The sequence below is a fragment of the Typopeltis vanoorti genome, chromosome 7, assembly GCF_054136105.1.
Source record: "Typopeltis vanoorti isolate ZY-2024b chromosome 7, IOZ_Tvanoo_1.0, whole genome shotgun sequence".
NCBI classification, from domain to species: Eukaryota; Metazoa; Arthropoda; class Arachnida; order Uropygi; family Thelyphonidae; genus Typopeltis; species Typopeltis vanoorti.
The window spans coordinates 104613795-104757973 of record NC_143555.1 but is presented as its reverse complement, the minus strand read 5'-3'; the positions used below and the strand labels follow the sequence as shown (position 1 = coordinate 104757973).

General features: G+C 35.3%; 1 protein-coding gene across 1 annotated transcript; it reads left to right on the top strand.

The window, feature by feature from the left end:
* Positions 1-26646: 26646 nt before the first annotated feature.
* Positions 26647-141815, top strand: LOC150104933 (bestrophin-4-like). Its single transcript, XM_090395433.1, has 11 exons — positions 26647-26698; positions 45078-45145; positions 51054-51634; positions 82820-82954; positions 93280-93446; positions 100613-100767; positions 110282-110359; positions 115131-115283; positions 121768-121848; positions 133384-133535; positions 135940-141815. Exons 3-11 carry the CDS (start codon positions 51456-51458, stop codon positions 136706-136708), a joined length of 1869 nt encoding a protein of 622 aa, XP_090251559.1. The 5' UTR covers positions 26647-26698; positions 45078-45145; positions 51054-51455; the 3' UTR covers positions 136709-141815.
* Positions 141816-144179: the final 2364 nt, after the last annotated feature.

Genomic DNA, 144179 nt, shown 5'->3' with positions numbered 1-144179 from the left:
TAATGCAGTACTCAGTTGGATCTTTGGTATTCTTGCAACAGTTTATCACAAATCGTTTCATGTAGTGTAATAACAGCTTATCGCAGAGTTTAACAATCATGCAGTATTATAGAGCTTATAACACAGGATAATTTTTTTATGTAGTACTGTCATATCCTGTACACCCCTTGAGGGTACATGGCAGGAATTTGATGATGATGATGATGATCACACAGGATCGATATAGGAAATACAAAATTTCAGTTTCCAAATTCAAATTAAATGGAAATTAACTGAAATTCAAATTTAAAAAGAACACATTCGATGCAGTACATTATACAAAATATCCACTAATCTTATAAAATTGTCTCTCTCTCTCTCTCTCTCTCTCTCTCTCTCACACACACACACACACACACACACACACATACACACACACACACACGAGACCAGAGTATAGAGCGCTTTATGCTCACCAAGGTCTATGGCGGATATACTCACTTATAAACTATAATGATCAAAGCTTAGGCTTCCACTTTAACTATACTTTATGCCTTTTGTTGCTTATCATTCTTCTGCCTCTTTGAATCTCTCACTAGTTCTGTTTAGTGACTGCTCTCCCCCATCTTCAGTTACTTTTGGTTGTTGTTTCATCTAGGGAATATCCTCTCGACATCCACAGGTGGGTGGATGGTTTTAAGATTATGGTTTGAAAGGAGAAGACGATAAGAAAGTGGAAGAATATTGTGGCTTGAAGAGGTGGGGAGGGTTGTTATCTTATTATCTTTACTGGCGTTTCGATTCTCCCTAGCGAAAGGTGCTAGTGCATTTCCTAGTTTCTGTTCACCAAGTTCTATAGGAGTTAATTTTGCCTTTTGTGGCTGCATGGCGAAACATGGGTTATTGTTTTAGTATGTTAGTAATCCATTTCTCAGGTACTTCTGAGCAAGGGTAGCGTTCCCCCCCCCCTTAAGATTAGCATTTTAGTTTATATCTATTACTCATCCGTTTATTAATCACTTCTGGTAATGTTAGTAGGGTTGGTAAGGTTGATAGGTTTGGTTACACGTCTTGCATTGATTGCTTTGGAGCACTTTTCACAATTTTTTTAAAATTTATTTTTATTATCATAGAGGGCAAATTGAGTGGCCACCTGAAGTTGATCTTTTCTACTATGAAGTAGTGTCCTGTTCAAAGTGACTAATACTTAAACGTATGTGGAAGAGAAAGTAAGGTTGGTATTTTAGTGAGCGTGGTATTTCATGCATAAAACTGTCATTCACCACTTTATATATTTAAATAATACATATTATAGGAATGCCCATTTAGTAATTTATATACTTTATATATAGTAATTTATATAATAAAAATAAATAAAAAGGCGTTAACATTTATAGAAAAAAATGAGTATTTCTAAAGGTTTTAATTCGGTCCGTATTTTTTTCCTCTTTGCAATAATTTAATATTTTAATTTTTATAACTTTCTTTCGCTTACAGTTTAGTATTTTTTTAAAAACTACAGAAACTATGCTAAAAAAATCTAGTCTTTGATTGGTTGACGTAATCCCCCAGCCATCTACATCAATGTCAAGACTGTTCTGACCACAGCATAAACAGTAGGCTACAAGTGGAGATTCAGAGAACTAAAAATAAACCATACAACTCTAAATAGTACATTTATGTTTCTGAATGATTAGTTTTTTTAAAAAAAGAGGAAAAAACTGCTTACTCTTAACCTCCATTGAAGCTTAATAAGTGGTGAATTAGGTTAAGTAAATAATATGGACAAAGAAAACGTTGCTTCTGTCGAAGCGCGCCCAAGCAAAACAAAATGAAACTCTTTCGGATTATTTTTAAGAACATTCCAACAAAGATCTCCTGAAATATGTAACCATACACGAGACGAGACGAACGTCCAAGTACTGTTTGGAATAATCACCATCTGTTTGTGCACTCAACCCCTCTCAGGAATTCAGTCTTACTTCTATGGGAAATTGGCGGACAGCTCTAATACCGACTTACTGTACTCGCTCACGCATATAATCAATTCTGAAACTTATTAAAAGTAACTATTTAAGTTAACTTCATTGTCTCAAACTTATTCAATGCCCATTCTCAATTAGTGTTAGTTATTAACTTCACTAGAGTTCTGATTTAACTTTTATGGGGAAAGTTAAATGGGGGAAAAGCAAAAATGTGTTTTTAAATTTGTTTGAAAATGTTTGCAAATTTACAAAACTATTTAGAAATGACATTATGCAAATATTTACAAATATTTATAAACATGATTACAATGATTAAATTTGCTTAAGATATATTTTGGTGAATCTTAACAAAATTTTAAATATTGATGGTTTTCAGCCTTTAATGATGTTTCCAAATGACTATAAGAAACAAAAATTGTTATACTAAAAATAATAAAGTACCAAAATGAATAAAGAAAAAGTGCTTTATTTTTTTTTTCCTTCCTACACCAAAACTTTATACCACTTAAAATTATGCTGTTACATTCCCGATGACCGGAAAAAATACCCTCATGTGAAAATCCCTTAAAACATTGCAGTTTAATAACTTAACTCTTAGTGCGTAAATAATTAAAACGCTTTCTTAAGTGTTAAACTATGACTTTAAAAGAATGAACAGATTGTATCAGTAATCATTACCGTCTTCCAATGACTATGTAATTTTAATTTATTAGCGCTTATTCTATTTTCATTTCCCAAATTTAGGCAATAAGGACAAGAAAGCAGTTATAATATTCACAAATATTCATAGACATGTGAAGATATCAAATACCTAAACAAAGGATATGCCAAAGGAAATGTCAGTGAGACAAAAGGAATGTTCTTCACTTCTAACTGCTCAATAATCAATTAAAAATCATAAGGCTACAGGACAGCCACATAGTTTTTAATTAGTTAGAATTTTATTCTATCACTTCTTAAATGCACTCATAAACCCATTATTCGAGCGAGCGAGCGAGCGCGCGCACACACACACACACACACACAAAATATGATTGAGATGTGTAATCTCTAGGACATGATTGGTTAACATTGAGGCACACGTTATCTAACGAGCAAATGATCACTTTCGTCACTATAACGCGGCCATTTCTAAGAAAACTATCTGTTCGTTCTACACACACACACACACACACTCACACACATACACACACACACATGAGTAAGTCAAGAAAGTAGTCATTCTTTAATGATAAACCAACCTTTCTTGGAAGTGGTGTACACTCTGGATATCCGACTGCTGACTAATGGCTAACGATTTTATGTAGGGCCTATATTAAAATGGTCACCTAGAGACAGATTTTTGAATTTCGCTGTCAAAACAATTGGACTTGCTTCACTGTCCAACAATTTGGACAATAAAGTCATTCCAAATAAATGAGAATGGTTAACTAATTTCGCTAGTTAGTAAAGAATTAGTAATCTTAGCTATATTTTAATAAAATGGTTTTACAGGAACTGCCGGGTGGTCAATAAATCATACCGAAAAAGTCTTTGTTCAAGCCGAGAATGGAAGGCATTTACGTGATGTGGTTTCTCATAACTAATAAAAAAAAAAAAATCTAGTCAGGTTAAAAAACTTATGAGTTGCTTCATGGGCCTTTTCTACGGCATGTTCCATGATTTAACAACCTATGACCTATGGGCCAGTCTGTAGAACCATGTGAAGTACAGAGTTTTGAAGAGGCCTACTACTTTTGAATTCTCTAAAGAATTAAAATCATCTCTCAGGTCCCTGCACCCCCTCTCGTTCTTCGCATGTATGGGATTCCAAAATACACAAAGAAACACCCCACCAAGACCTGTAGATGGAATTGACTTGCCTACTTCTAAGTTATCCAAACATCTGGCAAAATTATTAAAAGCTTTTACAGGTTCTTCTAATTCCTACATCAAGAATTCCGAACACTTTGTTTCCAATTAAAGACAATTAAAGGCATAAAAAAGGATGAAATCTTAGCCAGCTTTGATGTCACTTTTCTATTTATTAATGTACCCGCAGAAGAAGTATTAGTTCTGTTATAAGATAAATTACTTAAAAAAAATCTTGACACTCTTAAGTTACTGTATAAATTCAGGCTACTTCATTTTTTAGAAACACGATCCACAAGCAAAATTACATTTGTACTAGCGAATATATGAGTGTACTTAGAAGTCACTCGTACTAGCGAATATATGAGTGTACTTAGAAGCTTTCGAAGAAAAAGCAATAAACTTCTTTCCATTGAAACCAAGATTTAAAAGATATATATAGATGACGTTTTCTTGATTTGGAGACATGGTCCACATTCCCTCTAAGAGTTCTTGAATCATCTTAACAACTTAGGATAAAATTTACAAATGTAAAACTTACTCGTCCTTTGAAAAACTAAAAATCTCCATCTACAGAAATCCTACACATACCAACGGACATCTTCACGCTCAGTCCCATCATTATCCACCTCAAAAGTTTGACTTTTGGGATAGATGATTATGGGACTGAGTTTGGCTATCTCTTCTTCATCAGCGATGAAGATAGCCAAATAATTAAAGGCTGCTTTTATCGATTTTTTTTAGAGGAATTGTTATCGTAAACAGTTTCTAGAACTCTTGTTTAATCCTTCTACACACCATATAGAAGAGAGTAATGATGTGAAAGGTTATATCACCATTTCGTGTATTAGCTCTATTTCTAACAAACTAGCAAAAATCCTCAATAAATATAAGATTAGTACCTTATTCCCCCCCGTTAAGAAAGCTTCGATCGTGACTTCGACCAGTAAAACCTAAATGTAACAATTTGAAGTATCCAGGTGTGCACCGTCTTTGGTGTGGCTGTAATTCTCACATTAAGAACAAACAGAGAAATCAATCAAGCTTCGTATCGAAGAACATCTCAGAGATATCTATTATAGTAGAATAAGGTCCAGTATGTTTAATTCTTCTGATCTCAATGACCATCCACTATACACTCAGTAAACTCGGATAGATCGGAAATTATTTACAAATGCTATGATGAACTAGAAATAAAAATCTTAGAATCAACACAAATCGCACTAAATCCTGTTCACCTTAATGTCAACCTCAGCCACAACCTTTCTGATTGTTACTCCTCTACGATTCAGCTATGGCAGTCTCGAGACCAAGTCCTCGTGCACGAGAACAATGCAGTTAGTCCACGAATTCATTCTGATGTGAGCAATCCGTTACTGATTTAGAATTTTGGTGATGTACCCAAGTAATGTTTTTATTTATCTCTTTTTTCTTCCATGTATTATGTACCCAATGAAGTCTTCTAGAAAGACTTAATCGGGTGCTTCTATTTTAACATTCATCTATATAGTCATATAAGTTATTTTCCTTAATATGCATATAATATTTTATATAATATAATTATATAATATATATTATATTATATATTTAATATAACATATATTATATCTGTAATATAAAATCTCCAACCAGTAGGTAGGCTGAGGTCAATATAACCCTCAATATATATCGAGATGTGAAGTGGATTACTTAGATTAGAAATTTTTTTTAAATACGTATATATATATATATAAAGAAATGCTACAGGTCTTGCAAAATCCATAGCTATAACTTCTACTTCCATTCCTAGATATTGAACTATTGATAAATATTTACTCTTTTGACATTTATCAAAAAACAAGGACGAGATGAAAATAGAAAACTCCAGTTTGAAATAATATTTCGTATTCTTTTCTCTATAAGAAAAAAAAATCAGAGGAAAACGGGTTTCTGTCTTGATGATAATAAACAATAAGTTCAATGTACCAGAGTACAAAACCAGTTCCTCGTATACTCTAATAATACCGGCTACACAAAAACGCTATCTAGTGAAAAGCGGGTCAGGTTCCAGTTAGTACAATAATGCATGTTTATCAATGTATGTTGGCTTTATTAATACAAAAAGGTTGCATTGATGGATTTAAAAATTAGCGATTAATTGTTCGAAATATTTAATATCAGTTGTAGGAAACTTGAACTCATTTACGAATAAGATTATGCAGACTTGAATTCGGTTCATCCACCAGTTTCTCACACTCAACATCCTTAAAGGAATATCTATAATAGAAATCCCTGATATAGATTTCGGCTAATTTTAAAGTTGCTGTTGTCTAAATGATGCGAGATATTTTTACTTTGTCCTAAATAAAATTCCTTGTAGACCATATGCACAGATTTTCTATGCTTCTTGTGCAGGAGATGTATAGAAATGTGAAGACAAGAGTTCGGACCTGCCTGAGAGAAACAAAGTTTTCCGGTGACAGTTGGCTTGCATCAAGGGTCAGCATTAAGTCCATTCTTGTTTAATATTATGATCCAGGTGGTGACGGAGGAGGTGAGAGAAGACGCGCCTTGGACTATGTTGTATGCAGATGACATCGTGCTGTGTGCAGAATCAAGAGAAGAAGTGGTAGCTAAACTGGAGAGTACTGGAAGAGAGAGGTATGAGGCTGAGCAGAAGTAAGACAGAGTATATGTGTTGCGAAGTGGATGGCAGCCAGGAGACAGATCTGGAGCTGGAAGGAAATATCATCAGGAAAGTCAGTGACATTAGATACTTAGGTTCAACAATGAAAGAGGGTGGTGAGGCTGAGAAGGAAGTGGGATGCAGGATGGAGGAAATGAAGAGAGATGGCTGGAGTGCTATGTGATAAGAGAGTGCCGATCAATCTAAAAGGCAAAATTTACAGGACAGTAGTGAAACCAACTATGACGTATGCTTTGGAAACTGTGGCCCTGAGGAAAAATAACATCAGCAGGATGGAGGTAGCGGAGATGAGAATGCTTAGGTGGATGTGCAGTGTGATCAGAAGGGATCATCTGAGAAATGACTATGTAAGGGGAACGGTGAAAGTTACGAACTTAGTAGCGAAGATACAGGAGGCAAGGTTGAGATGGTTTGGTCATGTGATGAGCAGGGAGGAAGAGTATGTAGGAAGAAAGGTCATGCAGATGGATGTGCATGGGAGGAGGAAGCGCGGGCGGTCAAAGAAGAGATGAAGGGAAATGGTGGGGAGGACTTGAGGATGAAGAACTTGGATGTGGCTACAGCCCAAGACAGGAGGTTGTGGAGGAGACTCACTTCAAATAGCAACCCTATTTAAGGGGAAAAGAGATGCTGCAGAAGAAAAAGAATGTTTTTTCTGTTGCGAAAAACATTCGACTGGTGATAATTCTCAATGTTTAGTTAACTTAGATTTCTCTACCTCATTAAATCGAAAGTATCAAATCAGAAGACGGATATAACATAACCTGAATAATAGAGAGGATCACAGCAATCAGTTAAAATTGTGTCTTCAATTTGACATACTTTTCGAGATCATGAAACCAGTTTCCCATTATACTAATTTCATTATGAGTCAAATCAAAATACAGAATCACGTATTTTCCACAAAGTATTTTCACGGTCAAGTTTTCTTTAATATTTAAATACATGTCTATTAAACATACACCAAAATTATCAAATATTTATATAATTCGTTATATATTTACATCATAATTTAAAAATGATTAATGCATTTATATAAATATATGAAATGCTCCCATTATTTTTTACATTATTCGCAATAATGTAAATTACGAAGAGAAATAAGCACTGTTATTAATCTGAATGGATTTGTTTAGTTCAAATACTAAACAAATCCAGTTATAGTTATTTTATTAAGCTGATTGTTTATTAATTTGGAAGAGAATGGTGAAATGACGAGATAGTAATTCAGTTAAACAATGAACAACGTCTTTCTATGTCATAAGGACTGGTTTGAGTCAGGAAGATTTTGCTTCTCTCTCTCTCTCTCTTATATATGCTTTTTTTTTAATGATAATATGGAAGATGATTTTGGATGAATCTCATCAAACGTGAGAACAGTATTCTATATTCTGCAGTCTACATACTCTCAATCTATTCTCATAATTTACATTCCACAACCCCGATATAAACTTTGCGCCCTTTCGACAACTTTTTTATATCCCTACGAACCCGGTTTATAGTTCTGAATAATAATGTAAGGTTTTATACCTTTCGGGTATAAAACCTTACATTATCAGTCAAAGAAACAAAATCTATGTCACGAGCATTCTATTCTTTAATGATGGAAGTTCGTACGTTATTCAGACTTCATTTTTATTTGCGTTTAGTTAATGCAAACGCATGAACAAATACCTAGTAGGTATACGTAATAACTGGATGTGAACACCTAATTCAGAAGTTGAATTTAAGATATGATTCTTCGTAACCAATTTTAACTGCTTACCAGTGAGATTTTTTTTTTCCGTAATTATTATCTTGTGATACTCTGAAGAAGCCGGATACAGTGGTTCCATGAAACGAACGTAGGCGTATTATAATCTTGGTCACTTCCCAATAACTTGTGGTGTAATTGCGGATATCAGTGGTATAATAAAATATTATATCAAGTTCTTGTTATGGTTTCCTTCACTATCATATATTCTTTATAGAAGAATATTTAGTAACTGTACAATTTTTTTACCGCTTTTTGGTGATTCTTGTAGAATAGTTAGAAATAGTAGCGTGGGTGGACTAAGGATTTTTTTATTTTATTTTAAATTTTATTTGAAAATGTGTGAAGTCATTTAAAGATTATATTTAAAATGTTTTTATATAAGTCACCGTAGTTTGGTCCAACCATTTTACATAAAAGTATGAACAACGAATCTATAAAATATTTCAAGAGCCCATATATGCTCTTTTTTTATTTAATTAGATATCAAGTGGAAATCTTAAGAAATCATTAAAAAAAAAAAAAAACAGAGATTAATTTTCATTTAAATAACATGAAAATAAAGACCCCTATTTTTTGTGAATTACGACACATTAAAAAAAATTAAATAAAAATGATTACCAAAAACATATATACTAATAAAGAAATAAATTTTAAAAACCTAATAAATATTTGTCGATCATCTCCACAATTTCGAACCTATCTTTACTTAATATATTTCTCAACTAAAAAAATCATTGTTCAGGAATATGAAAAATAAATCTCAAAAAAGAGGTGCTGATGCTAGGAATGATCGACTTTAATTTAAAATGCAATTATACTGTGTTAAGAAAAGTGAAAACAGAGAATACCATCAGCACCTCTTTTTGAGATTGATTTATAAAGACAGGAAGACACTCTCAAAATATGCTCCAATTTATTATTACATAAATATTTCTGCATTTGACAAGCTGAGATGGTATCAATAAGCCTTAGTAAAACAAATGACTTAAGAATTATAGTAAAACGTAATTTCGTTGAAATTTTAAAAAAATGCAAAACCTTAAGTGTTATGCCAAAACAGCCATTTAACGGAGATAAAGTGTTGTAGATTTTGCAAAATTATTTAATCCTGCCATCAGATAGAATTAAATAATTTTGCCCCATAGTAAAGCAATTAACCATAATTGGTTAGTTTTTTTATGCAAAACTCGTTAAGAGACGAAGAAATAAAATTCTAGTTAAAAGATGAAAACTGTAAATTATGATCAATGCTAGCAACATGGTGATATATGACGGAACTAAACTTGGTTGAAAGTACATTAAACTGAGCACAGCTGCTTAGGAATATTTTTTGTTATTTTCTTAATATAAATATAGAAAAGAAAGTCTAAAATTTCATCCAGCGGAAAACTAGTTAAGAGAGGAGAACATTCAACGAAATAGTCATTGTTTAACATTGAGTAGAAAAAAGGCCATACAGATTTCACTCAGCCATGGAAATATATGCGCATACGATTCCCAAGAATCGTTTAAGATGATGCAAACTGCCATATAGTTTTCCTTTATTCAGATTACAGACTGAATATTTTATATAATGAATCTTATGCAATAGATTTCTGTTACCATCTCTCTCTCTCTCTCTCTCTCTCTCTCTCTCTCTCTCTCTCTCTCTCTCTCTCAGTTGGTTTACTCCAACGAAAACACAATATTTGTGATGATAGTATTAAGAAATTTTCGAATAAACGGTCATCGACTCCTGGAGTTCAAACAAAAAGTGAAATCATACCAGAAACTGAAGAATATTTCTATTTTACAAGCCGTGTTTATAACCAACATAATTTCCTTTAGAACTTCACTTCCTTGTCTCCTTCCTTGTAGTCTAAATATTCATCCGAAAACTATGGGAATAAATTTTTACTCTCTGATAATGGCACAGTCTTATTTTGTTATTATACTTTATGCTAAGAAATGGAAAATTATTTCTGAAAATATTATTAGGCTTATGAAATAATATGCAAGAGTTCATGAGAGTTAATAGTTCCTGACTTTGTCAATTAAAACGACTACCACTAACAACATGAGCTGGTTTGAATATGAAATTGAAAGCATAAGATAAATGTTAGGGGTCGAAAAGTCGCTAATAAACCTACTTTGTATTCATATGTCAGCAATCGTATTTTTAAGGCATAATGTAATTTTCTCTAATACAGATTTATAATTCTTGATGTGAATTCGAGACGTAAGTAAATACCATGGATGGACTAAAGGTTAAATACTTCTGAAACCTAGCTCTAAAAGACTAACAGGGAACTTTTTGAAGTCACTACAGGTTTCCAAAATGCAGGGTGGTGCTGGTAGTCTCACACCAGTGGGAGGAGGATGAAATTCATCTCCCAGCTAAAAGCAATCACGAACATCCATGCTCGTGATGATTTGAACCCACGACTTGTTGGTTGGAGAGCGGATACACTAACCACTATGCCAAAGGCCAGAAAATTTACAGATAAAATTACAGAAAAAAATCAGCAATTTACTGATATTCAAAATTAGACATGACAGAAAGTATTCTGTACCATTTTTTCAAGGATATATTTGATTTTTTAGCACTAGGCTAATTTGTTAACGTATTCGATGATTTATCGAATACGTTAAATAAAATATCCTTTATTTAACGTATTCGATAAATAAAATTAAATAAAATATCCTTTATTTTTATTTGGTAATTTGACAAATCTGTAATCGAAAATAATTAATTCAAATCTGCTCAAAATACCAGGATATAACAAATCAATGCTGTATGAGCATGGGATCAAGGGAAAAGTAATGCATTCATATTCTTTTTGAATAACTGGAAGTGGTAGTCTTCGAAGAATACATCCTAAGGGGATTGTTCCACAGATCCCAAGGCAGATGGAATGAAAGATGAATGGGGACAGCAGGTACTGCACGCCCACAGATATGAGACCCTTCGACACTTCTGCGCATGTCAAAAGAAGGAGAATCCATTCCGATATTAGGGTAATCGATGCGTTTCATGGGATGATTGTTTATTATTATACGTCGGAAAATTAGCGTTTCTTTTATGAAAATTCTGGTTCTTAAAGTGGTAACTATTTTGCTGGTACAACAGTTGGAAAATTTATGTATAAAGCACGTGATTTCGCGTGTTGGTGACCAATTCGTATTTCTTTATTTCTTTCTCCCCTTCAGCATGAATTGATTATTCTTCACACCAGTGCCCATACATAAGCACTGCGACACTGCAGCACCCCCAAGGAAAAAATGAAAAATTTTAATTTTGTTTGTGTTTATAAATAATAACAATGCTTACAACATTATATAAATGCAATACAACATGTTAAAGGTTACAGCTTATGTTTCGACATTGATTGAATAGTTAATAATTGGAATTGTTCGATTAACGCTTTAGATTACGAAATTAATACACTGCGATCTAACGCAGTGTCAGAATGATCACGTTCGACCAATCGCAGCCAGACTCTCCGATATTCGTTTGCGCTTGTGATTGCAGGTTACAAGTCATTCCGACACTGCTCGGTTGAGCAGTGTTGGAATGCTTGCGCGCGTTATTTCTGTGAGATACGAAACTTTTATTATTGATGCGTGTTCGTAGTGAGGGTGAACTATTTTTTGCAAAACTTATTTTATTCGGTTAAAATAACATATAATTATTTATTTATTATAGATACAAGGCTGAATTATGACGAGTGTCACTGTTGAAAATAAGTAAAGAATTATATTTTTTTTTCAATTATCGTTACGCGAAACAAATACACTGAGATCTAACGCAGTGTAAGAGTTATTGCGGTTTGGCCAAATGCAAGCAGACTGGCCGATATTCGTTTGCGCTTGTGATTGCACGTTACAAGTCATTCCGACACTGCTCGGTTGAGCAGTGTCAGCATGCTTGAGTGCGTTATTTCTGTGAGATACGAAACTTTTATTATTGGTTTGGTGTTTGTTCGTGGTGAGGGTTAAATATTTTTAATAAAGCAATTTCTAATATGTAAATTTATTTATTAATAAATTGGTTACTGATTAGAAAAAAAAAAAATTTTTCACCGGCCGCCACTGCTTGGCACATTGCCAAGGTCGGCTCTACGAAGTGTAGGCTTACAACTGCGCTTTTTTTTTTTTTTTTTTTTTTTTTTTTTTTTAACAGTTGATTGCTGACTTATTATAATTTTAAATAAGTCAGCAATTCAACTGTAAATCTTGTTTAGCAGCTATTCTGGCTGTTAATATAGGTTTATCAGAAATAGGGGAGGGATGCCAGTTCTGTTCAATTTTCAGCGCCCATGAAAATATCTGTACAAGCAACACAATACGAAAGCTGACCGTCTACGAGACAGTGGCTAGAAAATTTGTGATAGAAGTCCTTTTAATAGGAAAATATAAGGAGAACATACCCTCCATATTAACATACGGTGAACATTCTGAGACAAAACCGAAAATCCAGTTACAAAAGATGGAAGGTAAACCATTAAATAGCAATTTGATGAGAAGCCCTTGATGCTAAACACTATCAAGTGCCTTGTAACTGTCAAATGCAACAGCACAAGCTTCTCCAAAGCATTCCATGGGACGTGTTCAGAGGTGTTAATGCAGGTGAGATCTGATGAAGATCTTGACTCGCAGAATTCATACTGGATTCTGCTACTATTTAGTTGACTGTTCTCGAGATATGAACAAAATCTGACGTTTTTACTTTAGATAGCACTGATATTCAAGCAATAGGTCGATAGTTTGATGGTGGATACTTGTCTAACAGCATGAACTTGTTTCCATGCTGTGTGGGTGCCACTGACAGTAATATAGTGTAAAAATGAGGAAGGAACATAATTAGTTTGGAAGCACATCCCTTCATCGCAGTTAATACTATCAGGACTAGAAGCCTATTTGGAATCCAGGATGTTCAAGGTTCTTCTGATGACTTTCTAGCGGAAGTCCACACCAGTGTTAAATCTTGAATAAAATGAATTTTAGTAATATAATACCTTATATTCAGATTTTACAAGTATACTAAATCCTGCTAAAATACTTGTATATCAATGAATAAACTTGGTGTAATTGTAATAGAAATAATGTTTTTCTTTGAATTATGAATAATGTATTATAAATAGTTTTGCGTAAGAACAAAGGAGATTGTATTGTCTAAGTATGCCATAGTGAACATAAAATTTTCAGACAGGATTAAGAAGATTAAGTCATGACCTGAGGCTACTGTACACGTGCAGCGCGATATTACACCGGGGTCTCCCATCTAATTGCCCCGATAGACGTGGGTGTCGGGTGCGGAAAATTACGGTACCCAGTGCACGATGACGTAAACAAAAACGAAGGTCATCGGGACCGTATAAATAGCAGTTCGCAACGTCGGGGTCTTGTCTTGCCTTTTTCTTGGAGTGCAAGTTCGAGTCGATCCGGTCCCGCGTCACGTGGGGTTCCGACTTGAAGTTACGATGTATGGATGTACGCTACGACAGCGGAGTTTAGCTAATATCGTCGGAGATAATTTGTAATCGCCATCGGAGACCTGCGTTCCAGATAGAAAATGCCGAGAAAGCGACGTGACTAAGATAAACGGTTTTAGAAGAAATTAGATGTCGAGTTTTCATGCCGCCAAGATCCAAATGTTCGCCAATATTAAGAGGAGATCTCACGAAATCCCGGAGATGACATCGAAGTGCAGTACTAAAGTCGGACGGTAATAGAAGGAAGTAATTTCAGGGATCATTCAGAAAAAGACCAGACATCTGTTCGAAGTAAGATTTTTTCTTTGTTTAGCTAGAAATAAGAAGATTGTGACGGTGATTTAATTAAGGGACTTATTTTATAGTGATACTTGAGGACTTTAGGCCTTATGCTGATAGTTGAGATATTTTGTTATATGTGAGAGAAGGTCTGGTTAATTTAAAGTGAAACATCGTGTATTTTATGTTATAGCTATTGTCTAAGTCTACAGAATGTTATGTAAGATAAATCTGAGTATAACCAAGTTTAATGAGAGAAAATTATAGACACGTGGTCCTATTAGAATTGAATATGATGAGGAACTAAATTGTAAACGTAGTCATTAGTTGTAATTTGAAGCATAGAAGCTAAATTACTTAGTACTTAAAATTGACCCATTGTACATTTCATTGATGTTAAATAAATTGTTTTCTTGTTTAAATAACTTGCCTGATTTCTATTTCCAATGCACTACTCATTAATTCGAATCTGTGTGAGCCTTAAAAATAGATATTGTCACGACTGCATAACAGAAAATTTAAGTTGATAGATTTACTTAGAATTAAGAGAGAAAAGTTCCGTGTGGTTTACTGTGTGTTATTCTTTGGAGGGAGATTCACCTCCCACCCACGAATTTGGTGGCGCAGCTAGAAACAATAAATTTTCCAAATTCGGTTGAGAATAAACACCAGTAGGTCAGACAAAGAGATTGGCTCCAGCCAGAGGCGATTTCTTTGTTCTGTAAGTTTTGCACACGTGAGCTTTATATTATTTGCGGCCACAAGTCAGAAGTATAGTAAAGGTTAAGAAGAAAGATTTAAATGATATAACTATCGTTTACAAAGACGCAGAAGACAGATATAATTGAAGACATTTGATAACATTAAAAATAACAACAACTTAACACCAGGCATGGGATCAATTGTTCTAGGTAAATTTGGAGGTGATTTATTTTGATCATCTATGCAGGAATTGGAAGAGAAGAATAGTGCCAATGATGTCGCAATACTTCCCTAGTTGTGAGAGAGAGAGAGAAGGAAGCACAGATAGAAAGAAATTGTGACCAAGAGTTTTTGCAAGTGACCAGAACATTGACATTGCGACAGAGAGCGAATTGTCTATTTCGAAATTCAAACTTAGCGTTGTTAAATTGTGAAGATGTTGAAGGCTTTAGTGCAGAATGTGCATGAAGCTGAAGTTTTTGTCTTAAACCATTTTTTTGCTTTTTTTTTTATTTTTCTATTTTTTTTTTAACAGCCCTGTCTTGAAAAACCATGGCTTGCATACTGGGCAGAAATTTTATGGAGAATGAAGATTCTCATTGCAACATGAGCATCTTCATTCTCCACAAAACTGGATAATTTCTGTTCCAACATGTATCACTGATAAAGAAAATATCCAAAGTGTTGGATGAACGAAGAGAATTATCGGCTATTGTAGTTGGTAAATGAACAGTTAGTTGTAGGTCATTGCTTACTGTAAATAGTCAGATTCTCTTCTCTTGGTCAGTTGAATTGGAAAAGGGAGCCAGTTGCAGCAGATGTCGACATTAAAGTCATTAAGGATAAGAACTTTTTTTTTTATTACTGTAGTTGGACTAGGAAATAAAGTTTCAAGGATACGAAACGAATGAGGTCAATGATTTTCAGAATTGAACGAGCAGCAGCAACAATAGATGAATGATAAATGATACATAATGATGCAAAAAAAAAAAAAAAAAAAAAAAAAAACTAAAATCACAGAAAGTCAAGAAGTGGAGATTTTAGTTAGAAGAAGATACACGTCATTTTTTGTAAGTTTTCTGAGTTTTTATTTTATTTCATTTTATTTTTATTTATTTATTTGTTTTATTTCATTTCATTTTATTTGTTTATGTTACATTATATTATATTAAATGTATATAATGTATATATAATATATATATATATATATTTAATATATATATATATATTTGAAGGTTTGTGTTTATTTTAAGCGCAATAACACCATACATATTTCAATTCATTGTCAAGGTAGTTTAAGATATGAAGATAAAAAGAGCAGGAAAACATGCAGTGTGAGATAAGTCTGTGAGTTTCATGTCGTTCATGCAGAGGGCATCCAGTCTTCATGCCATATCGTCGACGATAACAAGTATCTCGCAGTATAGATGGCAGCTGATCGAGAAGCCACCTAAGCGCGTTATCCACAGTTTCGGTTTCCGCAAGTAATCTGGCAGCTAGTCTACAAAACTGATGAAGCGGATCTGTATCTCAATCGTATGCTAAACATACTCTGTATCTCAACAGCATGTTTTATATATTGAGCTATGGACTTTATATTGAGGATCACCAGCCCATTATAAGCCCATCACTACGCCTTGCAATCCGTCCATTACTGTCCCATTGTACTGAAATCCCAGGGGTCCTTAATCAACATAACAACGACTGTATTCCGGATTTATTCGCAGTTAATTGATCCAAACTCTTCAGTATACTATATTTGTCAGTGCATATGTTCAGCTGGTTTATCTGCTTTGTAGGAAAGGAGTGGGGGAAGAGATTTGAATCAGATTTTTCCAACCAAAGGTCATCCTCGCTGCCAACTGCACTAATAAAAATATATGTAACAAAATAAATAAAAAAATAATAATATATTTGTTTAATTCTCTATTTGCTTTTTCATCAAGAAAGATTGTAAGGTATCTCATTGTGTCCTTGAGTGACTAGTAATTTTACAACAGTAGCGAGTTAAGTTTGGGAATAGGAATTAAGTGTAAGCTACGAGGTTAATAACAATAGGTAGCGCTTCAACTTAATATGGACACCGTAGCTGTCACCTAGATATTGAAATATCTTTTAGTGTTAATCGGAGATGATAAGAATAACATCAAACTGGTTTTTTTTGTTGCTGTAGTTATGTAGTCATTATTATTTTAAAAGCAAGCTATATTAATTTTTATGCATTTTATTGCATATCTTGATAAAAAAAAACTTTATCTTAAAATGCATGAATTTGTTACATTCAGATAAAATACTTATTATAATAATTGTATTTTAGATATTTTTTTTAATAGAAAAGAAGTCATTGAAAATGCTTTTCAGCTACAGAGAACGGTAAAGTTTAGGAATCGATGTCTTAAGGGTTGCTAAATCGAGATATAGCATCGAAATAATACAAGAGTACATTCGAGAAAAAGAAAGACGGAGAAAAATAGATAGAGAGATCACAGAGTCTAAACTCTCTCTCTCTTCTGAACATAATGGAGGGTTTTAAGGATAATTTTAGAAGAATTCTTTCAAATATTCTATGGCCGCTCAGCAGAGAAATAATGCTTAAAGCGAAAAAAAAAATCTTTTGGGGTCATGTAGAAGGCTATCATGGCCATCCATAGGATTTACTAAGATTAAAAAAAAAAGAAAAAAAGTGGTGGTTCGTCTTATTTTAAAAGAGATGGAATAATGTGAGAGGTATCATTGGAAAATTCTGATGTGTGTGTGTGTGTGTTTCTTGACGACATCTGGGAAGAAAAAGAAAGAACATGGGTTATCCCATAGGCATCCTGGTTTTTATTTTAAGCAGTTTCATTTACTGATAACAGTTGAACTGTAATGAATGTCATTACAAGTCGGATATCATTAAACACTACAAGTGTTTCGATCATTATTTTATCAGTTTATTCATTAAGCATATAATACATTCATAGATCTTACGGAATACGTTCCTTAGCTTTCGACTACACATTCCTGTATGATGAGCGATAATAATTATAAATGTTATGACTGAAGGTGCTAGGTGCTATACAAGTAACCAGAGAAGAACATAAAAAGCAGTACCACAACTCGGTTCAGGGTAATGAACCAACGACAGACATGCTGTCCTCCCCGGTGTCTCCTCCTCCCCTCGTTCCGGAGCCGGATTTTTCTGGATTTGACACATGGGAACCCCTCGACTTATAGAAAACATTCTATAAACCAGTCCTTTTTCAACGGAAATGCTCTTATTCCCAGTCTCTCTCTCTCTCTCTCTCTCTCTCTCTACCCTTGGGGTAGGAACCACAAAGAAAATGCTACAAAAAAAAAATAAATAAATAAAGTGTCGCGAGCAGTTAAGTGTAGGGAAAGAGTTAACGGAGTACAGGTCTTCATCACCTGCAGCTACAACAAATAGTTCTGCAAACATCGATTTAAAAATAATAACAGATTTGTGACATTATTAAACCATTTTCAAAATTAATGTTTACAAAATGCCAGCTTTTAATTTGTACAATTCGTTAACAATCAGCCAGTTCAATAGAATTATCGATCTTCAAAGCAAGGCAAATTAAAATTTGACGGGGCCGATAGGAGATAAGCCGCTTGCGTTCGGTCGTGGATGATTTTATGAGATGCTGCAAAACCGAAACATTTACTTTTGAATGGTATCACTTTTGAGTATTTATTATTAATATTGTATAATTTCACTAGGTAGCAAGTAACTTTGTTTTAGTAACAAAGTTAGTTCTTACTTTGTTTTCATAATGCTTTTACTGAGGCTTATTTCAAAAGAGATATAAAATAAAATGTAACAAAATGCAGACTTTTGAACAATCGATGTGAAAGCAAGGATCAGAGTATTGATGGGAAATAAGTTCGTTTTTCTTAGCCTGAGTTGTTCAGACTGTCCCGTCTCTTGGAAAAAAGAAAAACTGCATAGATTTATACTAATATTCTTTCACAAATAAATATATAAATCTGCAATATAAAGAAACCATTAATTCATTAAACTTCCACATCGGTTTCATGAATTAAGAGTTTCTTTATATTGCAGTTTCACTGGTTGTCGAAGTTATTTCCTAACTAGATTATCTTAAATCATATTTTGATAATATTGAGCAAATATTTCGGATGATGAGTACACGATCTTTATTTTATGGGTGTATAGTTCCCTCGGTATATATCCATTGCAAGGCACTTCTTAAAATGCAATTCCGATCTTCTAGATATGTATTAACTAACATTACTCTATATATTAAACTATTTTTAATATAACTACAAACATGTAATAATTAGTCTGAGTAGCGAATGGATTGCCCCAGCAATCCTATTGATACATTGCGGGTACATCTCAGGCTGTGACGTGACGTTTCTTAAAATCCTTACGCAGTAGACTATTTTCGTATATTTGTCTCTCAGTGTGAGACCATCATCATGATTACTCGAGACGTGAAAGGTATAAAAAATAAATAAAAAACTTTTTTTTGTCTCTAGAGAAGACTTAACTAGCCCTCAACCAACTCATGGTACTTAAATGTCCTATAACTTTCCAACTTTTATTGTTTGGGATTAACTTAAAAAAAATAGAAATGTATTTAATCTATTCATTACTACTGCTTCAGTTAACAGAGAGGATGATATACTTTCTGTTAAGTACACACACACACACACACACACACACACACACACACACACACACACACACACACACACACACACACACACACACACACACACACACACACACACACACACACATGAAGGCGGTCTGAAAGGTTCTCGGCCTAACAATGAAAAAAACAAATTTATTATTTTCATTTTTCAACATAATCTCCCTTAAGACGAAATACATTTATTCCAGCGATGCTCCAGTGCCATTATCCCATCCCTGTAGTAGTTCTCAGAAAGATCTGCAAAATACCCCTCTACAGCTGCGATCACCTCTTGATTCGAAGAAAAAAGCTGACCAGCGAGTAAGATTTTAATTTTGGGAAGAGATAGAAGTCAGAGGGAGTCAAATCTGGGGAATAGGGTGGATGTGTCCAACAATTCATAGTGCAGATCCCTTAATTCACTCATTGCCCAAACACGTTTGTGGGCAGGTGCATTGTCCTGATGAAAGATGATTTTTTCTTCTGCTAACCGGGTCTTTTCTCACGAATTTTTTCATCTAGTCTGGTTAAAGGATCGGAATAATATTCTCCGGTTATTGTTTTAAGATAATAAACAAAATGCCTTTAGTATCCCAAAACACCGATGCCATGACCTTTCCTGCTGATGGAACCGACTTTGTCTTCTTTGGCGATGAACAACAGAAATCAACAACAACAGTTGTCGATTTATTACTCATCCTTAGTAATAAATCGACGCACAAAATCAGTTCTATTCTTGTTAAAACGCCCCAATCACTGTTCAGAGATTTTCATGCGAGTGTGTTTTTGATCTTCTGTGAGCAAGCGTGACACCCATCTTGTGCAAAGCTTTTTCATTTGCAATTCTTCATGCAAAATATATCCTACACGTTCTTTTGAAATGCCTATAGTCTCAGCAATTTCACACACTTTGACTCGTCGGTCATCCAATACCATATCGTGCACTCGATCAATGATTTCTGGTGTTGTTACACTTTTTGGACATACTTCACGTGGATCATCTTCAAGGCTGGTACGGCCACGTTTAAACTCGTCAGCCCATTTCTTAATTGTAAACGAAGCAGATGAGTGCCCATAAACTTTTATGAACTTCGAATGAATTTCTTTTGGTGTTAAATCTTCTTTTACAAAGAATTTTTATAACCGCACGATACTCACTCTTATCCATTTCAAGGGATACAGAATATTTTTGCTTCAGACAGCTGTATAAAATAAACTAATTGATAGAATGACTTGTAATTTCACATGGATGCTTATCACGGACGTACCAGCTTAGAAAAAAAAATCTTGCCGATAGTGTTGCTATCTATGGTTGAGACCGAGAACTTTTTAGACCACCCTCGTATGTGTGTATGTGCGTGCGTGTGCAAACCAGGATTCCTAATTTCTAAGAATAAATTTTGACAAAATCAAAAATAATTCTCACTAACAAAAGTCATTTCTTGTTTACTTTTCACAATTTTTATGTAGACTAAGTAATTATAAAATTGTAGCACTGTTTTATTGTCTTTTTTACTGTAAAATGATATATGCCAAAATTCAGTCTATCAATAACAATCGAAAAAAAAATTCCTTAGTTAATATTCAATTCATATACCCATAACGGCCACTGGATTAAAAACCTTACATAAACGTCACTAATGCAAAATATTTAGCTACGTGGGTCACCAAGTGTTATGGGCTACTTATTTAACAACGCTGCTTGTCAGTAATTGTCAATAGGAAAAACAATGGATCCTTCGAAGTTCGTTGTCTGAGAAGATTCTGTTTGTTCTGTACAAGAATCTATGCAGCAATTGACCAAAGCATTTAATAAAGGCCCGACCCATATCTCACACAAATATGCGCAGGGAATTGAAGAGGATCGGTATTGACATTCGTTGCTTATACAGAAACCACTGATTTCTGCGAAGAATCGGAAAGTTCCTGACAGTGGTGTCACACTGGAAGACTGGAAAAAAAGACGTGGTCCGACCAGTCAAGGTACACTTTGTTCTGTACTGACTGTAGCCGGACAGATTGGGCGGAGCCCTATGAAGTAATAAACCCATCTTGCCTCGTAAACACAACTGAAGATTCTGAAGGTGTGTCATTTTCTGTTGTTACGGAACGAGGCCCCTGATATTGCTGGAAGGTCGGGTGTCCTCCAAGGAATATCTGAACATTGTTGCCGATCATTTCCATCCTGCAATGTTGACTGTTTATCCAGCAGGTGACGGTTGTTCGTTGAAGACAATGATGCTGTCCATGGTGGAAGAATTGTTCAGCAGTGTTTCAGCAAGCATGACAGAGACTTTTATCATCTTGCCTGGACACCACAAATTCGGGATCTGAATCCTATTGGGAATGTATGGGACATGTTAGAAAACAGATCTGGGAGCAAAGTCCTCTTCCGCGTCAAATCTGAGCTAATTAAAGGACTGTTTGGTGAACACATGGTATGTTGTTCAAATTTTGTTAAAATTTTTCAAATTATAGTAGGATTTCCCAGCAGAAATCGTACAAAAAATCACACATGTAGTGAAGATTACTTACGGGTATTTAATAATATTTTAAAGCAGCACAAATTATTTCTTTTAGAAAGCAAGATATCGTAACTATAATACAACGTGTAATAACAATTCAAAAAAAAAAAAACTGATCTGCTTGAAAAAAATCTATACTCTATTAATGCAATTGCGATATCTGGTGTATAAAAGACACGCAATATTCACGTGACTATTGTTATGCCATTGGTTAACTTATTCTACTTACTGATAGCTTGGCTATAGTAACGTAGGACAGCAAGACAGAGCAGTTGTGACAACAATCACGTGAATGCGTCTGTTTACACTCACTGTCTTCATACGTTTAACAGTATAATAATATGGTAATAATAATAATACCAAACATGGAGATATTAAGTGTGATTAGTCTTAAGCGACTGCTGTAGAGTACGCTCCCTACATGAACGTTTGTTACAAACACACGAAAAAGTCAATTCCAACTCGAAGCAATACTTATTCTATTCACGAAATATAATCATCTTTGTCTAGTCGTTCGCCTTCCATATCATTTCAAATGATTTCAGTCAGAAATCAAGGATTTAGACAAACCAACACAGGTTTCTCTATTTTACTAGAATCATTGGACTGCTTTGATTATTACAGTTATTAGCATATGATTATATAAATACCGTGTAGACCATGCAGGGGCGGCCTTCCTCTATAAAGGGCCCAGGTGCAAGAAACCTTTTGGGGCCCTAAAATATTTTTCAAAGGTAAAAATTAAAGGATTCGAAATAAATGTATTGTAAAACCTCTTACCTGCAAATGATTTTGGCACAGGAAAACAACAACAACAACAAAAAAAAAAAAAAACACTCGAAATATAATACGTTTCCGCAAATGTGTACCGACTGTGCCCACTTGATCGTAGGGCCCGGGTTCATTGCACCCATCGTACCCCCGAGATGGTCGGCCCTGAGACCATGAGACAACACGGAAGGAATGACACCACCTTATTTAAACCACTATACAGTGTTTATCGATTGGAATATATTTTATCATAAATTGCGTGTATTCTACGACCAGTTTGTCTGTTTCTGTGAGATGAAAAACCCGCATTTCTGGGTGCAAAAACTTTGTCACTTCTATATGACACCGGCTAACTCACCTCTTGAAAAGTCCTTAGATGCATATACAGCAGGGGCGAATTCTCCATGCTTGCTGCGCAAACTCCTTAATTGAGAAAGAAGTAATATTTATTTGTTAATAAATGCATGCATTTATAAGCATTCCATGTAGGCTTTTATTTTTGCAGACAGAAGACGTCTTAAGCTTGCGCGATAATAATTGAGCTTTGCGTTGTGCATTGTGTATCGAAGGCCGATGCTTGCTCGTCTAGTCAAAGCTACCTTGTGTTGCTCGGTTGTAGGAGCTTCCAGGTCCTCGCAGCAGCACTGTGATTTCATACGCGCGCATAGCTATTTCACGTCGTCTCACTCTGTTGCTTAAACACAGGCCGTACGCAGTCAACATAGCTCTAACCGGTGAGCTTCAGCCAGCCTTTACACGTGTGCGTGTTGCTTGGAAAAATTAAGTTACAACCAACTTTTTATGACGATGTTATATTGACCAGTTCATAAAGAAGAACCGTAGGGTAGAATTTGTATTCAAGTAGCTAAATTGAAAAAGATAGAATATCATTTGTAAAATAAATGTTTTTGGATGATTAAATGTACATAAATTTCGAAATATATAGTTTTAAATGATCAGTAATTCATTATTCCGCTAATCAGACTTCAATCACACTCCCTGAATGATAACAAGAGCAACGTGAATTTCAAGACCAGCATTCGCCCTGAATCCCTCTGTCCAAAAAGAAACCGAACTTTTGATAGAAAATAAAACATAGGCCAATTATAATTATTCAAATTATTTATTTCAATCAATATACTTTCCTTCAGCTTTGATACAGCGTTTGGCACGGTCAGTTAATTCATTAAATGAGTTTTTTATATCGGTTTTTTGGATTCTGTTGAGGGTCGTGGTTACTGCTGCTTGAACGTTTTTCAATGGTGTCGTATCGCTTTCATTTCATCGACAAATGAAGTCGGGAGAAAGAAGTCATACAGGGTGCTAAATCAGGTGAATACGGAGTGATCCAACACACAAACTTGGTTTTTGCTCAAAAACTGTCTCACAATGTTTGAACGATGAGATGGTGCTGCATTATCGTGCAAAAGTGACCAGCTGCCTGCATCACGATATTCATGCCGTACGCGACAAATTCTCGCTATCAATCGCTTCAAACTTCGAGATAAAACTCACCATTGACCGTTTGACCAGGCGGAACCAATTCTTTGTGGATAATACCCTTGGAATCGTAGAAGCATCAACTTTTCTTTACTTTTGACTTCTCCAAGCGACTTTTTTTCGGATGACCCTCTTCTGATGGTTAGCACTCTGGTGCTTTGTTTCGGGCTCATACTCAAAACACCACGTATCGTCACCAGTAACAATCGTTTCAACGAAGTCTGAGTCCTTACCAGCGGTTTTAATGAGGTCCTTGCAGTGTTCAATTCGATTCATTTTTTGGTCGCCAGTCAACTAGTGGGGAACAAATCGCGAATTCAATTTACGAAGGCCCAAACTCTGGGTCAAAATATTGTACGCAGTTGATTTTGGAATCCCAAATTCATCTTCAATCAATCTCACGGATGATTTCGGGTTTTCTTTGATGAAATCACGCACTTTTTGGATGTTAACTTCGCTCAGTCCAGTTTTTGGACAGCCCGGCTTTTCGTCGTCCTCAAGCGTCTCCCGACCACTTTGAAATCGTTTAAACCACTCGTAAACTTGAGTACGGGATAAGCATTCATCACCGTATGCTTTTGGAAGCATCTGATGCGTTTCGGTAAAACTTTTACCAAGTTTAACACAAGTCAGTCGCAGCTCTCTGTTTGAAACTCATTTTCCGACCGTTCGTCAAAACACACTATCACTCTTGGCACTATAACTCGGCTTCTAATGAAACAAATGTCATAAACAGTTGACACAACACTAATTCCCTCGATGAGTCTTTGAACTCCCTGGAGGTGTTATGTAATAATAATAATAATAATAATAATAATAATAATAATAATAATAATAATAATAATAATAATAATAATAATAATAATGAAGGTTGCAGCTTTCGACAAAAAAAAAGATACAACGGTGGCGCCACTAGTTCCTTCTATTTTTGAAAAGTTCGGTTTATTTTTGGACAGAGGGTGTATACAGACACGTATATAATATATAATGATACAACTACTTTTAATCGAGACTAGGTTTCAATTTTCGCTTCATACAGATAAAATATTTGACGCCTGATTTATTCCATAGAGGCATCAGTGCACAATATCTAAAAATTAAAATTAGATATTAGAAAAGTATTATTCTTTAAAATTTTCCCGGGAAAAATTTCATTTAAAAATGAGATTTTAAGCAAACCAAACAATATTCAGTAATTACAATAAATTTAACACATCGAGGTTGAACACGAAATTTTATTAAAAACTTAATAGCTTATACTGTATTTCTCTCGTATAATATTAACATCGTTGGAATAAAAAATGACTGGTAATTAAACAGCCAAAATCAAATTAATTTGATTTGATTAATCAACGATCACATTAACTATGTATTATCGTGTGTGTATATACGCAATATTTATCATTTTGATATGGAGTAATGCGATTACGATCGTTCCGGCCTGATGTTCTAACTATTGAGAGAGAGAGAGAGAGAGCTATGAACCCCCCCCCCCCCCACCACACAAAAAAAAAAAAAAAAAAAAATTAATACTGTTAGTCATATTTACTTATTCCATTTTCATTCGCATGTTTTCATGGATGAATAATAGTATGATAACGCAAAAGTGGGTCTAATATTAAGCCTGTAAGACATTCTTTAACATCTTGCAATGCGACCAGCTTATCCGCGTTCGGAGATCGATGTTCGTTGTTCTCTAAAACCGTTTTCTTTGAAGAGTTGTACAGAATATTCCAGAGTTGTTTGTGTAATACAGAATAAAGTGACAATATTCATTTGTTCAGATTCTTAAATATATCATAGAATTAGAGTAATATTTTCAGTTACTCTGTGCGGTCTGTCTATTTTAGGCATTGCAACCAGTTTTAAACCGCTTTTAATGCATATGTAACAGCATTTTTACAAAAATTATACATCCATAGTTTATCCTACCACAAAGCTTTACCCATCATAACTCGTTTTCCTAGTATTTCAAATTATAACCTTTATTCCTGTTTAATTTGTTATTAATGAAACAATAAAACTCCGGTGTGCAATCATTTATTATTATTATTATTACTACTACAAGCCACCTCCTAGAAGTCCAAGTACTCATCAAGGGAGGGCATCCCATTCTACTACTATTACTATTTATTTAATTTATAGAGTCTTCAAATATGACAAAAATCTCGATATTGTTTTTTATTATTAGTCTTTTGTAATGCGACTTCCGTTCTTTGCTATCAGAATACATTCTGTCCTCTAAATAACATGAAAGAAATTACTGGAAAGAGCAGAGCAACTCTCGAAACAGAAACAAATATGTCCACTACGTTTCAACAGCATTGCAGTTTGAAGTCTGGTTCACCTTTCTGTTCCAACACTAGTGGCGTTTCCTGACGCGAGTGATGCGGTCCGACACATTTACACATGCGCAAGACGTTGAATTAACCTTTCAGTCCAGCTGCTTGTATTCTGTCACGCTAGGACGACTGGAGCAGAAAGAGCTTGGTTCTCACCGGTAGCGGCATTAACTGGAAATTGCGGGTAAGTTCTTTTATAGGTGGTCTCCTTATGTTTGCTTGTTGTTCAGTGAAAATAGTATCCCGTTTTTGTCTCTTTGCCTTACATTAAGGTGAGTTAAAAGATAAAAGTTACTCAATTCTCTGTATAAGAAACGCATGTAACACATGGCGCACTTTACTGAGATGATCAGACAAGAAAATGCTAAATGTCTACTTTTTCATAGATTATGCTTAATTTTTAAACGGTGTCATTCGGATAAGAAAAGTTTAACATAATAAGCGGAAGTAATTACTTAGTATAACCCGGTTTTTACACCGTTCTCTAAATTAAGTATCATGTAAATTGTTTTTGAGTTGCCCAGAAAGGCTTTTGGAGTGAATAATATTTTAAATGAGACTTAACTTCGCCATGTATGAAATATACTAAGTTAGGCTCTATTCTTGTTTCACTTTCTTACTTTTTCCATAGCAACAACAGAAATCTCAGCGGAAAAGATATAATAATAAATATAACTGCACGATTGGAAGAATGCCTATGTATGAAATTGGTCCATATGCAGCCTATATTATACATATTACATTGTGTGATAACCATTGCGCCAAAATTTGTGCTTTATATAATTGAGCCACTAAGTTTTGAAGTTAGTGATCAATAATTATTCTTTTAAAAGCAGGCACATTCAGTCCTTGCCATAGATTCTGAAAATTTTTGAAAATTCTGAAAAAAAAAAAAATAAAAAATATATATATATATTGGACAGTGACAGGAAAAATAGACGTATGAATGTGAACATGAACAAAATGAAGGATAGAGTGCTGTATGGAGACTCGTTAGTACGAAGTGTGTTAGTAGAGGATTTGACAAAATCATACCAACCTGGTGCGACCATAAAGGATGTAACTGAGTCTATTAGAGAGCAAAAGGAAACGGTGAAAGAAATGATTGTTGTGGCAGGTACGAATGATTTGAAAGGAGATAAAATGGAAATGATAGAAGATCTGAATGAATTGTTTGAGGTAGCAAAAGAAAAGAGTGAGAGAGTTAGAATGATTAGTCTTTTGCCACGGTATGACAGTGAAATGTTTAAAAGGAGGGCCGTAATTGCGAATGACTTTATGCGTGGGTTATGTATGACGAGTGGTGTGGAATTTGTGGACGTGTGGAGTGAGTTTGATGGGCGAAAGGATCTATATAAGATGGATGGCTTGCATTTGAATGGTTACGGTGTAAGAAGACTTGAGAAAGTGTTGCTGAATGTAGTGGATGTGCAAATTCAGGGAAACTAGATTTGTTAAGTGGGGGGGGGTAGATATACAGTCCTTAGGGAGGCAGTTGAATGTAAGAATGAATATAATAAGCTAGAGCAAATAAGGACAACAAACCAGAGTGGGATAGTTAATATAAGGCATCAAGGTAGGGTTGGGGCTAATGGGGGTCTTAAATTCATGTACACTAATACTAGGAGTATTAGGAACAAGAACGAAGAGTTTTTGGCCATGGTTGGCACTTCCAGACCACAGGTTATTGGTATTAGTGAAACATGGCTGACTGTAGATGATATAGCTAGTGGGATTGAATGTGATGGGTATAGTGTGTTCAGGAATGACAGAGAGAATAAAATGGGGGAAGGAGTATTGTTGATGATAGCTGATGAGCTACAGCCAAGGAGAATAGAAGTTGAATTGCAGGATAGAGAAAAGAGCACATTTGAGGCCATTTGGTGTGAGATTGTTGCTAGCAGAACTAAATATACAATTGGGTGCTGCTATAGACCAGGTGATGGAAAAGATGGTGGTGACAGTATGCACGAGCAAATAGAAGAAATGAGTGGAAGGAGGGTGATTATTATGGGAGATTTCAACTATGGTCGCATTGATTGTAGTGAGGAGAGGACGCACGGGAGGAAGGAATTGGATTTTATGCGGTTATTAAGGGATAACTATCTGTGACAGCATGTAATGGAAAATACTAGGGGTCAGAGAGGGCTTGACCTAGTAATTACATCTGAGGATTTGGCTGTAACAAATATGACCACATTGCCACCAATCGGTGAGAGTGATCCTAGGGTCTTGACTTGGGAGGTGACTAAAGGTGTAGAATTTTCAATTAAGACAGTGTACATGTGGAATTATCAGGCTGGAAAGTATGACAAGCTTAGGAGTTTGATTGGCTCAGTGCCATGGCATGTACAACTGCAAGGACTAGAAGTTGATAGTGCATGGGAGGTAGTTAAGAAGTGCTTGCATGAAGCAATGGCTGACTGTATACCTAGAGTCCGAATAATAAATCAAGTAGGGGTTAAATGGATGAATAACACCATTAAGCTTGAGCTCCAAAACAAAGAAACAAGTATGGAGGGAATTTAAGGAGAAAGGTGACCGGCAGGCACATGAACGGTATAAAGCGCAGGCCAGAAGGGTGACGAGTGTGGTAAGAAAAGCAAAAAAGGATTATGAAAGAACATTGGCCATGCAGGCTAAAGAGAATCCTAAACAGTTTTTTAGATATGTAGCAAGTAAAAGGAAAAATGTACATGACAGAATGATTTTAAAGAATGCCGATGGTAGGGAGGTAACTGAATCAGTTGAGATAGTTGAGTTACTGAGTGAGCACTTTGCAAGAATATATCATCCAGGTGGTGACATTGCAGAAACGAATAAACCAGTAGATTATACAGGAATTGTGGTGAATGAAGTGGAGGTGAGTAGTCTATTGCATAACTTCAATGTCAATACATCTGTGGGATTGGATGGTATACCAGCTCGTGTAGTACGAGAAGCAGCTAAAGAATTGTCAGTACCCTTGACCATTTTGTTTAATTTGAGTCTCGGGTCTGGGTTAGTCCCGAGCGGGTGGAAGGAGGGGAAAATAGTTCCACTGCATAAAGGTGGTTCCAAGACTGCTGTTGTAAATTACCGACCGATTAGCATATCAGGAATCATTGTCAAGGTCTTAGAGAAATTAGTCAAGAAAATAATACAGGATTGGATAGATGAAAATGGGATATTGTGTGGGGGACAACATGGTTTTGTGAAGGGTAGATCATGCCTCAGTAACTTGCTCACGTTTTATAACACAGTGACGGCTGAACTCGATAGGGGTAGTGGGTTTACAGTGATACTACTGGACCTTGCCAAGGCCTTTGATAGGATACCACATGGAACTCTAATCAGTAAACTGGAGCAGATGGATATAGGTTTGGTGAGATGGATAGGAGGATGGTTGAAGGAGAGATACCAGAGAGTGGTTTATTCAGGAGTGGATTCAAAAAGATGTCTTGTTACTAGTGGAGTGCCGCAGGGCTCTGTTCTCAGACCACTGCTTTTCAATTTGTTCATCAATGGTATTGGAAAGGATTTGAGAGGAAGTGTTCACTTGTTTGCTGATGATGCAAAGTTGGGTAGAGCAATTGTGAGTGCACAGGATGTCAAAATTTTACAGGATGATTTGGATCGTTTGGAGGACTGGGCTAGGAAAAATGGATGTCAGTTTAATGTGCCAAAGTGTAAGGTTATGCACTTTGGGGTAAAAAGAATAGCAGCAGTATATTGCATTGGTAGAACCGTACTCCAGGAGATTGATGAGGCCAGGGATTTGGGAGTGTTGGTGGATAGGGAGTTGAAGTTTAGGGGGCACATTGCAAAAGTGACTAAAACAGCTCACCAAATCACTTGGCTTCTGAAAAATACTTTAACATGCAGAGACAAACAAGTTGTTGTTCCTCTGTATCGAGCCTTGATAAGACCCCATCTGGACTTCTGTGCCCAGTTATGGGCACCAGGGTTTCTTCGTGATGGGGAGGAAGTGGAGAGGGTCCAGAGACGAGTGACCAAGATGATAGCAGGTCTGTGGAATGAACCTTATGAGAATAGGTTGAAGATCTGTGGGTTGCAGAAATTGGACGATAGGCGAAGGAGGGGTGATATGATTGAGACATTCAAATTATTGAATTGTTTTTATAAGATTGATCCAGAAGATATTTTTGAAAATATGACTGGTGGTGGGAGGACTAGCAGCCATGCATGGAAGCTGGGCAAGAGCATGGTTGACAAGGGTGTTAGAGCTAGGTTTTTTATTTGGAGAGTGGTGAATGAGTGGAATAAGCTTCCAGAGTCTGTTGTGGGTGCTACGACCGTGAATGAGTTCAAGGCAAGATATGATAGTTACTGTGTGAATGTTGAATAGTTGTTCCAGACATGATGTTAGGGCCTCCCTCGATGAGTCTGTCGACTCCTTGGAATTTCCCGGAACAATAATAATAATAATATATACATACATATGCACTATTTGTGTGTGTGTGTGTGTTGTATCTGTCTGTACACAAAAATAAATGTACAGTTTGACTAATGTATATCTTCAAAGCAATCATGTTTTTAAGTATTTATTATTGAAACCTAAAATAATAAAATTCATGTCTTATGGAATTTTCTCTTTCTTCATTTGTTTACCTTGTTAATACTATGCAGATCTCAACAAGATTATAGATAGAACAACTTTTCTTATTCTTTTTTTTTTCTGTTTTGAAATATAAATTTTCATCTGTATGACTTCTAAAACTATATACATTTTATGCCGGCCTGGTTGGCCAAGTGGTTAGAGTATCCGCTCTCCAGCCAAGAGGCTGTGGGTTCGAATCCTGGATGTTTGTGACTCTCCCAATATGGACTGGGTCACTATGGAAGTAGTAGGCCCAAAACCTCTTGCAATGGAGAGGCCTTCACCCTGCCATGAGTAGAAAATAGGCTGTTCATTTTTTCCCCCAACATACATTTTATGTTAACCTGATCTTAGAATGCTGTTCTGATATTTGGGTGCACTACCCACAAAATGCTTGATGCTCTCCAAATGAGGGCAATCTGCTTTATTGTTGATCCTTTCTCGTGGATTTTCCCCACTCGCATTTTCATAGATGTTTTTATTTCTCTTTTCTAGCTATTCCCATTGGTAGTGCTATTCCATCAAACTGGAAATCTATACACAATTTAACTTCATCTTTTGTTCTATCTACATCTGCTCTTTGGAATAGGCTTCCTTACACTTTTTATCTTCAAATAACATGACTGCCAGCCATTCAAAAAATATATCAGGTTCCATCTTCCTCCATAATGATTTGCCTATGGATGGAATTATTATGCTATAGGTTTATCTCTGTCCTTTAGAACAACCTTCCTCATCTCATGCTGTTTTTCTTTTTTCATCCTTATTCACTTACTATCCACAAATGTCATCATTGTATTATGCTATTTGTTTTGTAATCTCTCAAATGTGCAGTTGATATATTTATTTTTTTTTGAAAAAAGAAAGGGGGGGGGTGAGATAAAGTACCCAATAATTTTTGAAACATTTTTTTGTAATACTAATATATTATATACACACCAGTACAGAAATTAATTTTGGTTCAGATCAGTCTATTTACACAGACTGATATTTATTTTCTACAACCAGTTTCTTGCATGCTAACCTCTTTATGTTAAATGGAACACAAATGACAATCAACATCACTGCTATCAGTATAAAGCCCAGTCTTCTTTCTCACAAATAAGATCTCAGTTTACCTCTCCTTACTTTCAGTAAAACGGATCTAAGACATCACATCGTATGTGATGTCTTATGTGCATCGTATGTGCCATTTGAATGCCACATTCAATCACATTCTTAGTCTCCAGACTTCCTTTCTTGCTGACAATGCTAACACATTTTCAGCAAGAAAAGAAGTCTGGACACTATGTCCATCACTTCCATAGGTGAGGGACGTAGGCGAAGAGATCTGCTCTGGATCTTGACTGGCAAAAACCATTCTGCCCAAGTTTAGAATACAGTTGTTGGTTTTGGATTGGTACACCTAAAACTCATCCAAAAAATTTTTTAATGCTGTCCAGCAAAGAGCAGTTTTTCTAATCCATAATCCCGCTCACTGATCAACTGCTGTTTCTCATATGGTGTGTTTCTGCCTTGCATCTTTTTATAGGTTCTTCCATAGTTCTCTTCCATTGAACTGCATTCATAGTTCATTCTACTAATCCTGTAATAATATGTTCAGCAACTATTGTGGTATCCATTGAAGCAACTTCTCTTCTTTCTTCTTGTTACATCTGCTGCTGGAACTGTCTTCCTTACCAAGTGATCCTCAAAGACTTAAAATCTCCATGCATTCAAAATGTGTGGGCATCCTCTTAACCCATGCCCACACAACACTAATGCTGTAGGTTCTGCAACTATTTATTAGTCAAGATTCTCTACTTTTTAGCTGTTCACTGCAAATTTCATCCACTGTGCCATGGATTTCTCTGAAAGTCAGTGTTATAGATGATTTTCATCATCCAATTTTACCCTTGGGGATGCTTAAGGGTCAAAGCTGTATAACTGAGAGGAGACCTCCACATAGCCTTTAAAGGAATGCGGAGAACCGACCAGGGCTTCTGACCTAATGTCCAATCCTCACCTTCTCATGGTGCACCCTGTTGGGTATCTACTTGGATACTGAACGAACAAGGATGGGCTGGCAATTTGGGATTTAGCCGACCAAATTGTGTGCTTATTGGTTAAACCAAAATAAAAAATGATGGTACGACATGACAAAATTTCATGCTGGCTGGGGCGTCGCCCGGTTAAACAAGGCCCCCGTTGTTTTTGCCAGGGAACCAGGGCGAACAGTGAAAAGTCAGCTACTGGAACAAATCTGAAAACAAACCCCAACTCAACATCACCAGAGTTAAAGATTGGTACTATCAACATAAGAAGCCTAAATGGCAAAGAAATGGAGCTAGCTAAGGAATTAGATAAGTACCAGATCGACATAATAGGGGTGACTGAAACAAAAAAGACAAAAAGTGGTGAGATCTTTCTGAGCAATAAATACAAAATGTTATATTCAGGCAATGACAATCAAGGAAAAGGAGTAGACCATAGTATTCAACATAAAATACTAGGCTAATCTTCTTGAATGGGAGTCGGTCTCAAGTAGAGTGATGTGGGCAAATATGAGAATGGGGAACTGGACAATGAGACTTATTTGTGCCTATGGTCTCACAGAAGGTTCTACTAAGGTAGAAGTGGAGGAATTTTTTTAGTCTTTAGAAAAAGCAACTGACACAATGAAAAAGGAAAAGTTGGTCCTTGTTGGGGATCTAAAACGCAGAGTAGGAAATGATTGTGAGACATACAAAAATATTTTGGGAAAATTTGGAGAAACCAGCAAAGCTATTAATAATGGCAAATATCTGTTGGATTTCTGCTCAGGACAGGTACTGGTTATTACTAACACCATGTTCTAACATAAAAATGTGCACAAATTCACATGGAGAGAAGAGGAGGAATAAGAAAAGTGTCATTGACTATGTTATTATTGATAGTGATGTTTTCTCCCTGGTGCAGGACACCAGAGTGTACAGAGGATTTGAAATTGGAAGTGATCACTGTTTAGTCTTGAGCAGGATAAAATTGAATTTCATATTGAAAAGAATAACATGGAAGAAAGTTTTAAAGCGAATAAAAGTTGAGCAGCTCTAAGATGTGAACTGTAGACTAAAATACACAAAGATTATTGAAGAAAAAATGAAAGAGTTTGAGAACAGGAATCAAACCTTAGAGATTCAGTGGCAAACTCTGAAGAAAACATTGATTGATTCTGCCAGAGAGGCATGTGGTGAGGTTGTCTGCAAGGATAAAAAAATCAGAACTCCCTGGTGGACACAGGAAGTTAAAGAGGCAGTGAAGGAAAAGAAGAATGCGTATCAAATGTTCCTGTCAAATAAGTCAGCTTGTGCTCTAAGAGAATACAGAGACAAATGCAAGAATGCTAAACACTGTGTAAAACTAGCTAAACAAAATTCATGGGAGGACTTAGGCAAGAATATAGAAAATAAATATCAAGAAGGTTGGAAAATATTCTGGAGGTTGTTGAAGAAGCTTAGGAATGGAGGAAAAAGTGCTGTAAAAGGAGTTAGAGATATAAAGGTGACATGAAAACGGGAGAAAAAGATATTCTTGAAGTATGGAGTAATTACTTTGAAAAACTGCTAAATGAAACAAGCAGTGATGACAGCACAGTGGTAAAAAATGCTGACCAGGCATGCAGTCAGGAATTCATATCCATGCCTGAAGTAGAAATAGCCATCAAAGGCTTGAAATGTGGAAAGGCAGCAGGAGTAGATGATATTTGACCTGAAATGCTGAAGTATGGTGGTATAAGAGTCTTACAGTGGCTGCACTGCATAGTTCAGAAAGCCTGGACAGAGGGACGAATTCCCAATGATTGGAGTAGAGCTCTCATAGTACCCATATATAAAAAGGGAAATAAAACTGAATGTGAGAATTACAGAGGTATTTCCCTATTGAGTGTTCCTGGCAAGATCTATGCAAGTATACTTGAGAAATGGTTGAGAAGAATTGTGGAAGAAAAGCTTGGTGAAGAACAAGCTGGATTCAGGCAACAAATAGAGGCTGTCAGGATCAGATCTTCACTTTATGACAAATAGTTGAGAAAGCATGGGAATATAACAGAGATCTGTATTTAATCTTTGTCGATTTGGAAAAGGCATATGACGAGGTGCCAAGAGGGAAGCTATTCAATACACTACAGTTATATGGTGTCAATGGGGCATTATATCAAGCAATACTTAGTCTTTGTTTGAGTTGTAAGTCAGCCGTTAGAATTGAAGGAAGTACAGGAAGATGATTTAATGTTAAATCTGGTGTGAGACAAGGATGTGCATTATCCACTCTGTTATTCATTATCTATATGGATCACATTATGAAGGAAAGTGGTATTAAACATGATATCAAAATTGGAGATGTTAATGTTAGCTCTTTGCTTTATGCGGACGATGTTATACTTCTAAATAAATCTGCTACAAGTCTGCAAGATTCTCTGACTAAATTGAATAGCTGTTGTAATAGATATGGTATGAAGGTCAGCAATAAAAAGACAAAGACAATGAAAATAGGTAGAATCATTGAAAATGTCAACTTTGTTGTGAATGGTGAACCTGTGGAACAAGTGAAACATTTCAGCTACTTTTCAGGCACAATTTTTACTGAAGATAGTAAATTAAATATAGAAATAGACAACAGAATCAGCAAAGCTGGTATGGTAGGATGTCAATTGAATAAATTCATATGGAATAAGAGAGAAATTAGTCGGAATACTAAATTAGCTGTATACAAGACAGTGTTTAAACCAGTTTTAACTTATGGATCTGAGAGCTGGGAGAGAAGTAAAACACTTGACCAAAGACTAGAGACCGCAGATATGAGAGTCTTGAGAAAGATTATAGGCGTGAACAGATGGCATCAATGGCAATATCATATTAAAAACGAGGATATTAGGAAAGAACTTGACATTGTCAACATCCAGGAATACGGTAGCAGAGCTAATCTCAGGTGGTATGGTCACTTAAACAGAATGGGTGAAGAAAGATTAGCAAAACAAGTGTTTTCTGCCAGGTTGACAGCAAAACGACCCAGAGGAAGACCAAGATATAGGTGGTTTGATACGGTACAAAGTGCCTTAGACGATAGAAATATGAGATCTGTTAATGTTGGAGTCTTGACAAGTAACAGACTGATTTGGAGGAAAATTGTAGATAGGAAGTTAGTAATGATGTAATTTTTTTCATGTAGTACTGTCATATCCTGTACACCCCTTGAGGGTACATGGCAGGAATTTGATGATGATGAATTTTACCCTTGCTGACTTAAGGTCTGAATTGTCTTGGAAAGTACTGTTTATCTCTGAAATAGGTTTTCTGGATTATCTATCCATTTGATTACTGAGGTAATAATATGGTATAGTGCGATTTGTTCAAGTGAACTGGCTTCCAGTTTAAGTAACTCAGTAATTGCATAGATGTTTAAGGATGCAGAGATTTTTCAGAAAGGACTGCATGTAGAACCACATTATTGATAATCAGAAGGGATCAAATGATGTTTGATCTCTCCAGCAGAATTTCTGAATTACCTAATCCTTAGTCAACTGAGGCTAATGTGTTATAGCTATACACTGTACTCCTGTTGTTAAATCAAATAATTACATGCCTTCAGTATAATCTTTATTGTTGTTGTCCAATGTTTTGGTAAGTATTATATTCCTGCCAGCAGTTTATTTTATTTTTTGTGTGTATTTAATAAAATTGGTCATTTCAGCAGAAATTTTGTCAGTGGTGATGAACTGTTTTCCATAAAGTTGTTCCTTCAACTTAAGGAACAGAACAAATTTTTGAGAGCTCCTATCAGGACTGCAACAGCAAAGGCAGCATTTGCATCCATACTTCTACACAAATAGATACTTTACATGGAATATATAGCTAGTTATAGGCCATCTGACTTCAATTAGATTCTTCCTCCATTTTGAAGTCTTATTTCGTGAACAAAAATAGTTTAGAAACAGTAAATGAACACATGACATTTTATCTCAGTCTGTATAATGAACAAAAAAGGTTGGTTGGTTTATGGTTTGATTGGTGCAAGGACAGCAAGGGTCATACTACCATAGCAAAGGTTTTAGTACCACACTAAGTATTAGACAAAAACAAAGGTGGAAACTATTATGTCATATCATGGCCATGCAGTGTAGCATGAGAACTTTTCAAGTGACCCTTGTTTATCACTTCAAAAGAAATCTTCTTTGATTGAATGTTTTTCATGGTTAGGCTGAATTCTTCTTGTTTACTGTTACTAATAAGAATCAGATATAATTATGGATTAACTGTTAGTTCCTCTCAGTTCAGGTTATTATCCCACAAAACATGCTAAGGGGCCTGAGTTCACTGAGTGTTGTCTTTACAGTTTAGTTGCTTTGGCCAGCCAGCAGAGTGCTGCTGGGTGGCCAAAAGTTATTCAACCATTGAGAGCAACAATACCATTAATGTGTGGGATGGGGAACTGATTAATATTACCACTAGTAATGGTGATACAGTAATGATGCCAGCTTAGTAATAAGAAGTTGCTAAATTGTGAGAATGTTGAATTTACATTTCATAATTAAATCGAAAAAGCAACTGAAAAACAAGCAGGGGATGGTGTAACCAACTAGCCATTGCATAATTAAAGTATAATTCTTTCTTATACTTAAATGTTTGTAAATGTGGAATATATTTTCTGCAAAATATATTTGCTACAAAAAGAGCGCTAAAGAAAGGCTGTCTGTAGATTTTCGTTAGTGCAACAGCTAAAGAAAGAAAACCAGACTGTAGCTGGACAGACATCTCACTTGTAAGAGACTTCTAAAATACTACTTGTGGAACCTTTTTTATAGATTTTTTTTTTTTCTCCCTATACTACTATTATTATGTGATGACCTTCAAGGACTCATCATTGAAGGGCACACTACACAGAACCATTTGTCTCGCCTATTTAATCTTCTAACTACACGCAGTGCCATCCATTGCCAGTAGCAATATTTTTTGTATGGAAATTGTGTTCTCTTGACCAGTTTGCATGTTGGACAAAGAAAGGAAGGACATGCAGTTGGTTGCTGATAAGTGATCCTATAATATCCCTTAAGAATGTTTGAATAGAAATGTGGGTAGAGAATTTATTTTATTTATTTTTTTTTTTGCAGTAGTCTGCTCACAAAGATGGATGTCTGTCATATTAATACCATGGGTGGTCAAATCGGATAAGTTGTGAATCCTGCTCTAGAGACCAAACTTTTTCAAGCTACCTCATGCACCCACTAATCGGGATGATGCTGTACATCAGGTGATGAGTTATCCTATATTGTACAATTTGTACCAAGATCTATGTCATAATTGGATTTGAACTCTCAGCCTATTGGTACTAAAGCAATTATGCTATCCACTTGGTCACTCAGGCTAGTCTGTATGACTGAGAATAGATAGATGCCATTACGAAGTTGCAGAGACAAAAAATTACATGTTGTCCATCATATTGCTGATATTCTTCATAAGAGATGGAGCAGCATGGAATCTTTTGTTGAAATAATTTATAAGATTAGGAGACATATTGTAAAGCTGATAGACGGTACAAGGAGGCAATTTTGATGTAGAACACCAAGTCTTGATAATGAAGTCTTGTTCTTTTCAAGTTCTGTTCAGTGAGTGGAGAAACTGTTGAATGTACAGAGGGATAACTAAGATGTCTAGACAGTTTTGCTAATTATGAGGATGGATAAAAGGACTTTTGGTTGCAGTTTGGCTGTTAGGCAGAAAAGAAGGGAGGTGAAAGACATAAACTAGTGAAAGAATTTATATATATATATATATATATATATACACACACACACACACACACACACACACACACACACATTTTTTGTGTGTGTGGAAGAAAACAAGACTACAGATCCCAGTGTAATGCATCCTCTTTTCCTTGTCTTGGAAACCACCAAATATCCCTATTCAACTGTAACAGAATAGACAATTTTAACCCTTTCACTGCTAAGATCAAATTATCAAGTTCATTAAATATGGCATCATTCTAAGCAGTGTTCTATACTTGAAAATAATTGCAGGAAAGATCCTCTCGTTGCAAACTCCCCAATTTTCTAAATGTTTGTAGACATTTGTTGCATTTCATATATACACACATAGTGTATATATAATATACACTATGTGTATATATAATATACACTATGTGTATATATACACTATGTGTATATATACACTATGTGTATATATACACTATGTGTGTGTATACACATATGTATACACTATGTATATATAATATACACTATGTATATATAATATACACTATGTATATATAATATACACTATGTATATATAATATACACTATGTATATATAATATACACTATGTATATATAATATACACTATGTGTATATATACACTATGTGTATACACATAGTGTTTCATATATACACACATATATACACACAATCTTTCACCCTGAGGATAATTTTCACATAGTGAAAATTATCCTCAGGGTGAAAGATTGTACAAAATGAAACATATAATTGACTACCCCCCAGAAAAGCTTTCAGTGAAGCATTTATCACTTTGAAAATATTTGCATACATGAGTTTTTAGTATTATTTGAGGGTTCTCTTTTTTTTTTTGTTCAGTTCATCCTATCAAAAAGACAGATTTAGCATAAAATCTTGTGTATTATATAATTATGAGAATGTGAATTTGGGGTTTCCAGAAGATTAGTGCAAACATTGATGGTGAACTATTTACTGTGATAGAGAGTTTAAATACATGTTGTCTCAGTTATTATTTGCTACACAAAAACCAAACTAATATGTGGGACAGCTAGGAAAAACTGAAAGATGTCAAAATTCACAGAAATTAATAAAGGAGAGGTAGAAGTAAAATATACTGATAACATGATGGTTCTCAGATAAACGGACAAGCAAGAGTTATGCATGCTGACCACACTTTACTAAAATTGCATGAAATGAGAAAATAAAAACAAATTAGCCAATAATAAAGCCTCATTGTGTAATAGAATATAATAATATGGGAACAGATGACAGGTAAGATATATATTCTGTTGAATGTGTGTACAAGGCCTTGCCTTGAAGTGGTTCAGAAAGTTTTTCACCTCCTGGATGCAAGTTCTAAATTTTTGCACTCATTAGAAAACAAAGCATAATACAATTTGAGAAATTTTTTCAGAACTTCTCTTAGTCAAGAACAATCATTATAAAATGGGATGTGGTGCCTAACTCTTTGGATTGACAGAAAGATACTACCCATTCTCATTTCTATCCACACCAAAAAAAGAAAAATCCCAGTAGGTATTTGCCAGGCATGTTTGAACCAGATTCGTGTCGTCCTTTCTGTATATCTGTATTCCAAAAAATATGCATTACCAAAATTTAAAAACAATAAATTGTACGATATAGTTTCCATTTTAAATGCTACCAAACTGGAAATTGTATATTGTGCGATCTCTCCCAGTAGACTAGCAGTAACAGGAGCATTTTGCCAGATATCATGATTTACTGTGTTTCTTGGTAATGCCAGTAAAGTATTGGATTACTTCTGAATAATTTTTTAAAATTAAGTTTATGGTTACCTAGTTCGATTGTTTTGCTTCCAGAAAACCTAGGGCAGTATAGAGAAATAAGTCTCCATTATGTGATGTGTCCTGGTATCTTCATGGGGCTATCCAATTGGTAATTTTTGTATATTTGAGTAATTATAAAATTTTTTATTGTCATTAACACTTTAAAACATGTTTTGCTACTTAATGTAGCAATAGCTTCTTCAAGCTAATATTAAACAGATAACTAGAAAAAAAATTAAATGTAAAGAAAAATCAATATAGAAGTGTAATACACATGTGACAATAGTAAGAGAGCCTGCAACAATTCTTGTTCCTGTATTTGCATGTATTATATTGGCTATCAGTTCTTTCACATTTCTTGCTAAATTGTTGGAATAGTTGAGGTTTGAAATATTACAGTAACTAATGATTTCTATACATCATGAAATGTTGGACCTTATTTCTATTAAGGATTTTTTTTAATTCTTCCCTGCACTTCAAAGACTGCAAACCTATAACATAACAATTATGTGTCATCATTAAAATCATTAGGAGAAAGAGAACCTGTTGTATTTCTTGAATTACTGGCAGTCAGTCCTTGGGGGAAAAACTCGAACTGTTCCAAGAACAGATGTAGACCAACTGAAAGAGGAAAAGAACTCATTTCAGTTTTAAGCAGAACTACGCATGGATACAGACTAATAGCTGCTTGTGTTTTTTCGTACTTAGAGGAAAGCAACAGATTGTCCAATTTGGAATAGCACCAATAATAATATCAGTAGAAATGGTGTAAGGCAGAAAAGAGCTCCTTATTCTTCCAGTGGGTGAAGAGGAGTAAGTAAGGAAGGCAGAAAAGAATATATGTGAAAATGATTGCAGTGAAGCTATGAAGCATTTTCCCAAATTTTAACTCTCTTCAGATTTGGGAAAATTTGAAGAGAGGAAGTCATCTGTCATGACACTTCAGCCAGAGAGTGGGAAACTGATCCAGTTGCTAATGGTGGCATACAGGCATAACACAAAATTTTGGTAAAAGCTACCAAGCTATGGTGTTTTGCCAGTCCCAGTCAAATAGCTTTGAAATGCTCTAGAAATGTAAAGTGAGAGCATCCATGTTTCTCCTAATCTTTTCATGGTTTGTCTTAAAATCTCAACTAGGTATTGAAGAAGGTGGCTATTGGATAATCTTCTCTGTTATATTTAAGAAAATTGAGGTGTGGGCTGTAGACCAATGTTTGATATCTAACTTCTCTTTTTTTTTTGGGATGGATTGAAATATCCTTACTAAATTCCTTTTATTATTATATGGCACCTGCAAGGAGTCTAAGAACTCCCATTGCAGAAGGGCAGTTCACTCCACATAAACTCACTGTTAATGCTACTTAATCCATTAGAATTGCTTTAGAGTTTCTGTTAGGGAGCATACCACAGACCTCTCACCAGCCTGGTCACTCATTTCTGAATCCTCTTCCCTCTCCTGATCTCCAAGAAAACTACATGACCAAATCTGTGCACAGTGGCCAAATCAGCATTGTTAGATTAGATTTTTCTTCTCACAAGCTGCATTTCTGTGATATTCACTTTCATATTTCCAAATGGACAGACAGGAAGATCATACACATGGAGGAACATACAAAAAAATACATCTGCAGTCACAATTATGGTCAACCAGGCCTTGCGGACCATGCTTGAGATATGGCTCATAGAACTGAATGGGAAAAAACCACCATGCTCCATCGCAGTAAAATCTAGTGGAAAGCCTTCCCAGAAGATTGAAGGCTGTTATTACAGCAAACGTGAGCCAACACCTTATTAATGCCTTTCATATTAGAGTGAGAGCAGCCCTCTGGATATTTTTGATCAGATAGTGTAAATAATACCGACATCATAATCTTAGTTTCTGCAGCTATAATTTAAAATCTTTCCTCTTAGTGGTGTTGTCATATGTTGTGATATAATATGCCCACATGTAAGCTGATTTATAAGTTTGAAGTGCTTTAATTCAATTCTACTGTATTTTGAAGGTGTCACCAGTGTGTTGTTATTGATAGTCTGAAGATAAGTGAGTAGAAGTGTTAATTGAGTAGCATGAGTAGGACTTGTTAATTCCAAAAATGAATTACTGTTCTTATTTACGAATGCTAGAAGTATCAAAAATAAGGGAGACAAAATTGCATTGAGTTCAATTGCTGGAGTGAGAAATATGGTTGAGGATTTCTGTTATTGGCAGGAATATAAACGGAGGGTATAACGTTTTTTGTGAAGATGGGAGGGCAGAAAGAATGGGGAATCTGATAACATAAAGGAATTATTCCTGTTTGAGATGGAGGAAATAGTTAAATTGGTTTAAAGTGCAATATGGTTCAAGGCTGGTAGGCTGAGGTTGATAGGATGGGATTGGGGTTGGATGTTTGTATAGGTCTGGCTAAGTTGTGTGTGTGTGTTAGTGGGGGAAATGGATACAAAAATGTTTAGGTGTTATTGACCCAGTAAACAAGAGAAGGATGATCATTATAGGTGATTACCATTATGGTAATATAAATTGTAATGAAGAGATGCTATCTGGAAATAAGGAAAATGAATTTGAGTTCTTTGACAATTTTTTTTAAGCTGTATATAACAAGAAGGCACATAAGAACTGAGTCTTAAATCTAATCATGTGATTGTGAATGGGCAGTGTAGAATTCTGTTCCAGTTGGCAAGTCATTATTATGATGCACTTACCTCTTCATATGGTTCCTCATCACAGATTTCTGTGAGGAAAGCATGTATGTGGAACTATAAGGCTAGTGATTATGAAAAGCCGAGAAAACAGTCTGAAACTATAGCATGGAAGTAAGAGTTAGGTGGAAAGGAAATAAATGCCTGGTCACTGATCAAGGGCTGTTGAATAGTAACAATTTCTGAATGCATTTCAGAGGTCAAAAAGCTAAATGAAGGTAGGTTCCCCACTAATGCAAGAGTACCCCAGGGTTCTGTTCTTTCACCCACTCTCTCTCTCTTGTATATAAATGACCTGCTCCTCACAGACTTCAAATCTTATCCATAGCTTTGCTGATGACAGTGCAATCTATTCCTCCTTTTCATTTGACAAACCTGTTAGTGCTCAAGTATTAGAGTCCTCAAGATCTACCACGACCAGTGACCTGAACTCAGATCTCCTAGTTATATTCCAGTGGGGTAAGGACAACCTTGTAAACTTTGATGCCACCAAAACTCAGTTCTGTCTGATTTCTCGCAAGAAAGAGCTCGCATCCCTTCTCTTACCTTCAGTAATACTGAGATATCCAAACACGATCAGATTTCTCTGCTTGGACTGACTTGCACCTCCGATCTTTCCTGGCTCAACCATATTTCAACTATATCTTCTGCAGCTGCCAAAAAAACTTGTAGTTTCTGCACAAGACAGTACTTTACGTCATACCTTCATCCACCTGGCCATGGAATATTGTTCCCATATTTGGGGTGGTGCATCAAAATCCTCTCTAAGCGGTTTGATTCTATCCAGAAGAGGGCAATCTGGCTAATTAATGATCCCCTCTCTCACAGGCCACCTTAGACATTTTCAAATGTCTATGCCCCATTGGGATTCAAACCAGCAGCATTTGAGCTGAAAGTGAAGCTACTATCTGCTTTGCTAACCAAGCCATCGGTAATGTGAAGGCAATCTTTTGTTTTTTGTATTTATAAACTGATTGCCAAAATCTTGTTGGTCAAGTAGTTTGGCCAGGTTGGCTGAGTGGTTAGCGTATCTGCTCTCTATCCAAAAGGCTGTGGGTTCGAATCCTGCCGTGAGCATGGATGTTTGTGATTGTCTGTGAAAATAGTGGTGATGGTGGACAGTAGATGGCGTTGGTGTAGATGAGGCGGTTTGTGGATGAGGTTGAGTGGTGGAGACGGAGAGTTGGAGAGTAGGTCCCCTTCCCTCGATGAGTCTTAGGACTCCCTGGAGGTGTCAAATAATAATAATAAGTAGTAGTAGTTATATGCTAGCTCTCTAATCAACAAGCTGTGGGTTAGAGTCTTATAGTATCATTGACATTTATGAAAGTTGTGGGAGATGGTTTCTGTTGCCCAGTGTGAGACCACCACCACACCCTGCTTGTTAGTCCTAATGTGGCTTGAAAAGGTACCATGTTTAATCCAGAGCAGGGGTTCATGATTATCCATCCCTTAGTGTACTAATGTACTATAGGACTACAACCTTTTCAGGGTGGATTCATATAAAAAATCAAGGAGATGTTTATTATGACTGTTGATGAGAGCATGCATTGTTCTTAGCAGGAATAGCATGTGACATTATGCAGCTGAGAGAGAACTTTGCTGTAGCTTTAGCTGTTTGTTTTTATATTTACATGCTTTTTTGTAATATAATGCTTTTAATGCAGTGTACTATAACATCATATTATAACACTTCTTTCTCTTGCAGAACTACACTGAAGAATAGAAATAACAGCACTTCATCACTAGCCTGAAGTACACAGCTTGGTTTTCAAGGCATGTTCATAGAATGAGTATTGTGAAAATATTTCTTAATGAGTTTTGAGTATTTTTAGTATCTTACATTTTTTGAATTATTCCAGCAAAGTAAATTTTATATATATATATATATATGTATATATATGTATATATGTGTGTGTGTGTGTATATATGTATATGTGTGTATATATATCTCATCTTCTTTATACCCTCTTTTACCTTGTGGTGTCGAGGGTATATATATATATATATATATATATATATATATATAAACAAAGTAGTAATAAGTGCACTTGTTTAAGCAGAATTGGATAAAACTTGAATAACCAATTCCATGAGGACTACAAAGAACAGGCAAGGCAGGGGACTTGGTTATTTGAGGGTGGCTAAAAGAGAGGTATGAACAGCAGTTAGCTAATGAAGGCAAAAACAATCCTAAGGAGTTCTTTCGATATGTAGCCAGCAAAAGAAAGAATGATTATGGAAGGATGACATTGATTGGAGAAAATGGTATAAAGACAGCTGTTGCAGAAGGTGTGGTGGAAATACTTAATGAGCAGTTCATAAAGGCCTTTCAATCTTGTGAATGTGACTTCATGGAGAGAGTGAGAGCAGTTGATGATGGGGAAGAGAGACTGACTGTAAGTGAGCAAACCAGATGTAAATAAGGCTGTGGGACTTGATAATATATCACCACGTATTCTGAAGGAATGCGGCAGGGAGTTTTCGACGATAGTAACCAATTTATTAATAAATAAATCTGTAGATTTATTTATTAGCTGATTAACTGATTAGGAAAAAAAGAATTTTTTTTTATTTTGTATATTCAGCACCCCCACTTAAAATTTAACTGGCTGCCACTGGAGTGGAAGGAGGGCAAGATTGTGCCACTTCATAAAGGAGGTGATAGAACTCAAGCATCAAACTATTTGTGTGTCAGGTGTTGTAGTTAAGTTGTTGGAGAAGCTTGTGAGAACTAGGATCCAGAATTGGGTTGACAACATTGGTATCATCTTTCATGGACAGCATGGAAGCCATCACCTTATTGTCATGTTTTAGTAAGCTACTTACTTATTACAATAAGGTGACGGCTTTCATGAACAGAGGAGGAGGAGGATACACAGTAATATACTTAGATTTTAGATTTTGCAAAGGCTTTTGATAGATTACTGCATGATAAGTTGATAGTCAAACTAGAGTGGATGGGGCTGGATATTAGATTGGTGCATTGAATTGGAGACTGGCTATTTGATAGGTATCAACAAGTTGTGTATGGGGAAGCGATATCCAGGAAAAGGAAAGTTACTAGTCGTGTGCCTCAGGGGTCTGTTTTAGGGGGCCATTGCTGTTTAACTTGTATATTAATGATATTGGTGAAGATTTGGATGGAGATATTCATTTGTTTGCAGATGATGCAAAGTAGGGACAAACCATGAAGAGTAGAGAAGATCTTGTGGCTTTACAAGAAGACTTGAATAAATTGAGTGATTGGACACGGGAATGGGGATGCGAGTTCAATGTTGCAAAGTGTAAGGTTTTAAAATTTGGAAAACAAAGATGGGATGCAGAATTTATGCTTGTTGAGGATATATTGTCGGAGGTGGAGGAAATAAGAGATCTAGGGGTGATAGTGGATTAGGATCTGAAATTTAAGGAACACATAGCCAAAATTGTGAAGACAACACTAAGGCTTCTGGGAATGATACAGAGGATACTGACTTGTAGAAGTAGGGAGATTCATTGTATAAGGCTTTGATTAGGCCACACATGGACTACTGTGCCCAGATTTGGTCATCTGGTTTTCAGAAGGATGAAGAGATGTTGGAAAGGGTCTAGAGGTGACTGACTACCTTCTAAAGGTTAGAAGGTAGTTCTAACTACCTTCTAACCTTTAGAATATGAGGAAAGATTGAGAAGATGCAACTTAGAGTCTGGTGGACAGGAGGAAGAGGGGAGATATGATAGAGACCTACAAGTTATTATAGGATCAATGCTGGAGAGGTTCTACAGAAAATAGTAGGAGATCAGGGGAGAACCAGAGGTCATCCCTGGAAGCTGTATAAAGAGGGTGTGAGTAGGGGAGTGAGATGCAGGTTTATTTTCATACAGAGTTGTGAATGATTGGAATGCCTTGCCTGAGAGTGTGGTGTCTGCAGAGAATTTGAGTGTGTTTAAAGCATGGTATGATGAGCTGTGTGTATGATAAAAGGACCTCCTAGATGAGTCTTTGACTCCAATGAGATCTTGGGTAATAATAATAATATCATCTTTTTAATGTGTATTAGTTTTCTGAGATACATGGTCGAAAGTGACCATGATGTCTCTTAAAGTTATCCTTTGTATAAAAGAATTCAAATAAATCCTAAGGACCCATTTCATTCTCTAAATGGAATACATTCTCTAAATGTGTCTATACTTTGATTAGTAGATAAGTTCATTTTTCCCAGCAATTTACAAACTTAAAGGTGACAAGAATATGATGGAGAATTGCTTCCATCTCATGTTCCTTATTAGTAGTACTGCATCAAGCATTGAATTCTGTAGTTGATTTTTTTCTGAATGAAAAAATCATATTAGCTTGCACTAAAGATACTCTTTTCGAAACCAGCTGTAAAAAGGCCTAGAAAAGCTTTCTCTAGACAGCAACTGGAAATAATCCACAACAGTATTACTTCTGGCTGATCTAGCATTGTGGATGTTCTCACAAGGCTACACAGTCCTCTTATGTGTTGCATACATTTGAGACATACTTTCTCTCTGATGTTCTGAATTGATTGCATTGAAAATATAAACAATGTATAACTTAAATTACATGTGAAATTTATTACTGAAATTAGCTCTAGACCAGAAATGTGGGAAGAACTGACTGCCATTGTGTGTGTGAAAGATGCTCTGTTTCCTTGTTGTTTGATATATGGTAAAGCTGCTTGTAAAATTAATATTATTATGTGACACCTCCTGGCAGTCCAAAGACTCATCAAGGGAGGGCACCTACTCTACTGCTCTCTCTACCACTAAACCCACCAACTACAAAGAACTACAACTGCACCAATGCCACCCACCACTATCACTAGTATTTTCACAGACAATCACAAACATCCATGCTCATGGTGGGATTTGAACCTGCAGCCTTTTGGCTGGAGAGTGGATATGCTAACCATTCAACCAACCAGGCCAGCTAATATCTTTTTATATTCGAACAATATTTGAACAGATTAGTATAAGATATACTAATCTGTACAGATTATAGTTTATACTGTCATCAATTTCCTGATATGTAACCCCCCCCCCCCCAAAGGGGTGTTCAGGTTACTATGACAGCACTAAATGATCAAGTTTTACATTATGATTAATCTCCTATCGACAGTTTTCCTCTAAATCAATCTATTACTTGTAAGCACTCCAATATTGTCATATCTAACATTTTGTGCTTCTAAGGCACTTCTTTGGTCTTTCTCTGGATCTCTTTCCTGCCATCTGGGCATCAAACACTCGTTTTGCTAACCTTTCTTCACCCATTTTATTTAAGTGGGCCATACCACCATAAATTAGCTCAGCTGACACATTCTTAAATGCTAAACATCAACAACAACAACATAATGTCATAAGTCATAATGTCATCGACAACAACAACATAAGTTCCTTTCTAATATCTTCATTTTTAATGATTCTGTCATTGATGCCATCAGTTCACTCCACTAATTTTTCTCAGAACCCTCATGTCTGGTCTCTACTTTGATCAAGTGCTTTATTTCTACATAATAATAATAATAGAAAAAGTGGTCAACAGGGGGTGTGAGGACTAAACGTTTTGTTGGTGAATGAGTGAAATAGGTTGCCAGAGTCTGTTCTGGGTCCCATGATTGAATGTAATTCAAAGTAAAATATGATAGATGTTGCTGGACATAATGTTTAAGGCATCCCTGGATGAGATTTGCCTATGTAATAAATTGTTTATTATAATTTTACTTATTAAACTGTTATCTTTTTTAACCAATGATCATCATTTAATAAAAAAATTTATGGAAACAGTCATTTATAATTAGCCAAATTTTAGCAGCATTGAAATGGTATAGTAGTTTTGTAATTTTTTTAAAAAAAATTATTTATAAAGGAATTGATCATTAATTAGCATGGATAAAAAAGAAACAAGCAGACCAAGTAGGAACAATGTTCATTATCCAATTATACTCATAGCATTTTGCACTTTTCTCCTATCAAATAGGATGTTGAATTATTAGAATTACTATTTTTCAGTATTAAACCACACACAAAAATATTTCAGTATTAAACCACACACAAAAATATAAAAAAAAGTGTTTTAATTCAACTACTTTTGACATCTTTGTGTGTGGTTTAATACCGAAAAATAATGATCCCACAATAAGTTTCTCTCCAATATGTCCTTTCTCCACAGAAACCTACACAATAAGGATGTTGAATATCATTTTCCTTTCGTACTTTACCTGTACTTTTTTTGCACAGTACTAAACTTTCTTTAACCTAAATGGACTAAGCCCAACTAGCATATAATGTATGTTGCTCTTCTCCTATCATGATGCAGCTGAATTGAGTAATGTTGACTTCTGCTCAAAGTTTGGGTGGGACTGTAATAATCTATACCTACTGTTTATACCTAAGATCCTGTTACTAGCTTGCACGTATTCCCCTCTTTCTGTTTGGAGGACTGGACATGAGGTTTCAACTTTCCAACTTTGAAGACCTTATTCCCATAGTCGGGCCTAATTGTCAGCAATTTCTACTACAGGATCTTTTCAACTGTTCCCCATATTCTCAGAACCCAGGTGGTCATATCTGTGTGCATGCATGCATGCACGCACACACACACACAGTCACCCAAATCAGTTGGGTTGATTAGAATATGACCAAAGCAATGAAGGTTATAAGGCCAGTTTATCAGCTAACTGGATGGCCAGCTTTGTTTGTTTTGTGGGATGTAAAACCAGTTTCCAGGAAGAAGAAATCCTGTTATCTTCATATGAAACCAGCTAATCTACCTTTTACTTGAAAATGCTTATAGAAAGTATTCAAACCCAGATATCTCTCTAACAGTGGGGCATGTGGTGATTGTTCTACAGAAGCATTGCAGATCTTCTGCTAGTATGCTAGTTGTATTGGTAAGGGTGGTTAAACATTTTTTATGGGAAGCATATAGTCTCTGTAGAGCTTCTGTAGCTCAGTCAATATAGATGAAGTCCTTTGGTCGGAAAGACCTCAGTTCGATTCCCATCAGTGACGTGAGGAACCTTTATCTGGTCTCTTTTCACTAAAGGTGAGTTAGTTGGTCTCATACTGAGGTAGGGGTTTTTTCCCACCTGGAAACTTGGGTTTTTCATCCCTCCCAGAAGAGGCAAACCAACTCCCTGAACACATGCATCTACAGACATAGGACACAATTGGAGGCATAAGGCTAACCACCTTATTCTTGGGACGGGTATGGTTTGGAAGGGCTAAGGACAGCTCCGTGACAGGCCACTAGGCCTAATACGTAAAAAGAAGAATCATAGTCTATTAATGCTCGAGTAAAAAAAAAAAAGTCTGGATTGTAAACTTTTGAGTTTCCTCCTTTTTTTAGTAGTATAAAAGCCAAGCAAAATAAATTCATGGTAATGCATCAGTATTACCATGAAGGATTTTAAATCTTAAGACTTATTTTCAAAACATAATAACACTTAATGAAATGTATGAACTATTCCATTAGTTCAGAAAAAGTGCTCAAACACGGGCATATTGCATTTTTTTTTCTTGCTAACAAAATCATCTGGTGTTTTTGTAAATTTTACAATTTGAATTTTATTTAATAATAATAAAATCCTTTGAATTCTAAATTAATGCTGCTTTTTTTTCTACATGATTAAATGAAATTGCATATAAGTCAATTTTTATTTCGTTTCCTTTTTTTTAGGCTGATATTTTAAAACAAGAAATACATAAAAGTGGATCACCATCAATCTGAACCCAATGGAAAGTGTGTCTAGTAGTCCTTGCGTAGTGCCACATCATGATGGTTCTATTTCTACTTCTGAAGACTTTAGCTCTTGCTATTATCTTGTGACTGTCCTGCTTGATACTTAATTCAAGTATACTTCTCAGTTCATTCAAGCATGCAATCGGATCTGTCATGATTTAGCACTGCTATACAATATCTGCTTCAAACAGCCAAGCAAAATAAATTTTTATTTACTAGAATTACAAAATTTTTCTGTGGAAAAAAAAAATTCCAAGCTTTGTTGACACTGTCGTGTTCATATTTACTCCCAGTACACTTGTGTGCTTCCTGTAGTGCAGTGGCTAATATCTCACCAAAATGACAGTTACTTACTCATTAAATGTTTCAAAGGCTCGTCTTTGTGGTTTTGCAAAACTGCTTATTAGGTGGCGGGGCAGCATTTACAAGCTGCTGTACAGAGAAATGATGATCTTCTGTAGTCTCTACTACAGCCTCAGTGCACTTTACAGATATATTCTGTCAGAAAATCAAAGAACGTAAGTATATAGAGCTTCAGTAAGTTTTTTTTTTTAAATTGAAGACTTTGTTCATTAAATTATTGCAATCATTCATTATTTTCTGAAATGTCTGTCATGTGATAATTATGACTACTAAATACTGTTATGTAAATATTAGAGAAGGTTTTATATATTTTTTAAATATTAGACTGTTTTTATCATTTTGTCAGTTGCCAATTAAATCCATTTTGTCTATAAAATTATTTAAAATATGTACTTCAGTTTGACTTCCATAGTCTTGAAGAAAGATATTTCAGAATATCTGTAATGCTAGGGATATTATGTTAAAACTGTGTGTGTGTGTATTTATATTCATAAGTGCAATTTGGAAATATATTTTTTGTTAAAAACATTTTTATATCTATTTGAAAACATGCTAATTTTCTAATCTGGAATGGATGCTTAGACACTATCACATGTTGATGTTTAGAGGAGAAACATATCTAAGAATAATAATTAGCTAAATTCATTTAGCAATTAAATTATTAATCTAGTATTTTAAAGCATCTTCACAAGCACATGCATATAAGAACATCAAGAAGGCAAACAGACTGAAAAGGTGGGATCCTACAGTTTTAACTGGCACTCTTTAGACCCTTGTGCTGTGGAAGATTCTGAGAAAATTAATTTTTTTTTTTTTTTTTCATTGGTTCTGATGATCTCTATCCATAGCATGGTTTGTCACTTCAAAATGGCTGTAGTAAAAATGGACATAGCCTTTCTATTCACCAGTGTATTCTTAAAAGAAGCCTTGGAACTCATTCATACTTTGTCTCTTGACATAACCTGCCTTATTCAGTTTTATTATGCACTCTGGTTATTTTACTTTGTAGGGGAAAACTATGATAGACTCAAAGCACAGCTATGGACTCCTCTCCACCAGTCTTTTCATGGACTATTTTTGAATACAGTTCTAAACTTTACATCTATCAAACCCACAATATGGCTGTGCTACATTGACAATGTCTTTGTTTAGATATTAAATGGATAAGAATCCTATATTTTTATATAGCCAGTAAGTGAAACTCAAGATCGATAACTACGATTTTCTATATTATATTATAGAAAATAGAAAAGAAGACCTAGAAAATATTATTTTATATTTTCTAGGTCTACCTACTCACTGATGAGACCTCAAAAAGGGTTGAAACCGGTCTGGGTAGTGACCTCCCCTCATAATGTAATGACAGTATTACATCTCCTAGGAGCTGTGTCTTACATTATGAGAGAATATCAAGAATAGTGAGGGAGCTTGCTCCACCTTTGCTTCGAATTGCCTTCGCCGATAGTTTTTCGGCATTGAAACTCATAGATCGTAGTTATCGATCTTGAGTTTCACTTACTGGCTATATAAAAATATAGGATTCTTATCCATTTAATATCTATTCAATTGCCAGAAAACTAGCCTTTTGGCTTTTTATTCTAATTACATAATACAAGCACACCTTTATGGCATTCGTATAGTGAAGGTATGTAAGTTCTTTTCACTAAGTTTTGATATTTTCTAGGTCTACCTACTCACTGATGAGACCTCAAAAAGGGTTGAAACCGGTCTGGGTAGTGACCTCCCCTCATAATGTAATGACAGTATTACATCTCCTAGGAGCTGTGTCTTACATTATGAGAGAATATCAAGAATAGTGAGGGAGCTTGCTCCACCTTTGCTTCGAATTGCCTTCGCCGATAGTTTTTCGGCATTGAAACTCATAGATCGTAGTTATCGATCTTGAGTTTCACTTACTGGCTATATAAAAATATAGGATTCTTATCCATTTAATATCTATTCAATTGCCAGAAAACTAGCCTTTTGGCTTTTTATTCTAATTACATAATACAAGCACACCTTTATGGCATTCGTATAGTGAAGGTATGTAAGTTCTTTTCACTAAGTTTTGATATTTTCTAGGTCTACCTACGCACTGATGAGACCTCAAAAAGGGTTGAAACCGGTCTGGGTAGTGACCTCCCCTCATAATGTAATGACAGTATTACATCTCCTAGGAGCTGTGTCTTACATTATGAGAGAATATCAAGAATAGTGAGGGAGCTTGCTCCACCTTTGCTTCGAATTGCCTTCGCCGATAGTTTTTCGGCATTGAAACTCATAGATCGTAGTTATCGATCTTGAGTTTCACTTACTGGCTATATAAAAATATAGGATTCTTATCCATTTAATATCTATTCAATTGCCAGAAAACTAGCCTTTTGGCTTTTTATTCTAATTACATAATACAAGCACACCTTTATGGCATTCGTATAGTGAAGGTATGTAAGTTCTTTTCACTAAGTTTTGATATTTTCTAGGTCTACCTACTCACTGATGAGACCTCAAAAAGGGTTGAAACCGGTCTGGGTAGTGACCTCCCCTCATAATGTAATGACAGTATTACATCTCCTAGGAGCTGTGTCTTACATTATGAGAGAATATCAAGAATAGTGAGGGAGCTTGCTCCACCTTTGCTTCGAATTGCCTTCGCCGATAGTTTTTCGGCATTGAAACTCATAGATCGTAGTTATCGATCTTGAGTTTCACTTACTGGCTATATAAAAATATAGGATTCTTATCCATTTAATATCTATTCAATTGCCAGAAAACTAGCCTTTTGGCTTTTTATTCTAATTACATAATACAAGCACACCTTTATGGCATTCGTATAGTGAAGGTATGTAAGTTCTTTTCACTAAGTTTTGATATTTTCTAGGTCTACCTACGCACTGATGAGACCTCAAAAAGGGTTGAAACCGGTCTGGGTAGTGACCTCCCCTCATAATGTAATGACAGTATTACATCTCCTAGGAGCTGTGTCTTACATTATGAGAGAATATCAAGAATAGTGAGGGAGCTTGCTCCACCTTTGCTTCGAATTGCCTTCGCCGATAGTTTTTCGGCATTGAAACTCATAGATCGTAGTTATCAATCTTGAGTTTCACTTACTGGCTATATAAAAATATAGGATTCTTATCCATTTAATATCTATTCAATTGCCAGAAAACTAGCCTTTTGGCTTTTTATTCTAATTAAATGTCTTTGTTTGCTCACATGGCTGGTATATGTTGGAAACATTTCTAGCCCACCTGCCCTTCCTTCCTTCTTTCCTTTATACTCTGCTTGCCTGGCTATCTAGCAAATTCTTACCCTTTTCTGTCTAAAGAAAACCAACCTAGACTGGAAGGAGCTAGAACCACCTGCTTTAATCATGCTACATTCCACTGAAATGGTCACATCTGGAACAACTTTTTAGCCAATAGCTTCTCTCTGTATCCCCATGGGCATCTATGTTATCATCCCTTGCTCTTGCAAGCTATTGCTTTTGAAAAACTGGAAAAACAGACTATATCCATTATCTAAACTGCTATTCTGAGGTGGCAGATCATCATATGGATATAGGTAATCCAGTGGGAACACTCTTTTTATAGAGAAGCAAATGTAAATCTGACAGACTATTTCTGGAATCCACATTTTTCTGAACACCACAGCACTAGTTTTTCAAATCTAAACAAATTCAGGTACTTCACATTCCAAAAATGTTGGGAGATCATCTTAAGACCTTCATCAAGATCCTGTCATTGTACCAGTTAGGGCTATAGGATTCCATCTTTTTATCCAGTCTTTGCATTCCTGCTAGCATGACTGCATACATGTGATTAGTGATGACTAATATTTAAGGAATTGACAGCGTATACTAGAAATATAGATTAAATAAACTTTAATATATACTTTCCGATATTTCGGCGAACGTCACATTGCCATCTTCTTGGGAACTTACTACAAGACACGTGCACACAAGTACTAATAACAGCAAATGAGACTGAAGCTAGGAAGCTAGCGTTTCCTAAAGTCCTGATGGTGCCCCCTGGCGGGCTATATTGGTAGTTCTTAGCCTTTGGGCTGAAGTTCTTCTGAAGAGACTGCCCCAAATTTGGGAAACATTTATCAGAAGAACTTCAGCCCAAAGGCCAAGAACCACCAATATGGCCCACCAGGGGGCACCATCAGGACTTTAGGAAACGCTAGCTTCCTAGCTTCAGTCTCATTTGCTGTTATTAGTACTTGTGTGCACGTGTCTTGTAGTAAGTTCCCAAGAAGATGGCAATGTGACGTTCGCCGAAATATCGGAAAGTATATATTAAAGTTTATTTAATCTATATTTCTAGTATACGCTGTCAATTCCTTAAATATTAGTTATCATGTTTAACCAGCGTATAAGCCTCTCAACAAGAAACATGTGATTAGTGTTTATCTTTGTGTCTGTGAAGCTGCCTTGGTGACTAAAGGCAAAATATTAACCTAATAATAATTATAGCTAAATAAATTTATTTTCCATACTTTTTTTTTTCTCTTCTGAACATCGACATGAAACTTAATTTTCTAACAGCTAATTATGATTAGAACTTCATCATTGGATCTTAGGTTAATTTTCAGAGGTGTTATTTTATTGCTATCTTGTTAACAAGATTCTGCCATCAGATGATTAAGTTAATAAGAGAAGAAACTTGTAAACATGGGTAATTTTTAAAAAATGTATATGTTAGCATTTTGATTTCTATGAGACTTGGGTTAGACACCATTGTGACTAGTTTTTTAGACATCATCGAGATGAATAGTAAATTATAATTTTTCGTCAAGTATATTCTTTTTTCATTCTTTCCAAGCATAAGCATATTGTTTGCACATTAAGTATCTTCAACTTTCTGACTAAAGAAAAAACTGCTGCAGGTATCTCATATGAAAAATATAATAATAACACAGTCATTTATCATTTTGCTAATTATAACATGGAAATATGACTTCTGTTCATTAATTTTGCTCTTATTATCTCACCACTCGACTTGATCAAGTCAAGTAGTGATCTTTCCATAATACATTATGCAATGCTGGAGCAATTTGTTATGAAGTGAACTGCCTTTATATACAAGTAACCTGATTGTGAAGATACTTCATGCAAAATTTTGTTTCCACTATTACTACTGTAAGTTTACAATTAATGGGTGGGAATCACATAAAAAAAAATAATAAAATAAAATATCAAATTTTGAAGTGTAAAGTTAGCATGTACTCTTAGAGAATACAGCAATCTCTCGATTAGTGCGTCATTTTTTTTCTATACCCAAATTCGATTAGTGCGCCTATATACATCTTAAAAATAAATGTTACAGATTTAAAAAATTTTTCTCTCTGTACATTTTTATGGCTAACTATTTAAAAAAAATCAATCACCAGGATGAAAAGCGAATTTTAATGGCATACTACACTATTTCCATGTACACTGAATTCCAAATTTACCACCAAAATGTAATTTATCTGCTAATTACAGAGCCTTTTGATGATCATATCTCGTCCCTCCTTTGCAACTGTTTTCCTTAATTTTTTAATTTAAAGTATTTTCCCAGCCCCTTTCATCATGAGTAAAAGAATTAATGAGCAAAAAAGTGGAAGTGTGAAAATGATTCGAAAAGTAATCTCATTGGAAGAAAAACTTGGAATAATAAAGAAAAATGAACAAGGCGAGTCCAGATCAAAGATAAGACAAGAACACAAAAATGGGTGAATCATCTATTTTAAGCAAAGCTGCTGAATATAAAGAGAAAGGTAAGACTACTTCAAGTTCATCATGCATGCACGCACTTGAAATCAAAGTATTATAAAGATTGTAACCAAAAACGGATCCCGCTAAACACTGACTTTATTAAATCAAAAGCATTAGGTCTTTGCAACTTTGAAAGAAAGAAATTCTTCTTTTCCATCAATGATGGAAAAGATGAAGAATTCCACACTAGTGCTGAGTGGTTTGAGCATTTCAAAAAGAGAAATAGCCTACATAATGTTTGCCTGTGATTAGAATTTGTGGCCACCTTATCTGCAAGTGCAGATAAGGTGGCCACAAATTATCCAGAGATTTTGAAGAAAATTGTGGAAGAAGGGAGGGGGGGGCTATTGTAACTAACAAATATTTAATGTCAATGAAACCAGCCTATTTTGGAAGCGAATGCCTTCCAAGACTTTTCTGGCCAAATCAGAGAAATCTCAGCCTGGTTATAAAGTCAAATCACATTTCTGCTGGAAATATGCGAGCTGTTTGGAATCGCATTCTTTCACATTGTGCAAAATGATTTTAGAGGCTTTTCAAATGAATCTAAGTTAATTAAATCTCATTCTGAGAAATTGGGTGATTCCACCCTGTAAAATTTAGATGCACAGCAGGAAGATCCTGAAGACTATGAAGAAAATTTAATCGCTGGCAAGCCCAAAGAGATTTCACAGAAACAATTTGAAAATGTTCGTACAATTGAAGTTTTTAAGCAGCAATGCTTAGAGGCTGGTCCTGATGAAGAGAGAAGCAGTAAAATTTGCAGAAGAGTAGAAGAGGCAATAGGGCCATACCATCAGTTGTATGAAAAAAAAAAACAAAAAACCAGAATGCCTGCCAAACTACGTTAGCTCAATTCTCTGTTAAGAAGCAGAATAATAAATTGATATTCTGAATATGTTTTATTGTCTATCAGCGTCATGGTTTTCCTTTAACTAAGCCCTGAGATATACCCTAATTCTTTTATAAAAAAATAAGGTTAAAAAAAGAAATTTGAGGAACGAATTATTCTTTTTCCCATAGGTTATTATATTCGATTAGTGCATTTTCGATAATGCGCCTATTTTAAAGAATGCATTAATCGAGGGATTGCTGTATAAAGAAAAATGTAAAAAGCTCTTGTTGCTTAACAAAATTCATGGGAAGAATGTATCAAGGGATTAGGATTCTATAATGGTATTACGTGAAAAGATTTTATTACTGACTTCCTATTAACACTTTTCCTCCAAATAGTCTTATCTGTCAGCACTGCAATAATTTCGTATCTTATTTTGGTGGAAAGAGGGGAAAATAGTTCAACTGCATAAAGGAGGATCCAAGACAGCTGTTGCAAATTACCGACTGATCAGCATATCAGGAGTCGCTGTCAAGGTCTTGGAGAAAGTAGTCAAGTAAAATACAGGAATGGATTGATGAAAATGAGAATACTATATGGGGTATAGCATGGTTTTGTGAAGGGTAGATCATGCCTCATTAACTTGCTCAAGTTTTATAACACAGTGAATACTGAACTGTATAGGGGTAATGGATTTACAGTGATACTGCTGGACCTGGCTAAAGCCTTTGACAGGATACCAATGGAATTCTAATCCGTAAACTGCAACATATGGGGATGGATATAGGGTTGGTGTGATGGATAGGTGGATGGTTGATGGAGAGATATCAGAAAGTAGTTTATTCAGGAGTAGAGTCCAAAAGACGGCCTGTGACTAGTGGTGCGTCGCAAGGTCTGTTCTTGGACCACTACTATTTAATTTGTTCATTAACAATATAGGAAAGGATCTGAGAGGAACAGTTAATTTGTTTGCTGATGATGTAAAGTTGGGTAGGACAATGGTGAATGCAGATGATGTCAGAATTTTGCAGGATGATTTGGATAGTTTGGAGGATCGGCTAAGGAGAATGGATGTCAATTTAATGTGCAAAATGTAAGGTTATGCATTTTGGGGTGAAAAGATTAGCAGCAGTATACCACATTGGTGGAACAGTACTCCAGGAGATTGACGAGGCCAGGGATTTGGTAGTGTTGGTGGATAGGGAGTTGAAGTTTAGGGTGTACATTGCAAAAGTGGCTGAATCAGCTCATCAAATCACTTGGCTGCTAAAAAATACATTGACGAGTAGAGACAAGCAAGTTATTGTTCCTCTGTATTGAGCCTTGATAAGACCCCCATCTCGACTACTGTGCCCAGATTTAGTCACCTGGGTTTTTTCTAGATGATGGGGGGGGGGGAGGTGGAGAGGATCCAGAGGTGAGTGACCAAGATGATAGCAGGTCTATTGAAGATTTGTGGGTTACACAAATTGGTTGATAGACAGAAAAGGGGGGATATGATTGAGACATTCAAATTACTAAAGGGTTTCTATAGGATTAATTCAGAGGATATTTTTGAGAACAGGACTGGTGGTAGGAGGACAAGGGGCCATCCATGGAAGCTGGGCAAGAGTGTGGTTAGTAAGGGTGTTAGAGCTAGTTTTTTTTTTTTTTTTAGATTGGTGAATGAGTGGAATAAGCTGCCAGAGTCTGTTGTGGGTGTTATGACTGTGAATGAGTTCAAGGCAAAGTATAATAGATACTGTGAATGTTGAATAGTTGATGAACATGATGTTCAGGGGCTCCTTGGAGTTGCCCGTAATAATAATAATTTCGTTCTTCTAAGGCATTTCTATCTGCATCAGTCCACTTAGATCTTGATCTTCCTCTGAGTTCTTTTATGGCATTAAACACTTATTTGCTAACTTGTCTTTCCCATTTTGTTTAGTTCACCATAGAACCACTTGAGTAATATGGTGCTCTGCTTACTCATTCCTGAATGCTAATAATGTCAAGTTCCTTCTTAATATATTCATTTTTAATGATTCTGCCATTAATGCCATTTGTTCACTCTCCTAATTTTTCTCAGAACTCTTATATTGGCCTCTAGTCTTTGATCAACTAGTTTATTTCTAATCTAACTCTCAGATCCATAAGTTAAACTTGGTTTAAACACTGTTTTGTATGAAACAATTAATTACAAGAAACACACGTATAAACTACAGTGAAAATTATTTAATTGTAAATATTTCATCCTAAGTATCTTAGGACATCATCAGTACAGTATTTAAACAAAAATTAGGAATAACATATAGTTAGGGCGCATGATTACAATAGAATCTCATGAAAACGTGCATAACGTGCTAAAGTAGTACAAAAAAAAAAAAAACGTTAATTATTTAACACAGTTTTGTATGATAATTTCCCATACTTTAGGAATAGTAAGAACGTCGTTTAGGTTTGGTCTGTGTAGTAGGGCTTCAGAACTTTCTTTGTATAAACGTTCATGTTTAAATATAGATCTATGTAAAAGTTTAGCCTTTTCCCAATGGATCCTATGGTTTGGATTTTCAATTCCGTGTTGAGAGAGGCCAGATTTCTGCGGTTTAAGAAGACGAATGTGGTCTTGATGTTCCAAGATGCGTTTCTGAACAGACCTACCCGTCTGTCCAACTTATTACCTTCTCCTAAGGACAAATTCTCACCCTTGATGTTACCTGGTGTTTATGAGATTCCATGCTCATGCAAATTATCTTACTTTGGACAGACAGGTAGGTCTGTTCAGAAACGCATCTCGGAACATCAAGACCACATTCATCTTCTTAAACCACAGAAATCTGGCCTCTCTCAACATGGAATTGAAAATCCAAACCATAGGATCCATTGGGAAAAGGCTTAACTTTTACATAGATCTATATTTAAACATGAACTTTTATACAAAGAAAGTTCTGAAGCCCTACTACACAGACCAAACCTAAACTGCAACGACGTTCTTACTATTCCTAAAGTATGGGAAATTATCATACAAAACTGTGTTAAATAATTAACGTTTTTTTTTTTTTTTTTTGTACTACTTTAGCACGTTATGCACGTTTTCATGAGATTCTATTGTAATCATGCGCCCTAACTGTGTGTTATTCCTAATTTTTGTTTAAATACTGTACTGATGATGTCCTAAGATGCTTAGGATGAAATATTTACAATTAAATAATTTTCACTGTGGTTTATACGTGTGTTTCTTCTAATTATGAACGCACCACAGGTTTCGTTATTTTAAAAAAAAAAAAAAAAATTGTATGAAACAAGTTTAATGCTTTGACTAATTTCTCTTATTCTGTATAAATTTATTCAGCTGACTTGCTGTCATACCAGCTTTGATTATTGTTTTATATTTCCATATTTAATTTGTGGTTTTCACTAAAAAAATTATGCCTGAATAGTAGAAATGTCTTGTTCTATAGGTTCTTCATTCAGGATGAAACTTTTGTTTTGCCTGACTTTTTATTGCTAATTTTATTGCAGCAAGATAAGGAAGTCTCACACTTGTACTGGATTTATTTGAGGATCACATTGTCTGCATAAAGTAACGAACTGAGATTAACCTCCAGTTTTAATGTCGCATTTCTTTCATAATGTAATCCACATAGATTAAATAACAGAAGCATTGTTGTCTTGCACTTGATTCCACATCGAATATAACAAGGTGGCAAATACATTGGACAAGGGAGATGAATTCGCACTGGTATATTTAAATTTTGCAGACTCTTTGATAGACTGCCACTTGACAAGCAGGTAATTAAACTGGAACAGATGGGAGTTGGATAGTAGATTACTGCACTGGATTGGCTGTCTGATAAGTATCAGCTAGTTGTGTGAATAATGAAGAGCAATATCCTAGAAAAGTCACCAGTGGTGTGCCCTGAAAGATTTGATTTAGTGCTGTTGCTATTTAACTTGTATGCTAATGATATTGGGAAAAATGATATGCAGTTGTTTGTATGATTCAAAGTATGAAAAGTAGAGTTGATATAGCAAGAGGACTTGATGAATTGACACTCAGTGAATCAGCAGGTAATTGGGATAACCAGTTCATTGTTGCAAAGTGTAAGGCTTCAAATTTGGAAAGCAAAGTGGGATACAGTGTTTACAGCTTTTGAGGATATCATAGAGGAAGGTGGCGGAGATTTGATCTGTGGATGGTGGTAGACAAGGACCTAAAATTTCACAGTGGATTATGGCAGCTATGCTGAGGACTCTGTGGAAGTAAGGATGTTGTGGTTTTGTACAGTATAGGCTGCATAGGAATTACTTTGCATGTATTTAGTCACCTGGTCTTTAAAAAGTTGAAGAGATATTGGAATGGGTCTGAAGAGAGTAGACGAAGGGAGTCTGAAATGTTGAGTATGAAGATAGGATGAAATGCAGTTTGCAGTCTGGTGGATAGGAGGAGATATGATTGAGACATAAGTTAATGGATTATTACCAGAATAATGTAGAAGATTTTCATAGGATAAAGAACAAGAGATCATCCTTGGAAACTGTATAAGGAGAGCATGAGCAAGGGGAGTGAGAATCAGATTTTTTGCTTGGGGAATGATAGGTAATTGGAATGTATTACCTGACAAAGTGTAGATTTGGAGATGGTTGAATACTAAGGTATAGTATGATATGCTATCTGTGATAGTGTGACCTCGACCTGATGATAATTTATACTGTTTATTGCATCCTATTTGAATGAAAAAAATGTAGAATATATATATCATGAAGATGCAAAACGTTCTGGATGATAATTGAAAAAAAAAAAGGTGAAAATACTGCTGATAAAGATTACATAATTGAATATGAAGATAACTTTAGGAAAGAGAGAAAGAATTGATAAATCATGGAAGAATCAGCAATAATCTGCATTTAACTTTTATAGATCTGGAAAAGTCATACAATAAGGAGACAAAAAAATCTGTTAAAACACAACTGGCGAGTGTAAATGGGACATTATATTGAGCAATATTATTTAATTTTATACTCTAGTTCTAATTGATACAAGAAGGTAAACTCTCTCTTTAAAGTCAGATGCAAGGTAATTCTGCATGTTATCTCTACTAATTCATCTATATGGATCATATTATTGCATTTAGCTGCTAGAGGGCTACATGGTGTGTAGTGTTTGTAGAGAGCTTCTGAAAAGATATGTTATTATGAATACGTGTGTAGAGGCTTAATTGAAGTATTTTGAATAATAATTAGCAACATTGCTTGAATCTTACGTAGTATTATTTACTTTTCATATCTTAGCATGTCTGTGTGATTGTTGTGTTTTCTGCATTATTTTCAATTAGTATTTTGATAGATAAGACATAGCGTACACATGGCACCTATAAAAAGGAAAACAATGGCGACCAAATCGCCATCTTTGTTCAAAAATTTTAACATAAGGGAGTTTATTTAGTGCAATGTCTGCGAGATGTATGCTTTGTGTAGAGTGGTTGGAGTTTGGTTAGATAATGATAGTGGAGTGAATGTGTAGGGAAAGTGAGGATTTAAAGTGTGTTTCAGGTTGCGAGTGTGATATTGTTGTTGAAAGTCAGAATGTAGAAAATAGTGATATGATAGAAATTTGTGATGGAGTACCAGTTTTCTTTGAGAGCGGCATTGAAAGTGAGAATGAAGGTAAAAATACAGAATGAGTGAATGGTTTAAAGGATAATAAAAATGATGAGTTAGCTGCAACGAGTGAGGTTGTGCGGAGTGATACACAGGGCGAAGCGGCAGGTGGAGCGTTTGCAAAATTCTATACCAAGCACATCAGCTATTAAAAGGCAAAAGTATGATAAGAAAAATAAGAGTACGATCGTGAGTATAAGCAAAATGAAGTAGCGAGTGTTGTATGGAGATTCTTTAGTAAGAGGTGTAATAGATGAGTGTGTTAAAATCGTACTTACCGGGTGCAAAAATTAAGGATGTAAGTGAGTCTATCAGAGTGCAAAAGCAGAAAAAAATGATAGTAGTGGCGGGAACGAATGACTTAAATGGAGATAAAATGGCTATGAGAGATAGTTAGTCTGTTACCACGGTATGACAGAGAAGAGATGAGAAGGAAGGCCATAATTGCAAATGACTCTATGTGCGGGTTATGCAAGAGGAGTGATGTGGAGTGAGTTTGATGGGTGAAAGGATTTATATAAGATGGATGGTATACATTTGAATGGATTTGGTGTGCAGAGACTTGAAAAAGTGGATATGCAGAATCAGGGAAACTAGAGTTATTGGGGGTGGGGGGGGAGTAGATATGCAGACTTCAGGGAGGCAGTTGAGTGTATGAATGTATATAATTTGCTCGAGCAAGTACAAAGGACAACAAATCAGAATGGGATAGTTAGTATAAGGCATCAAAATAAGGGTGGGACTAACAGGCTTTTGCATTTCATGTATACTAATGCCATATTATTATATGGCATTTGTATACATGTATACATTGGATGGTATACATTTATTCAAATGTATACCATCCAATACTAATGGATGGTATATATTTGAATGGATTTGGTGTGCAGAGACTTGAAAAAGTGGATATGCAGAATCAGGGAAACTAGAGTTATTGGGGGTGGGGGGGGAGTAGATATGCAGACTTCAGGGAGGCAGTTGAGTGTATGAATGTATATAATTTGCTCGAGCAAGTACAAAGGACAACAAATCAGAATGGGATAGTTAGTATAAGGCATCAAAATAAGGGTGGGACTAACAGGCTTTTGCATTTCATGTATACTAATGCCAGAAGTATTAGGAACAAGAAGGAAGAATTTTTGACCTTGGTTGACTCTTCCAGACCACAGGTTATTAGCATTAGTGAAACGTGGTTGACAGAAGATGATATAGCTAGTGGGATTGAATATGAGGGCATAGTGTGTTCAGGAGGAACAGGGAGAATAAAATGGGGGAGGAGTGTTATAGATGATAGCTGATGAACTGCAGCCAAGGAGAATAGAAGTTGAACTGCTGGATAGAGAAAAGAGCACATTTGAGGCTATTTGGTGCGAGATTGAGGCTAGCAGAACAAAATATACAATTGGGTGTTGCTATAGACCAGGTGATGGAATAGATGGTGGGGATAGTATGCATAAGCAAATAGAAGCAATGTGTGGAAGAAGGGTAATTATTATGGGGGATTTCAACTATGGTAACATTGATTGGAAGGAGGAGAGGACACATGGGAGGAAGGAATTGGATTTTATGCAGTTATTAAGGGATAATTATCTGTGACAGCATGTAATGGAAAATACTAGGGGTCAGAGAGTGCTAGACCTAGTAATTGCATCTGAGAATTTGACTGTAATGAATATGACTACGTTGCCACCAATTGGTGAGAGTGATCATAGGGTCTTGACTTGGGAGGTGGTTAAATGTGTGGAATTTTAAATTAAGACAGGATACATGTAGAATTACCAGGCTGGTAAGTATGACAAGCTTAGGAGTTTGCTTGGTTCAGTGCCATGGCATGTAAAACTGCAAGGGCTGGATGTTGATAGTGCATAGAAGGCGGTTAAGGAGTGTTTGCAGGAGGCAATGGCTGACTGTATACCTAAAGTCTGAATAGTAAATCAAGTAGGGGTTAAATGAATGAATAACACCATTAAGCTTGAGCTCCAAAAAAAAGAAACAACTGTGGAGAGAATTTAAGGAGAAAGGTGATCTGCATGCACATGAACGATATAAAGCGCAGGCCAGAAGGGTAACAAGTGTGGTAAGAAAAGCAAAAGCGGATTATGAAAGAAAATTAGCCATGTAGGCTAAAGAGAATCCCAAACAGTTTTTTCGATATATTGCAAGTAAAAGAAAAAATGTAAACGGCAAAATGATTTTAAAGAATGCTTATGGTAGGGAGGTAACTGAATTAAGTTGATATAATGGAATTACTGAGCGAGCACTTTGCAAGAGTATATCATCCAGGTGGTGAGATTGCAGGAATGAAGGAACCAACAGCTTATACAGGAATTGTGGTGAATGAAGTGGAGGTGAATAGTCTATTACAAAACCTCAATGTCAATACATCTGTGGGATTGGATGGTATGCCAGCTCGTGTCGTACGTGAAGCGGCTAAAGAATTGTCAGTGCCCTTGACCATTTTTGTTTAATTGGAGTCTCGGGTCTGGGTTAGTCCTGAGGGGGTGGAAAGAGGGGAAAATAGTTCCACTGCATAAAGGAGGTTCCAAGACTGATGTTGTAAATTACCGACTGATTAGCATATCAGGAATCGTTGTCGAGGTCTTGGAGAAAATAGTCAAGATGAGAATACAATAATGGATAGATGAAAATGGGAGACGGCATGGTTTTGTGAAGGGTAGATCATGCCTCTGTAACTTGCTCACGTTTTATAACACAGTGATGGCTGAACTGGATAAGGGTAATGGGTTTACAGTGATCCTACTGGACCTTGCTAAGGCCTTTGACAAGATACCACATCGCATGGAATTCTAATTAGTTAACTGCAGCATATGGGGATGGATAGGATGGTGGTTGATGGAGAGATATCAGAGAGTGGTTTATTCAGGATTAGAGTCCAAAAGACGGCCTGTGACTAGTGGTGTGCTGCAGGGTTCTGTTCTTGTACCACTACTGTTTAATTCATTCATTAATGATATAGGAAAGGATCTGAGTGGAACTGTTCATTTGTTTGCTGATGATGCAAAGTTGGGTAGGGCAATAGTGAATGCACAGGGTGTCAAAATTTTGCAGGATGATTTGGATAGTTTGGAGGGCTGGGCTAAGGAGAATGGATGTCAATTTAATGTAGCAAAATGTAAGGTTATGCAATTATGCAAGTGGAAAAGATTAGCAGCAGTATACCACATTGGTGGAACTGTACTCCAGGAGATTGACGAGGCCAAGGATTTAGGAGTGTTGGTGGATAGGGAGTTGAAGTTTAGGGGGCACATTGCAAAAGTGGCTAAATCAGCTCATCAAATCACTTGGTTGCTGAAAAATATTTTGATGAGCAGAGACAAGCAGGTTATTGTTCCTCTGTACTGAACCTTGATAAGACCCTATCTAGACTACCATGCCCAGATTTGGGTGGCAGGGTTTCTTCTTGATGGGGAGGAGGCGGAGAGGATCCAAAGATGAGTGACCAAGATGATAGCAGGTCTGTGGAATGAACCTTATGAGAACAGGTTGAAGATTTGTGGGTTGCAGAAATGGGCAATATGATTGAGACATTCAAATTACTGAAGGGGGTAATCTTATAGAAATAAGATTAATTCAGAAGATATTTTTGAGAATAGGACTGGTGGTGGGAGGACTAGGGGCCATCCATGGAAGCTGAGCAATGGTGTTAGAGCTAGGTTTTTTAATTTTAGTGTGGTGAATGAGTGGAATAAGCTGCCAGAGTCTGTTGTGGGTGCCATGACTGTAAATGAGTTCAAGGCGAAGTATGATAGATACTGTGTGAATGTTGAATAGTTGTTCTTGACATAATGTTAGGGCCTCCCTCGATGAGTCTAAGGACTTCTTGGAGTTGCCTGTTCTAATAATAATAATAATATAAAGGGAAGTAGCACTGAACCATGGATATCGACCTTGGAGATTTTTAGCTTACATTTTTATTTTATGTAAATTGTTATGTACTTCTAAATAAATTCTTTGCAAGTCTTTATAATCAAATTGAATGATGGCTGTAACAAATTTTGCATGAAAAATCAAAATAAAACAGGCAAATTATGAAAATACAGGAACATAGCATTAACTGTATTTTCAATGGAGATCAATTAGAATAGTTGAAACATTTCAGCTCTTTATGCACGATTTTTAGTGAAGATAGCAAATTAAATGTGAAATTGGATAATAGAATAAACAAAGCTGGTATGATGGAGAATCAGTCATTCTTATGGAATAAGAGAACTTAGCTAAATCAAATTGTTCAAACCAATGTTAACTGATACAGATGAAATCTTAGTTAGAGTAGAACAGTTGGTTGAAGACAACAAATAAGAATTAGAAATGTCTTAGACAAATGCAAAATCTGAATAAGGGACTTAATGAATGGCAGATTAATTTGGAAGAAAATTGTTAATAAGAAACTATTACTAATAAAAACTCAGTTGTGTAGTATTGTTATGTGTCCAGCATGTCCCATGAAAGCACATCTATGTTCATAAGTGAAAAAATATGTACAATTTCTAATTAAAAGAAACAAATAGTATCTCGTTAAGCTTTAGAAACATGCTTTGTAAGATGCCATATGCCAAATAAATGGCATGTCTTTATCTAGTACTTATATTGAATTAGGTTGTTTAGAATTGTTTAATAGATGTAAAACCAGAGATGCTAGTGTTCTGTATCTGGGAGTTGTAAATGTGCAGGAGGGGAAAAAAAACTGCAACCTCCATCTTTAAGAAGATGGAAATTTAATTAGAAATTAATTTAATTAATTTTATAGATTATTTTAACAGTTTAGAATTGTATGGAATATGTTCTGCATAGGTAGTATAGAACCATGTTTTGTTTTTTTCATTAATTGCACCTCTGGACTAATATGTAACATATGTTACTAGCATTTGATCAGTTGCTTTCTTTGTTAACAAAAATTAGTTTTGGCTGGTCACTATTTTAAAATGACAAAAGCCATTGGGAGAATAATTTAATTTGTAATTCTTAGTTGGGAAATTTCATTATTAAATTGCTAATAAATGTACTGTAATCTGAAAAATATTAATTAAAGAATTTCATTTATAGATGCAATGCATATTGCTTTTTATAAGTATCAAATTATAGTTGTAATAAATTATTGCATTAAAAATAACTTTTGTTAATTACTATGATAAATTTGTAAGCAGATGTTTTTGTAATAATTGTATGGTATTAGTCCGTATTTTTTTTATTTTTTTTTTTTAACGAAAGTGCTGTTTTATGTTAGCTTGATCTGTTGATTTCACAACAGTATTAAATTGTTTTGTTTTTATCATTCCTTACTGATTTATACTGGCTTATTTTTTCTATCTTGTTACATGCAACTGTTTATTGTAACATGTGTTTTCTGCCCTGAGGTGTTAATTGTTTTTAAATGTCTTTTCATCTAAAGAAGATATGTTTCATAAATTGAAATTTCACTTAAGTCTTAGTGTTATTATGTTGTCATTCTCAGTGAAAATTCGGCGCAGTCTTGCCAGTTCTTTACAAAGAATGGGGAAGATATATGTAATTATGATACAGAGCAGTTTGCAAAATGAGGTTTCACTGCATAAATAATTAACTTCCCAAAGAAAACATGTAGTGATGCATTGAGCAGTCTATAATCAGCTGTTGGCATTAATCATGTTTTTAAATTCAGTCTATTTAGATTACTTCTATAGCCCACTGCATTATTAGTTGCATTCATGTCATTTTATTTTGTCATGTGGTAGACCATACTTGTAACACTAGATTTTTGTATATTAAGTTATTTTTGTGCCCTGAAAAAGTTATCTGTACAACACTCACAGGAATATGACAGTAATATAAAATGGAATTGATATAAATTGATGTGCTGTTCCAAGTTCAAATTAGAATAAGAGATTGCAGAAGTATTAATCTAAAATAATAAAATTGAACAGAAATTAGATACAATATGAAATACTGTAATCCAACATTCAGTTTTTTTTTTTTTTTTTTTTTGCTTTCTGAGTAACTTCATTTTCAATCAGGTTTTTTGATCTGGTTTAAAATTTCAACGATAACATTAAAAAAAAAAAAAAAAAAAATAGCCAAAATTGTATCATATATGAAATCTTGTGGAAGTCATGAGATGTTATGAATGTTACCAAATTCCTGTTGTGTGCTCTTCAAGTACAAATACTATGATATTGCATGGTACATAATGGTGCTCATAGTAAAATTTTAATCTTAAAAGGTTTAACTAGATGTATTTATTGGAAATGCTGTATTGTCTAGAAATTGTACTGTTACATTTAGACAACTTTTAAGAAAATTTTATGAAAATAATGATCAAAATTTTCTCGTGAAACATTTTTATTTTTAAAATGACAAAAATGGAATTTTGGTGATATGTTTACTTTTTGTACACGTGCATATACACACACTGGCATATTCAGGTATATATTCTTGTATGCAGGATGGTAGGAATATTTATACGAGCTTTAAAATTAAAAGTTGAGTGAGCTAATATCATAGAGATGATAGTGTGTTTCTCCTGAAAACTCAAGATTTTCACACTCTACAAAAATAAACCAGCAAACCAGCCCAACATCATATATAATTACTGGACATAAATATACTTCTGATCCTTAATGTGCATAATTCATACTAATACCAATCATTGACAGACTATATCAAAAGGATCAGTCATTTAGGCAAATTTTGTCACTACATGTATATCTTTTTTTATTGATAGCACATTGGCAGCAGATATCCAAACCGATTTAAAGAAAGTTTCTTCTCTTAGAAAAATTAGACTATTTGCTACTGTCACATCATCGAAGTAGTTCACTTTGGTTGTATACCCTGGTCTCAGTACCTTTCACTTCCTGGCAAGTCTATGATTCTTTTGGGTGGTATTCATTTCTTGCATCATAATTTTTTTCTTTTGTGCAGTCTAGAAGAAATGAGCCCATGGATATTTGAACAACTAAAAATTATAGTCCTTAACAAAAGCTATTTAAGAACAAAAGTAGAGGATACAAAAGAATATAAGTTGATTCAGTATGTTTTGAGCATGACAGTGAATAGATGTTGACCAGAAGCTACTCAGGTGTTTGAGTTGGAGGAATAGTTTCAGCCAGTTTGGCAGAATAGTGCTCCTGGGGATGTTACTTGTAGAGGAGACATGGAGCAGAAATAGTCTACAAAATAATAAATGAAGTGAGTGTGAGAGAAGGTCACTAATTTGCTGAATCATCCTTTTCTGGGCAGCATCATTTTTAGAAAGTTTTTTGGTGTCTCACTCCATATGTGAAAGCAGTATTCTAAGATAGGACAGATTTGGGAGTTTTACAGTGTTAGTTTCACAGGTGAGAAATACTGTCTTAATGTAGAAAAGCACAGTCTTTTTGAGTGAAGAGGAGGCTCTGGATGTGATGTGCTTATGCTAGGAGAGCTATAGGTTTAAATCAGCTCCAGAATCAAGGTAATCTTGCATGGAGAACTGGGTATTATTAAAGGTTAGGAGAGGTGAAGTGCAGTCTCTTGCATGAAAAAGGCAAAATTGTGTTTCGATGGCATCGAAATTGACAAGATTGCTTCACCCAGTGAAATACAGCAAGGAGATCAGTGCTTTAAGATGCTGATTATGGTAGATCTTGTGGCTTGGGATATATGGGCATTGCAAAGTTTGTTGATTTGAAAGGACATATGGAGTATACTGTCTTTAGCAAAACTGTTGGTATGATTTGAGATGTCATATGTTATTTGGGAATAGGAGAAAGGTGTAGTTGAAAGTTTGTAGCTCTGGAGTACTCCAGCATTGATGGGAAAAATCTGAAGAAAGGAAGCCTTTTACCATAACATGTAGTGAATGATCACAAGAAATCAGTGTAATTGCAAAGGGTGGATAGTAGGCCATATGATGGTAATTTGGTTAAGTTGGCCTTTGTTCCCATGCCTGATCAAAAACACTGGAAATATCTAGTGACCACATGGGTTTCAAACTTTTCCAAAGATCTGTTGTGGAACAATAGTAGTGGAATCCATATTGATAATCACTAATTAACTGTTGTGCTTCTAGGTTGTGGAGTCAGTTAATGACTTTCTACATTACTTTCCTTAGAAGGTGAGTGCAATGACTGTCTTATCTCCCTTCTTTTGGATTGTTTTGATACATAGATACCAGATGAGCATGAGAAATTGTAAACATGATACAGGATAGATGTTAGTTCTGGAGCACAATTTTATTTATTTATTTTTTTAAGCCTGATTGTGGGGTTACCTTCATGACTATTAGACTTCAGAGCTATTCAAGGTTTTTCTGATAGGCTAGAGGATGCATGCAGTCGAATTGATAGCATAATTTGGCAGAAAAATATTCAACCGAGAAGGCAAAATGAACTAGCTGAGAGTAATATTTAGAGAATATAGTTGAAGTGTTTGTAATACCATGCTTAAAGAAATCAATCTTTTGTCATCTGTCTGACAACTTCTAGATAAAAGCAACAAAAAAAGACTGGAACAGAGAAGTCAGTTTCCATTTGCCATTTCATTAGATGTTTGCATATTTTGAAATCTTTCATCTACTTCAGTACCATATATAATGTTGTTGATTTGACTGTATAGTTGCAGTTTTGGCAATCTAATTATTCAATTGGAACATGACTAGTTAGACAGGAGGAGGAAAATCAACATGATTTTAGTTTTATTGCATACTTGTTTGGCATTTTTTGATACTAAATTTAAGTTCGAACAATAGTCCCATAAATCTTTTGGTACATAGTCCCATAAATATTTTAATACAGATGTGTTTCTTCTCTAAATTCAGTATGCCCAAATATGCAATAGTACTGGCCGACAAATATTAAAACAGATGAATTGTTGCACAAGTAGCAGTATGCATTGATAGATATATAATACAATTATATTTCCAAAACCTTGTCTGTAAACATTTTGGAACCCAATCTAAGAACTTCTGAACTGTCATTTATAGTGTATTCTTTATATTTCTTACCCTTAGTATATTTCTTAGCACTTGAATTTCTTTAAATATTTGCTTAGATATTGCTGTTTTTTTAATTGTCCAGCGTGTTTGTAGATGAAAATGTGTATATGGAGGCATTGGTGGTTTTATATATATATATATATATATATATATATATAATGGTCCATGAAATCCTAAATGTATATAAAAGCTTTAATGTGGTTTGTAAAGTGTTTGTGTTTTAATTTATTTTATATATATATATATATATATATATATATATATATATATTGAAATATGTTATTGTACATACTGGATGTATTCTTAACTTAAAGAATCAATATTTAAAAAATATGCATACATCTTGAAGTTTTTAGGTTAGTATATTTTATTTAAAGTATTAACTCTTATACGTGCAATGGCTGTCACACAGCTTTTAATCAGAAAATGTTTGCAAGTTATATTGTATAGTAATTTTATTATTGGTAGGAAGAAAGTGTGATTAAAAATACAGGCAAGAGTAAATAGAATGGTTGAAGGTGAAAACAGTATTTGTCCTAATAGAATTTCTTTTATATTATTATGGAACGGGAAAGATCTACTATTCCTACTTGAACTGTTCCCATTCTCTTCCTACATATTTTGCCAATTTATTATGCTACTTTATAAACTATGTTACAAAATATATCTATTTCAAATTGTTACTTTATGGAAAACTAAATTAAGCAAATATTTCTTTTGACACATCTGTTATACACTGCTTGGAAAGAAGTCATTGTGCACCCCCATGGGCAAGGTGCATTGTGCCATGTAACAAGTCATGTGTTTGTAGCTGGTATAAATTTGAGGAATATGATGCTCCCAAGTCAGCGCAACTGTGTCTGGGTTGAAATGGTTGTGAGAAGGGAACTGACGAAGTTTGAAAGAGGCATGGTATCCTATCTGTTCAGAAAATTGTTGACAAATCGGGCCATCTCAGGTCAACAATCATTGACTCCATACTGAGACAGAAGTGTAGGGAATCGAGCAAATGCTACCCATAGTAGTCAACCTACCACACTCACTGAACGTGACCATCGGGTGCTATGAAGGATAATATGTAAAAACCGCCATTCATCAGTTGACACGTTGAATGCATAGTTCCGGGCACCAACTGGAACACAAATCTGCACAAAAACATTCAGAACTGAGGCTCACAACATGGGTTTCCATGATAAGACTGCAATATGCAAGCTCCACATTACCCAAACCAACATGCAGCATTATCTTCATTGTGCAAAGAGCACGTACAGTGGGATGTGGAAGCTTCGAAAGCTGTTATGGAACTTCAAATCACGTCACACCATCTGGCAAGCAGATGGGTGTGGTGGATGCCTGATGAATATCTCTTACCAGAGTACATAATTACAGTTATGAATTTTGGAGGTGGTGATGTGATGGTATGGTCCTGTTTTTCCTGGTTTGGCATTGGACCTCTGTTTGTGTTGCCATGAACATTGAACTCTGGGAGAATGTATCTGAACAATTTGGACAGTGCAATACTTCCTACTTTGTAGTGTTTCTATGAAACAGATCATTGTCTCTTTCAGCAAGACAATGCACTGTGTTATAAGGCTGCTGCTGTAACTGTGGTTTGTGGACATGAACGTCACCACACTTGACTGGACTCCATAGAGCCCTATTTTCAACACTATTGAACATCTGGGGGATGAACTGGAACATCAGGTGAGGTCAAAAGACATCCACCCCACAACAGTGCAGGAACTCATTACATGTCTACAGGAAAATTGTTTAAAATTCTCATTTATTACTATCGTATGCTGGTGGAAAGTATGCTCTATAGAATTGCTGCAGTCATCACGGTGAAAGAAGGTCCTACATCTCATTAAGGTGGGTGCCATGGCTGTTTATTCCTCTCACTGTGGTGTTCATTGACTTCTTTTCAAGCCGTGTATATTGATTTAATAAAAATCAGTCATAAAACAGTGACCTGTTATTTTTGAACTATTAGACTTTCTGAATTATCTTTCAAGATTTTATTATATAAATAAAATCTTGAAGGATAATTCAGAAAGTCTGATAATTCAAAAATAACAGGTCACTGTTTTATTTACATAACTTAACAAAATCAATTATTTTATTATCTTGATACTCTTATGATCTTGAGTAGGCTAGGTGATTTTCTTTGTGTTTGAGATGCAAGTTCATCTTAGTGAGATGACCTTGCATTCATCTCGTTGAGCATATCACTATTATGGGTAGTCATTGGAAATTCCAAAATGCTCTGTCTTATTTGATACACAAATAATGACTGTGTGCAAAAATACTTGATCCTGCCTTTGTTCTCCAGTACTCTGTTTTAAACATGCTGTAGATACATTTTATATATGAAGGGTTGTGATTGGACAATTGATTAGTCAGATAAATTCTCTGTAGTTATAATGGTGTATATTGGTTTGCTCCTTGCTAAAATTGTGGTCTGTGTAATTAATGTTATGGATACTTGATATTGATCATCACTCATATTGATGATTACATGTACCTAAAAGTAACTAAATTTATTTAGCTAATTGATTTATAAACCAATATTTTGCCTTTGTCACCAAGGCATTTTAATGGGCATATGGAGAAATACTAATCACATGCATGTAGTCCCACCAGCAGAAAGACAGACAGACAGACTTGATTTCAAAATGCTGGCCCCTAAAGTCCTAACTGGTATCTCTCTGTGGGTGTGGAATCATGCTGAAGGTCTCACAATGCTGGTCTCTCAAATTTTTTGCAGTGTAATTCAAACAAATTTGTTTAGGTTTGGAGTATTTTGTAGTGCTGTGGCAGATTCCAGGAACAATCTTTGATTTGTATCTGTTTATGTGTAAAAAGAGGGGAGGGGGGGGGTTCTCTCCTTCCCCCATTGGATTCATTGTATCCATGTCATGGTCTGTAACCTCAGATGATAAATATATTTTCTGTGTTCTTCTAGTCATATATTAGCTGTTCTTCTGGTGTTTGTCTGAAGTATTTAACTTTGCAGGAGCCAGGGATACTGTAGACACTAGGATGATCTAGATGGTAAAGTGGATCTTTTAGGTGATTGGATAAAGGCAGTTAATTTTTGGTATGGCTTGAAGAGGAGGTCTGTCTGTTATACTTTTTAAGAATGTATGTAATCTTTTCTAAGATGCCCAGATGTAGGAGATAGCAGTTTTTTTTTTTCCTTCCTCTAGATTTTTGGATGGGGATAGGTTGCATTTGAAGGATGGACAGAGATCTCTGTTGATTTTGTGAGGAGAGAAGGTAGCCATAAACATGATAAATGTGATTGAATTCATTGGCGAGGCTAGTTGTAGGTACAGTCATGAGCATTCCTCCTCACTACCACCACTGCCAATCTTTTCATAGGAGAATTTGAAAAGACAATCCTAAACACTACCTCTTTCAAACCCATAATATGGCTATGCTACATTGATGTATTATCCATTTGGCCAAATGATGAGGATATCTTAAACGTTTTTAACACACCTCAACAGTCAACACCGAGGATCCATTTCTCCATTCAGCAGAAGCCCTGTTCACACTGAAAGGCACATCCATCACCTATCGTATCCCCTACATAACATACATGTTATAGTGATGTTTAATTACCATAACGTTCATAACAAAATCAGCAAAACTTGTGGATAATTGTATAAAAAAAGTAAAGTATTTTTCAAATGAGTGGTATTTGTTAAAAATATGAACAAAACATGCTAAAGTGATTGGATTCAATTATATTTTTAAAAACACCCACAAACTCTAAAGTTCTCAATTTTGTTTGTTTGATTTGTGACTGTTTAGAAAAAAAAATGAATTGTTGTAACTGACCTCTACTCAATTCAGTATGCCTTGACCAGTGGGTTAAAAAGTAACTTTCTATATTTGAATATTTTGGATGTCTTATTGCTTTCTACGAGTGAATTTTGTTCATTTGTCTGAAATTTCTATTGAAATTTATATTAAAAAAAAAATTCTACCTAATTCATTTAAATTAATTTTGTCTGCTTAGATTAAAATACTTTTAATGAAGTAATATCGCAAAATGTATTTAAAAGGTGTTTTTATTTTTTACTGACATTTTTATCACTTTTTACTTTAATATTTTGCAGTTTGAAATCTAGACTATTGGTAGTTATCAAATATATGATGATTTGGAAAATGATTATTCACATTCAATTATGATATAGTATTTCCATGGGGGTCTAGAGACTCATCGTGGGAGACCCAAACTAACTATTATACACACAAAACCTATCACACCTCTCCTTAAATTTTTTGTGCATCAATTTTATAAATCCCCTTTAATATCTTAAAAGCTTCTATCCTGTCCTCTCTTTTCTGCCTAAACCCATTTCCAAGACCTTTAACCTATCCTCGTAGGGAGCAATCCAACAGACCTGTTACCAGCTTAGTCACTTGTCTCTGAATCTTCTCTACCATCTCCTGATCCCTAAGAAACCCAGGCGACCAAATCTGTGCATAATAAAGATGCTGCTGAATCATAGCCTTATAAAGAGGGATAATAACTTCCTTATTTTAACTTTGTAGCTTGTTTATCAAATCCATGTAATCCTTTTGAACCATTTTATCAACTTTTGCAATATGTCCTCTGAACTTCATTTCTCTGTCCTGCATTATTCCCACTTCCTGATCCTCATCAGTTTCCTGCAGTCCAGTCCAGTACCATCAATATGATATACTATATGCAACCTTTTCAACCTGAAGTGCATAACCTTACATTTTGCAACATTAAATTGGCAATTATTATCCTCTGCCCACAATGCCAAATTATTTAAATCATCCTGCATGATATCTATATCACTGTTTCTCTCCCTAGTTTTGCATCATCAGTAAACAACTGAATATTCCCCTTAAATCTTTCCCTATATTATTGATATACAAGTTAGAGAAGTAGCCCTAGTATAGAACCCTGAGGTACTCCACTAATCATCACTAGCTCTCAACCATATCACCAAACTAGCTCTCAACCATATCACCAAACTTTGTAGTCCACATGTCCTCAGCCTGTCTTCATAACTAACATTATACAGTCCTGTTATCTTTTTCATTATCTTCTCTGCGCCCTTTCCAAAGTTGATTTTAGCTATACCCTTCAAATCTTGGTGACCAAATCTTAACACAGTGATCCAGATGTAGTCTGATCGGGGCTTTATACAATGGAATAATAACTCTTCTAACTCTGCTGATCAACATCCTTTTCAGTTAAGCAGCAGTCCTCTATGCTCATCACTTTTGCGATATAACCCTAAATTTCAGTTCTATTAGTCATCACCCCCAAGGTACCTTGCTGCCTCTGCTTCAAGTACAGTTCCACCAACAGAGTATGCAGCCTCCTATTTAATTGAATTAAACTGATGCTCCCATTCATTTGCCTATCTGTCCAGATTATACAAATACTCCCAAAGGGCTACACATCTGCACTATTATTAATAATCTTTCCAAACTTCACACCATCTGCAAACAACTGAATATTGCCCTGCACTCCATTGACAGTGTCATTAATATACAGGTTAAAAATAAAGGTCCCACTGAGCCCTGTGAAACACTCACTTGTAACCTTCTGCTTCATTGATATCAAATTGTACCTGTCAGATGCTTTTCTGAAATTGATGATTTGTTTTAGTAATCAGAAAATTCCTCTCATTATTTTATTATAAAAGCCAATAATATTACTAAAAGAGGAGTATCCCTTAACAAATCCATGCTGACTCCTCACAGATAACATTACCCTCATTAATCCAATGATGTTATATGATCTCTCAGTAATTTCTCCAAAATTAAAAATTAGGGTGATTGAATTTCAAGCTGCTGAATTTAATCTGCAATTCAAAAAAGTTCATCACATGAGTTTTATCCCACAGACTTATATGCTTTCCATAGTTAAATATTTTATCATGAATTAATAATAATGCTAATTTTAAATTGCCACTTGATTATCTTTTGTAGGTGTTATGATTCTCAAAACATGTGGCACTTAAATGAATAGAGGCATTTGAGCATGCCTGACCTGTCTTACATCAAGGAATATTGTAATACCAATGCAGGTTTTAGCTTTTATTGGAACTCAGATATCATTGAATCCATTCTTTAATTTATTCTAATGTCACATTTCAAAATCAGGCTGCAAAACATGGACTTGTGTTATTATATGTGTTGTTTATAAGTGTAGAGTTGTGAGACATCACTCATGCGATAAGGACCATGTATTCTGAGTGGGAAGTAGGAGTAGAAGATAAAAAGTAGATTCCTCGTTGTTGAAAGTTTTTCACTTCGTTATACTATAAATTAACGATACCAAGAAATTATATACTTGGTTTAATCCTTAATTCAGTTATGAAAATACTTGCAGGTGCAAACTTTGTTTGCTTACACTTGGATAAAGGATTAAAACCAAGTATATAATTTCTTGGTATCATTAATTTAAATAGATTCCTTCTTATTGTCACACATCTTGTATGGTTAAGCTCAGTGGATTCAGAGAAAAAACTGCCCTTTGGTTTTGTGAGAACCAGAAAATCATGTAACAGATTGTTGCATATGTTTAACTAATAGGTTTGTACTTTCTGTGTAAAACAAATTTGAGATCGCAGCCAAATTTAAAATGTGCATAATGAGTGCCATGCTTCATCACCTTTTCCACACACACAAGACATAGCAATACAAATTAACCTGATTCTATTGTGGACAGGAAGTCATTGTCATCAGATAAAAGTATTAAAGTGTGAACAAATCTCACATGATTAACCAAGGAATTAAACGATTCTATGGAGATTTGAATTCATCTAAATCAGATTTCTTCATTAATGGAGCTTATTAGCTGCAATAACAAATTTATATTTTTATAAGGAAGAGAGAGAACATATAACAAGTCATTGATCCTCAGAAAATATTTATCATGCTGCATACTGTCTCATACAGAACAACTTGGTTCAAATATTGAATAGAAACTTACCTGCATTTCAATAGCACCTAAATGCAAGATTTCCAAAAAATTCCAGAGAGCAGGCATCAGGAATATTTGTCAGTTTTTAAAAGTTGAATTAAATAACAATTACTAAAATAGAACTGGAAGCCTGGAAATCATTCAGAGATGCTGTTGGGCAACACCAAAACTAAAAATTTTGAACTTTTTAATCAACTTATACATTTCATCAATTAATATAAAACAGGATTTTTTTTGAAATTTGAAAGGCATCGAATTGAAAGAACTGATGCTGTGCAAATTTACTGAAAGTGGTACAGTTGTAGAGTATGTTTCCTTTGTGAGCAACATTTGATATCTTAAAACTTGAGATGCTTCTATTTAGTAGTAGTTCCAAATTGGTTACTTCTAAAATTTAAACACATGAATCTCAAGCAATTGCAATTAAATACAAAAACTAGTACCAGAGTGATCTTTTTATGAGTAGAAATTCAATATACACAGATCTTTTTCTTTGTGAACTTGTTTTAGGTAGGTTTCATGATTTAATCTTATTGAACTGTTGCACTTTATGGCTTGGATCCACTCTTTTTATAATTTTTTCTGTATTAGTCTGATAAAATTCCTTAACTAACTTGAAAGTCTCTATAATATCTTCTCTTTTCCTCCTATCCACCAATCTCTGTAATCTGCATTCTCTCAAATGCTCTTCATGACCTTCAATGATATCAGGACTCCAGAGTCCTGATATCATTTTGGACTCCCCTCTAGTGTTTCCACATCACAATGAAAACTAGACGACCAAATTTGAGCACAATAGTTCATGTGCATGTGGTTGAGTCAATGCCTTGTATGGAGATATGATCACTTCCTTATTCCTACATGTCAATGTACTTTATCATAGCAGCAATAAAATGTGCAGTCTTTGGAACTTTAGTCAACTGTCTATCACTCTAAGATCCCAAATCTCATCCACTTCCTGAAGTACAGCTCCAGCAATACAGTACATATTTCTCGTGGAAAGGCTTAGATGTTGGTTATGCATTTTTACTAAATAATTTAAGGAAATTACAACGTAAATTAGGATATACATTAAAATAAATTTTAATATACTTCCAATATTTCAGCAATGTCACGTTGCCATTTTCATAGGAACTTAAGAACAAGACACGTGCACACAGGCACAACAAACAATAAATGGGGAAGAAGCAGGAAGCTATTCTTTCTCCTTAAGTCCTGATGGTGCCCCCCTAGCGGGCAATGTTGGTCTTCTTGGGCGATTGGGCATCTTCTGATGTAGGTTTCCCAAATAGAACACAAGGACTACATCCGATTTCACCAATACAGCCACTCTGGTCTTGCTGACCATGCGCTGGATACCTGCCATAGAATACGGTGGAAGAAAGCCACGTTAATACACCGTAGTAAATACAAATATGAAAGGCTCTTCATGGAATCAGCCTCACTCCTAAGAAACAATCCAAACCTCAACAAATTTGGCTGCATGAGACTGTCTCAAATTTGGGAAACCTACATCAGAAGACCTTCAGCCCAATCGCTCAAGAAGACCAACATTGTCCGCTAGGGGGCACCATCAGGACTTTAGGAGAAAGAATAGCTTCCTGCTTCTTCCTCATTTACTGTTTGTTGTGCCTGCATGCATGTGTCTTGTTCTTAAGTTCCTATGAAAATGGCAACATGACGTTGTTGAAATATTGGAAGTATATTAAAATTTATTTTAATGTATATCCTAGTTTACATTGTAATTTCCTTAAATTATTTAGTAAAAATACAGTACATAATCTTACACTCTGCACCCAAAAGTGTAACACCCTGCATTTGTTAATATTAAAACTTAAAATCTCACTCATCTGTCCAAGCTTAAAGTCTATTTGAATCTTCCTGTAGAGCAGGGATTCTCAACCTATGGTATGCGTACCACTGGTGGTATGTGAGCCACTGCCTTACTGGTACTCCACTGGAAAAGGTTGAGAACCCCTGCTGTAGAGAATTAACATCAGCAATATACCTGATAATTCTATCTAACTTTGCATCCTCCTATGGGATCACCTGCATTTAATATCTCTCCAATTTTGCATTATCATCAAATTGATCTCGCTTTCAAAATTATTCTTATAATATATAAATTAAATTGCAATTGCCCATGTACAGAAAACTGGCACACCACTGGTCACTTGCATTCCACTCTGCTATACTGTTTTTGGCCATCAGCTACTCTTATTCATGTTACTAGCTTCATATCCACTTACTCCGATTTACATAATTATTCTTTGCAATAACAGTAATATCATAGTATAACCATTTCATTTATCTAACTCATCTGTCACTTTATTATAGAAAGAGAATAAATTTTATAAGCATGATGTACTCTTCATACTGTCAGAGGTGTCTCTCCACAGATTTATATGCATGTAAACAAGTCATATAAACTTTTCTGCTCATCTGACCACTGCTGCAGCCAAACGTTTTTGATTTGTCACTTTCAATCTTTGATTTAAAAACACAGTGGCGATGTCAAAATAAGTGAAAAGAGAATCTCACGTAGTTTTTTTGGACAATCCTAATAAATTTCCAAAGCTGGAAAAGCACTTTATCACCCTGCAGTTGGGATACAATCTCATCACCCGTTAGCTGCAATACAAAGGTAATGTGGACTTGGAGAAATCTCCCAGATACCTATGAAATAATAAAGAATAAGAATGAATTTGAATTATCATATGGTAAAAATTCCAATACATGGGTTTTCTGAAGATGCATAATGGACCAACAGAATTAGACACAATAAAGAATTTGCAAAGAATGAAAAGAAAAAGAGAGACAGTGAACTCAGTACTGTTTGAAAGAGAGAATGTAAATAGATTATTTGATATAGACACATGAAATGAAGAAATAACATCTGGTACAGTTTTCAAAATTGGAATTGTGGAAAGGACAAAATATGAGAATTGTTAAAGGTTAAAATTATGGCTATGATTTAAGCTAAACAGAATTGACAGGTAACTGTTGTATGATGAAAAACTGTGTACTACATCGCATTAAAATATTCTTAGCATGTTTGCTGAAGTTAAGGTATCCTGATAATTTATTGATCAAATTTCAAATGATTTCATTTCAAAATTAATGCATAAAATATACTTTTTGTCTTTTATAGTGTATTTGAAAAGCTTGCAATCTACTGTGAAGCATTCACCAACCTCATCCCTCTGTCTTTTGTTCTTGGCTTTTATGTTTCCATTGTTGTTGGTCGCTGGTGGCAGCAGTACATGGCTATTCCATGGCCAGACAAGTAAGCATTGTAATTTTATATGTACACAACACACACAATATAAAATTACATTTTTTTAATATATTGTATTTATTTTTAAATATTATAATGATGCTCCTAGGAACAAATAGTTTTGCCATGTGTCATCTGTCTAGAAAAAATCTGCTAAAATCTGATTGATGATGAAAGGAATTTTATTAGAGATACGCTAGCCAGTCTTAAGTAGAAGCAACAGTTTTTTCCTCTTGCCAGATCAGGAAAACTGGCCAGAGAATGTATATTTCAAATGTAATACACATCTTTATATATATTTCAGATGTAATGCAGAGCTATTCTCAGGTGGTATGGTCACTTAAACAGAATGGGACAGGAAAGGTTAGCAAAACAAGTGTTCTCTGCAAGGTTGGCAGGAAAAATGTACAGAGGAAGACCAAGATATAGGTGGATTGATAGTTAAAAGTGCCTTAGAAGATAGAAATATAAGATCTGAAAATGTTGGAGTCTTGACAGGTAACATTGATTTGGAGGAAAATTGTAGATAGGAAGTTAGTAATGATGTAAATTTTTTATGTAGTACTAATCATATCCTGTACACCGCTTGAGGGTACATGTCAGGAATTTGATGATGATGATACCCAGTCGTGGACAAGTGGCTTAAAATAATAGCAAGTTTGCCCTTACACATGTACTAATTTGATAACTGAAATAGCAAATGGATGATTATAATCAAATTCTGGGAATAGGCAAAAAATTATTCTCAAGCATCTAAGCTGAGACTACAATCATTTCTTCAGTTATATGCAACTGGATTGCCAGCTTTTTTCATTAGTTGCTCACTATGAGTCATGGTGGGTGGTTTTTCTTCCTTTCTTGTTCAGTTTCTGAATTATTCTATAGATACTTTCATGGATCTGCTGAACTGGCCATTATGATTCCTCCATTTTTCTCCAAAACAGTGAGAGCAAGAACATAAGTCTTGAATAGCTGACTTTATGTTGTTTTCCATAACAAAAACAGTGGTCCTTTTTTTTTAAAACTGAGCTACTCTTCAGCTAGCATGACACACAACATGTAATGATATGTAATTATCGCTTTTGAATGTATTGGTATTGTTTTATATATGAAGTAATTTCAAATAAAATAAAGAAAGAGAAAAAAGTTATGCAACCTAGTTTCATTTTTTTTAGAGTGCAGGGGATAAATTTTTGGTGGTGGTGTGTATTTGTTTTTTCAGGTCATAGTGATAATTCATTGTAGGAGTAATCCACTGCTTTTTTTTTTTTTTTTTCAGTGAATTTGTTTATATTTTGGAAAGGCAAAGAAAATTTGTGGAAAAGAAACTTAGGGAATGAAAATCTGGGTTTTCAGACCAAATGAGAATTATTAATATCATATTTTTATTTTTACATTGTAGATATGGAAAAGGCAACAAACCTTAAAAACAATTATGCTTTAAGTGGAACATTTATACAAAACCATATATTACTGGTCAGCAATTAGAATTGAAGAAGACACAAGAAAATATTTGATATAATAAAGGTGTACACTATTTTTCCATTGTTGTCCATCTTCATGGATCACTAATATAGTGATATTAAGCAGAGGCATTATACCTGATATCACTATAGCTTTTCTCTTTATGCAGATGTTTTACAACTAATTGATCCAATATATCTTTGGGAATCCTTATCTAAATTGAATAACTACTGGAACAAGTTTGGTATGAAAATCAGCAATAAATACAAAACTGAAAATAGACAGGAACATTGGAAACATCAACTGCTTTTCAATTATAGAACCTGTGAAATAAGTACAATCTTTCAGTTATTTCAGGTCAATCATTAATGGAGATGACAAATTAAATATACATTAATAAGCAAAGCTAATATGGTGGAGAGACAGTTGAATAAATTTCTGTGGAGCATAATAAATACTAATTTCTTATTCATCATTATCATCATCAAATTCCTGCCATGTACCCTCAAGGGGTGTACAGGATATGATAGTACTACATGAAAAAAATTATATCATTATTAATTTCCTATCTACAATTTTCCTCCAAATCAGTCTGTTACTTGTCAAGACTCCAACATTAACAGATCTTATATTTCTATCGTCTAAGGCACTTTTACCGTATCAATCCACCTATATCTTGGTCTTCCTCTGGGTCGTTTTGCTGCCAACCTGGCAGTGAACAGTTGTTTTGCTAATCTTTCCTCGCCCATTCTGTTTAAGTGACCATACCACCTGAGATTAGCTCTGCTAATGCATTCCTAGATGCTGACAATGTCAAGTTCTTTCCTAATATCCTCGTTTTTAATATGATATTGCCATTGATGCCATCTGTTCATGCCTATAATCTTTCTAAGGACTCTCATATCTGTGGTCTCTAGTCTTTGGTCAAGTGTTTTACTTCTCTCCCAGCTCTCAGATCCATAAGTTAAAACTGGTTTGAACACTGTCTCGTATATAGCTAATTTAGTGTTCTGACTAATTTCTCTCTTATTCCATATGAATTTATTCAATTGACTTCCCACCATACCAGCTTTGCTAATTCTGTTGTCTATTTCTATATTTAATTTACCATCTTCAGTAAAAATCGTGCCTAAATAGCTGAAATGTGTTACTTGTTCCACAGGTTCACCATTCACAACACAGTTGACATTTTCAGTGATTCTGCCTATTTTCATTGTCTTTGTCTTTTTATTGCTGACCTTCATACCATATCTATTATTACAACAGTTATTCAATTTAGTCAGAGAATCTTGCAGACTTGTAGCGGATTTATTTAGAAGTATAACATCATCCACATAAAGCAAAGAGCTGACATTAACATCTCCAATTTTGATATCAGGTTTAATACCACTTTCCTTCATAATGTGATCCATATAGATAATGAATAAGAGGGGATAATGTACATCCTTGTCTCACACCAGATTTAATATTAAACCAACTTCCTGTACTTCAATTCTAACTGCTGCCTTACAACTCATATAAAGACTAAGTATTGCTTGATATAATGCCCCATTGACACCATATAACTGCAGCGTATTGAATAGCTTCTCTCTTGGCACCTTGTCATATGCCTTTTCCAAATCGACAAAACTTAAATACAGATCTTGGTTATATTCCCATGCTTTCTCGACTATTTGTCATAAAGTGAAGATCTGATCCTGACAGCCTCTATTTGGCCTGAATCCAACTTGTTCTTCACCAAGCTTTTCTTCCACAATTCTTCTCAACTGTTTCTCAAGTATACTTGCATAGATCAGGAACACTCAGTAGGGATATACCTCTGTAATTCTCACATGCAGTTTTATTTCCCTTTTTATATATGGGTACTACGAGAGCTCTACTCCAATCATCGGGAATTCATCCCTCTGTCCAGGCTTTCTGAATTATGCAGTGCAGCCACTGTAAGACTCTTATACCACCATACTTCAGCATTTCTGGTCGAATATCATCTACTCCTGCTGCCTTTCCACATTTGAAGCAGCCTTTGATGGCTTTTTCTAGTATGGATTCTTCAAGTATGGATATGTATTCCTGACTGCATACCTGGTCAGTATTTTTTACCACTGTGCTGTCATCACTGCTTGTTTCGTTTTAGCCGTTTTTCAAAGTAATTACTCCATACTTCAAGGATATCTTTTTCTCCCATTTTCATGTCACCTTTATCATCTCTAACTCCTTTTACAGCACTCTTTTCTCCATTCCTAAGCTTCTTCAACAACCTCCAGAATATTTCTTATTCATATAATTGCAAACAGCATTAAATGGTCCATTAACCACCTAACTGGCCATTATGGATAAAATACTCGTATACACTCCTTATACACTTCGTATCCATCATATATATTTCAATGTAATATCAATGGTCTTGCAATTTTAACATGCACTTCACATCCATGATAACCTTGACGTCTTGGCCAGTAGTGTGGTTAAGCTGTTAAGGAGGAGAGAAAATAGGTAAACTAGTAGTATGCAATACTGTTCAAAGCAATTTTAAATTATGGGTTAGAAATAGGTGAAAAAATAGTAGAAATAGCATAAAGTTAGAAATAGTTGGACTAGACATATACACATGTATATAAAAATTCTGCAAAAAAAATAAAAAATTAGAGAAGTGAATAGATAGGATCACTACCAGAATCATATTGAAAATGAATATTCAAGAATGTGTAAGCAGAGCTATTGTAAGGTTGTATCATCACTTAAACAGAATGGGGAAGGAAAGGTTAGGAAATAGGTGTTTAATGAGTAGCAGGAAAATATCCCCAGGGAAAGACCATGTTAGATTGCAGTTAGTAGTATTCAAGAAAGCCAAAATGTAAGATCTGAAAGTAGGGGGGGATTCATGATACAGTTTATTCTCAGTTATCTGGGGTGGATTATTTGATATGTAAATTATCATGTCTGATAGTTTTTTTACCAAGTTTTTGATTCATAAGATTGCTCTTTATAAATATATACACAGAGGAAGAAGTACAAAAAGTAGATATGTACCTCTGTGTACAGGGTATTTCAAAAAGTACTCCTATTCAGAGCAATCTGGAAAGAGAGAGAGAAAACCAATAGACAAATTACCATTAGGGGAAATGGCATTGTGAGTGAGAAAAGATAGTAAAATTTGCATACATAAGCTGTAAGATGATATAAACGAAGGAGTGAGACTGATTCTACAGTCAATCACCCACGATTGATCTCACTGTGCCTGGAATGCCTTGCTTGTGAAGTGTTGCTATGGGAATAGAGAAAATGCTGCAGCAGCAATTTGCAAATACAGAGCCTAAGGACTTTGCAAAAAGTTCCATTTACACAGAATGCAGTGTAATGCCTGGTTCATCAAATTCAAAAGACAGGCAGTTTGACAGTCCAATCAGGAAGAGGATGTAAATCTGAAATTCTGAAAATGACTGAAGATGTGCAACTGAAGTGGTTAAGTAGTCAAATGAGAATGTTGTGTGAAGATAATTAGATTTGCATACACAATAGTATAGCAAACGTTGCATAAAGTACTACAATCTATCTGTATAAACTTAGCCACGGCCAAGAGTTGCAAACGGGGGATGTCAGCATCCAAGAAGTATTTTTGTTGACATTTCTGGTATGCCTGGAAGTGGACAGGGATTGACCTTGGAAACATCCGTATGAAGCGATGAAGTGCATTTACATGTTTGTGGAACATTCAGTAAACATTCAAAATTGCTACATCTGAGCTATAGAGAATCAATCCCCTTACATCTCAACAAGTTCCTCCATATTTGTTAAAGGTCAAGGTGTGGATAGGATTTATGTCCAAGTTCACCGTTGGCCATTTTTCTTTAATGAAATCATATCAGACTTTCAACCTGCACAGTCACAACTGTGTGTTTATTGGGACATCTTGAGTAAAGAGGATGCCTGAACACAACAGTGTTAATGCAAGATGGAGCACCTCTCCACATAGGACATGAAGTTCAACAATTATTGGGTCAACTTTTCACAGAGGGGTGCTTAAGGGTCAAAGCTGTATAACTGAGAGGAGACCTCCACATAGCCTTTAAAGGAATGCGGAGAACCGTCCAGGGCTTCTGACCTAATGTCCAATCCTCACCTTCTCGTGTTGCACCCTGTTGGGTATCTACTTTGATACTGAACGAACGAGGATGGTCTGGCAATTTGGGATTTAGCCGACCAAATTGTATTCCTATTGGTTAAACCAAAATACAAAATGATGGTATAACATGACAAAATTTCATGCTGGCTGGGGCGTCGCCTGGTTAAACAAGGCCCCCGTTGTTTTTGCCAGGGAACCAGGGCGAACAGCCAGCTACTGGAACAAATCTGAAAACACACCCGAACACAACATCACCAGAGTTGAAGATCGGTACTATCAACATAAGAAGCCTGAATGGCAAAGAAATGGAGCTAGTGGAGGAATTAGACAAGTACCAGATCGACATAATAAGGGTGACTGAAACAAAAAAGACAAAAAGTGGTGAGATCTTTCTGAGCAATAAATACAAAATGTTATATTCAGGCAATGACAATCAAGGAAAAGAAGGAGTAGCCATAGTATTCAACACAAAATACGAGGCTAATCTTCTTGAATGGCAGTCAGTCTCAAGTAGAGTAATGTGGGCAAATATGAGAATGAGGAACTGGACAATGAGACTTATTTGTGCCTATGGTCCCACAGAAGGTTCTACTAAGGTACAAGTGGAGGAATTTTTTGACGCTTTAGAAAAAGCAACTGACACAATGAAAAAGGAAAAGATGATCCTTGTTGGGGATCTGAACAGCAGAGTAGGAAGTGATTGTCAGACATACAAAAATGTTTTAGGAAAATTTGGAGAAAAGAGAAAAGCTAATAATAATGGCAAATACCTGTTGGATTTCTGCTCAGGACATGGACGGGTTATTACTAACACCATGTTCCAACATAAAAATGTGCACAAATTCACATGGAGAGAAGAGGCTAGGAATAAGAAAAGTCTCATTGACTATGTTATTGTTGATAGTGATGTTTTCTCCCTGGTGCAGGACACCAGAGTGTACAGAGGATTTGAAATTGGAAGTGATCACTATTTAGTTTTGAACAGGATAAAATTGAATTTCATATTGAAAAGAATAACATGGAAGAAAGTGTTAAAGCGAATAAAAGTTGAGCAGCTCTCAGATGTGAACTGTAGACTAAAATACAGAAAGATTATTGAAAAGAAAATGAAAGAGTTTGAGAACAGGAATCAAACCTTGGAGATTCAGTGGCAAACTCTGAAGAAAACATTGATTGATTCTGCCAGAGAGGCATGTGGTGAGGTTGTGTGCAAGGATAAAAAAATCAGAACTCCCTGGTGGACACAGGAAGTTAAAGAGGCAGTGAAGGAAAAGAAGAAAGCATATCAAAAGTTCCTAGCAAATAAGTCAGCTTTTACTCTTACAGAATACAGAGACAAATGTAAGAAAGCTAAACAGTGTGTAAAACTAGCTAAACAAAAGTCGAGGGAGAATTTTGGCAAGAATATAGAAAATAAATATCAAGAAGGTGGCAAAATATTCTGGAGGTTGTTGAAGAAGCTTAGGAACGGAGGAAAGAGTGCTGTAAAAGGAGTTAGAGATGATAAAGGTGACATGAAAACAGGAGAAAAAGATATCCTTGAAGTATGGAGTAATTACTTTGAAAAACTGCTAAATGAAGCAAGCAGTGATGACAGCATAGTGATTAAAAACACTGACCAGGCATGCAGTCAGGAATACATATCCATACTTGAAGTAGAAAAAGCCATCAAAGGCTTGAAATGTGGAAAGGCAGCAGGAGTTGATGATATTCGACCAGAAATGCTGAAGTATGGTGGTATAAAAGTCTTACAGTGGCTGCACTGCATAGTTCAGAAAGCCTGGACAGAGGGACGAATTCCCGATGATTGGAGTAGAGCTCTCGTAGTACCCATATATAAAAAGGGAAATAAAACTGAATGTGAGAATTACAGAGGTATTTCCCTACTGAGTGTTTCTGGTAAGATCTATGCAAGTATACTTGAGAAACGGTTGAGAAGAATTATGGAAGAAAAGCTTGGTGAAGAACAAGCTGGATTCAGGCCAAATAGAGGCTGTCAGGATCAGATCTTCACTTTACGACAAATAGTCGAGAAAGCATGGGAATATAATAAAGATCTGTATTTAAGTTTTGTCGATTTGTAAAAGGCATATGACAAGGTGCCAAGAGAGAAGCTATTCAGTACGTTACAGTTATATGGTGTCAATGGGGCATTATATCAAGCAATACTTAGTCTTTATTTGAGTTGTAAGTCAGCAGTTAGAATTGAAGGAAGTACAGGAAGATGGTTTAATGTTAAATCTGGTGTGAGATAAGGATTTACATTATCCCCTCTTATTCGTTATCTATATGAATCACATTATGAAGGAAAGTGGTATTAAACCTGATATCAAAATTGGAGATGTTAATGTCAGCTCTTTGCTTTATGCGAATGATGTTATACTTCTAAATAAATCTGCTACAAGTCTGCAAGATTCTCTGACTAAATTGAATAGCTGTTGTAATAGATATGGTATGAAGGTCAGCAATAAAAAGACAAAGACAATGAAAATAGGTAGAATCATTGAAAATGTCAACTGTGTTGTGAATGGAGAACCTGTGGAACAAGTGAAACATTTCAGCTACTTAGGCACGATTTTTACTGAAGATGGTAAATTAAATATAGAAATAGGCAACAGAATCAGCAAAGCTGGTATGGTGGGAAGTCAATTGAATAAATTCATATGGAATAAAAGAGAAATTAGTCGGAACACTAAATTAGCTGTATACAAGACAGTGGTTCAAACCAGTTTTAACTTATGGATCTGAGAGATGGGTCAGAAGTAAAACACTTGACCAAAGACTAGAGACCACAGATATGAGAGTCCTGAGAAAGATTAGAGGCGTGAACAGATGGCATCAATGGCAATATCCTATTAAAAATGAGGATATTAGGAAAGAACTTGACATTGTCAGCATCCAGGAATGTGTTAGCAGAGCTAATCTCAGGTGGTATGGTCACTTAAATAGAATGGGAGAGGAAAGATTAGCAAAACAAGTGTTCTCTGCCAGGTTGGCAGAAAAACGACCGAGAGGAAGACCAAGATATAGGTGGATTGATACGGTACAAAGTGTCTTAGAAGATAGAAATATAAGATCTGATAATGTTGGAGTCTTGACACGTAACAGACTGATTTGGAGGAAAATTGTAGATAGGAAGTTAGTAATGATCTAAATTTTTCATGTAGTACTGTCATATCCTGTACACCCCTTGAGGGTACATGGCAGGAATTTGATGATAATGACTTTTCAGGGGGGGGGGGTACAGTAATCAGTCACTCATTTTTTATCAGATGGCTGCAACATTCACCTGACTTTAGCCCCTGTTACTTTTGGCTTTGGGGGGGTTGCCTCTAAAGCATGGTGTATTGGGACAAAGTTCTTCAAACCTGGCAGGTTTGAAAGACAAAATTGCACATCACATGTGAAACCTCCTAGCCAGATCAGTTGAATTCTGCTGTAGACAATGCTGTATAGTGGTATCAACTATTGGTCCTGCACAAAGGTGCCAACACATGAAATGTTGCCTCCATTGATCATCTGGATCTCCTTGACAACTCTTTTCAGCATGTCAGCTCTGTGTGATATGTTTTTTGTATCACAATATTTTATGAAATAAGCAAAATAAATATAATATTGAATAATTTCATTTGTCATTGACTCCGAATCATTTCATAATCATATTCCATTAAGTTCATATTAATGTCTTGCTCACAGCACCATATTTTTCTTATGAGTCATTTTTGAACTTTTTTTGTCAAAATCTCTTTTCCATGATCTGATTAGTTTGAGGATATTACGTTTACTGAGTCTCTACAGATTTCTCTGAATAGGAATACTTTTAATTTGAAATACCCTGTATAAGCACACAAGGAGTGGAGAGTGTGATGATCAAATTTTTCACTTTGTGTGTTTAGATGGTCAGTATATTTCTTCTTATTATAATTTCACCATCTTATTTTATTATCAATAATATGAGCATATACCCAAGAAAAATATCTTCAGGAGAAAAGTAAACATTACAGATGATATCCAATTTAAATATCTATGAATATACAGTAAGACCCACTATAGTTAGAATAAGTTTATAAAATGCAATAAGATGAAAGCTTTGGATTATCTGTGTTTTTCAGTTATCCAGGTATGCTCTCCATTAGCCCAGATTATAACAGACTAATCTGGAGGAAATTGAATCTTTTACTGTCAATAGTACTTTGAGGATGCATAGTAGGAATTGGATGAATTAGTTTTACTTGCACTTTTGCTTTGGGGATTGACATTTTTCTAAATGCTGAAGTTTTCAATTTAAAAAACAAACATACAGCCAGTTATAAACATTATTTTTGTAATAATAGAGAAATATGTAGGCTTCAGTTTTTATGATGTTGATTTAAAAAAAAAAAAAGCTTGTTCTCTCTAAGATTCACTTCATGCAGAATAGAAATGGGGTAGGGGAATCTGAGATCACTGAAAAATCATTAGCTATATATATAGGTGATTTTTTGGTAGTGCAATTTGTTCCATAGTACGTTAAGTAGCCAAGTACTATAAACATTTCCCGCCTGATTCTGAGACAGTTTTTTTTTTTCAGATCCTTTTTTAAAAGGATTACTTTTCTAATTTATTATAGAAAAGTAACATTATTTGGACTAAAGGAAAAACACACCCAGATTGATTTTCATCTTGTATTAGTTACATTCCAACTGAAAGTATTTATCCATTATGGTTAACTTATTTCAGTTAATGAACTTTCTTTTTTAACTTACAGGACATGCATGTTGATTGGTGCATATGTGCATGGTCATGATGAAAGGGGAAGAGTTATGAGAAGAACACTGGCTCGCTACCTCAATTTGCTGTGTGTTTTGACATTCCAGGCTGTTAGTACCTCAGTAAAGAAACGGTTTCCCACCCTTGATCATGTAGAAGAAGCTGGTAAGAATTACTAAGTATGATAGTGATTATTTTTTCAGTTTGCTCACTGATGTCTGTCTTCTACACATCAAGTCAATTTTGCATTCATATGTAAGCAAATTAAATGGTGTAATGGTGTCGGCCTGGTTGGCATATCTGCTCTCCAGCCAAAAGGCTGTGTGTTTGAATCCTGCTGTGGGCATGGATGTTTGTGATTATCTTTGAAAATACTGGTGGTGGTGGTGGACAATAGATGGCATTTATTTAGATGATAATGATGGTAGTTGCAGTTTGTAGTTAGTGAATTGAATGGTAGAGACAGAGTTGTAGAGTAGGTGCGCCCTCCCTTGATGAGTCTTTAGACTCCCTGGAGGTGTCACATAATAATAATGATAATTTTGCTATGTGGTCAATACTTGTGTCCTGTACTTTCATTCTCTATTGAAAACTTTTTTACAATTAAGCACTTAACCTTTTTCTAAAATCTTCATTCTTGAAAATGAATTTTGATTCGACTTGTATCTCAATTAATTTGTTTTATGTCATTACCTGGGTGGAGAGGATACAGTGCAATTAAGACTGCTTCATTAGTTCATATAGTTTTCTTCCATGATATTTAATGATTTCACATATCTTTCTTGACAAAAGTAATTATGTTCAAATCTGTAATGGGATGAAGTATTAGGCTTTTCATTCTAAGTTTTTCTTGATTTTACCTTACACAAATCAACTCTTACAAAGGAATAAACAACCAAAGAAAGATGAAATGAGATTTTCTACCAAATGGTTTCTGTTATTTGTTGATTTCTATATGCTCTTTCTGTTTCTCTGAACTATATCACTGTGTGGCTAAGTGGTTAACATACTCGCTCTCCAGACCACAGGCTGCAGATTTGCATTTCACAAAAGACGTGAATGTTTTTAATTGTCCTTAAATGGAAGATGAAACATCAAGTTGTGAGACACCACTTATTGAAGGCCTGAAGTGGCTTGAAATTTTTGGTTTGATCTCTAGAGCAGGTTCCAGATTATGTAAAAAATTATTTAAAAACTATATTAAAATAATTGAAAAAATGCTTAGCCTTCCCATGGTACCAACATAACTATACGTTTACAACCTTTCATGGGTAGGAGTTGCATAAAAATTCTATAACTTGGTCAACCTCATCTTTTTTGACCTTCCTTCAAATATATAAGTTCATATTTTGTGTTACTCATTGACCTATCATGGCCAAGTAACTTGGCTTGTTAGAAACCTAATACTGTTTGATAGTGCTTATGATTATCACAATAGACTTATTATGATAATCCTGTCTACATCATGTGTTGTGACTGTAAATTGTGCATTCTTCTGGCTGGGTTTGCTTGTTTAGTGGATAAAAAAAAAAAAAAAAAGTTTTGGGAGGAATAAGCCCTGCCATTTCCATATAAGACACTGCATTTCAAAAGTCCTATTGAAGGTTCTCCACATCTGAGACAGAATTCAAACCCAGATCTTTCCAGCCAAAAGGCTTTATCTATTCGGATTGATCTATGGAGGCTCTATTTCTTATTCTATTAATTACTACATTACTTTATTAGCTCTGCTTCCACATTCCTGAATATTATTAATGCCTCGATTCTTTTTTTTTAAATAAATTTGTAATAGCCAGCAGTAACCAATAGCAGGATAATTTTTAATATTATCCTGCTTTAATTACCACTGACTAACTTTATTTTCCTCCAAAAATTTTACATCACTAGTCTCCAGTTTTAGTCTTTGAACTGTTTTATATTTAACTAAATTCTTGAATCTATATCTTAAAATTTGACCTCTGCACTGTATTGCTAATTTGGTATTTTTATACTAATTCCTTTTATTTTATGTAAATTTCACAGGCTTATATCCATTTTCTGTTCAGTTTAGTTTCATTATTTATGATTTTCATTAAAAAAAAAGTTAGCTAATGTCTTGTATGGTTTAGAACATTACTGTCAAGAGAATTTGCATAAAATAAAAAAATTAATTACTAAAATAAAGAGCCAAAAAGCTTCAGTTCGGTGATGTAAATTTATATAATCAAGTGGATATTAAATCCAGTATTATTTCCAAGCAGAACGTAGAAACTATGAAAGTTTTGTACAAAAAAAAAAAAGTTGACCAGAGAGCTTACAGGAATACACTTGCCAGCATTCACATTTTGCCCTAGCACGGACCACTTAGAAGACACGAGTGCTTGCCCAAAGTGTCCATATATTCTCCTTCTGTTGGTCCATTTTGATAAGATTTTGCTGGTCTCACAGTGAAACCTTATCAAACATAGTTGATCAAACCTAGTCAAATGAGTTGTCCCTAGCAGACCAAGACAAACAGATGAAGATCAACTTCAGGGATGGAGATACCATTTGTGAGGACAGGAAAAGAAACTCTTGCTCACCGGCATAGTTACTTCATACCCATCCTTTGTTTTCAAACCATATGTGTCATTGTCTTCCTTTCTTTTGCTTGCCTTCAATTCCTCCCTATAATAAATCTTTTTGAAAATCGTCTTGCATCACAATATGGCCCATATACAACTTTTTTTTTTTATGTTCTTTATTAGTTCTCTCTCTCCCCCTGCTCTCTTTTGCATTTTCCACTCTCTGTAATTAAATGATTAACATTTAACTTGTTCTGTTTATTGTCATAGCTTGAGTTGTATTGGCATTTAATGTAGAGCCATATTTTTCATTCTGTATCTATTTGCTCTATTAAGTTTTGCAAGTTTTTCTCTCTCTCAGTAGTCATTATAGTATCTGCATAATAAATTATTTCTTTCTCCTTTTACTCCCAGTTTTTTCAAATATTCAAAAATTTCCTCATTGTAGAGATTGAACAAAAATGGAGAAAGCATACATCCCTACCTAATACTTATTTGGAAAGTTTCTGATAATTCACTGTTGATTTTATATTGGTAGTTTAATATCTTATATATAATAGAACCAGTCTATATCATTTCTGTCTGTTCTTGTCTTTATTGATGTTTCTGTTAATTTCTCATGGTGAATACTTAAATGCTGTATTATAATCTATAAAACAAAGATAAACATTGTTTGTATTTCCAAGTTTCTAGTGTTGTGAAATTTTTTCATTGAATTATGACAAACTAAGTACAACAGCAAACTTTTATAAACTTTCATAGCAAACTATTTGTATACAGTGATATTAACAGTATTATATTAGTATGAAAAAAATCAATACATTCTTACATTTTTTCTAATTTATTTATTTCAAAATGGTTTAATTTCAAAAGTATGCTAATTGTCAAAACATAACACAGGGCATCTGAATGTAATCATCATATCTGTATAGGAGACAGCTACATGAGATGTATAAAGTATAGGCTAAATAAGATGACATAGTTGATAAGGAAAGCAAAGAAAAAAGTGCAGTAAGAGCAATACTTAGCCAAGCAGTCCAAATTTCTAATTATAAAAAATTAGAAAATTGAAAAAATACTTAGATATATTTACCTTGAACTGCATCAGTAAAATCAAGAACAACTACAAAATTTCCTATTAAAAAAAGGAGTTAGACAGGAAGATGTCATTTCACGTAAATTATTTTCAGCAGACTTAGAAGAAATTTTTAAAAATCTGGTATGGAAAAATAGAGAAATTATAGTATTTAAATTGGAAAGAAATAAGCTGCTCATGATTTGGTGATGACATTGTTCTCTTAGAAAACTCTGCAGAAGAACTTCAGCAAATGATCAATTAAATTGATTCTAAAAAGTAAAAAGAAAGCATTAAACATAAACAGACAAAACAAAAATTTATAATGAATACATAACCAGTATGTGTGTGTATATCATCTTCCTTTCCCTCTTTTACCTTGTAGTGTCGAGGGTTTATTAATCATCAGACCTCAAACTGTTCACAGGATAAGGTGGTTAGCCCTATGCCCCCAGTGTATCCTATGTCCATAGTGTTGAGTTCTGAAGGCCAGTTTGCCTACTTTGCAGGATGGAAAACCTCAGCTAAACTCGGGAAAAAACCCTGCTGTCCATGCGCAAGACTGGCTAACTTTGCTATGGCTGAGGAAGATCCTTCAGCTCCTCACATCACCGACAGGAATTGAACCTAGGACACTCCTTCCCCAGGCATATAGTTGCAAAGTGCACAGCCACTAGGCTAACCATTTGGACATATATAGAACACTGGGAAATTGATATAATAGCTTCCTATGTTTACCTATGACAAAAGATCTTGGAGGGAGGAAGAAAGAAATTATGTGAAGAATTCAACTTGGTTGGATATCCTTTGTCAAACACTGAAGCACTCAAAGGAGACTTTCCCACCTGCCTTAAAAGAAAAATATTCAACAATTGTGTACTTCCAGTCATGACATTGAAGTATTGTGACTAAGAAATGGACAAAGACTCGAGGACTCAACTACCCAGGGGAAAATGGAAAGATCAGTGCTTGGTATGAAAGATAGAAACCATTCAAGATGGAAAGCACAATAGTTGGATAGAACTCAAACCAGGGTGAGGAACATTGTAATAGCTGTTAAAAGATCGAGGTGGCAATGGGCAGGTTATATTGCAAGAAGTAATCCCTCAGAAATGGGCAAAGTTAAAATCTGAATGGCATCATCCTAGAGATGGAAAAAGCTATAGGAAATACCAAAGAGTCAGTGGGAGGATGAGAAGATTAACAAGATTACTGGAACTCGGTGCATAGGGAAGTTCAAAATAGGACAGAATTGAGGGCTTTGGGGGAGGCCTTTGTGTAGCAGGGAAGAGGGAATGGCTGATGATGATAAATCAGGCAATAGAAGTTGATGAGTACTGAGATCCAAAACCAGGTTGATGACAGAATTTTGGGAGACTACATGGGTTTGAAGACATGTTTTAGAATTTACTTATACAGGATGAAATATTGGATAAAGGGGGATACACATAGTATATTTAAATATCATCAACAGCCTTTGACAGATTGCCACCTGAAAGGTTAGTATTCAAATTGGGAATCAGATGGTGTTGAATAATATGTTAGTGAGTTTGATAGATTAACTGTCAGCAGGTATCAGTAAGTTGTATATGGGAAGAGCAATATTCCAGAAGAGGAAAGTCAGTAGTGATGCATAACATTATAGGAGTCTATCATAGTCACATTATTGTTTAACTTATGTTAATATTGGGAAAGGTTTAACTGAATTTGCAGTTTTTTTTGTAGATGATGAGGAGAGAGCTATAAGGAATGAAACTGATGTAGGTCTTCAGGAGAATTTGTATGGAATGTGTTGGCATGTGAGTCGAGCTGACATTTGTGTTATAAAGTCTAAGATTTGAAATTTCGAAGACAAGACCAGGATGATTTTAGTTCATGGAGAATGTGTAGAAATAGATGGAGAAGAAATAAGCTTTGGAAGGAGTGGTAGACAAGGACCTGAAATTTAGCGTTAATGTTGCTAGAATTGGGAATGCAACACAATGGATTTTGGCAACAATGAGGACATTAACATACATGCAGAAATAGCAAAAGGTCATAGTTCCACTGTACAAGAATTTGATGAGTCCATATATAGACTACTGTGTATAGATTTTGATCACTGGATTTTTGAGGAAATAATTTCAGAAATGGTATTGTCAGATCTATGAAATTTTGGATATGAAGACAGGCTGAGGAAATCATTTGCACTGGTGGACAGGAGAATTGGTGGTGATAGATTTGTTTGTATGAAATTAATATCAGATTTTTCATATGGTGTGTGTGTGTGTGTGTGGAGGGAGATGGAGACAGAGCAAGAGGTTATTGCTTGGAGGTTGGTTGAGGAGAATGTGAGCAAGGGAATGAGAGTGGGTTTTTTTCTTAGAGGTTTACAGTTTGAGCATTGAGTTTGTTTGAGGATCTCCCATGAGTCTCATGATTCCATTGAAATCTGGTAATAAGTCATTTCACTGTATTTGAATTATCACAACTATTCTATTGGAAGTTTTTTCCCATTTGGTTACACTATAAATTTAGTTTAATCCTTTATCCACGTGTAAGCAAACAAAGTTTGCACCTGAAGTATCTTCAGGACTGAGGCAACTCATGGTAAAGGAGGACCAAGCTCTCATCACTCCTTGTCTCGGTGTCTCCCATAATGCAAAGCACATCTTGCAGACATGTATAATGCTATGCGCTAAGGGAAGGGCCACTACTACCCAGACCGGTTTCGACCTTTATTGAGGTCTCGTCAGTGGGAGCCAGACATCACCACTTCTGGGTCTGGCTCCTACCGATGAGACCTCAATAAAGGTCGAAACCGGTTGAAAGCTTGGGTGATGAATGGCAATGCTGTAGCCCATGAAGTTTTAACTGAGGCTCGGATGTTGCTGTCACCCAGGGCCTGAGTGTGTGTGGGGGGATAATGAATGGCAATGCTGTAGCCTGTGAAGTTAACTGAGGCACAGCTGTTGCTGTTACCCCTCAAATGAGCAAATGAGTGACTCTGCTCGGTGGTGGGGGATCCTGCCACGGAGTAGAGCCAACCGGTTCTCAGTGGCAGGGTGAGCCTGTTATTGAGAGGAACAATGCTGAGTTTCTGAATTTTTGATTCTGTGGATCACTCATTATTGGGGGATTTTCGGAGAGGTTACCCTGCACTTAAACAGGGAAACCAGTCTGGGTAGTGGCCCTTCCCTTAATGCATAGCATTATACATGTCTGCAAGGAGATGTGCTTTGCATTATGGGAGATACTGAGACAAGGAGTGATGAGAGCTTGGTCCACCTTTACTACGAGTTGCCTCAGTCCTGAAGATACTTCAGGTGCAAACTTTGTTTGCTTACACTTGGATAAAGGATTAAGCTAAATTTATTACAACTATTCTATCTTGAAACATCCTCAAGGACTACATGAAATTGTATTGCTGTAGTTCCAACACTTCCATATTCTTTGTGCCTTACTAGTGATAGTAGACCATTTATAAATCAGTAGTTTAGGTGAATTAATTCTTACATATTTGTAATGTTCATGGTTCATATTTAACCTATTTTTTATTTAAAGAAAAAATATTGTCACTTAGGGTGTTAAGAAAAAAAAAGTTTTTGCTTTAGAAAAAACATTTCAAAATTTTCTTTACTCCTTGGAACTAGTTTACAGAGGAGAATTTCATGTATATTTTAAATAAATAAAAAAAATGGATAAAAAAATTAATAAAAGATTGGTATGTTTAGGTTTAATGACAAAAGAAGAACGTTGTGTTTATGATGAAATTCCTGTTGCGCATGGCAAGTGGTGGGTTCCTGCTCAGTGGTTTTCTTCACTAGCTGCGAGAGCAAGGAAGGAAGGAAGGATAAAAGATGATGTTTTACTCCGATCTGTTATGGATGTAAGTAGTTTTTAGTCGTGAAATTCTATAAAAGATAATCATTTTCTCTTTCATATGTATTCCTTATATACTCTGTTAGAACTATGAATTGCCTCATTTCTAATTTGAAAAATTTAATATTTTTTTTTATTTATTTATTTGTTTTTCCTACCAATAGCAGTTATTTGTTAAATACTAAATCACTAATTAATGTAGTTTCACTTTTCTTAACAAGTAGGATTTGAATATACCATTCAAGTAGGATGTAGAATATACCATTTTTCTGAACTTAAGACTGAAATAGTTAATCCTTCAGAATTTGTGTAGTAAGAGTGCAAAACATTTCGTACAAAAATGTATAAACGAAATTAATTGGTTATTCTAGAATAAGGAATATGATAAAATGCTGTTGAGCCTGAGTAGCTCAGTGGATGTGGCATTTGCACACCACAGTGCTTCACCACACAAAGGAAGAATTGGTTTCAAATCTAGTCGGTGACTAGAAGAAATTTTTCTTAGCCTTTTTTCACCAATTCCCAAGTTAGTTGATCTCTCGCACAGCCAAGCAGGTTTTTCATCCCGTAAAACTCAAGAAAATAGACCATAGAACCCACACTATTTCAGACATTAAATATATTGTGTTATGGTTAGGAACCACAAGATGGCAACACTTGTTGAGTTGTCTCTTCGCTGCATGCCACTTAATTAGTGTTAGCCTTGGGCCAGCTATCTCTAATTGGATACCAGTGGAGATTGAACTGCCCACTCAGTCTCCAAAAGTTAGATAGGGTTAAAATACCCTCACATACTCCCTATTTGGGAATAAGAGGTGTTAGCTGAGTTTATTTCTTTATTTATTTTGATTTTAATAAACTGCTGTTGTCTTTGCCATTGCTTGCATAAACTAATGGTAAATAATGCTAAGCTTAATCGTTTTCCATCATAGTATGGAAGGAACATTTATACAGTCCTCAGTACGAGTTAGCCTGTCTAATACATAAATGGTTTCTCTTGATAAAGGAGACCTCCATATCACAGGTGCAAGAAGCTTTATAAGAGCTTTTATATAAAGGTTAGTAGGATTTTTGCCTGCCATCTCTGTATGATGCATGATTTCTCCACAAAACAAGCAAACTGGCCATAGAAGAATATGCAATTAACAGACATAGCCTTTGTTGCTTTGATTGTAATTCTATCTCAGCCTTAACTGTACAAGCAGCAAGAGAAATAAAGAGTGCCAAAAGTTGCACTTCAGCCGAAATATTACTATTGCTATATACTTCATGATGAAAAATTTCACTTTGATTTTATCCTTATTTCAGGATGAGAGATTAATTTATAGGATGATGTATTATCACATATCAGGAATTTGATTATTGTCTCTGACTACAGAGATCTCATAAATAGTTTGCTATATTGTGTTGTCTTTTGAATAGTTGTGGAAAGCTTTTCTGCTTGGTTACAATGTATGTTATGCTAGACCAATTCTTGTTTTAATCCTACACCAAAGCATAAACATGTGAAGTAACTTCTCAACTAGACTACTTGTATATAAAGGCTGTTGGCTTCACATCAGTTGCTGTGTGATCCTATAATGGGATACCAAGTCAATTGATAGACAAGTTGTGAAGTTACTTGTGCTTATGCTTTCACATTCCTTTTGAACAGTATGTTCAGAGATAGCCCCATATAGTGGTCATTATAGTGCTATTTTCTATACTGAGTTACTCGACTGAAGCATGTTCTCATTGAACATGAAAGCATGTTTACATTCTTATCTCTACAATAGTATATTGCATCAGTGAGTGATTGTAAATTGGGAATCTATTGGGATCAGCAGAATAGTTATAGTGAAACGTTTGCAAAATGACATTGTTGCCAGACATGTTGAGACTTTCAGTAGTTTGTTAAATTAAGTAGGGACTCGGCTCTGCTTTTAAAGACAACACTATGGACGTTGAATGGTTGAACTTATAAATGAAAAGATTTATTTTGACTTAACAACATAAAACCCATATGGTTACATCTGTACAGATTTTGATATTTTGCAGAGGGGAGGAGAACCAAGGCTTTTCTGGTGAGGGGGGGTTGCAGAGAAACACAAGACTAGTCATAGACAGGAATTTTCAGTTTAGCATGAAAAAGTTTCAGAGCCCTCTGATGTAAGAAAATGAATATGAAGTTTCAAGTTGCTAAGTCCTCTTGCATAAGAACCAAAATTTGTATTTCCTAACAGCAATATTTATAAATATGATAATCAAAACATCTTGAGATCAAGACTTCTTAGAAGTAAATGTTAAAGAAAATGCTGCATTTCTGTTGAGTGAATGGACATGCATTGAAAGATGTGATATATAATAGGGATGTGCCGAGGGCGGGATTTGGCCAAACAACCAAATATTCACCCAAAGCATACTGAATTAAATTTTAAAAATAAAGGTTTTCATAAGTGAACAACAATTGGTGCTAGAGTAATAATCAGAAGAGCCGAAATATATTCATTTTGGTATTGTAAAATACATAGATCAGTTCATATTCCATGTGATACTTAGGAAATTTAAGTTTTTTTTTAAGTAGTCCAAGCTAAGGTAACTGATGAATAAGATTGTATTTTCATGAACTCTCTTCTGAATTCGAAACTCTCCAAGTTTCTATATATATATGTATTTTTGGCTATGAAATAAGCATATATTTTTAATATCTCTTATTTCTGTTTATTTTACATTACCAAAATGAAGGCTTAGGATCTTCTATCTGTGATAAAAAGGAAAAATAAAATTTTGCTTTCCATAAATAAGTTTTCTTTAACATCATCTGCAATCTGAGATGTCATCATCATCAAATTCCTGCCATGTACCCTCAAGGGGTGTACAGGATATGATAGTACTACATGAAAAATTTACATCATTACTAACTTCCTATCTACAATTTTCCTCTAAATCAGTCTGTTACTTGTCAAAACTCCAACATTAACAGATCTTATATTTCTATCGTCTAAGGCACTTTGTACCGTATCAATCCACCTATATTTTGGTCTTCCTCTGGGTCGTTTTCCTACCAACTTGGCAGAGAACACTTGTTTTGCTAATCTTTCCTCGCCCATTCTGTTTAAGTGACCATACCACCTGAGATTAGCTCTGCTAACGCATTCCTGGATGCCGACGATGTCAAGTTCTTTCCTAATATTCTCATTTTTAATATGATATTGCCATTGATGCCATCTGTTCACGCCTCTAATCTTTCTCAGGACTCTCATATCTGCGGTCTCTAGTCTTTGGTCAAGTGTTTTATTTCTGATCCAGCTCTAAGATCCATAAATTAAAACTGGTTTGAACACTGTCTTGTATACAGCTAATTTAGTGTTCAGACTAATTTCTCTCTTATGCCATATGAATTTATTCAATTGACTTCCTACCATACCAGCTAAGTTGATTCTGTTGTCTATTTCCATATTTAATTTACCATCTTCACTAAAAATCGTGCCTAAGTAGCTGAAATGTTTTACTTGTTCCACAGGTTCTCCATTCACAACACAGTTGACATTTTCAATGATTCTGTCTATTTTCGTTGTCTTTGTCTTTTTATTGCTGACCTTCAAACCATATCTATTACAACAGTTATTCAATTTTGTAATTAAAATGAAAAGTCAAACGGCTAGTTTTCTGGCAACTTAATAGTTATTAAAGGGATAAAAATCCTATGTTTTTATATAACCAGTAAGTGAAACTCGAGATCGAGAACTACGATCTATGAGTTTCGATGCCGAAAAACTATCGGCGAAGGCAATTCAAAGCAAAGGTGGAGCAAGCTCCCTCACTATTCTTGATATTCTCTCATAATGTAAAACACAGCTCCTAGGAGATGTAATACTGGCATTACATTATGAGGAAAGGTCACTACCCAGACCGGTTTAAACCTTTTTTGAGGTCTCATCAGTGAGTAGGTAGACCTGGAAGATATCAAAGCTTAGTGAAAAGAACTTGCATACCTTCACTATACGAATGCCATAAAAGTGTGCTTATATTTTGTAATTAAAATGAAAAGCCAAATGGCTAGTTTTCTGGCAACTTAAGTGTTCTTTTCACTAAGCTTTGATATCTTCCAGGTCTACCTACTCACTGATGAGACCTCAAAAAAGGTTGAAACCGGTCTGTGTAGTGACCTCTCCTCATAATGTAATGACAGTATTACATCTCCTAGGAGCTGTGTTTTACATTATGTGAGAATATCAAGAATGATATTCTCAAGAATATCAAGTGAGGGAGCTTGCTCCACTTTTGCTTCGAATTTGCCTTCGCCGATAGTTTTTCAGCATTGAAACTCGTAGATCGTAGTTCTCGATCTTGAGTTTCACTTACTGGCTATATAAAAACATAGGATTTTTATCCCTTTAATAGTTATTCAATTTAGTCAGAGAATCTTGCAGACTTGTAGCGGATTTGTTTAGAAGTATAACATGTTCTGCATAAAGCAAAGAGCTGACATTAACATCTCCAATTTTGATATCATGTTTAATACCACTTTCCTTCATAATGTGATCCATATAGATAATGAATAACAGAGAGGATAATGTACGTCCTTGTCTCACACCAGACTTAACATTAAACCATCTTCCTGTACTTCCTTCAATTCTAACTGCTGCCTTACAACTCAAACAAAGACTAAGTATTGCTTGATATAATGCCCATTCACACCATATAACTGTATCATATTGAATAGCTTCTCTCTTGGCTTCTTGTCATATGCCTTTTTCAGATCAACAAAACTTAAATACAGATCTTTGTTATATTCCCATGATTTCTCCACTATTTGCCGAAAATGAAGATCTGATCCCGACAGCCTCTGTTTGACCTGAATCCAGCTTGTTCTTCACCAAGCTTTTCTTCCACAATTCTTCTCAACCATTTCTCAAGTATACTTGCATATATCTTACCAGGAACACTCAGTAGGGATATACCTCTGTAATTCTCACATTCAGTTTTATTTCCCTTTTTTATATGGGTACTATGAGAGCTCTACTCCAATCATCTGGAATTCGTCCCTCTGTCCAGGCATTCTGAACTATGCAGTGCAGCCATTGTAAGACTTTTATACCATACTTCAGCATTTCTGGTTGTATATCATCTACTCCTGCTGCCTTAACACATTTCAAGCCTTTAATGGCTTTTTCTACTTCAAGTATGGATATGTATTCCTGACTGCATGCCTGGTCAGTTTTTTTTTATCAATGTGCTGTCATCTTGTTTCATTTAGCAGTTTTTCAAAGTAATTACTCCATACTTCAAGGATATCTTTTTCTCCAGTTTTCATGTCACCTTTATCATCTCTAACTCCTTTTACAGCACTCTTTCCTCCATTCCTAAGCTTCTTCAACAACCTCCAGAATATTTTGCCACCTTCTTGATATTTATTTTCTATATTCTTGCCAAAGTCCTCCCATGACTTTTGTTTAGCTAGTTTTACACAGTGTTTAGCATTCTAGCATTTGTCTCTGTATTCTCTAAGAGCACAAGCTGACTTATTTGCCAGGAACTTTTGATATGCTTTCTTCTTTTCCTTCACTGCCTGTAACTTCCTGTGTCCACCATGGAGTTCTAATTTTTCTATCCTTGCAGACAACTTCACCACATGTCTCTCTAGCTGAATCAATCAGGGTTTTCTTCAAGGCTTGCCACTGAATCTCCAAGGTTTGGTTCCTGTTCTCAAACTCTTTCATTTTTCCTTCAATAATCTTTGTGTATTTTAGTCTACAGTTCACATCTGAGAACTGCTCAACTTTTATTCGCTTTAAAACTTTCTTACATGTCATTCTTTCAATATGAAATTCAATTTTATCCTGCTCAAGACTAAATAGTTATCACTTCCAATTTCAAATCCTCTGTACACTCTGGTGTCCTGCACCAGGGAGAAAACATCACTATCAACAATAACATAGTCAATGACACTTTTCTTATTCCTTGCCTCTTCTCTCCATGTGAATTTGTGCACATTTTTATGTTGGAACATGGTGTTAGTAATAACCCGTCCATGTCCTGAGCAGAAATCCAACAGGTATTTGCCATTATTATTAGCTTTTCTCTTTTCTCCAAATTTTCCTAAAACATTTTTGTATGTCTGACATTCACTTCCTACTCTGCTGTTTAGATCCCCAACAAGGATCATCTTTTCCTTTTTCATTGCGTCAGTAGCTTTCTCTAGAGCCTTAAAAAATTCCTCCACTTCTACCTTAGTAGAACCTTCTGTGAGACCATAGGCACAAATAAGTCTCATTGTCCAGTTCCCCATTCTTATATTTGCCCAAATCACTCTACTTGACACTGCCTGCCATTCAAGAAGATGAGCCTCATATTTTGTATTGAATACCATGGTTACTCCTTCTTTTCCTTGATTGTCATTGCCTGAATATAACATTTTGTATTTATTGCTCAGAAAGATCTCACCACTTTTTGTGTTTTTTGTTTCAGTCACCCTTATTATGTCGATCTGGTACTTGTCTAATCCCTCTGCTAGCTCCATTTCTTTGCCATTCAGGCTTCTTATGTTGATAGTACCGATCTTGAACTCTGGTGATGTTGTGTTCGGGTGTGTTTTCAGATTTGTTCCAGTAGCTGACTTTTCGCTGTTCGCCCTGGTTCCCTGGCAAAAACAATGGGGGCCTTGTTTAACCAGGCGACGCCCCAGCCAGCATGAAATTTTGTCATGTTGTACCATCATTTTGTATTTTGGTTTAACCAATAGGAATACAATTTGGCCGGCTAAACCCCAAATTGCCAGCTCATCCTCGTTCGTTCAGTATCCAGGTAGATACCCAACAGGGTGCACCACGAGAAGGTGAGTATTGGACATTTGGTCAGAAGCCCTGGTCGGTTCTCCGCATTCCTTTAAAGGCTATGTGGAGGTCTCCTCTCAGTTTTACAGCTTTGACCCTTAAGTACCCCAATCTTGAGATGTTTCAATTTAAAATAAGTGAGATACTGTAATAGAGGATATTATGAATCCATCCATATTTTATAGTCAAATGTAGAAAGAAACTTAAAACTTACAAAAGGGTTTTTTTAAGAACATAAACTTCTCAAATTTTCTAAAGTAAGAAAAACATTTTTCTGCATTTCTTATTTTTGCTTGTTTTCGTGTTTTGCTATAAAATATAGATGAATCTGTAATATCATCTGTTATAATTGTTAATTCTTGTATTTTGCATATATGCTGTGCCTTATTGTCCTTTATATTCTTATCTATAGTTCTTTAGTCTTTCGATGAATTGTTCATGTGTTCCTGTTCCTGCCACTAATTTACAGTGCTCAGTCTTAGAGCCGGATTTTATCAGATATCTTTCTTTCTGACGGATCACGTGTATTATTTTTGCAGACGAAGAGAATGCCCTGGGCGAGAGCCAAATTCTTCTATTGTTGCAGTTCTGGAGTTAGCTTATTTTCGGAATCAAGAAAAATTTATTTGTTAATACAGCTGCGTCATCTTGATTCCTATGCAAAAAAGGTATTTCTGTCAGAGAGTTAACACGCAGATAATCCAAGGCATTAGAATCTATTATTTAATACACTCTATTAGTTTATTCCTTAATCAGCAGTCGTAACCCCCCCCTCCCCCGCACTTGAATTTACACAGGTTCTGATTTTAGCAAGTGGTACATTGATGTGAGAAATCAGGCAAGATTCTTAGGTTTTAGAAAGCAAAACGTTTATTTTATGCTAAGGTGTTGTACACAGAGAGATCAAACTTTGCTTTAGACATATAATGACTTGTTCATGAAAGAAAATCTCAAAAGTTCTCAGACATTCTATCTCATTATAACTAAATAGTCACTTAAAATGTTTTCAACAGATCAATTAATCTGTTGAAAACATTTTAAGTGAGATACTTAAATATCTAACTTATCACAGTTATATAAGTGAACAACCTTTCAGCTCCTCAGATTAGGCTACAATATACGAAAATTCTAACATGGGCATAATTTAGTAACAACGAACTTCAAAAATTACAACATTTAGCTACAAAGTAAAACACTATAGTCCAGACAGTTATAAAAAGATCCTATCACTTGTACGGTTAGCACTTTCACTCGCTCTACTCCTGCTCTTAGTACAAAAGACAATAAAAGTTTCTACGTTACCGACCATGTGGGCTTAACATCAATCTTTGCTGATTCCCTTTGGTTAGGTTGCTGGGTCTGCTATCTGTAATTTCCTCCAACTTCCTACCACTAGTGATTACGATCGCGAACCACAACTGCTCCTATAACTTTAGCGACAATCCGCTTCAACGGATAGGCACGTACGACTGCATAAAGCTGCAGTCTCCGCTGGCTGCATGGCTGTGCCGCTGCTATGTTTGAAACGGATCGCTACCTGACTTTGTAGCCATTGCTGACCATCCTTCTAGTCATTGGCATGAACTGCTTCCATCGGAACCCACAGCTGTGAGAGAGACACCATGAAGAACAGAGGACTGAGAGAGAGACAGAGAGAGTTCTTTTTGCTGCAAAATCCTTATATATATATATATATATATATATATCCCCTTGTCTGCTCTCCCAACTACATCACTGATTGCTCACGACACTTGACTCTTTTTTGCACACTCCCCTACGCTTCTCCCCAAAATGCTTCCCATCATGTGGGTGCTGCACACGTATCTCGGACCTCGTATTGCGATGCCCCGGGGTTATGTTCAAAAGCCGATTAGGCTAAAGTGGACTTGGCTTAATCTTTCTCCTTCTAAAGTAACTTTCAGTAAGACCTTTTTGACTCTGGTATGTTATTTAAAAGACAGTTTACAATTTGTCACTTACAAAATTCTGTTAATAAAATATTAATACGTTAAAGTTTTCACATACACCCATGTACAAGCATTTCCTTTTTATAGAGTTTTTAGATCCTAGTTAAATCCTGAATGAAATGCTCAATAACAAATTGGACGATCCACCACACTCAACGAACATGACTATAGGATACTATGAAGCGCATAGCCACTAGGCTAACCGTGTGGACAAATTATGATATAGGAAAATGAATTTTTCACCATTTTTTTAGAGCAGCATTTAGTTTCTTCATAAATATTTCTAACATCTGAATAAAACTTTCAAGAAAGATGCAAGTAACTAGTGCCAAGACTGTGGAATAAGTTTACTCATTAGTAATGGAAACACTTGTATTTGAATGGTCACACAAGATAAGGGGAGGCTCTCCCCAATTGGGTTTGTTATTATGTACATAATAGGAATTTTTCTGCTTCGGGCAGCCAAATACAAATACCAAATCTTTCTACTGATTTGGCCAAATTCAGATCTGAAAAGCATGCCAAACTTTGGATTCAACTGAATCCAAAGCAAAACTGAATATTCTGCACAATCCTAATTTATAGTATTGAATTCAGTACCTCATACAGCACACTTCGTGATTTTTTTTGTTGTTGTTGTTTTCTTTTGTTTGGTAAATTAAAAATAAACAAAAAATGAGTGACAACAATTAAATACAAAGCTGTCTAAATGTATTACTTTATGTTTGATTTCTTCCAGGAGATGCATGTTTTTCGTGGCAACTGTGGAATGCTCTTTAGTTATGATTGGATTAGCATACCTCTTGTTTATACACAGGTAACTTATCACTTTTAAATTTGCATGCATACATTGAAAATAATTTTCCTAAAAGTATAGAGTTTCAAAATGATCTGTCTAATTTTGATTTATTAAGCAAATATAATTAAATGTCATATAAAATATACTTCTGTAGTTGAAGACTTGCTGCAATGAATTTCCTTTAAAGTAGCACTGATATTATTATTAAGAGATACCTTCAGGGAGTCTGGAATTCCTTCAGGGGAGACCACATATTATACACACACCAGCTATCACACTTATTCTTGAATTCATTCACACTGCTTGCAGACACATCATCCAATGGCAATCCATTCCAATCATGCACCACTCTCTGAGAGAAAATCTAGTCCTTATACCCTTCTTAGTGACATTCATGCCCTCTTGTCCTTTCCCTTCCCTCCATAATGAATATTTCATTGACTGAAATCCTGTATGACCCTTTCAGAAGTTTGTAATTCTCAATCATTTCACTCCTCTTTCTCTTGTTTGTTAGTGTCTGCAGTCTACAAATTCTCAATCTGTCTTCATAATCAGTATTCCACAATCCTGATATCAGTTTTAACACTCTCCTTTGCACTGTCTCCAATATATCAAAATCACAACTGAAACCAGGAGACCAGACCTGCACACATTAGTCCAAGTGAGGTCTTATCAAGGCTTTGTAAGAGGAAAAATGACATTCTTATTTTTTCATGTGAACATTCGTTTCAGCATTGCAATTATCTTTTGAGTTGTATTTGCAATCTTTGCTACATGCCTCTTGAACTTCAACCCCCTGTCTACTAACACTACAAGATCCTTAGCCTCATCAGTTTTTTCTGCACAATCCTAATTTATAATATTGAATTCAGTACCTCATATAGCACACTTCATGAATTTGTTTTGTTTTATTTTTTAAATTAAAAATAAACAAAAAAAAAAAAAGAATGACAACATTGTCAGTAAATTACAATAAACTGACAATGTGTAAAGTTTGACTGACACTGAACTAACATCCATTTTTCAATGCCCACATTTCCAGCCTGTTCAAATCATTCTGGAAGTACTACATATCAACAACATTCCTGATTATTCTTTCTATCTTTACATCATCAGCAAATAGCTGTATCTCTTATCAATTCCTTCCCAATATCATTAATGTACAGATTGAAGAACAGTGGACCAAGGACTGATCCTTGTGGTACACTACTAGTTACCTTAAATCTTGCAGACTCACATCTCCCATATACCACTTTTTGATATCGCTCAGACAGCCATCCTCATTAACCATGCTAATATTTTATAATTCAAACCCATATTCTCCAATTTATGCAGCAATCTTCCATGCTGTATTCTATCAAAAGCTTTAGCAATCCAAAAGTATCATGGTGTATCCATTCTCCTTGTCTAGTTCAATGGTAACATTATTATAGAATATGAGCAAGTTGTTAAAATATGACCTTCCCTTAGTAAACCCATGCTGTTCATTGCAAAGCAGAGATTCGCTGTTAACCCATTTCTGAATGTTTACCAAAATCTTCACCACCACTCCTGACATACTGATTGATTGATAATTGAATACATCGATCTTTGCACTATCCTTGTGCAATGAGATTACCATACATTCCTGCAGAATCTTCCCTGTTCTGGGACTCATTATAAATAAACCATGAATCCTAGATACAAAACATGGTCTTTTTTTGTCACTTCTGGCTTCCAGTCAGTAATGTCTGTGGTACCATGCCAGCTGATGAAAATTCACATGCATTAATTTACTGTGAAATTTACTAATGATACAAATTTAAAAATAATTATCTTGACTGTGTTTCTCAGCATGGCAGTGTGCTGCACTCTTACATAACTTATAGTTTAAATACAACTTTACTCTTCAACAAATCACCAAAGTTCCATTTTGTTTCACATATCTTAATCTAACTGCATCTATTTCTTGGAGAATTGTCAGTGTTTAACATGTATCTCTTCTCATCAGTAGTTGACGAACTGAAACAGTATGCTATCATCCTTTACTAATTGCTGCAAATGTTGAAACAAAATGTTTTTTATTAGGATAAGTATATTATTATGCTCATATTGGAATTGTACAATATGTAAATAACTTTAACAGTGTTGTACAAATATAAATAACAGCTACGCAATTGATTATTCTTGCAGTTGATGGACCAAGGAGTCAAATTAGTCTGTGTGTGTGTGTGTACTGTACATAATACTGTTTTTAGAATCCATGTATGTATCTATTAACTCCTGATTTGTTTTTAGTGCTCATTTTCCATGTATTGTTCATGTGTTTTTCAAGAAGTATCAGTCTTCTTGAATTAAGTACCTTTTTATAATTTTTTGTACTATATTTCTGGTTAGTGTATCACTAAGATCTTAAAGAACAAAGAAAAAAACTTGTGATAAGCTATTGTAAAGATAACCCAGAATCCTTGAATATAATAAATGCTACTGTTACCTAGTATTTTTTTTTCTACTTATTATTAATGATCCTAAGTATATTATGGTGTTTCTTCAAAATTTTTTTAACTTCAGAAAAATACAGAGATCAAAATATTACCTCTTCCTCTGAAGAGGTAATATTTTGACCCCCCCCTTTTTTTTTTTTTTTTAAGTTCTTCTTCCATCCTATACCCCACCACAATGTTTAACCTACATGTTACATTTTCCGTGTACTTCTGACAAATTTCATGAGAAATTAAACTACTAATTCCTCAGAGGATAAGTTCTGCCAGTTCCTTACGTTTCATTTTCATCTCAAGGATTGTTCCATGTACTGTTTAATTCTGACCATTTGTGTGTGGGTCAGATATCAAAAAAAAAAAATTCACCTTGAGTGGATATATTGCAAACAACCATGTATTATAGGTGGCATTTGAAAAATTTTCTCACATCTAACTTTTGCTGCATATTAATCAATTAACTTTGCCAAAATCATGCATAACCTGTTCTCTTATTGCAACAGCTTCTTTAAAAAATTTTTGTGCAGCTGTTTTTAATATTTGTATTATCTGCTAGCCTTGGAAAATTCTCTCTCTGAATGTATTTGGATGTATTCACAAATACTTATAATCCATTATCATGTATGAGTACTGATGTTAAAGTATATCTTAACAAAGTTATCAGTTTAATAGTGTTGACAAATTGCTTAGCCATGCACAGTTACAACTTTATAATTGAGGAACAATTAATATATTTATTTATATTGTTATTATTTATAGCATTTCCATGGAGTATGGAGACTCATTGCAGGAGATCCAAATCAACATCATAGACACATATCCTTGAATCTATTCACTGTCAGGGAACTCGCAATCAATTCTAGCAATCCATTCCACTCGCTCACCACTGTTCACACACCCCTACTAACCACACTCTTACATACCTTCCACAGATGGCCCCTAGTTCTCTGACAATTTGTCATATTTGAAAATTTCACTTACATCAATTTTTATAAAACTCCTTTAATACCTTAAAAGTTTCTATCATGTCCCCTCTTTTCCACTTATCAACTAAACTTTGTAACTCACAAATCTTCAACCTGCCCTCGTAGGGAGTATTCCACAGACCTGTCACCATCTTGATCACTCATCTCTGAATCTTTTTGACCACTTCCTAATCCCCAAGAAACCCAGATGACCAAATCTGTGCACAGTAGTCAAGATGTGGCCTAATCATAGCCGTATAAAGAGAGATGATAACTTCCTTATCTTTACGTGTTAGCGTGTTTTTCAATGTCCAAGTAATTCATGAGTTATTTTATCAACTTTTGCAATATGCCTTCTGAACTTTAACTCTTTGTCCACCATTATCCCCAAGTCCCTAGCCTCATCAATTTCCTGCAAACCAATACCATCAATATGATACACTATATGCAACCTTTTCAACCCAAATTGCATAATCTTATATTTTGCAACATTAAATTGACAATCATTATCCACTGCTCACAGTGCCAATTTATTTAAATCATCCTGCGGGATACATAACCTTTATCAACTGTTGCTCTTCTCAGTTTCATCATCAGCAAACAGCTGAATATTCCCTCTTAAATCTTTCCCTATGACATTGATATACAAATTAGAGTAGTGGTCCTAGTACCGAACCTGAGGTACTCTGCTATCCACCATCATTATCCTAGACCCCACCATATACTACTCTCTGGTGTCTGTCCATCAGCCATCCTCCTATCCATGCTACTAGGCTCATATCCATTCTCATCCTCTCCAGTTTTCATAATAATAGTTTTCCATGTGGTATTCTGTTAAATGCTTTGGAAAGTCAATCAGTATCATGGTGTAGCCATTACCTTCAATTCTGCTGTCACATTTATTATAAAATGTGCATAAGTTACTAAGACAGAACCTATCCTTTTTAGTAGGCATCATAGCTTTGTAGAGTATTGCATGGCTATCCACCCACTGTTGTATTTTACCTTTCATCAACTTTTTCATTACTTTAATATTCACTCCTATAAATTTAATTCTAGCAGTACTTCTGTAATTTATTTCAGAAAACACTTACCTATGTAACTGAAATGTATTCAACTTGCAGTAAATTGATTTACTGCAGATTACATTTATTACAATTTATTAGACCACTTCATTTGTTAAAATACTTTTTTTTTTTAAAGTACATTATTTATGGAGTGGCATTGCTTTTTTATCCTTGGCTTTGTTTAAAAAAAAAGTTTCATGTGATTTTTTTTTTTTCCAATTTCAAAAAATTCACCTTCATCTCTACATAATTTAATGTGTATCTATTTATTTCAAAACAGGTTGTAACTCTTGCTATATATACTTACTTTTTGGCTACTGTAATGGGACGTCAGTACTTGGATCCTGACAAGGGTTATCCTGGCCATGAAGTTGATCTTTATGTACCTATTTTCACAATCCTTCAATTTTTCTTTTATATGGGCTGGATTAAGGTAAGCCATTTTTTATATAGTAATATATTTTAACATTAAACTTTTCATGTTTAAACATTTTAACTTGAAGCATTTAAAATTGCATGGTAATATTTTTAATTTGTAATTTTAAGATACAAAAACTACAGAAAATGGTGTAATATCTTGGCCTTCTCTGTCTGGTGAAATAAAGCTGTTTTTATTATCATCCAACATCTCCAGTGATTTAAGAAATCAAAGGGAAGGCATACATCACCCGCATATCTTCATTTAAATTTGTTCACACTAAATGCACTCACTACTTCAACAGACAACCTATTTTACTCAAGGACTGCTGTGAAAGAAAAATCTAGCTAATCTAGCTTTCACATCTTAACTGCACACAGACTTGATTTCCACAGTTTCCTCCTTGATAACCTATGACACCCTTTCAGATGTTTTATAGACTTCTTTCATATCCCCCCCCCCCCCCCCCCCAAATCTTTCTCTCTGTGGTCCACATACTTTCAATCTGTCCTCAAAATCTACATTCATAATCCAGATGTTATTTTTGTTACTATTCTTTGCACAACATCCTCTCTCTCTAGTGTACATATTTGGTCTCTTGGAATGTAACATAATCCCGCCAACATAAAATGCCATTGGAAATCTCATGCCAAAGTCTATAATTTTACCCTTACTAACATTGGACAGCCATTATCATTTCCCTACTGTTCCAACTTATTCAAATTATTCTGTAAGTACTATATATATCAATAGCATCCTTGATTTCCCTTCTTATCTTTGTATCATTGGCAAACAATTGAGCACCTGTCAGGTCCTTCCCCATATCATTCACATATAGATTGAACAATATTGGCAGAAGGACCAGATTACCTTAAATCTGATAGATTCATCCTCCTCCATAAACCACTTTGATACCTATCCTTCAACTACCTGCTTATTGAAGTAGTTTATATTCTTATTTCATATTCTCCATTTTGTTCAACAGAATTTTATGTGGTACTCTATGAAGTGCCTTAACTGGTAATTAGTTTATGGAATTAACAACGCATATAAAGTATATTAATTAAAGGTAACTTTAATAAATAACTTCTATATTTCGGCAACGTCACGTTGCCATCTTCAGGAACATAAAGATATGGTATGTGCATGCAGGCACTAACAAAAGCAAATGAGGAAGAAAGCAAGAAACTAATATTGTTCCTAAAGTCCTAATGGTGCCCTCTGGTGGGCTAATTTGGTTGACTTGGCAGTTGGGCTGAAGTTCTCAAAATGTAAGTCTCCCAAATCTAAAATCTTCGTGCACCCAAATTTGTTGAGGTTAGGAACGATTTTTATAGCTGCTGAAGATTCCTTGAATAATCTTTCGTATTTAAACTTCCTGCGGTGTATTATTTTTGTTTTCTTCCAACAAATTCTATGGTGGGTATCTAAGGCATGGTCTGCCAGCCCAGAGCGGCTGTACTGGTGAAACCGGATGTAGTCTTCGTGTTCTGAAATCCTGATATTTGTTGTTCTGCCTGTTTGGCCAAAGTAGGACAATTTGCAGCTGCAAGGGACCTGGTATACACCAGGTAGGTCTAGGGGAAGTGGTTGGTCTTTGGTAGAGCGGATAAGGGATGCCAACTTTTTATATGGTCTGTAACAAGAAGTAAGGTCATATTTTCTGAGGATCTTGGTTATTTTCTCAGAGGTGCCCTAGATATAGGGGATGGTGATAGATTTGGTGTAATCTTTATTGTGTGGGGGGGAGGGGGGGGGGGTTGTGGTTTACTGTTTGAGTATTTTTTGGATTTTTTTGGGGTTATAGCCATTGGCTAAGAAAGTGTTGTGGATGTGGTTTAGTTCAGTAGTTAGGGCCTTGTCATCTGAGCAGATTAATTTTGCCCTGTTATATAGTGTTTTTATAACTCCATATTGTTGTGTGTGTGTGAGGGGGGGGATTGCTGGTGAATGTATCTGCTAGTATGGGTGGGTTTTCTGTAAACAGAGAAAACCAAAGATCCATCAAGCTGGCGGGTGATTAAAGTGTCTAGGAAGGGGAGGGTGTTGTTTTCCTCTTTTTCTAAGGTGAACTGGACTCTGGGGTGTTGGTTGTTTAAGTGTGTTAGGAAGGAGTGGAGTGAGTCTAATTTTAAGATCCCCCCCCCATACAAATTGCAAAAAATAGGACTTCCCTTTAGTAAATCAATGCTGTTCTTCGCCAAGTATAGCTTGTCGGTCAGCCCATTTCTGTATGTAAGTTCTTACTAACTTCTCTAAAATCTTCACCACCAATCTAGAGATATTGATAAGTCAGTAGTTTGAAGCATCCATTTTTTATGCCTCCCTTGTACAGCAGGACTACCATACGTTCTTTCCATTCCTTGGATCTTTTTTTGAGCTGAGACTCAAGTTATATAAACATATCACAGGTCAATCCAGCTTGGCTGAATATTCCTTCAGCATACATGCTGATAGCTCATTTAATGCTATTGCCAAATTGATTCCAGGTTATTCAACAGCTTTCTTTATCCAATCTAGTGGTTGCACCCTGTTATGTACATAAATGACTGCTCACTAAATCTCATCGGTTTGTGATAAGGGTACTATCTGCATTCACTAAAGTTATTCTTCCACATTAATATTTTTTTCTTTTACTTGCAGCATAGCCGTAAAATTCTTCTGGGTTGCCTTTAGCCTGTATGCCCAACTTGTTTTTGTACTCTAGTTTAGCTCTCTGTATAATGCTTTCATGGTCTGCTCTTTATATATTTCAAAACTCATCTTGCACTTATTCTCATGACATCACTTCCACATCCTCTTCTTATGAATCTCTTGCTTAAGAAGACTGCATCTTCATTTCACTTCCACTTTATTTGTTCTTCTAACTCTAGGGAAACATTCAGATACTACCTTACTGTGAAGCACCTTTACAATGCTTCTCATTCATTAACTGATACCATGAGACCAAAGATAGTATTCTCCTGAATATTTCATAATTTCCAGCTTTGTAGTTTAGCATTTAACCTGTTCTAATTGGAACATCTATATAGTTAGCTACTTCCCAGGACAGCATGAACACCTCTTAACTAGGACCCATTCTGACTATGATCAGATCTGAATACTCTTTGACCTCAAGTTCCTTCTTTCACATGATTTTTGAGAAAGTTGTCTTGCAACAGGCTAATGAAGTCAACTCATAATTTACTCGTTTAATTCCCATCAGGGTAATTTAAAATTTTAAAATGTAAAAATTTAGTTGTTTATTTCATTGTCCATAGCAACTGAACCACCTGTTAGCCTTGATTTCACACTAGATAGCTTCAAACTCATTGCTACACAAAACATAACTACTATTATTGCTCTCATGAATTTCTGCTATAACTGGACATAAATCATCTATCATTAGTAGTATTCCCCTCTTCTTCTGTCCTTCTTAAAAATACCATACCCTTTGCACTCAATTCCAATTACTACATCTGATTCTAATAGCCAGGTTTCACTAAGGCCAGTAATCTTGGGCTAAACCAGAACATATTCTCCAAGGTCTCTACGTTGATCTCTACAAACTCTACTCCTTTGTTTCTGATGTTCCTGGCATTTGTATATAGACATGAGTTGCCTCCTGGCTTTTCATATACTTAATCTAAAGTTTGTTTGTTTGGCTCATTAGGCAACTTTCTCTTTTCCATCTACAGATTCTCAAAGTCTGAACCCAAAGCATTCATTTTTATTCCTTCGCCAGATTAATAATCATACTCAGTTACATTCATATTACTGTTATTTGCATACCATAGCTGAACTTACACACATTCTCACCATCCTTCCTATGATGATCATTTCTTTGACTGCATTGTTTCAAAACAGTTAATTTCTTCAGTCTCCAAATGTCAATTGTTCAAATGCAAGCTTGACACACTTCTACAAGTCTTTTCTACTACCAAAAAAACACCCATCCATTTCTTCTCCATGGCCTGTTCGTTGAATCATTGGTATCATAGCTCTGCTCAGCTCAGTGCTGTTGTGTTGTGGCAATAAGCCAACAGTTTTCATTCTCACTTTTCTTTGTCACTTCTTCCAATAATCCTTTCATATCTCTTAGTATATTTTTCACTACTTAAATCATTACTTCCAACAACTGCCACCATCTCCTTTTTCTGTTTCTCTTTTACATTTATCATGTTTAAATTTTGCTCTTAGAAAGCTCAAAATAGTGCCTTCATTGACAAGAACAAATCTCATGATCGAATCTATCACTTTCTATCTTCGATCTCCTGTGATGAGTCTTTTGACTCCATGGAGTGCCCATATAAATAATAATAATAAATCACCAAACCTATATTACGTTTTTTATTATTATTAATTGCAAACCTCCTCCCACCAATACACAATAAATAATTATACTTTTCCAATTTAAGCTATATTTAAAAGAGCCATAGCTGTACAACTATTGAAAATGTGATCTATGTTTAAAATATTTCTTAAGGTAATGCCCTTGAAATTGGCACATAAAGTCACTAAATGATTCTCATATTTTTGTGGATTTCACATGATTTGTAAAGTTTTCACCTTACCTCTACTAAATATGTCACTTTTTTTGACTAGTTAAATAGAACTAAGACTTATTTTTTTATGGACTAGATAAGGTCCGTCTCTGAATTTTGGGAAAGACTTAAATATAACAAACCTACATTTGCCAAAGTAGTTGCCTTTTTTTTTTTTTTTTGAACTTTGCATTCCATTTATTGGTTATCTATTCTGTTTCTTTCTTGCTGTGCAGTTCCCTGTATATCTTATGTATCTGAAAATGATTATACTGTATAATGACTCATGCATAGTAATGAATTCTTGTAGACAGGCTTATACGTTAGTTATGCATTACTAAATTACTTAAGGAACTGACAATGTAGATAAGAATATAAATTAAATTACACTTTAATAAATATTTCCGATATTTCGGCAATGTCACGTTGCCATCTTCAAAAGGAACTTACAAAAAAGGCACGTGCACATAGGCACTACAACACAGTAACTGAGAATGAAGCTATTTTTCTCCTAAAAGTCCTGATGGTGCCCTCTAGCGGGCTAAGTTGGGCTGAAGGTCTGCTGATGTAAGCCTCCCAAATTTGTTGAGGTTTGGAGAGTTTCTTAGGGCTAAGGCTTATTCCATGAATAGTCTTTCGAATTTGTATTTGTACGGTGTATTACTGTAGCTTTCTTCCATTGTATTCTGTGGCGTGTATCCAGAGCATGGTCTGCGAGACCAGAGTGGCTGTACTTGTGAAAACGGATGTAGTCCTTGTGTTCCGAAATTCTGATATTCGCTGTCCTGCCTGTTTGGCCAGAGTAAGACAGTTTACAGCTGCAAGGGACCTGGTATACACCAGGTAGGTCTAGGGGAAGTGGTTGGTCTTTAGTGGAGCGGATAAGGGATGCCAATTTTCTATATGGTCTGTAACAGGAGGTCAAGTCATGTTTTTTTAAGATTTTGGTAATTTTTTCCGAGGTGCCTCAGATGTAGGGGATGGTGATGGATTTAGAATAATTGTTGTTGTGGAGGGGAGGGGGGTTGTAAATTGTTGGTTTCAATATTTTTTTGATTTTTTTGGGGGGTTAGCCATTGGCTGAGAAAGTGTTGAGGATGTGATTTAGTTCAGTGTTTACGGCCTTGTCGTTAGAACAGATTAGTTTAGCCCTGTTGTATAGTGTTTTCACCACTCCATATTGTTGTGAGGGGGGGGGGGGGGGTTGTCCCTTGCAGCTGTAAACTGTCTTACTTTGGACAAACAGGCAGGACAGCGAATATCAGAATTTCGGAACACAAGGACTACATCCGTTTTCACAAGTACAGCCACTCTGGTCTTGCAGACCATGTTCTGGATACATGCCACAAAATACAATGGAAGAAAGCTATAGTAATACACCATAGCAAATATAAATTCGAAAGACTATTAATGGAATCAGCCTCATCCCTAAGAAACTCGCCAAACCTCAACAAATTTGGTTGTATAAGACTGCCCCAAATTTGTGAGGCTTACATCAGCAGACCTTCAGCCCAACAAGAACACCTACTTAGCCCATTAGGGGGCACCATCAGGACTTTTAGGAGAATGAAGTGATGAATAGCTTCATCACTTCATTCTCAGTTACTGTGTTGTAGTGCCTATGTGCATGTGCCTTTTTTGCAAGTTCCTTTTGAAGATGGCAACGTGATGTTGCCGAAATATCGGAAATATTTATTAAAGTGTAATTTAATTTATATTCTTATCTATGTTGTCAATTCCTTAAGTAATTTAGTAATAGTAATGAATGTGTCATAGTTGGCCAACCTCTTTGAAATTAATGTTTCTGAAATGTGGGTGGGGGGGGGGGGTGCAGAAATTTGATTTCTGGAGAAATAGCATCTGTGCTAAACACTTGAAAGGTATATGACTTGCTATATAATTCCAAGAATCAATTATGATGCTCATAATTGATTTTGGTGAAATTTTCATTATTAAAATATTTCTTTATACTATAGGTGGCAGAGCAACTCATAAACCCATTTGGTGAAGATGATGATGATTTTGAACTCAATTGGTGCTTAGATCGTAATTTACAGGTAAGCATTTAATTTGGGTGATTGTAATGTCTTGACAACATTGAATCTTTCATACGAATTACTGTTTATATTTTTAACCCTACAAATGAAGGAATACATTTGTAGAATACATAAGACATGATTAAAACAGAATAAAGTACTTACATTTTTATTAGAGGCCAAATTTTCAGCCAGATTTTGTGAAGTCTTCATTACTACAAATAATGAAGCTTCCCTGGTTAGAAAGATCTTGGTTTGAATGTAGTCTAGGATTGTGAATCTTTATCTGCACGTTTCAGTTGAAATTGAATTAGCTGGTCTCATACAGAGATAGAAGGGTTCCCTTTCTGGAAATTTGAGTTTTTTATCCTGTAATTGGGCAGAAGAATTTGGACATTTGACAGCTGCTCTGTAAGATAGAAAAATTTACTGTCCTATCAGAGCATTGTTTAAAAGAAGCCAATTGTGGGTCGTTGAGCCTAACCCAGAAGGAGAGAAATGGAATAGTTTCTTGAAGGATTAAAATATCAGATGTGAAACTCAATAAGTTTATTTTTTTATGATTCCCACTTATGAAACATTGTAAATATATAGTACATTTTCATATAGTACATTAGCACTCTTTGTTGGCTAAGGGTTTTTCTGTTTTTATTGATTTTATATAGATATTTGTGTTTTTTAGGTAATCCAGAAACATTTAGACAACACAGAGCATTTTTATTTTTATATTTTAAGCTATTTCAAATCCTAGTAAGCAGAGTAATAGTCTCATGCTAGATAATGAAAATCATCATCATCTTCTTAGGCCATCACAAACAATTATGTCTGTCAATGGGATTTGAATTCACAACCTTTGGTAAAGAGTGGATATTAAAAGCTGGCATTTAAAGCATCTAGAAAAGAAGAAATCATATCAGTAGTTCAAGGCATGTAAGTAAGTCGGCATATGTCCTTAAAAAATGCAAAAACAATGTGAGAGGAAGCCAAGTTACGTGTAAAATAATTAAGTCATGGAAAGCCTAGAAGATATATATCATGAAGATTACAAAATGTTCTGAAGATTAATAAGAGCTTAGAAATGGAGAAAAATATAAGAACAATTGATCATCTTCAGTTCCTGTAAAAGTAATAATAAAAATTATTACTTTTACAATAAATAAAATAAAAACCAAAATGAGGTTAACAGTCATAAAATAAATAAATAAATATTCAGGAGAAAGGCACTGGAGTATATATTAATATACACCAATATGATGAAATCTGCAGGTCAGCTTCTTAATTGGATAAATGAGCAATTATAAATTAGACTGGCTGCTGAATCAAAAATATTTGCAAAATATAACCCGAAGCTTCCAGGTTATTCTTCATTTTAATGGTACAATGCACATATTTAGTTTAATGTCATTTACCTAAAATCTTCCTAATAAACTACTGTAACATTTTGAAATTTGAACATCCTGCATTTTAATTTTTTAGTTTCATGCTCTTCTTGTTATGTTTTCCATTATTGTTTGCATTTGTACGTCTTCATGCATTGGTTTTTTCTTTGTTTGATTCCTGCCAATTTTTTTTTCTGTTATTAGTGAAAGATTTCCTGCCATTTTCTTTGTATACTAACCTCAGCTACAGTCTTCTTTTGTTTCTAGTTTTAATGAAGAAAGGGAGCTGGAGTAGATGGTAGTCAAAGAAATGCTCAGATATCATGGTATAAAATGTTACAGTGGCTTGCATTACAAGTCAGAGGTGCAGAAGATCAAATTCTGGATGACTGGAGCAGAGCTTTCATAGTATACCTGTCTATAAAATGGGAAATAAAAGTGTGAGTGAATTACATAGGAATTGAGTACCAGTGAAGATTTCTCCCTTGCCTTCTCATCCATCCTGGATGGGTGGACTCCCTTAATTAGGGGGTTTATGATGAATTGATGCAGCCAGCCCATCATTTCTCTACTGAATCCCCTAAGGGCAAGTATTTATGGCTGTAGATCTGTGTGTGTGTTCATGGGGCCAGTTTTCCTGTTTAAAAGTTTCCAGGTGAAAAATCCTCTACCTCTGTATGAGATGAGATTGGCTAACTCATTTTTAATCAAAAGAGACCAGATAAAGGTTCTTCGTGTCATGGACAGAATCAAACCTAGGTCTTTCCGACTGAAGGAAGTGAAGATTTATAGACGTGTAATTAGAAGAAAAAGTGTGGAAGAGAAACTTGGAAGAACCAACTGGATTCATGCCATATAAGGGTTATCAGGAACAGACTTTTAAGAAAAAATAGTGAAAGAAAAATATTTGGCAATATACCGACTTTAACAGGATGTGGGTTCAGATTCTGTCCTGATTATATATGTTTGTGATTGTCTTTAGGTAGGAGATCACTGTCCTGCTTACTGAACACCTGAAGTTACTTGAAAAAGTTTCATGTTTGTTCTCTAAAGCAGGTTTCTGGGCTACATAAAAGAATTCCTTAACCTCTCATCGTAGTGATGTACTATTTCCAACCATTCATGTGTGGGACATAAGGAACTGTATTTAAGTATTGTAGATCTGGAAAAGGCATAAAACTGCTATTCAACACAGCTATTCAAAACACTGAAATTATATGGTATAAATAGAATATTATATTGAGCAGTGTATGTATTCTGTACTTTCATTGTAAATCAACTGTTAGAATTGAAGGAGGTAAACTCTGTTGTTCAATTTATGCAGGTGATGCATCTCTTAAATAAATCAAGGATAGTCTTAACTTTTAGTTAAGTCTTTTAGTCTTAACTTCTGTAACAAATATGGTATGAAAATTGCCATTACAAAGGCAAACAGAAAGTGTTAACTATAATTTCACTGTAGTCTTAAGGCAGTTACTAGTCAAGATGGCAAAATGGAATAAGCAGAACTAGTCTGCTTATAAACCAAATGTTATGAAATAAGAGAATTTAGCAAAACCAAGATGGGATTTAAATTTTGTTCTCTCTGGTGACATGCAGCAGTGACCGCTCACCACTAGAGATGGCAGTGGTGGTTATAATAAATTTGCTTAAGCAATTTGCTACAAATTAGTAATAGTATGCAAAGTATATCATCATCTTCCTTATACCCTCTTTTACCTTGCGGTGTCGAGGGTCCATTGATCATCGGACCTCACTCCGCTTACAGGATAAGGTGGTCAGCCTTATGCCCCGGTGTATCCTATGGCCTGTAGTGTTGAGTTCTCAAGGCCAGTTTGCCTGCTTTGCAGGATGAAAAACCCCAGAATAAACTGGGGAAAAACCCTGCTGTCCACGCCCAAGACTGGCTAACTTGGCTATGGCTGAGGAAGATCTTTCAGCTCCTCACGTCACCGACGGGAATCGAACCTAGGAGACTCCTTCCCCAGGCATATGGTTGCGAAGCACATAGCCACTGGAATCGAACCTAGGACACTCCTTCCCCAGGCATATGGTTGCGAAGTGCATAGCCACTAGGCTAACCGCGCGGACTATATGCAAAGTAAGATTAAAAAAAAAAAAAAAAAAAAAAAATCGTATGCAAAGTAAGATTTTTTTTTTTTTTTTCCCCCATTATGAAGTTTTTTAGTGTAAACTAAATCAACTTGATATGAAAACCTAAGCATCACATGCATCCACATAATACGATATTGTTTACTTAGCTACAAATAATTTTCCTTTTAACTGTTTCATAATTGCTCTGGCTTTTACCCCCCCCCCCCAATGAAAGGTTATATACCTATAATATATTTCTTTCTAAAGCATTGGAGAAGATAATTGTCACATCTTTTAAGCAACATAGTCCTCCCAACTAGTATTGATTCTGCCACAATTGATCAACAAGGGATCTTTTTGTTTAGGTTGTTCATCTTTGGACAAATGGCAAGAAAAGTTATTTTGGGGGGGGATCTTAAGTAGTTACGCTTGATGCACTTCATCTGGACTGTGAGCTTTCTCTGAACATTCCATCATATCCATTCACCATTGCTTATGATGGTGAATGAACATTTATCCTCAAATTTTGCAACTAATGCTGGTGTGTTAGACAAGGTTCTTTCATCTATTTTGTCTTCTGTATATCATTGACCTTTTAAAGTTGACTGCAAATCCAAGACAGTACACAGCATTCCTCTTTCTCATTTAACAATAAGAATTGTTAACTAAACAGATCTCAAATTTTCAGAATATCAACATCTGCAATCATAAATTCTGATTTTAAACTGTTTTTTTGATGGAGTTCTGATAATCATTTTAATTTGTACTAGTAAAACAGTCCTGTTTTATTTTGTGCAAAATCCTTTTCTCTCAGTCTAACTTTTGAGAACAAACACCCAAGCTCTAGACAAGACAAATTCTCTTTTTTTAGAGGGGGGGGGGGGGGTTAGTCTAAACTCAATCCTATGGCATGAGTGTATATTAAAAGTATCCTGTTTCACCCAAGGCATTACTTTATTTCATAACAGCATTTAATCTGGTCAATCTTTTATTACTGTTTTGACATTTGAGGTAGTACACCTAAGAGTTCTTAAAATAGTCGGTTGAATAGTGAACTTAACTTGTTACACAGAATTAATGACATTTTTTACCATTTCACACAGTCATTGTTTTTGTAGTTTGTTCTACACATTTTCATGAATACTTTATCAGAATTGGCATAGATAATTCCCCCTACTCTTCTAAATCTGATGAAGTATGTGACAACTGTTCATCCATTCACAGTTCAACTCCAAACTCACAGAACAATTTTTTTTTTTTACATTTATTCTTTTTATTTTCTTTGCTGTTTTTTGAATAGTCTTTCTTGTGTATTTTCTAAAGAGCACAATCTACAAGTCTTCAAATCCAAAGTTGAACTTGAAGTTTGAAACTTGAAGGAAAAGGTAAATTACTAAGTCTGAAGGTTCAAACCTTTGAAGCGAAATTAACTGCTGCTAATAAACAGGAACAAAATCTGATCATTTTATATTTTGTCAAATTGCTTTAGAATCTTTCATCCTGCCAGGTTTTGACTGATATTGAAAAAATTTGTCAGCATCATTCATCAGCTTTAAAATGAATTTCCTGAAGGTTTTGCCAATTGTTATAGCTGTTCAGAGGAGATCCAGCTGGTTCTAAGCCCTTTGCTGTTGTCCTTCATATTCCAACACAGATCAAATTAAATGATTGAACTAAAAAATAATGACAATAATGCAAGATGTCTTCACTTTGAAAACTCTGACTTAGTTTTATGCCCAACTTCCTTAAAAACTTCACCTTTATTGAGACCATCACCAAAAAATAATTAACAGCATTGGGTAGCAGTTCTTTTCAGTAATAGTAACAAAGTATATTATACTTGACAAATTATATTCTTATTTTAACCATTAACCCCAGCATAAGCAAAAGAAATTTGCACCTGAAGTTCATGATTAGTCCAATTGTGTATAAAGGCTGACTTCACATCAATTGCCTCAGTATCCCGTAATGCAAAGCACACATGCTTTTGGATGTTCTGAGTGCATTATGAGAAGCTTCACTACTCAGACCAGCTTTGACTTCATCGAGGTCTCATCAGCGAGAATTAGATTAAGGATGTACAAGTAGTAAAATGGTGTATCAACACATTAAAATATTCTGGATCAGAGGTAGTTGTAGAGAGTTTATTTCTGTGAGTATAAGAGTTATTAAGGAAGGGTATGAATATATTGAACCTGTTTGTAATAACATCTTGTGTGTATCAGGATTTTCTGCAGTTGTTGAAGAAGCAAATATCGAAAGTTGATGAGAAATGAGCAGTTATTTTGATAATGAAACCCAAATTTCAAAAATTATGCACCATCAGCAAACTAATCCTTAACATTAAACAATGAGATTTTAAATTTAATATTTTTGTTTCCTGTGAAATAGTTAACTAAAGTTATTGAGTTATTTATTTATTGCTCAATTTTAATGTCATCCATATAATCATTAGTTTTGCTCATATAGAAACAGGAGTGACTTGCACAAAGTCATTTAGATTTTCAGGGGACTTCAGTATTACAAAATTTGAGAACCCTTAACATGATTTATTTTTTCTTTGCCATATATATAGTACTGTGCTGAATTCTTCCACCTAACTAATAAGCAGCATTTCAATTTAAACCAGCATTCAGATAGCTCAGTGAATTTTAAAGATCCTAAATACCAAGTTTTATTAAACTCACTATTTGGACATTGGATTCAAGGCTGAGATAGGGGATACAGATCAGATACTAATGATTTTATCCCCAAATTTTAAATATAAAGTGAGCCAAATACAAAAGGCACAGGAAGTTGGTTGCAAAATTTAGAAGCAGTTACATTACTGTTAATATACTGCAGCACGTTAGGATGGATATATGGTTTGTGAGGTTAATAAGAGGGTGGTTGGAGAGATATCAGAGAGCAGTTTATTCAGGAGTAGAGTCTAGGCCTGTGACTAGTGGCATGCCACAGGGTTCCATTCTTGGACCACTACTGTTTAATTTGTACATTAACAATATAGGAAAGAATCTGAGAGGGCATTTTCAAATGAAGAAAATGCAAAGACTCTCAGAGAAGATGGGGAGCCTAATGAGGGGATGGTGCAGAACATTAGTAGAGAGGAAGCTGTAAAGAGGATGAACAATGGAAAATCAGTAAGCCTTGACAGGATCCTGGTGGAGGCATGGAAGGCACTAGGGGAAGAGGGAATTGACATGTTGTGGGACCTGTTAATAAAAGTTTGTCAACAGGAAAATATACCTGAGGAATGGAGGGAAAGTACTCTTGTCCCCATCTACAACAGTAAAGGGGATGCCCAAGACTGTAAGAATTACAGAGGAATAAAGTTGATGTCCCACACAATGAAGATCCTAGAGAGGGTTCTTGATGGAAGACTGAGGAAGGAGGTGGAGATTGCAAAGGAGCAATTTGGCTTCATGCCTGGTCGATAGACAACAGATGACAAGGCAAGAAGTCTGGAGGTGTTTGAGGGAAAGGAAGGTACCGGAGAAATATGTTAGTTTGGTGCAGGAGATGTACAGAAATGTGAAGACAAGAGTTCGAACCTGCCTGGGAGAGACAAAGTTTTCCAGTGACAGTTGGCTTGCATCAAGGGTCAGCATTAAGTCTGTTCATGTTTAATATTGTGACGGAGGAGGTGAGAGAAGACGCACCTTGGACTATGTTGTATGCAGATGACATCGTGCTGTGTGTAGAATCAAAAGAAGAAGTAGCAGCTAAACTGGAAAGTTGGAGGAAAGTACTGGAAGAGAGAGGTATGAGACTGAGTAGAGGTAAGACAGAGTATATGTGTTGCAAAGTGGATGGCAGCCAGGAGACAGATCTAGAGCTGGAAAGAAATGTCATCAGGAAGGTCAGTGACTTTAGATACTTAGGTTCAACAATGAAAGAGGATGGTGAAGCTGAGAAGGAATAAGAGGGTACCGATCAATCTTAAAAGGCAAAATGTACAGGACAGTAGTGAGACCAGCTATGACGTATGCTACGGAAACTGTGGCCCTGAGGAAAAATAACATCAGCAGGATGGAGGTAGCAGAGATGAGAATGCTTAGGTGGATGTGCGGTGTGACCAGAAAGGATCGTCTGAGAAATGATTATGTAAGGGGGGGGAAACGGTGAAAGTTCCAAACTTAGGAGCAAAGATACAGGAGGCAAGGTTGAGATGGTTTGGTCATTTGATGAGGAGGAAGGAAGAGTATGTGGGAAGAAAGGTCATGAGATGGATGTGCAGGGGAAGAGGAAGCGCAGATGGCCAAAGAAGAGATGGTGGAGGTGGACTTGAGGAAGAAGAACTTGGATGTGGCTACAGCCCAAGACAGGAGGTTGTGGAGGAGACTCGCCACAAACAGTGACCCTACTTAAGTGGGAAAAATTGCAGAAGAAGAAGAAAGGATCTGAGAGGAACTGTTCAATAGTTTGCCGATTGAGGCAAAATTGGGTAGAGCAATAGTTAATACAGATGTTAAAATTTTGCAGGATGATTTGGAGAGACTGGCAGCTTGGCAAAGGAGAAGTAATGTCAGTTTAATGTGGCAAAGTGTAATGTTATGCATTTTGGGATGAAAAGATTACCAGCTGTATACCACATTGGTGGAACTGTACTCCAGGAAATTGACGAAGCCAGAGATTTGAGAATGTTAGAGAGATAGGGAGTTAAAGTTTAAGGGACACATAGCAAAAGTGGCTTCAACAGCTCATCAGATTACTTGGTTACTGAAGAATACTTTGAGTAGAATCAAGTAGGCTATTGTTCCTCTTTATTGAGCCTTGATAAGACCCCATCTTGACTACTGCCTGCAGATCTGATTGCCAGGGTTTCTTGGCGACAAGGGAGAAGTGGAGAGGATCCAGAGGTGAGTTGCCAAGATGGTAGCAGGTTTGGAATGAACCCTACGAGAACAAGTTGAAGATTTGTGGGCTACAGAAACTGGTTGATAGGTGGAAGGGGTGATATGATTGAGACATACAAATTACTGAAGGGTTTTTACAAGATTAATTCAGAGGAAATTTTTCAGAACGGGTCTTGTGGTGGGAGAACTAGGGGCAATCCTTGGGAAAACTGAGTAAGTGTAGTGAGCAAGGGTGTTAGAACTAGGTTTTTTGCTTGGTGAGTGATGAATGAGTGGAATAAGCTGCCAGTCTGTTGTGGGTGCTATGACTGTGAATGAGTTTAAAGTAAAGTATGGTAGATACTGTGCAAATGTTGAATAGTGCATGACATGATGTTTAGGATCCCCACGATGAGTCAGGACTCCTTAGAGTATCCCGTAACAATAATAATATATATGTAGTATTTGCTACTGGTATTTTCAAAGGGAGAAATTTACATTCTCAACATTAAAATAGTATCATCCCAGTAGGTCAGTTTTGGCCCTAATGATTATTTGAAAATAGGAGTAGTCGGTGATTTTATGGAGTACTGTACATTGTCATGATTTTTGATGTACAGACACCCTCACTCTTAAGAGATATCAAATGTAGATTGTATCATTAGGACAGGGGGAACAATGTTCATATGTTGATAACTCTAATCAATATGGAAAGCACTTAAATCTTGCTAAATATGAAGATTTTTATATACGAGGGCTGTTCAATAAGTAATAAAACTAATTTTACTGTCGCGAAACCACTCATCACAATATTAATTTCTGTGGAATAAAGAAATGTTGCTGTCTGTATTAACAAAAGAGGTTGATAGATGGCGTACACAGGCTGATGTGCCAGAGTGTCACGTGACTAAACGCAAGCTTGTTTCGGCACGCCAACGAGCCGCGACCAGTCGTCGAAATGGAAATGTCCTTGGAACAGCGTTATGCGATTAAATTTTGTGTGCGTTTGCAAAAATCGGCATCAGACACTTTTAACATGATACGTTAAGCCTTTCCACGATGAAGCAATGTTGAGGGCAAGTGTTTGTCGCTGGCATAAAACTTTTAAGGAAGGAAGGCAAAATGTGGAAGATCTTGAACGTGAGGGAAGACCTTCAACGTTCATCAGAGACAATGATCAACACAGCAGCGATTATCATCAAGGAGGATCGCAGAATTACAGTACACCAGCTGCATGTTGTCCTGAATATTTCTATGGGAAGTGTTCACTCAATCATGGCTGAACATTTGGGACTGAAACGTGTTTGCGCCTGATGGATTCCCAAACTCTTGACACCGGAGCAAATGCAGCATCGAGTGGATGTGTGCACAGAATGGAAAGAAAGACCGGAACAAGAAGGTGACAACTTCTTAAAACGCATCATTGCAGCAGATGAAGCTTGGTTGTATCACTATGACCCTACAATGAAACAACAAAGCAGTGAATGGAAGCATCCATCTTTGCCTACCCCCAAGAAAGCAAAAACTGCAAAATCGGCTGGTAAAATTATGACCATAATGTTTTTTGACTACGAAGGCATTGTTTACCAACATGCTGTAGAACTCGGGAATACTATAAACAGCTCATACTATGTGGATGTTTTACGGACAGTGGTGCAGCATGTCAAAAGGAAGCATCCATTGCTGAAGAATGGCTTCTTATTGCACCACGATAATGCAAGGCCACATATTGCTGGTGGTGTAGTGGACGTTTTGCAGAAGAACAACATAGATATCCTACCACACCTTCCATACAGTCCTGATCTCGCACCGTGCGATTTCTGGCTGTTTCCTCAGCTCAAGAAACCACTAGGAGGCCGCCATTTCGAAAGCATGTGTAAAAGTTGCGGAGGCAGTTTTGAAAGAACTACCAAAAAAACGGACTTTCACATGTGTTTAAGAAGTGGGTGCAATCTTGGGACAAATGCATCGTGTCTCACGGTAGTAGTTACTTCGAAAAAGACCATGTAAATGATGACGATTAAAGGTAATCTGCTTTCTGTATAAATATAGTCTTATAACTTATTGAACAGCCTCCGTGTATATATATATATATGTGTAGAAAGTTTTTTACCTTGGGTATAATATATGTTAAAGATGCCAAGCTATTTTAAACCTGGTTTTACTCCATTTCCCAAGCAAGCAAACAGACCATTAAGTCAAGTTTGCACCTGCATGTATTGCAAGTCTAGGTGACCTGTAAAGTAGTACAAGTCTAGGCAACTCTTGGTAAGAGGTGGAATAAGGTAACTGATTCCTTATGGTAACTTGTTTTGGTAAAATACTTATAAGCTCTGTATTACTTAACCTTGGTATTTCTAAGCCTGGCTCCCACTGATGAGACCTCAATAAAGGTCGAAACCAGTCTGGGTAGTGGCTCCTTGCCTTTAATGCATACATCTCCTCAAGGAGATGGGCTTTGCATTAAGGGGAAATATTAAGAATAGTGATCAGAGCTTATTCCACCTCTTACCACGAGTTGCCTAGACTTGTACTACTTTACGGATCACCTAGACTTGCAATACATGCTGGCGCAAACTTGACTTAATGGCCTGTTTGTTTTCTTGGGAAATGGAGTAAAACCAGGTTTAAAATAGCATAGCTTGGCATCTTTAACATATATATTGGCACAATTTCAAATTTGTTGTACAATCTCCAGTCACTTTTCATGCTACTATAATACATATAATTAGAAAGGCAAAATGAGATCTCCTCCACATGGAAAGAGTATGGAGGCAAAATTATAGCAGCAATGGGGTTTGGTCTAGTGATTAAGAAGTAGTTCTGTTACAGTATATGGCTCTTAATACCATTTTAACTATAATGCTAAAATGCATGAAATGTAAAAACAGACAGAATTCATCCTATACTTAATACTGAATTATTATATATTAACAAATTTATATTACAGCAAAATGAAATTCAAGGAAAACTTCACTTTTTATTTCTCTTATATTTAAGATATATGCAAGCCTTCTATATTTTTCATGTGGATCATTGGCCCAATACAAACTTTATATTAATGTTTAAGCTTTATTTTATTCTTATGCTTATAATTTCTATAACTGAAGTTATAATTTCTAAATTAGTTAATGTTAAATTCAGACTTTTTTTTGTATTAAGATTTACATTTGTTTTGATTTCTTTATATACCTGTTGTTATTCTTATCATGAAAGTCATCATTCCTTATGTTTCTTCATTTCTTTAGGTTTCTTTTATGATTGTTGATGAAATGTATCAGAAGCATCCAAGACTGGTGAGGGACATGTATTGGGATGAATTGGAACCTCAACTGCCATATACAAAATCTTCCGTTCAGTTGCGTACACAGCCTCATCTTGGTTCTGCTATCCACCTTGAGTAAGTACTTTTATGTCTTATTTTATGGAAAGTATTACTTATTAAACACCAGTAATATGTTCTTGAACTTCCTGGAATCTAATATTCTCTTTCTAATAATATTCTTATCCTTTTTAATTTCAGTGTTCTTTACATGTTTCTGGAACTGTTTCTCACTTCTTACACTATCTTCTTTTTTCCTTCCTCTCATTTTTTTGGCTATTATATTGATTCTTTTACCTCTTCAACTTTTCTCACCAATTCTTTTTAAGATTGTTTACATAGTTAACATTTTAAGTGTTATCTCCTCAGAGTAGCCTGTATTTAGAATTTGTAAGAGTAATGTGAGATTCCGTTCTCATGTCTACAATAATCCTGTTTTTGATATTCTTTCTATATATACCGTATATTATCGCGTATAATGCGAACTAGAAATTTTGTTTGAAAACTAGCCCTAAAATGCCATGTCCACATATAATGCGATCTGTTAATCTTGTTCCATAACATTATAAATAATACAATGCGAATTAACGAAAGAAATATTTATTTTAAAACAAAATGTCAAAATCCTTTAAATTCTTCTTCATCTTTTGAGTCATCAAACATTTCATTTATAAATTCATCTGTAGGGATTGCGTCATCAGTGTAGCAGTTGTTATCGCCGTCTTCATGCTCTCCATTTTGTCCATTTTGTTGTGCGTCATCCTCGCTTTCATATATGACGTGATCTTTGGATCCATCCATTGAATTACTTATTCCACATTGAATCATTTCAGATGGTGTCAAATCCCGTGCTTCTTTAACCCAGCTGGTGACTAGGGTGATCTCAGGCTTCTGAAAATTCCCACCCTTTGTCATCTTCACCAAACCAGATGACATCCATTCTCTCCATTTTTCATGCAAGTGATCTTTAAACGGCTTATTCAAGCTGGCATCAAGCGGCTGCAAAACGGAAAAATCCTCCGTTAAATGCGCCTGGAACATATCCCAGACTAGCATGCTTTGTTGATGTAACAAGCTACCTGGAAGTATGTTCCATACTTGATCCAGCCACAATTGTACACCTTCATCCATGCAACCTTTCTGATTGGCACGAACAATTACACCTGGTGGAAATTTCATATGCTTAGGAATTTTATTCCTTTTAAATATCACTGTCGGCTTTAATTTGGTTCCGTCTGCCATGCATGCTAGAACATTGGTAAAATGCATTTTTTCATGTACCGTTGTTTTTATGAAGACACCCTTTTCACCAACTGAGTTTACTGTTTGATTCCCAGGCATATCAAAGTGCATGGGCATCTCATCCATATTGCCAATTTGGGAAAGTTCATATCCGTGACACTTCCGTAATTTTATGATAAATTTATGGAAGGACTGCACTTTTTCTTCAAGCTGCTTTGGTAAGTTCTGTGCAATTTTTGTTCGGTGTCATAATGTTAATGCTTTGCGTTCCATAAATCTGTTGCACCACCCAGGCAAAGCAAGAAAAGATGAAATACCTGGTGTGTGTCCTTGAATTTACCATTCTTGAGTTGTAGAACTCGAAAACAAATTGCATTTCTTGTTACTATAATTCCATCTTGTTGTTCTGTCAAAATTCATTCATTTAGCTCTTCTTCGAGTTCTGGAAAGGATGCTACATCTCCACGATGGGCACGTTTCGTTTTGGGGATTTTTTTCAAGATTGTCTTTTTGCTTACGCCAAAGTCTAATATTACTCTCTGCTACACCAAATTCTCTCATAGCAACACTGTTATTATGTTCTTCTGCAAACTGCACTACACACAATTTAAATCCTGCTTCAAAAGATTAACGTTTACGTTTCTGTTGGCTCATTTTCAGGCTAGGTTTGTTTAACGAATAATATTTAAAATGAACTGTGGTTAAACCGATATACCTAACTGTGCTCTATCTATCTCACTGTGCTCTATCATTCGGCGACCAAGCGCGCATCGTATCTGCACATAAAGCCAGTAATGTAAGTAGCTTTATGTGCAGATACGTTGCACGCTCGGTCGCCGAATGTGAGTGGGTCAAGTAGATTTGGTTGCATTGGCATTAAGTAGTATATATTGTGTGTGCAAGTCTAATAAGATGTTATATTTTTTAGGATCTGCATATAATGCAAACCCCTAACTTTAAGTAGTATTTTTTACCATAAATTTTTCGCATTATATGCGATAATATACGGTAGTTTACATTAAACAGCATTTAATGATGCTGTTTGCTATATCACAAATATTCTAGGATTAATACTCTTTCTATTAGCATTCTGTCTGAATTCAGCATAATTGTAATTATATGTTGTTGTATTTCACCTGTAGAACTGTTAAACTGCAATTTAAAATTGTCTGTACATCATTATAATTTAATTTTTAAGAAAAAGTCATTTATCATATATATCATTATTTATTTATTTCAGTATTGATCCAGAAGAATCTGAATTTGTTCCATTGGAAACTATCATGGAAGAAGATAATGATGATAACAATTATAACAGTCCGCCTACCAGCCCAACAAATGACTTACTTTCTCCAGGTTTTCCTAGATCTGTTGGTGGAAGCAAGACTAACCTTGGTAGCGAAGGGCATGAAACAACATCTCAGTCTGGATTGAAATTGTTTTCAGAGTTTCCAGGTACAAAGCTGCTTAATATGATTATTGGATCAAGTTCAGAAAACGTTGCTTGCACTCCAAAGAAGGATACCAATTTTCTTCCTACATTTATTCTGAAAACTCCTAATCGCAGGTCACGTACAAGTTCTATCACAGAAAGTCTTAATAACCATGCTTTGGATGGAAGGAAAGAAGATGAACACCTTCTTCAAGAAGTTGTAATCACACCACATGGCGAAACTCTTTCAGATGATCGCCGCTCTTTAATGTTTGAATTTTCAGATAATAATCCACCTGATTATAGCACCCTTTGTAACACTCCAGCTGCCCTTTCAGTTAATGCTGAAGATGTTACAAAGGCTGATAATGTACCTGGTGATACAGAAGTTTCTAAAGAATGTGGAATAACCGGAATGGTTGATAAAGAGCAGTCAGACCCACCTATGTCACCAGTAGAGCAGAAGCCATTATCACCTTATGAGCCAACTTCTTCCCAAGAAAGTCTTTCTCCTTACGTTGATAGTAATCAAAGTACCGTTAGCAGTTATGCTGAGCTTTTGCAACATCCGAAATAATAGAAAATCAGCTTCTTATTCAAGTTCATATGTTCTTATAAAGGAAGAATTTGATAACTTAATTGGGGTTTGTTAATTTTTGTCTTTCATGTATCTTAAAAAGTACGTTTTAAATCTATTAATCTTCATAAGAAAGTTAATATTTTGAATCACTAATATTTTAGGTGAAGGATTGAGGTATTTTCTTTCTAAAACATGGTGCAGTACCAAGTATGTTAGACAAAATTAAAATTATTCATGAAAAATAATTCTCAACATTAGGATGAATATCTCATTAAAAATTCTGACCATTCTTCAGCTTCATGTAGAAAAGCCAAGCTACATGTGTCATTAATATTTCATATGGGGAGATGTGGTGTTTTTTTAATATTGGTTATTCATCTTGTTTTGATGGCTGCTGTTGTTGTATTGTTATGCTGCCACCCCTCCATCCATTCATAAACATAATCTTCATTAATGCATCTTGGACGGCCAGTACAAAATTATAGTTGGATATGATACTATGGGGGAAAAAATCTTTCTTCATAAGTTTTTTTTGTTTGTTTTTTTACTTTATGTAATCTATGTATTACCTTGTAACAAGGTACAGTTTCTTAATCATATTTCTTTATGCTCTTTTTATGAGTAGTTATATCTTATCAGCTGTGATGTTTTTTAGCACATTAGATGTTTGCTTTTAGTTAGGTTGCAGGAAGGTTTTTGGAGTTACTTTCATGTTAGAATTGCGATGTGAAATAAGATTTATTTTTTGTATTAGTATGTGCAGTAAAGATGGGATATATATATTTTTTTCATTATTTATTGGTTTTTATTAATGTCACTGGAGTTGATTTGGCACCCTTTCTATTAAAAAAATAAACTCAGGTTTGCAAGCTACATGAATAAAAACAGTACTACTCAAGTGATTATATATGTCATATTTAAAAATTGTAATTTTACTTAGAAACGACAGGTTTCAGCTTTACATCCTCTGTCCAAAAAGAAACCGAACTTTTCAAAAATAGAAGAAACTAGTGAGGCCACCTGTTGTATCTTTTTGTTGTCAAATGCGGCAACCTTCATTAGTGTTGTGTCAACTGTTTATGACATTTGTTTCATTAGAAGCTGAGTTATAGTGCCAAGAGTGACGGCGTGTTTTGATGAACGGTTGGTAGTCACGATATTCATGCCGTACATGACGAATTCTCGTTATCAATCTCTTCAAAACTTCGAGATAAAACTCGCCATTGACCATTTGGCCAGGCGGAATGAATTCTTTGTGGATAATGCCCTTGAAATCGTAGAAACAAATCAGCATTGTCAATTCTATACATTTTTGGTCATCAGTCAACTTGTGGGGAACAAATCGCGAATTCAATTTATGAAGGCCCAAACTCTCAGTCAAAATGTTGTGCACAATTGATTTTGGAATCCCCAATTCATCTTCAATCAATCTCACGGATGATTTTGGGTTTTCTGTGATGAAATCACACACCTTTTGGATGTTAACTTTGCTCAGTCCAGTTTTTTCACCTGGCTTTTCGTTGTCCTCAAGTGTCTCATGACCACTTTGAAATCGTTTAAACCACACGTAAACTTGAGTATGGGATAAGCATTCATCACTGTATGCTTTTGGAAGCATTTGATGCATTTCGGTAAAACTTTTACCAAGTTTAACACAAAAGTCAATCGCAGCTCTCTGTTTGAAACTCATTTTCCTACTGTTCGTCAAAACACGCTGTCACTCTTGCCACTATAACTCGGCTTTTAATGAAACAAATGTCATAAACAGTTGACACAACACTAATGAATGTTGCCGCTTTTGACAACAAAAAGATACAACAGGTGGCGCCACAAGTTTCTTATATTTTCGAAAAGTTCGGTTTCTTTTTGGACAGAGGGTGTAGATAGAAATAATTGGTCTTGAGTCTAGAATTTGTTATTCGTTTTTTATCCATTTTCATATCTGAAGATGGAAACTGTTCCCCCCCCCCCCCCTTAAGGTTTAAATTAATGTTTACAAGATACCAAAGAATAACTTGATTACTATATACATTTAATAATATTATGTTATAAATATTTTTGAATGAGCCATTTGACATTATTTTTTTAATATGCTAGCACTATTTTATTAAAATTCATAAAAAAAATTGATGCATTAGAAATGGAAATTAACTAGGTATAAAATTACGAATGCTGGTCGACTTTGTTTGATGTAATTATTCATGTTAATTATACGAGGTGTGGCTATTAAATAACGAGACTGGTTGCAAAAATGTGGTTTATTATTACAATTGTACAGCTTAATTGTTATCCCTTCAATATACTCCCCTCCTCTATCTATACACAGTTGCATATGAATTTTCCATTGTTGGAAGCAGTGTGCAAGTCATCAGGTGTTATCTGCTTCAGTAGCAATGCCGTTTTCTCCTTTACCTCATTCACTGACTGAAAATGGGTGCCTTCAATGCAGATTTCAACTTTGGAAAAAGGTAATACAACGTAAAATATTGTATTATGTTAAGTCTGGTGAGTAAAGTGGATGGTCCAACACTGGGATCTTCTTATCAGCCAGATACTGCTTTACAGGCAGTGCACTGTGAGCTGGAGCATTGTCCTGATGGAGAATCCAAGCATTGTTCTTCCACAGATCGGGTCTCTTTTTCCTCACTCGTTCTCTCAGCTTGGCCAGAACCTCAAGGTAACAATGTTGGTTAACTGTCTGATCCTCTGGAACCCATTCAACCATTACCATGCCATTGATATTAAAAGAAATAAAAAAAAAAACATGATTAGCATTGCCTTCAGTTTAGACTTGTTCATTCTCGGTGACTTGGGAGTTTTCTAGTGAATTAATTCTCTTTGTTTCTGGATTGTACTGGAAAAACCATGTCTCATCACATGTGTGATGATCTTCTCCTGCAAGTCCGACTCTGCTGTTTCCCATTTTTAGTCAGTGAGTGAGGTAAAGGAGAAAATAGCAGCGCTACTAAAGCATATAGCACCTGATGACTTGCAGCACTGCTTCCAACAATGGAAAATTCTTATGCAAAGGTGTATAGATAGAGGAGGGGAGTATGTTGAAGGGGACAACAATTAAGTTGTGCAATTGTAATAATAAACAACATTTTGCAACCAGTCTCGTTATTTAATTGCCACACTTTGTATGAACAGATATAACTGCTGCAGTTAATAATTGAAGGTACATGCTAAGACATCTACATTTTCTATTTATTGTATTAAGTGATTTGTAGAGATTAATGATAAATGCATTCAAAAATTGATGTGGTATATTTGTATAATTAAATTGACTTACTAATATTCCAGGATAAAATTTTTAAAATAATTTATCTCTTATAGTTAGAAATTTAAAAGTTAGTTGTATTGGCAGGTTTTAAATTTAAAATGGTATACACTTTGAAAAAGAGAGGGGAGATGTTTTTTTTATTTATCATTGTTATTATATATAGAGTTGTCAAAATTCTTAACAGGTTTTCATTCAGTAGCCCCTTATATCTACATTTTGTCATTGTCGTTCTGTAGCTTTGGATTTCAAAATTGCACAGCATCTTGGGAATCTTTAACATCACACAGGGTGGCAAATCAGCTCCTGAAGCTGATTTGTCACCCTGTATTATACATTAGCCTTTAAGTTAGGAAATTCATGTAGAACTTTATCTAGAAAATGTTTTATGTTAAAATGAAAGATATATTATGAAGACATTTCATTACTTTTTTTTTCTCATCACATATACAAAATTATCATTTTGATAATTCTTGTTCAATTATGTAGAACGGGTGGGCAACTTCTTCGGTAATAAGAGCCATATATAATACTTTTCATACATTTTTGAATGTTCAAGAGCTGCAGAAAATATTACTTTTTGAATATCATATTCAGAAAATATTATTTTCTGCAATGGAGGCAGTGGGTAATGCAGCGATCATAATAGTAACTTTTGGAACTAATTTTGGTGGGAGTGACATGGGCCATCAAATGCGAAACACAAAGTTTCAAGATATCTGTTTTTTACTTATCTTTAAAGCATTTAAGAAATAAAATATTCTAATATTGTTACATACTATACTACTATAGATTATTAATATAAAAGTTTAGGAAAAATGGCAATGAAAACCAATATTTTCTCAGGAGCCGCACAGAGTAGCTTTAGGAACCACATGCGGCTGGCGAGCCGCAGTTTGCCCACCGTTGATTTAGAACCTAATTACTTAAAATATTCTGCTTTAAAATTCACGTTATCACTAAGTGATTGCATTTGTGATAACTCATATGCGACAGTAATGAGGTTGACAAAGATAAATATATCTTAGTGGGAAGTTATTATTAATTATGAATAGTATTTTTAAGAACTACCAATTAGAATCTGCAAATCTTCCAGCATCTTTAATTTTATATGTAAAATTATTTCAGTGCAATTTAAATTCGAAAGTTTGCCAGCTTTGAATATTTTTAACATTTTTATTAGTTACTTATTAAATACCAAATTAAAATTGGGTGTCAATAGAAGTTTCTCCAGACAGCTTCATTATAATTGTTACCGAGAGATGTTAGCCACAAGTAATCTTGTATGTGATTTATATTTATTTATACAGGTTAGATGTAACATTTTCATGGGTGACGAGTCCTTTTAAGCTTTCACTCTATGTGTACTAAAGTATTGATAGCACTTTTTGATGCATTTTAACACATTCCTTATATATTTATATAGCAGAAAGGTGACATTTGTCACATGGTACTATATGCATTTTGCTACTGTAGGATTTGATGGCATTGGAAATTTCTGTTATCACTAGAGAAAGCCACAAGTGTACTGTTAATGTTACTAGTAATATCTGCTGTATTGTAACAGTTTGGAAGAAAAGAAACTGATATTAATTCGATAATGATTCTTTACCATTTAGAAAAACTTCTTGTAGATTCAATTGTCATAAGCAGTGCTGATTTAAATATATTCCTAGTAGCAAATATTAAATTCATGTAAATAATTCATAGACATTTAAGTTCCTTCAAATGTTGTGCTGTTGGTTGAACTATGCTCACTGTAAACTGTCTTATTCTATGTATGCCTTTTGATTCTAATATACAAAATATATATCAGTACTTGTTTCCTTGATTTTTAATTATATACTTAATCACCTTATATATTCTCTGTACCATATTCAACAAACTTATGATCACTACATTTCAGATAATGCCACACTCGTATCATTTAACTTGTTACTAACAGCTATCATTTTTGTTAATAACAATGCCTCTATTGCTAGTATAATTTATCTGGTTGGGTTGTTTTTCCCCCTTAAGTTTTTATGGTATAAAATGAATCAGAATAATAGTCTGTATTTTCATTAAATTTCAAATATTGATAAACGTTTTACATATGATGCAGAAAACAAAAGGAAGCATTTGTTTTTCAGTTCTGTATGCAAATTTTTATATATATTCACATACACACAACACACGTTAGTTGGTATATTAGAAAGAGGGGGATATGATAGACCCAAGCTCTGAGGCACTCCTGCATTGGTGGCATAGCTTGAAGAGTGGAATCCACCTGCCATGACATGCAGTGAAATGACCAGAAAAAAATGCTGGCTATCCAGTTATATAGGGTGACAGGGAGACCAAAGGAAGGCAGTTTACTGAGCAGCACTGATGCTAGATGCAATCAAAATCTCTGGAAATGTCGAGAGGAACAGTAAGTTTTCTTCCAAACCTTTTCATGGCATGTATCCATTGGTAAGTGATGTAGGCTAAGAGATCAGTCTTGGATCTATATTGGCAGAATCAGTACTGGCTGTTACTAATTAACTGTTAAACCTCTAGGTTGTGGAGAAGTTAAATTAAGCTTGCCAAGAAATTATTACATGACATCTCCAGGGAGTCCAATGACTCATTGTGGGAGGGCACCTACTCTACAACTCTCTGCCTCCACCACTGAATTCACCAACTACAATCATCTACACCAACACCATCTAACCCCCTTCCTCCCCTCCCTACTAGTATTTTCATAGAAAATCGCAAATATCCATGCCCACGGCAGGATTCAACTCTGCAGCCTTTTGGCTAGAGAGCAGATATGCTAACCACTTGGCCAACCATGTCGGGTAGTTAGCATTTTTATATTCTTTTCTTGTTTAATTCTTTATCCAAGAGTAAGCAAATAGTCTACATGTGAAATATCTTCATGTAGAGCAGTGTTTTTCAACGTGGGGCAATTAGAAAATGTACATATTTATATTATACTTTTTCAGAATTTGGCTCACATTTATGCTAGGAGAGGGGACATCAAAATCTTTGAGATGTTGAAGTGGGGCATGATCCAAAAAAGGTTGAGAAACACTGATGTAGAGGCTGAATCCTTTCCAATAAAAGATGAAGCTGGCTTGGATAGTCACCCTTTCCATAATGCATAGCAACGTACACTTCTGAAAGGAAGTGTGCTTTGCATTATGGGATACTAAAGCAATTAGTATGAAGTCGTCAACCTTTATGTATTCAAGTAACCTGGATGTGAAGGTACTTTGCATGCAAATTTTGGGTAATTTATCTTAGCATAAGCAAAGCCTGTACGAATAAAATATAAATACGAGGTTCATATCAATTATTGATGCATAAACTTCTCAAGACTGGTTCGGTGGTTAAACAAGAATATAATTTCTTGGAAAGTTTTTAATTTTTAACCAAATGAAAAACTTTACTTAGTGGAGAAATTGAATCTGCTTTATTTTGGTGAGGAGTGAGTGAGTGGCAATTGGTTGACAATTTGAGCAACATCTTTTTTTTTTTTTTTAATTAGGTTAAGATGTACAGGGTGTTTCAAATTAAAGTACCTCTATTCAGAACAATCTGTATAGAGAAAATTCTATACAGATTAACGAAAAGCCTTCAAACTGGTGCACACCCTAACCAAACCATGGGGAAGTGATTTTGATAAAGTTCAAAAAATGACTAATAAGGGAAATATGGCACTGTAAGTGAGAATGTACTGCATTTTGCATACCACATGAGCTGTAATAATGGTATAAACAGGAGTGAGACTGACTAGTCATTCAGCTTGAATGATGGGGTCTCACTTTGTCTAAACGTGCCTTGCATGTGAAGTGTTTCTATAGGAATGAGGAAAATGCTGCAGCAGTTTGCAATAAAATTCACTAACACCAAATCTTTGGCAAAGCAGTGCAATCTTCCCATCAATTTGAAGACAGGCAGTTTGACAATCCAACCAGAAGAGGACCTAAATCTGAAATTTAGCAAATGGTGGAAGATGTGGCAATTGAGCAAGACAATTAGATTTACCATACACAATGGTAGGGAGAACTTTGTCTTAAGCATTGCTACCTGTATATAAACTCAGCCATAGGTCAAAGTTGCAAATGGAAGATGCCAGCATCCTCGAAACATTTCTAGCATTTGTGGAAGTGCATTTTCATGTTTGTGGAAAAGAAATGCTCATAACTTTGCTTCTGGCTA

Excerpts from the sequence above, each read along its gene's own strand:
- LOC150104933 (XM_090395433.1), top strand. The coding sequence starts at position 51,456 with ATGACAGTTACTTACTCATTAAATGTTTCAAAGGCTCGTCTTTGTGGT. Across the intron at positions 110,360-115,130 it reads TACCTCTTGTTTATACACAG|GTTGTAACTCTTGCTATATA; the intron begins GTAACTTATCAC and ends ATTTCAAAACAG. Across the intron at positions 133,536-135,939 it reads GGTTCTGCTATCCACCTTGA|TATTGATCCAGAAGAATCTG; the intron begins GTAAGTACTTTT and ends TATTTATTTCAG.